This window comes from Eubalaena glacialis, chromosome 3 (assembly GCF_028564815.1).
Source record: "Eubalaena glacialis isolate mEubGla1 chromosome 3, mEubGla1.1.hap2.+ XY, whole genome shotgun sequence".
Taxonomy (NCBI): Eukaryota; Metazoa; Chordata; class Mammalia; order Artiodactyla; family Balaenidae; genus Eubalaena; species Eubalaena glacialis.
Window position 1 is genome coordinate 176334615 of NC_083718.1, and position 142241 is coordinate 176476855.

General features: G+C 49.0%; 3 protein-coding genes, 1 non-coding gene and 1 pseudogene across 4 annotated transcripts; 4 read left to right on the forward strand and 1 right to left on the reverse strand.

Annotated features, from left to right (window-relative positions):
* The first annotated feature begins 13254 nt into the window (after positions 1–13254).
* IFNLR1 (interferon lambda receptor 1) lies at positions 13255–35591 on the forward strand. Its single transcript, XM_061186993.1, has 7 exons — positions 13255–13357; positions 17069–17192; positions 24847–25031; positions 29399–29541; positions 31061–31220; positions 31523–31656; positions 32655–35591. The coding sequence occupies exons 1-7, from the start codon at positions 13300–13302 to the stop codon at positions 33438–33440; spliced, it is 1590 nt and encodes a 529-aa protein (XP_061042976.1). The 5' UTR covers positions 13255–13299; the 3' UTR covers positions 33441–35591.
* A 1541-nt stretch (positions 35592–37132) lies between these two features.
* LOC133088872 (isopentenyl-diphosphate Delta-isomerase 1-like) lies at positions 37133–37898 on the forward strand (annotated as a pseudogene).
* Positions 37899–44855: 6957 nt separating this feature from the next.
* IL22RA1 (interleukin 22 receptor subunit alpha 1) lies at positions 44856–63745 on the forward strand. Its single transcript, XM_061186994.1, has 7 exons — positions 44856–44971; positions 48847–48979; positions 49869–50047; positions 51792–51967; positions 56914–57052; positions 60703–60824; positions 61768–63745. Exons 1-7 carry the CDS (start codon positions 44929–44931, stop codon positions 62719–62721), a joined length of 1746 nt encoding a protein of 581 aa, XP_061042977.1. The 5' UTR covers positions 44856–44928; the 3' UTR covers positions 62722–63745.
* An 8430-nt stretch (positions 63746–72175) lies between these two features.
* MYOM3 (myomesin 3) lies at positions 72176–115877 on the forward strand. The gene is made up of 36 exons (XM_061186995.1): positions 72176–72336; positions 72628–72708; positions 73429–73588; positions 74304–74461; positions 78171–78266; positions 79900–79988; positions 81707–81751; positions 82231–82371; positions 83873–84034; positions 84663–84804; positions 85779–85978; positions 86666–86719; positions 87105–87232; positions 89972–90155; positions 92718–92892; positions 94862–94983; positions 95374–95561; positions 95796–95922; positions 97050–97228; positions 99989–100103; positions 101018–101174; positions 101893–102002; positions 103466–103510; positions 104206–104342; positions 105646–105790; positions 105930–105989; positions 106390–106457; positions 107535–107645; positions 109400–109487; positions 110003–110041; positions 110287–110395; positions 111549–111712; positions 111936–111972; positions 112150–112172; positions 113780–113835; positions 114403–115877. Exons 1-36 carry the CDS (start codon positions 72176–72178, stop codon positions 114661–114663), a joined length of 4317 nt encoding a protein of 1438 aa, XP_061042978.1. The 3' UTR covers positions 114664–115877.
* Positions 115878–132580: 16703 nt separating this feature from the next.
* On the reverse strand, positions 132581–132690 carry LOC133089217 (U6 spliceosomal RNA). Its single transcript, XR_009700602.1, has one exon. It is a non-coding gene; the product is annotated as a U6 spliceosomal RNA (small nuclear RNA).
* Positions 132691–142241: the final 9551 nt, after the last annotated feature.

Below are 142241 nucleotides of genomic sequence, written 5' to 3' on the forward strand. Positions count from 1 at the left end.
CATTTCTACGTGGTGGGGTGACCCATACACCTTTGCTTTTAGTTTGTTGTATCTAAAATGTCTAGTTCCTAATTTTTCTAACAGCTAATGTGCATCTTTTTATGAAGAAATAAAGAGGGACTTCCCTGGTGGCACAGTGGTAAAGAATCCGCCTGCCAATGCAGGGGACACAGGTTTGATCCCCGGTCTGGGAAGATCCCACATGCCATGGAACAACTGAGCCCATGTGCCACAACTACTGAGCCTGTGCTCTAGAGCCCACGAGCCACAACTACCGAAGCCCGAAAGCCTAGAGCCTATGCTTCGCAAGAAGAGAAGCCACCGCAATGAGAAGCCCGCGCACTGCAACGAAGAGTAGTCCCTGCTCGCCGCAACTAGAGAAAACCCGCGCAGCAATGAAGACCCAACACAGCCAAAAATAAATAAATTAATTAATTAATTAAATTTAATTTAATTTTTAAAAAGAAATAAAGAAGTTATTTTTATTAACCTATAGAATAACTACTACCCAACTCAGCTGACTCATGTGACATGTCGCCTTACACCGAAAACCACCAGGTGTGTCATTGTGGTTTGGGGCACCAGAGCCCTGAGAAGCAGCCCGCTTTTCATTTTCTTTTTCTCATTTGTTCATTGTTTTCTTTTTCTCGTTTGTTTGTCATGACAGCTGATGACTTACTGGTGGCATTCTGTGTAACAAGCACATGCCAAAGATTGCAGATTTCATACACGGAGGGAGGGAGGGCAGGCGGCAGAGGCATGCAGTAGTTCATCAGGCCATAAGTCCTGGCATCTCCTGTGTACAAACTGGGGTTGCCAGTGGAGAGGGATAAAGGTTGGGGACAGATACTCTCCAGGCCTTGGATGCGAAACCATGGAGGGGACCCGTGGAAGGGGGTAGCGGGCAGTGAAGCAGGAGGGGTGGGAAAAGAGCAGTGCGGGTTCAGAGGCTGCTTCCAGCTGACTGGCCCTCTTCCAGGGCCTTCCCATGAGGTCATCTTACTCTAAGCGGCAGTGTGTGTGTGTGTGTGTGTGTGTGTGTGTGTGTGTGTGTGCGCGTGCGCCTGTGCATGTGTTGGGGGTGCTGAAGGCAGCAGGGAGGAGGTGATATTTGGCCAAGAAAGGGATATGGAGTTTGAGGAAGAGTCCATTTTGGCCATTGAGGGTGGAGAAAGTTGGACCCAAGATGGACCCTTTAAAACAGGCATGTGCTTTGGTGAGGCTCTAGTGTGGAGGGTTACCACAGGCATCCAGAAATTACCCCCTGCCCAGCACCCTGGTGGCCCGTCCTTCCGTTATAGCACATTTGCTCTGCACTGTCGTGGCCCACTGGAGTGCTGTCTCGTCCCCCCATGGCTGTGCTCCTTGAGGCCTGGCACAGGGTCTGCTTCCATCTCAGGCTGGCCCAGCGATGGGCACATGGCCTGGCAAGTCACAGGTGCTCATCACAGGCCAAATGAGAGCCTGAGTCTGAAGATGAATGAGGTCTGGGTGGCAAGTGACTCACTCAAGCCTGAGGCTGGGGAGACCCGGCTTCTGGTTTCTCCTTGAGCTTGCCCATGACCCGAGCCTGGGCGGTTCATGGAACATGTGTCTGGCTTCCGTCCCGTCCGCTCAGTGGGGTTAGTGGAACCCATCTCCATCTCTTTCCTGCTTGGAAGAGGAAGAATTGGGAAAAGGGTTCCTACAGAGCTGAGGGGAAGAGAGAGGACATGGGACACATTCCAAATTGACACAACATGCAAAAGGAAGGCCGCCGGCACACGCCTGGTCACTTTGGGGATATCAGCAGCAGCTGGGAGGCCAGGCAGTGAGGAGAGGCTGGCTGGGGCCTGGGATGCCAGGTTCAGTGGTTTGGCTTGAATCCATAAGCAGGAGGAGGCCAGGAACCATATCTGAGAAAATAGGACCAAACCCAGTGAAGAAAGCTGAGACACTGTTGTTTGGGAGGAACAAAGAGCTCGGTTTATTGTACCAGGAAAAAGGGGTCTAAGTGGCTGCCAGGACAGTCCTTGGAGGACACTCCTCCAGAGGAAATTTCTCCCCACTTCCTGAATCTCTGTGGGCAATAGAGATGTAAATGCCAACAGTGCCTCCTGCTGGAGAGCCCCAGCATTACAACATCTCTGTACTGGAGGTCAGAAATAGCAAGGAAGGGGGATATGTTCTAGAATGTTCGAGCTGGAATAATACAGGCCAGTAACTATTACTGCTGCTGCTGCTTTTCTGGATTAAGAGCTGATTGTGTCCCAGGTGCTGTGCTAAGTACACCTCTTGTATTATCTCATTTAACCTTCACAACAAACCTATGAGATAGGAACTATAATTCACCCCATTTTTCAAATGAGGAAACTGAGGCAGAAAGGATAAATTACTTTTTCTGAGGTCTCAAGTTAGTTTGTAGCAAGATTAGCTTTCTAGCCCAGGTCTCTCTGACTCAAAAACCTATGGTTTTATTATCTACATTCTTGGCATGCTTGTCAAGTCCAAGGATGATAGAGGGATTTTCCCTTTGTATCACCTCCACTTGGCTGGTAAAACCCTGGGTTGAGAAGGATTCTGAGTGTCATGATGAAGCAGTGATGTCCGCCAGGGATGCTGCAAGGGATGTGGCAGAGTGTATGTCAAGTATGTTTTCATCTCTGATATAGTCTAACCTACTATGTAGTGTGATTTTTTTCAGTACTCCCAAGAAAGGGATTAGGGCTCAATCTTTTTCTTTTTTTTTTTTAATATTTATTTATTTAATATTTGGCTGCATTGGGTCTTACTTGCAGTATGCGGGATCTTCGTTGTGACATGCGGATCCTCTGCTGTGGCACATGGGCTCCTTGTTGTGGCGTGCAGGTTTCTCTCTAGTTGAGGTGCATGGGCTCTCTAGTTGTGACACACGGGCTCCAGAGTGCATGGGCTCTGTAGTTGCAGCACTTGGGCTCTCTAGTTGTGGCCTGCGTGCTCAGTAATTGCGGCCCACGTGCTCAGTAGTTGCGGCACGCGGGCTTAGCTGCCCTGCGGCATGTGGGATCTTCGTTCCCCAGCCAGGGATCTAACCCGTGTCCCCTGCATTGGAAAGTGGATTCTTAACCACCGGACCACCAGGGAAGTCCCAGGGCTCAATCTTCTGACCTCTATCGTCGCTCATTTACTCAGTGACCTAAAAGGCATCTCAAGCTTATCATGTCCAAATATGAGCACTTGATGTACACCTCCAAGCCATCCTCCCATCATCTTCCCCATCTAAGTACCAGGCATCACTGGTCTCTGTTTGCTCAAACCAGAAGCTCTGGTATCACCCTTGATCCTCTCTCCTTTTCACACCCCATAACCAATCTTTCAACAAATCCCATTGGTTCTACCTTTGAAATATATCCAGAATCCAACTACTGCTCATCAGCTCCACCGCTCCCAGCACCATCATCTTCCCTGGACTGGCATAGCAGCCACCTAACCAGCCTTGCTACACGCACCCTCACCCTCTACACTCTAGCCTCCACTGCAGATGGAATCTGTAGGCCTTCTTGGTTTTCAAAGTACTTTTACATAAGTTACACACACACACACACACACAGAGTAAAAAAGGACAGGGAATTTTCACCCCCACTTGACAGATGAGAAAAACTGAGAATAGTGATGTAATTGACCCAAAGACACACAATGGGGAAGCTGCAGACCAGGGCTCCTACCACGATCCTGTACCCTGCCTTGGCGCTCCCAGATGTGCCGCTCCAACTCCCAGAGCTTCCTATGGGCACATCTGAGGGTAACCCTCCCCAGGGGGTGCAGGAGGTCCAGTAAGGAGACTGTCAAGGAAGTTGGGAGAGATGGCCTTCTCTCTACCTTGGAGTGCTTCCAGAAAGCTCTCGGTCCAACACAACTTCTCACAGTCAGGGTCACTTTCTTTTGGTGTGTGGTTCCCCCTGGTGCTCACGCTTGTGAAATGCAGTTGATTTCCTAAGAAAGCTTTTGGGGGATCCAGTGCGCTTGTAGGGTGGAGGTCGTACCTGGGGCTCTTCTGACTGCCCTCTCAGAGGAGCTCCCTCCCAGATAGTCTTCTGTTCCTTAGAGACCACAGTGGGTGTCCAAGTGGGTGAGGGCCATGCTGCTCCTTTCAAAGCTTACCCATCCACACCTTCTCATGGGATCCCAAACTGGTACAACTTTTCTGAAAGCAGTCGTTAAAAAAAAAAAAAAATTAAGATTTAAAAACAGGTTTTAAATGACATGCTCATCATATAATGCTAAGTGAAAAATTAGTACCAAAATGTGTATTAAAATACCTATCTATGTACACATAAATCAAAGATAGACAGCAGTGAGTCTCTTTAGGGAACGGGATTGTGTTTTTTAAATTTTCTTTATAATTTTCTACACCTAGCACATTTTACTTTTCTACAGTAAAGTTTTACAAAAGAAAAAATAATAATAATAAAGCCCTTTCTATCTGGTGTCCTGCCCCTGTTGCCTGCTGCAAGCTGGTTGGAATTCAGTGAAGAATGGGCAAGTTGAAGATTTGTCCACTGGTGGGCACATATGTGCATTCTAATGGGAACTTCTGGACACCGTGCCTTACCCATGCATTTCAGAGTCCTGGCAGTGAGCAGAGAGGGAGGAAGGGGTACCTTGGGGACCAAGAAACCTTAGGTCCCAGAAACAAAGAAACAGGGAACCCAAAAGAAAGCTTATACTTTCTACAGATAAAGATCCCAGACTTAAAGATTGTAGCATGTCAAAGATCACACAGCCAGAAGCTGGTAAAAAAAAAAAAAAAAGAAAGCTTATAACCAAGATTCTCAGGCAGCAAGAGAAATACAGGTTGCAGAGAGATCGTGTATACGAACATGCCCTGGATCAGAGAGGTAACTGGTATGCTCAAGGTCACACAGCAGATGTTGACAGAGTGGGTTTAGTATTCAGGCCACCTAATTCCAATTCCTGGGTTCTTTCCCCACACCAGCAACCCGGAACTTTCAGAAAACTCCCGTACAAATGCAAATTAGCACAACAGTAAGAAAACACTATTGGCAAAAATATTTAAGTTTGACGAGATCAAAGGTTGACAAGGATGTTGGGGAGAGGAGAATCTCATGTATACTACAGATAGGAAATAGATTGGTTCAGTCCTGTGAAGAGCAATTTGTAATATCTGTTAAATTATGAAATGTACACACCCTGTGACCCAGTAGATCTACATCTCTGTTATCTACCCCAGGGAACATCTGCCCAAGCGTGCATGGTGTACAAAGGTGATCGTGGAGGCGGTTTGTCATCGTGAAAAAGTAAAAACATTCTAAATATCCATCAATTGGAGATCAGTTAAATAAAATATGGCACATCCAGACTGTGAAATACTTTGAGCAATGAAGAAAAAATAAATGGTTTCTATGTACCAATGTGGAAAGTTCTCTACGAACTTTTGTTGAGTGAAAAATGCCAGAAACAGGTTGCAAAATGATAGAGTAGGACAATTTATAGAAAACAATGTATATAAAAACCACGCACAAAGACACACAATATATTTTCTATGGGTTCATGAAAAATCATCCCAAACTGATCATAGCAGTTACCTTGGGTGCGTATGGGCCGGGGGGGGGGGGGCGGAGGAGAAAGGACAGAGGATTATGTGTTTAAAGGAAAACTTATTCATCTATTGCGTGTGTAATTAAAAATTCATTATTAAAAATAAACAGATACGAGAGAAAGAAAGAATAAAAGGGAGGAAGGAGACCCCAGGAGGATATAGCACACAGTAGGTCGGCAAGGGGGCGGATGGAAGAAGCGGGTGGGAGCCGAGACTTCGGAGCGGAGATGCGCGGATCTGGGGCCTCAGGTGCCCGCCTGGCCGCCTCCACTTTCCCAGAAGGAGGGGCGGGCCGCCGGGTCTCCGCACGCGCAGCCTCGGTCCCTGCACTCCCGCCGGCCTGCACACCTGGGAACCGCTGTCGAGTGCCTGGGGGCTTTCCCAGGCCGGTAAGGAGCGATAAAGGCAGGTTTGGAATGAGCCTGGCAGTTCTTACAGGAAAGGGACAGGGTGTTCTCGGAGGAAAGCGGTCCTGCCCCTCCTCCCCCGCTCCCTCTGCGCCCCAGCCCGGGCGCATCGAATGGGGCAGCGCCAGACTTGGAGTCCTCTCACCTCAGGGCCAGAAGGTTCCAACGCCCCTCAGCCCTCAGCCCGAAGCAGGAGAGGTTGAGGCCAGAAGGGAAGAAAGAGGGGCCTTGCCAAAGATTAAGGGTTGAGCCGAGATGGGTAACCACGGGCTCTTTCCAGGCTGCCATAAGCTCCTGGGTTCAAATCCCAGCTCCACCTCTCTCTACCTGTGTACCCTTAGGAACGCTTACCCCCTCTTTATTTGAGATATAATTCACCTACTATAAAATTCACCCTTTTAAAGTGTACAATATTTAATATATTCAGAAAGTCATTGCAACCATCACCACCAATTCCAGAACATTTTATAATCACCTGAAAAAAAAAACCCATACCCACTAGCAGTCATTCCCCCATTCTCCTGCCTTCCCCCAGCCCCTGGCAACCACTAATATACTTAATGTCTCTATAGATTTGCCTATTCTGGACATTTCATATAAATGGGATACACAGGGACTTCCCTGGAGGTCCAGTGGTTAAAGACTTCGCCTTCCAATGCAGGGGGTGTGGGTTCAATCCCTGGTTGGGGAGCTAAGATCCCACATGCCTTGTGGCCAAAAAGCCAAAAAAACATAAAACGGAAGCAATATTGTAACAAATTCAATAAAGACTTTAAAAATGGTCCACATTTTTTTTTTAAATGGGATATACATGTGGAATACAACATGTGGCCTTTTGTGTCTGGCTTCTTTCACTTAGCATAATGTTTTCAAAGTTCACCCATGTTGTAGTATGTATCAATACATAATTCCTTTTATTACTGGATAGTATTCTGTTGTATGAATATACCACATTTTGTTCATCCTTTCATCAGTTGATGGAAAGTTGGGCTGCTTCCAGTTTTAGGCTACTATGAATAATGCTGTTCTGAACATTCATGTACAGTTTTTGAGTGGACATGTTTTCAGTTCTCTTGGGTATGTATCTAAGAGTGGAACTGCTGAGTCATATCATAACTGTATATGTAACCTTTTGAGAAACCACCAGAATGTGTTCTACAGCAGCTGTACCTTATTATATTCCCATTAGCTCAGTTTCTTAACCTTTCTGACCCTCAGTTTCCCATCGGCAAAGCATCAGTATTGATACTTACCTTATAGACTGGCTGTAAGAGTTAGCTGAGATAAAGTAATGAAAGCAGTAGCACATAGTAGGTGCTCAATAAGTGGAATTATTATAATTAGAAAACCTATAGGATTCTGAGCCTGTTCCTTTTGATTCCCTTCAAATCTGACTGGGCATCCACTCCACATTATCCCCATTTATTTACCTACTTCTTGAATTTCCCTTCAATTAACTTTACTGTGGAGCAAAGTTCCTGCTGCCTGCGCGCTCTCTCTCTCTCTCTCTCTCTCTCATACACACACACACACACACACACACCGTTTAATAAAGGACTAAGCCAAGCTAAGTGGAAAGGTAAAAATTCTCCCACCCTGCAACATGTATGTTAGAGCTGGAATCAATTACTATGGTGGTTCTCAAAGTGTGGAACCCAGACTGGCAGCACCTGGGAACTTGTTAAAATGCAAATCCTCAGGCCCCACCCCAGAAACTCTAGGGATGAGCCCCAGCAATCTGTGGTTTAACAAACCCTCCAGGTGATTCTAATGCACACTAAAGTTCCCAAATTACAGATGAGAAAACTGAGGCCCAGAGAAAGGATGTAACTTGCTTAAGGCCATAGGGTGATAAAGACTGGAAGCTTTGGAATCATGTGGTCCTGGCTGCAAATTCCAGCTTCCCCATTTCCAATTGTGTGACCTTGGGCATGCCCTTTAGCCTCCCTTTACTTCAGTATCTGTCTTAGTCACTTCAGGCTGCTATAACAAAATACCATAGATTGGATGGCTTAAACAACGTTTATTTCTCACAGTTCTGGAGGCTGGGAAATCCAAGATCAAGTGTCAGCCAATTCTATTCCTGCTGAGAGCGCTTTTCATGGTTTGCAGATGGCAGAAGTCTTCTCCTCATATCCCCATATGGCCAAGAGAAAAATGATCTCTCTTGTGTCCCTTCTTCTTAGGGTGCTAATCCCATTCATGAGGGCTTCACCTTCATGACCTTATTACCTCCCAAAGGCACCATCTCAAAATTCCACCACTTTGGGGGTTAGGATTTCAAATATGAATTTTGGGTATAATCATCTGTAAAATGGGAACAGCATACACCTGCTCCCAGGGTGGCCACTATTCTGCATTAAAGGTAGAATGAGGGCTGGAGCTCAGGCCTCCAGATTTCCAGGCTGGTGCTTTTATCCCAAGGAAACTGGCTGTCACCCGTGCACCATCCAATAAGAAAGTTCCAGAGACCTTAACATTTGAAATGTTGACATGGAAAGGAGGGCTTTGTTTTATTTTGGGAGGCCTCAAAAGGAAGAGTCAGATGATTGGCGAAAATTACAAGGAGCTAGATCAATTTAAGGGAGAATTTCCAAACTGGAACTGTTCAGAAACAGAATTGACAGTCCCAAAAGGTAGAGAGGGTTCATCACTGGAGGATTCCAAGCAGCATCTGGATGCCTATCTTTCCAGGGTAGGAAGTTGGTGTGGATGATCTCTGAGGTCTCCTCATATGTAACCCTCTGTAGTGGCTATGTGCTGTTTGTCTCCTCTGCATCCATTCTTTGGGGAGTTGCCCATCTTCCACTCCACATGGTTGGAGGGGCTGTCAATCAGGGTGTTCCATTCATCCCTCGCACCCCAGGGCACAATACCGAGACTAGCCAGATAGACTATTCCATCCTCCCTGACCACCTTGATTGGTTCAGGGAATGGCATGTGACCCAAGCCAAGCCAATCAGAATCTTTTTCTGCCAGAGCCATCCCAAAGCCACATTCATTCTTGAATTTCCCAGTCTGGTGAGCCTGCAGAATTCCTTTTTGGCTTAAGCCATTTTGGGGTTTTTGCCCCTACCACTGATAAAGTCTTCAGTAATACTACCATATAAAAATGGGCTTTCCTGTTCTTGTTTTGAGGCCTGCCTCCCCCCAACCCCTGACAGCATTGCATTAAAACAAGAGCAAGAAAAACAGCAGTCAAAACAACAGTAGTTTCAACCCATTTAAAATCTTTAGTCTCTTGAAAAAAAAAATGCCAAAACATATTCCAGTCCTAACGCAGAACAAAAAGTTTTAAAATCCATTTTCTCCATCTCTCTCTTCATCTCATAGTCATGGTAGCTGTCTCCTAAACTTGCTTCTTTCTTCTCCAAACACCTAAGCCCCAGTTGGCTCTTAGCTTTTTCCTCCTCACCTACCTTTTCCAATGTCCACTGATCCAACCTTCCTGGACTCTTTGCTGGCCCAGGAAGGAAAGAGGGAAGCTGTAAGTCATCATACAGTAATGTGGTTTTATACACATTATTCTCGGGGTCAATGGAAGAGGTATGATTGTAAAATCCCATCTATGGAGGGAGGTATGACTGTGAAGTCATACTTTCAGAAGAGATACTGAGGTCTTTCAATTATCAGTCATATGCCAAGTTCAGCTTAGTAAATATTTACAGAGTGATTATCATGCGCCAGCTAAGAGCCAGGAGTGGGGCTGAGTTGTCTTGGGCATCTGGAAATGTGTTGACTAAGCCCCAGACATTAAAAGTCTGTTACTCACTCGTCATTGAATACCTACTATGTGCCAGGCCTTGAGGATATATCCAGGAGGAGAGATATAAAAGGCAGAAAAATGATTTCTATGAAATGGTGATTAAGTACTGCCAAATGAGACATATATAGGGATTGGGAACAAAACAGTGTCAGGGGTTAAGGAAGGTTCCCTGAGAAAGTGACTCATGAGCTGAGACAGGAAGCAAGAATAGGAGTCAACTAAAAGACTAGAAGACTAGGGGGAAGATAAGCCTGGGAAGGGAATCCCAGGTGCAGTGTTTGAAAGATGAGAGAGAGAGAGAGAAAGAACGAGAGTGAGACAGAGAGAGAGCGAGAGTGAGACAGAGAGAGAGAGAGAAAGAGAGAGAGAGAGACTCCAGGAGGACTCTCTGTGTAGGTGGAGCACAGAGAACTGGAGAGAGGTTCAAAAGGTAGGTGGAGGCCCCATTGTAAAAACCTTTGACTGCCACGTAAGAGATCATGAGTCTCACGCTATAGACCAGAGACTTCAATACGAGCCCCATATGCCACTTAGGGCTTGGGATGTAGTTTGTTCTAAACATGGAAGAGCTCAGTTCTGGTTCTTCCACTCTGTGTTGTGTTGAAGCAGGCTCCTGCAGACTCAGGAGAGCCCATTGTGTGCATTTCTTCCCAACTTTGTGTTTAGGGCCTCAAATTGAAATTGACCTTGGTGGAGATATCTATACCACAGAAACTGGCAAATGCTACTAAGCAGGGCCTTCCCCTGCCCCACAAGACCCAGGCATTAAACATTTACCAGCACCACTGCTTCCACCAAAGAGGAAGCTGGCACTGCAGCACTGGTGAGAGTTTAATGCTATGATCTTTGCAAATCAGGAAGTGATCAAGACTGGGACATTTTATTTTTGTCTGCCCTTGACCATCAAAAGGCTGAGTAGCAGAAGTTTTATACCCACAGGCTTTGAGGACAGCCAGACTGAAGTCCAAATCCCAGCCCTGTCACTAACTAGCTGTGTGACCTTGGGCAAGCAATGTTACCTCTCAGAGTTTCATCTGTTAAAAAAGATATTAATACCCACCTCATGGGGTTGTTGTGTGTACTAAATACTATAATATATGTAAACTGTAGTGCCTGCTGTGTAACAAGGACTCAAATAAATATTAATGCTATTGAATACTGTTTGAGATAAAGAGATCTCAATAGAGATATACGCATTTTATTCCAGAATGGACTTATTATCAGTATTTGAGATACCGGAAAGAAACTGAAGCAACACCCTGAGGACCTGCACAGAGGCTAGGTCATGGTAACTGGCTGAGATTTTCTCTTTCATCTTTCTTCCATTTTTTCAAGATGACGTCTTTTAAGGTTTTGAGAGATGCAACTTACCTGACCTTTGTGGTCACAAAATGTCCTTTCGTATTGATGCAGCAAGGTATTGATGCAGACACACAATTTCCTAACTTGAAATCATAGGGTGGGAGGAAGGGAGCAAGGGAGAGCAAGCATGTGGCAGATTTTGTCAAAAAGAACAGGTGGGGACTTCCCTTGTGGCGCAGTGGTTAAGAATCTGCCTGCCAATGAAGGCGACACGGGTTTGATCCCTGGTCTGGGAAGATCCCACATGCCACGGAGCAACTAAGCCCGTGCACCACAACTACTGAGCCCACGTGCCACAACTACTGAAGCCCACGTGCCTAGAGCCTGTGCTCCTCAACAAGAGAAGCCACCGCAATGAGAAGCCCGCACACTGCAACAAAGAGTAGCCCCCTCTACAATGAAGAGTAGCCCCTGCTCGCCATAACTAGAGAAAGCCCGTGCGCAGCAACGAAGACCCAACGCAGCCAACAAATTTATTTATTTATTTATTTATTTATTTATTTAGAAAAAAGAACAGGTGCCAGATTCAGATGGGCCAAACATGTGGAGCAGGTGGCAAAGGAAGACACTTCTGTGCCCCCTGCCAAACTGCTCCCAGTTCAGTGGGATTCCGGGTCTGAAAGAACTGCAGTTGGTCAGATGAAGTCACAGTTTCAAGGGAGATTCAAAGATACTTAAGTGCGCTCCCATGTGAGACCTCTTCCATCTTCCTTGCCTTTGAGGTCTGAACATGGCCTCTGTGAGCCCCTGTTAAGAAGTGCTGATTGAGTTGAAAGCCTGAGGCAAATCCCAGAAGTATCCTGAAATTTCTGAATGTCTGTACCCAGGGCCAAACACTGGGCAACCAAGTCCTGTGAAAAGGCATTGTCTCTCTCCCCAAAACTGCTGGGATCCAAACTGAGCACCAGCATCCAACCAGAGATGAGCCCCAGGATGCTCTCTGCAACATAACTGGTCCTACTTCACGGGCTGGGTCACAGCTGACCAACGGTCACCAGGTCCGTCACTTAGACCCAGAGAATGAACAAAGCAGTTACCCAGAGGCAGTGTGGTCATGGAGTCAGACGGGCCTGGGTCTGAATCCAGAATCCAGCACCTGCATGAGCTCTCTGGGGTCTCAGAATGGCAGTTTCCTCATCTGAAAAGAGGAAGCAATACCTCCCTTGAGAGTTGTGGAAGAACAGAAAATAACATATTTAATAAAGAAGAGCTATGATTATTTTTAGAATAAAGTGACTTTTCTTATTGGAAAAGCAAGACATATTAATTAGAAACTAACTTGACTAATTTAGTTTAGGATTACTTACTTAAATTTAGAAATTAAACATGAACAAAAAGAAGAAAACCTTTTAAAAATATCCTCATCACTGAGAGATAACAACTACTAACATATTGATGTATATCCTTCCAAAACTATCCATACCTATAGGCACACATTTCTTTAATGGGCCCATATTTCGGTACTTGCTTTTCTGCTGCTGAGTGTATTATAAACATCCCTGAGTCACTACATATGCCTTGGCAACATCGTTTTTAATGGCTGTAGACTATTCTGTGGGGAGGCTGGTTCCACTATTTGAAAGCGATTACTGTTCGGGTGACTGGTAACAAACACACCACAGGCTTTGGCACCAGAGGGACCAGCTTTCCCAGGAGCAAGCCCATGTAGCTCTGGAGGCTGTCACTCCCCGCGTGAAGGATGTAGAGAATAACAGGACAGACCCACCAGATGCTCGCGGGGGTTAAAGTAGATAATATGGGAAAGTGCTTGGCTTAGAACCTGGCACTTAGAACGCTCTCGGATACAGCCAATGGTGCCTGAGACTACGTTCTTAAACTGGTCCTGAACTCGTCTGTCCCGTTAAAAGTCTCGTATTGGAATTCCTAACTGTGATTATTAATAATAAACAGTTTTCCTCTTCTCCCCTCCCTCCATACACGGATTTACTGATTCCCCCTCACCTCCCACCCCCGGGATCGGGCAGAACAAAATGAAGTAGAGGCCCTGGGAGCTACCGGAGGGTTTGAGCGGGGCCGCCGCAAGGGAAGCCCCGGGAGCTTCCCAGTCCTGGCCCCGGAGAGGCGGGCCCGCGGCCCGGCCTCCCATTGGCTGCCAGTCGCGTCACCTGCCTTGGGTGGGCCTGGAGGAGGGACCTGGTCCCACCCCGGGCCACAGGAGGACCGGTATGACCGGGGCCCCGCGGTGGGCCCCGTTGCTCCTGTGCCTGCTGCAGTCCGCTCCAGGTAAGGGCATGGGGCCGCGGGGTGGGCGCGGGGCCGCGGGGTGCTCCATCCGGTCCGCACCCACCTTCCGACCGAGAGCTCCGGGGAGGGAGTGCCTTGGGCATCAGTCTGTGCGCTGCAACCCGTGCGAATTAGCAGAGCCCACCCACCACCAGTTTTCTTTTTCTGAGGACTAAACAGACCCGGGTCTTTTAAATTCCTTTCCGGGAAGGAACTGATCCAGCTTCCTAATGCCAGTTCAGCTTCAGACGAACAGGAAAAAAGATAGTGGCCGTTCAAAAGTCAGCTGCCTTTGTTTATAAAGTGCTTTTTAAGGTTTCCTAAAAGCCCTATGCGCTGCATTAATATCACAGACCCTGACTAGTAGGGGAAATCAAGCAGAAGTGCCCTGCCCTCACCAGGGGTGCCCTCCCCTTCCTCCCGACTCGGGGTGTCAGAAGTTCCACCCAGGCCTGAGGGGAAGGAGTGCCAGTTTAGCCCATGCCGTGCTGTCATTCTAACAAGCCACCTTTTTTTCTGAGCTCTCACTGGTAAATAAGGTGACAGGGTTCAAAATACCTTGGGATAGGAACCAACCACCAAACCCCAACCAATCCAGGGAGAAGGACACCAAAATGCCCCCAGGATATGTCCCTAGTCTTAGACTAATAATTTAAGAGCTAGAAGGGCCCTTGGACATCATCTAATACTGAGGTTAAAAGCCAGCATTTGTTTGAGCAACTTCTTGGGCACCACGTTATTCTAGTTTAGCGTCACAACCCAACTGTCCTAGAAGATAGGTATTATTTCCTCCCGTTTCAGAGAGGGAAACTGAGGCTCAGAGCAATTAAGGGGAATTAGCCAAGAAGCAAGGCATTGGTGAGACACACAGGACAGAGAAGACAAGCTGAAGTGAGCATGGCCAGCTTTGGCCGTGGGACGGGCAGCTGGCACAGGGCAGTCCACCCACCCCAGGTCAGCTCAGGGATGCCCCAGCCCCTGGAACCTTCGCAGCAGTGTTACTGCAGCTGATGAGGGACAGTGTACCTATGCGGGGAGGAGAGGAGGGGGTCCTCTGTACCCCTTTTTCACCATCAAACTCAATAGTTTTGCTGTCTAGACCTAGCTATCCTTATACCTGAGGAATATTTAGTGTACACAACACAAACTGTGGTGTGAAGGTTTAGGGTGAAGCGCAGCGGGATCCAGGTTCTAATCCTGGCTCGCACACATACTGGCTGTGTAGCCTCAGGCAAATTATTCACCATCTGTACCCGAGCCTAGTGCCTTCCGTGGAAGGGAATGACACGTACCCCCACAGGGTGGTTTGTCCTGAGGATTGAATGAGGTTTTGTGTATAACGTTTCACGCTGGTGCCTGGCACCCTTCGAAGGCTCATTAGGAGGCAACTACTCTAGCTGCTGTTTCTCCACTGTGGCCAAGCTCAGAATTGAGGCCCGTCCTCAAATAAGACGATTGTAGACAGACTTTGGCCTCGTGCCAGCCACCTGCTAGGACGTCCAGAAGCTGGGAGGGCTGTCAGCATCCGCATCCTGGTGATGCAGTCCCAGCTAGAGGACACAGGATGGGCTGGTCTAAAAGGCCAGGGGTGTGGAGCCGAGCTGAGAGCCATCAGCAGAAAGGGCCCTCCCTCCCTGATGCCGTTCTATAACCTGTATGGATTTCCATCATGGCCCACGCGACACTTCAAGGCACTGCATTCTCCACGGGACCATGAGCTCCTAAAGGGCAGGAGAGGAGTTGTAGTCTTCTCTGAAACCTCTGGCACGCAGTGATCAATAGATGTCTTTGACCAATAATGATCCATAGATGTTGGAAGAATAAGGCTGAACAGGCCCCATGAGAACCTAGGGGAGGAAGTGTGATCAAGAACTCAGACTTTGCAGACGTAGAGAATGGACTTGAGGACACGGGGAGGGGGAAGGGTAAGCTGGGACGAAGTGAGAGAGTGGCATGGACATATATACACTACCAAATGTAAAATAGATGGCTAGTGGGAAGCAGCCGCATGGCACAGGGAGATCAGCTCGGTGCTTTGTGACCACCTAGAGGGGTGGGATAGGGAGGGTGGGAAGGAGGGAGATGCAAGAGGGAGGAGATATGGGGATATATGTATACGTACAGCTGATTCACTTTGTTATAAAGCAGAAACTAACACACCATTGTAGAGTAATTATACCCCAATAAAGATGTTAAAAAGAAAAACAAAAAAACCTCAGACCTTGGGGTTGGCTAGGCCTGGATTTGAATTCTGTTTCTACAACTTATTAGCTGAGAGGGCCTCAGTTTCCTCATCTGTAATGTGATGATCATAATTAGTACCTACCTCCTAGGGATGTGGGGCGGATTGAAGGAGAAAATGCAGGTGACGTGCTTTGCATAGTGCCTGGCACATAGTTAGAGCACAATACACATTAGCTGCTGTTATTATCAGCAGCATCACCACCACTTCTGAAAGATGTCAGGAAGTGACGTTTGAATCAAGTCTTTAAAAGATTAGATGGTGACTACCACGCTGTCAAAGACACCTGGGTTCAAAGACACACAGAACAATGAGGTGGTTTGAGAAGGGTGAGAAGGAAGATTGGCTGCAGCCTGGTGACGTATGTAGGTGAGCAGGCTGGTGAGGTGTGTCGGTGAGCTGTCAGGAAGAGGTCAACGAGATGGCCCAGCCAGGCCAAGCTGGGCAGGGCTTCACGTATCCTGATAAGGAGCATAGACTTTATTCTGAGGACAAGGGAAGGGCAGAAACTGGGCAGCTGTGTAATCAGATGCATATTTCAGAAGATGAGGGTTAGCAGTGAGAAGGAGGAGGTGCCAAGGAGGGAAGTAGGGGCCAGTTAGAGGTGGTCAGGGAAAGAATGACTGGGACAATGACATCTGAGCAAAGATGTGAAGGAAGCAGAGGAGTGAGCCAGATGGATATCCAGGGGGAGAACAGTCTAGGCGGAGGGAACAGCTCGTGAAAAGACCTAGAGGTGGGAGTGTGCCCGGCATGCTCTAGGAACAGGAAAGGGCCAGCATGGCTGGAGAGGAGCCAGCAAGGGGAGTCATGGGTTGGATAGAGTAGGGTCTTGTGGGTGATTGTAAAGACTTTGGATTTTACCTTGAATGAAACAGAAGCCACTGGAGGTTTAAAGCAAAAGAGTGACATGATGTGACTTTCATTTTAACCCTTGCTGCTATATGGAAAATGGATTGTGGACACAAGGTTGGAAGCAGGGAGACCAGTTAGGAGACCTTAGGAATAATCCAAGTCATCACAGTATTCATTCATTCACTCAACAGATTTTTATTGTGCACCTACTATGTGCCAGGGACCATTGCAGGCAGGCTCTGGGGACATGGCTGAGAACAAGACAGAGCCTCTGCTCCTCGAGACCCTCAGGGCCGTTCCCTCCTGGAGTCCAGGAATCTATTAGATGGTCCTGTGCTGCACTGTTTTGCCGGAACCCTCAGGTGCCAGGGTGGGCTTCCCATCATGTCACAGGTGGGCCGCTGAGGTCTAAGGAGGGGAAGGGACTGCAGTACAGCCAGTCGGTGGCATGGCTGTGACTGGAATCCCACACCCCAGGTTCCCAGCCTACATCACGCCCCCTGTGCTTCAGCCACCCCAGATAACTCCTGGTTCTTAAAGTCGCTGAGCACCCGACCGCCCGCCTGCGCTGCTCGGAATGGCTCCAGACTTCATGACCTCTTTCTCCCCCACAGGGAGGCCCCATCTGGCCCCTCCCCAGAACGTGACGCTGCTCTCCTGGAACTTCAGTGTGTACCTGACGTGGCTCCCAGGACCTGGCAACCCCCAGAACATGACCTATTTTGTGGCCTATCAAAGGTGGAGGGGCGCCTCCAGGCTGGTGGGGTGGTAGGGGGAGACCGAGGAGGTGGGCAGGGGCTGGAGGGGCTTGGTTCTCTGTGTCCACGGGTGACGGCCTGCAGCAGGTATTGGAAGAGGGCGTTTGATAAAGCTCTGGAGGTAGGGATCATGCTGAATGGAGAACAGCGCCCAGGTGAAAGACCTGCCGGGAATGGGGGCAGGTCTTTGAGAAAAGTCAGAGCAGGGCTTGGATGGAGCTGTGAGGGCCCAGTGAGGGAATTCTTTAGGGCCTGGATGAAGTGCTTGGCATTCCAGCAGATAAGGGAGGCAGGTGTATCTCTTGCAGAGCTGTGTTAGGCATCGCTAGATGAGTACCTTTTTCCCCACGGAGCCTGCACGGAGCCTTGGAGTCCTTCTGAACTTGGCAGGCCAGGCAGCCACGCTGATGCAGAGGAATTTGCAAATGAAAGCAGATTTGCCATCTTTGCACATAAATGGAAATCATCTGAAGTTCTTTCGTAAGAGAGTAAGCTAATGAAAGCAGATACTCAAGAGGATTAATCTAGAATTGGTGAGAAGGAGGAAGCAGGAACTGCCATGTACTCAGGACCCACCCTGCGCCAGGCTGAGTGCTAGGAGCCTTGCATGAGCATTTCCCTTCTTCCTCCCGGTATCACCAGGGAGGCCCTGCATTTCCCCTGTTCTAGAGGTGAGGAAACAACTCAGAGGTGCTGTGACCTGACCAAGGAAGCCAGTGATGGAACCAGAAGAAAAACCCAAGTCTGTCTGACCCCAAAGCTTGTGCTCTTCCTGTTCTATTACAGTCCCTCCATCTGTAGCATCCAGATGTGAGTGATGGGGGCCTGGCTTGGGAAAGGACAGACTGTGAGAGAGCTTTCAAAAGAAAGAATGGTATAGAACTGTATCAGGAGGCAGAAAATACCAATACCTAACATGGCCTGTGTGTTTGCTCTGTGTCTGCACTGTGTCCATACATGAAACGTATTTAATCTCACACCGCCCTACGAGGAAGGATTCAGTGACTCTGCTCTACAGTGGAGGTAACTGAAGCACTGAGAGTGTATTTTGCTCAAAGCCACACAGCTGGGCATAGCGGAGGTGGGATAAATTGATGAAAGAATTGAAAGCCTAACCTCTAGACCTTTATGATATTTTCCTTTCCTTTTACACTTTTGAAACACCTGTGAGGATTCCAAAACCATGATATTCTAATGGTATTTTTTCATTTATTAGCTGGAATTAAGTTTATAAAGAGATGCTTCCTCTCATGTAGTGTTTGATATTCAGTGGTACTATTCATGTAGGCAAGACAATAAATGCTTGACTTTTTTTCCTTTCATTTACCAGTTTTCAAGATAACGAACTGGTTCCCTATCATGTCCCAAAGGTGATTGACTTGTTTTTTTATTATCATTACGAACTCAAGTAGTTAAACGTATGTGATGGTTTCAACTCATTGAAGCTTGAATTGTCTCATCTTTTTTTTTTTTTTTTTTTTTTTTTTTAAACATCTTTATTGAAGTATAATTGCTTTACAATGGTGTGCTAGCTTCTGCTTTACAACAAAGTGAATCAGTTACACATATACATATGTTGCCATATCTCTTCCCTCTTGCGAATTGTCTCATCTTTAGCCCGTGAATGTCTCTTCAGGTTGGCTCCTGAGTCCTTTGAATTTGACCCTAGTAAGTCATGATATCTTTATTGCTATCTGTTGCAAAAAGATGTTCCAGACTCATTGGCACAATTCCTGCCCTAAAACCTGAAATCAGCCATGTCTCCATTTGGTAAGAAATGGTTTTAAAGAACACAGTCTGTGTAGCTGTCTGATCACTACTGAACTATTGCTTTGAGATCTTTTCAGTGAACAGAATTAGGGTGATACATGTAATAATCCCACCTCTATTCCTGGCTTCTGCTGAGGTGGCTGATTAAATCCGTGAGTCGCACCCATGATCTCCTTATCAAATGATTTTCCAGTGCAACCTTGGTGTTCTCTCCAGAACACGCTTTCTCATTTTTTGCAATATGCATAGGCTGAGAATTTTCCAAATCCTCAATTTCAGGTTCCTTTTTGCTTAACAATTCCTTCTATCTCTCTCTCTCCTCTCTCATTTTACTATAAGCAGTAAGGAGAAACCAGGTCACATCTTCAACACTTTGCTTAGAAATCTCCTCAGCTAAGTATCCAAGTTCATCACTTTCCACTTCTGATTTTCCATAAAACACTAGGACGTAATTTGGTCAAGTTCTTTGCCACTTTATAACAAGGATCAATTTTCTTCCAGTTTCCAATAAGACATTTCTCCTTTCCATCTGGGATCACCCCAGAATCACCTTTAACATCTATATTCTGACCAACAGTCTTTTCAAGGCAATTTAGGCTTTTTCTCACATGAACCTCAAAACTCTTTCAGCCTCTGTTACCCAGCTGCAAAGCTACTAACACAATTTTAGATATTGGTTACATTAGCACCTCACTTATGGTACCAAAATCTGTGTTCATTTACTAGGGCTGCCATAACAAAATATCACAGACTGGGGGCTTAAACAAGAGAAGTTTTTCTCTCACAGTTCTGAAGGCTGGAAGTCCAAGATCAAGGTGTCAGTAGGTTTGCTCTCTCCTGAGGCCTCTCTCAGGAGATGGTCACCTTCTGTGTCCTCACCTGGCCTTTTCTCTGTGTGAGAACAGTCCTGGTGTCCCTTCCTCTTCTCTTAAAGACACTAGTCCTATTGGATAAGGGCCTCACCCTTAGGACCACATTTAATCTTAATTACCTCTTTAAAGGCCCCATCTCCAAATACAGTCACATGGGTGTTCGGGCTTCAACATATGAATTGGGTGGGGGATGTGTGTAAACAATTTAGTCAATAATACTGATAAACTGGATTTCACCAAATTTTAAATTTTGTTCTTTAAAAGAAAAAAAAAAAGCCCAAAGAAAATGAAAAAGCCAGCCACTGAGAAAAATATATTCATAGTATATACACTGACAAGGAACTTATATCCAAAATAAAGAACTCCTACATCTCAAAAATAAGAAGACAAATCACCCCCCAAATATTTGAATAGTCACTTCACAAAAGAAGATATATAAATGGCCAATAAGCACATGAAAAGATGTTCAACATCATTAGTCATTAGGGAAGTGCAAATTAAAGCTACAAGGAAATACTACTTCACACTGACTAGAACGGTTAAAGTTAAAAGGTCTGATGATACTAAGCATAGACAAACATGTGGAGTAACTCTCATGGAGATGGCCCTCCATATTCTGGGGTTTTGCAGCCATAGATTCAACCAACCATGGATCAAAAAAATTTTTTTTAAAAATCCAGAAAGAAAAAGAAATCCGTGAAGTGCCAAAAGCTAAACTTGAATTTGTCACACACTAGCAGCTATTTACATAGCATTTACATTGTATTAAGTATCATAAGTAATCTAGAGATGATTTAAAGTACATGGGAGGATGTGCATACATCATATGCACATACGAGACCATTTTATATAAGGGACCTTCACATCCACAGGTTTCTGTATCTCCGGGGGGGCCTAGAACCAATCCCCTGTGGACACTGACTATATATTGTTGACGGGAACTACAATGGTACAATCGCTTTGGAAAACAGCTTGACGGTTTCTTGTAAAGTTACACATTCAGTTACCGAGTTTCCCAGATTCTACTCCTAGATCTTTATCCAAGAGACATGAAAACATATGTCCATACAAAGACTTGTACATGAACTTTCATAGCAGCTTAATTCGTAATTCCCTGTTATGGACTGAATTGTGTTCCCCCCCTTAGTCACTCATATGTTAAAGCCCTAACACCCAAGTGACTGTATTTGGAGATGGGGCATTTAAAGAGGTAATTAAGATTAAATGTGGTCCTAAGGGTGAGGCCCTAATCCAATAGAACTGGTGCCTTTATGAGAAGAGGGACAGCAGGGCTGCTCACACACAGAGAAAAGGCCAGGTGAGGACACAGAGAGAAGGTAACCATCTCCTGAGAGAGGTCTCAGGAGAGAGCAAACCTGCAGACACCTTGATCTTGGACTTCCAGCCTCCAGAACTGTGAGAGAGAAATTTCTGTGGTGTAAGCCCCCAAGCCTGGCATTCTGTCACTGCAGCCCTGGCAGACTAACACATCAGGTTTCTTTTCTCTCGGTGTCCTAAGAAATGTTTGCTTGACTCAAGGTCACAAAGATCCTCTTCTGTGCTTTCTTCTAGAAGTTTTCAAACTTTAGCATTTACATTTCAGTTCTCTTTTATTTTTTGAAACTTTCTCTCTTTTCACTTTCTGTTTCTTTTAAGGCATTATCTGCTGTATTAATTTACTCTTATAGTTCTAATTTATTCTTCGTTTATGAAATGTGGTGGTTGTTGTTTCTTATCTGACTCCTGTGTTCTGTTATCTCCTTTCTGAGTTTCTCTGATTCTGTTTTGTGTTGTTCTTCCACGTCTTATATCATTTAAAAATGTCTTTTATAATCCATTTTGAAGTAGTAGTTTACAGTTTCAATCTGTTCATGGATATGTTTTTAGCATGCGTTTCCTGACTCATTCAGTTGATCACTTAGCTTATTAATTTCTATCCTTCTTTATTTTCTGTCATAAATATTTAAAGCTATATGCTTAACTACATCTCATAAATTTTTATTTGTATTATATTTTTGATCATTCAGTTTTAGAGATCTACTAACTTCCATCATAATTCTTTCTTTGATCCATGAGTCATTTTATTTTATTTTCCAATGTGTGATTTTTGAGTCTCCTGTCTTTTTGTTTGAAGTATAGTTGATTTACAATGATGTGTTAGTTTCAAGTGTACAGCACAGTGGTTCAGTTATACATATATATATTCTTTTTCAGATTGTTTTCCATTATAGGTTATTACAAGATATTGAATATAGTTCCCTATGCTATACAGTAGGACCTTACTGTTTATCTATTTTATATATGGTAGTGTGTATATATTAATCCCAAACTCCTAATTTATCCCTCCCCAGTCCCTTTTCCCCTTTGGTAACCATAAATTTATTTTCTGTGCCTGTGAGTTTATTTCTGTTTTGTAAATAAGTTTGTATCATTTTTTTAAGATTCTACATATAAATGATATCGTATGATATTTGTCTTTGTCTGACTTAATTCACTTAGTATGATAATCTCTAGGTCCATCCATGTTGCTGCAGATGGCATTATTTCATTCTTTCTTATGGCTGAGTAGTATTCCCGTATATATATATACACACACATACATACATACATACCACATCTTCTTTATCCATTCATCTGTTGATGGACATTTAGGTTGCTTCCATGTCTTGGCTATTGTCAGTAGTGCTGCTATGAACACTGGGGTGCATGTATCTTTTCAAATTAGAGTTTTGGTCTTTTTCAGATATATGCCCAGGAGTGGGATTACTGGATCATATGGAACTCTATTTTTAGTTTTTTAAGGAACCTCCATACTGTTCTCCATAGTGGCTGTACCAATTTACATTCCTACCAACAGGGTAGGAGGGTCCCGTTTTCTCCACACCCTCTCCAGCATTTATTATTTGTAGACTTTTTGATGATGGCCATTCTGACTGGTGTGAGATGATACCTTGTTGTAGTTTTGATTTGCATCTCTCGATAATTAGAGATGTTGAGCATATTTTCATGTGCCTGTTGACCATCTGTATGTCTTCTTTGGAGAAATGTCTATTTTGGTCTTCTGCCCATTTTTGATTGTCTCGTTTGTCTTTTTGATTGAGTTGTATAAGCTGTTTGTATATTTTGGAAATTAATCCCTTGTTGGTTGCATCATTTGCAAATATTTGATCCATGAGTCATTTTAAAACATTTTAAAATATTCAAACTTCCTTTAGTTCTCTTTTTGTTAATGATTTTTAACTGGATTATTTGCAGTCAGAGGAAATAGTTTGAGAGATACCTATTCTTTGAAATTTGAGAGTTGCTTTATTTTTGTTAATATTTTTGATAATATTTTGTTTAGGGTTCGTATGTGGCTCAACCAGTTTCTTGTTTGTTCTGTATACGTTCATTAGACGAACTTTGATAATTATGTTGTTCATTTTTTTTAACATATGTACTAATAATTTTTCTTTATTCAATTGTTGATTACTAAGTGAGATATATTAAAAATTTCTCATTGTAATTGTGGATTTTCTTTTTCTTCCTGTAGTTTTATCTATTTTTGCTGAATATAGTTTGAAGCTATTTAATAGGCACATGTAAGTTAGAATTTTTATATCTTCCTGGTAAGTGGAATCATTCACTACTGTGTAGTGGTTCTTTTCACTTTACTAACGCTTTGGACTTTGAAGTTTCTATTTTGTCTCATATTAATATGCCTGCACCAGTTCCTTTTTTCGTTGATGTTTACCTAGTATAACTTCACCAAAACACAAAACAGGGGAATTCTTCCCCCAAATCTGTTCTCTTTGCCTACCTGTATCTCAGCCTTTTCTGGTCACCTGTTGCTCAGTCTCCAAACCCAGGAAGAGACCTCATTTCTCCTTTCCCTCACATTCCACATCCAATCCATGAGCAAGTCTCATCAGCTTTACCTCCAAAATGCATCCTACATCCAACCTTTTCTTGCCATCTCACCCACCATTCTCTCTTGGACCACTGCTGCAGTCTCCTAGCTGGTTTATCAGAGTGATGTTTTAAAAACATAAATTAGATGACCTCAGTTCCTCTCTTCAGAACCTTCTGATAGCTTCCCATGACAATTGGAAGAAAATCTGAACCCCTTGCCAAGATGGCAAGACCCTGCCTGCTCTGCCCACCCCCCTCCACCCTCACGTCCAGTCTGTCCACCCTCTCCCGGCCTTGTCCACTGGGCTTTGGCCACCCTGGCCTTGTTGTTTTCTGGATAGATCAAGTCCCTTCCCATCGCAAGGCTTTTGCTTTTGCGTTTCCTTCCCCCAGGCCTTCTCTTGGCTCCCTTCTCAGCATCCCGGCCTCAGCTTCAGCACTATCTTCCTGGCCTTTCCTGAGCCGCCTTCGGAGAGCAGTCACCCCCGCACTACCCTATGATCACTGCATTTACCAGCTCCTGGATTTATCTTGTTGATGTGGTGATGGTCTCCCATCCCCTCCCTCCAGAGTGTAAGTTCCCGAGGGCAGGACCTGTCTGTCATGAATTGCTGATTCCCCAAGAATAATGCCCAGCAAGCAGGTCCCTCCTTTGGACCTCAGTGTTCTCAGGAGGTTGTAGTCATGGACCTGTGTGTTCCCCTCTGACATCCACATAGCACCTGGCACCGTGCCTGGTACACAGCAGGGGGTCCATAAATGCCTGAATGAATAAACGCGTGGAAAATGGTTACTAGCACGATGACCCTGTGGGGGAGCCATGACAGATGAGGAGACTGAGGCTTAGGGGCAGTGACCTGCGTTAAGGTCCCAGAGCTAGTGAGGGGCAGAGCCAGGGTTCCCACCCTTGTCTATCATTCCAGAGCCCGAGCTCTTAACTGGACTGTTCTCATTCTGTCTCAGTCGATGGCTGGCTGGCTGGACAGATGGATGGATGGACGATCAGGTGGGATGGAGGGACGAGTGATCACGTGTTCTCTAAGTTTCCTCACCCCCAAGAGGCTGAATCCATGACCCACACTCTCCTGTCTCCTCCCTCAGCTCTGCAACCCCCACAAAGTGGCGGAGAGTAAAAAAGTGTGCAAGAACCAAAGATCTAGTGTGTTCTCTGATGTGCCTGGAGAAACAAGACCTGTGCAACAAGTTCAAGGGGCGTGTGCAAGCGGTTTCTCCCAGAGCCAGGTCGCCCTGGGTGGAGTCCAAGTCCATGGATTACTTTTTTGAAGGTAAGTGAGGGACCTGTGGGAGGCTGTCTGCTCAGGAGCTTGGCTCAGAGGCGCTACTATCCTAGCCATCTGTCTCCCACTTCCCCAAAGCAGTGGGCAGCTCTCTGGGGCCACCTGCCATGGGCCCTGGCCCATGTCCAAGTAGCCTGACTTCGTGGCAGGGAGTTAGGGGAGTTCACCAGCCCCAGCAGTTCAGTTTGTACCTCCTACTAATGAGGTTCATAATCTTCTTTTGAGCACAACCTTGGTCATGAACTACACAAGGCACTTTATATATTTATTCCTACTTTTTTAATGTTCAATCTCTCTCTTTAAGAAACAATTTTTAAAAATTCTGGCTGCAATAGTAATTTCTGTACATGGTAGAAATTTGGGGGGGGGGAAGGAGATAAAAATAGAGAGGAAAACATTCCCCATGCTTACAGCCTTCATAAATCACCAGTGTTAACATTGAGTGAGGGGAGTGCTTTTTTTCCCCAATGTATTTTATTTCTAATCCTCATAACAGACCTGTGGGGTTCATTTTCATCACCCTATTTTTTAAAAATAAATAAAGCAAGACTCACAGAAGTTAAGGAACTTGCCAGCTAGTAAGTGATGGACATGGGATGTGAAATGGCTCTTTCTGATCTTGGACAAGGTGCTCGATCAGGTCAAGAGTAAGGAGGGGAGGATAAATACTCAGACAATAGCCTTATGGAGCTGCGATCTGTAACTTATCATCACCCAGGCTTCTAAAAATGTTTGAGGACAAAATAGGGCTTGAAGGGGGATGAAGAAGGGATTTAATGAAGGATGGCAGGAAAAAATGGCAGAGAAGGAAGAAGAGATGATTTGGATGGGAGGAAGCTGGCTGGTTGGTTGGACGAAAGGAGGAAAAGGATATATGGGTAAGAAGAAAGGAAGTGTGGAGAGGATGGGGAAGAAGTGATGGATGAGTGGGAAGGAGGAGGCTAGATGGAGGGTAAATGCTTACTATGAAGGAGCTAGTATGGATGGTGAAGTGGAGGATAGGAACGAAAGGCAGACAGATGGATCAGTGGGTAGAGAGTACAGAAGGAAGGCTGGCTGCCTGGGAAGGGAAGGAAGGGTAAAAGGGAAGGAGAGGCAAAGGAGAAAGGAAAAACAGGAAGGAAAGATGTATGGAAAGAAAAGAATGGATGGATAGGAAGGATGGAGGAGTAGAAAAGTAGGCTGATTGGCTAGATGCAAGGAAGGAAGAAAGTATAAATGAATAGGAAGACAGGATGGATAGGAAGGAAGAAATGTCAATTGGAAAGAAAGGAAGACAGGATGCTTAGGAAGAAGGAAGGATGGTTGAGAAGGATGCGTGGATGGGAAGGAAAAGAAGCATAGTTGGGAAGGATGGATAGATGGATAGAAAGGAAAAGAAAGATGGGAAGGCAGGCAGAAAGGCTGTCTGGCTAGAAGAATGATGGATGAACCACTGCAGAGGCTGGATGAATAGGAATAAGAATTAGAACAATAGAGGGAAAGATGCAGAAAGGAGGTTACTTTTTTTTTTGCCTCCTCCTCCCTGAAGTTCTTCTGATTCTCCTGCAGCACACCTCAAGCTTGAGTGACCCTTCCTGCCTTTTTCTGCCCTCAGCTGTGACCCTGGTCACTTTCTCTCTTGAGTTTTGGTAGTTTCCATATTTCATTTCCCCCTAATTTCCTCCAACTCTTTGAGGTCAAGATTTATGGAGGCCTCATCTCCCCATTCCCCTCAGCTCCCTGCCCAGGGCTTAATACATATCAGTGTCCAGTGGATATTTCCTGAACACATAAGTAGTGGCACCTTGTGGAAGCCACACATTTTCCCTGAGCACAAACACAGGACAGGGATGACCAGTGTGGCCAGAGCTCCTGCTGGCTGGTACTCAGGGAGGGCTGCATGGAAAAAGTGGCATTTCAGCTGGACCTTGAACAATGGTGTATTAATTTTCTCTCGTCACTTTATTCCAAGTCACTGCCCCCACCATCTTCAAACCATCAGTCAAACCTAGATGACCTCGAACAGACTGTCAGTAGAAATGGACATTAAAGATTCTGCCAGAAAAAAAAAAAAAAGATTCTGCCAGTGAGAGCTCGGAAGGAAGCGAGGAGCATCATAGAGAAAAATCTAAGTGTCCTTCAAGAATTCTTAAATCATCGTGAACAGACTGTTAGCAGAAGTATGGATACTAAAAGCGCTGCCTCACAGAAGGAAGTGAGGAACATGTTATTGAAAATTTCAGGAAGGGGGTTGCCTCTTATATACTGGCAAAAAGATTAGCAAAATTGTGTCCTGTCGGTATGTGGAAAGCTGACCTTGTAAATGATGAATCTGGATATTTATCAAGGAGATTTGATAATGTTGTGTTGAAGGCATGGCCTGGTTTATTCTTGGTAATCATAGCAAAATGCAAGGAGGAGAGAGAGAAATTGAGGAAAGAGCCTAAACAAAAAGGAACCAGGACTTGAAGATTTGGGAAATTCTTAACCTATCCAGATGGCAAAAGATACTAAAATTAAGAAATTGCTGCCAAGAGTGTGACATAGAGAAACAGCAAAGTGTGTGGTTGTACAATCATTTACTAAAACCTCAGAAAGATCAAAGTGTTTAGTCAAGAAAAAGGCTCTTTGAAGAGATTTAAGGGTATGACACACAGTTCAGTTCCCCTCAGTCAAATCAGGGAGCCTCTACAAAGCTGAAGTGTCATCCCTCAGCCAGCTCAGCTAAAGCCAAAAATAGAGAAGGGCTTATCTCAAAAAGATTTGTGGAACTGGCTTCTGTCTAATGGAGTGGGTCCTCATGACATCCACAGGAGACCCATAAAATTCTTGAGAATTTTATATCAGCAGAAACACTGCCAGCTTGAATGAAAAGGGGCAGAGAGGACAGGAAAAGAAAGAAGGCTACTGGTCCCCCAATTTCTACTGGAAGGAAGCAGACTGGTAAAACTACTTAGCTGCAAATACCTGCTACCTTTCATGAAAAGGAAGGATGATTCAGAGGGTGGAACCAAGAGCCCAGAGAGCAGTGCTGAAAGCCAAGGAGAAGTAGTTCCCAAGCCTTAAAACCTAGTACAGTTTGTGTAGCTGGATTTCAAAACTGCTTCAGCCCAGTGACTCCTTTTTACCTCCTATTTCTCCTTGTTTGAACCAAAATGTCTATAACTATTACCCAGCGCCTATCCCACCACCTTATATTGGGAGCAGATAACTTGTACTTTATTTTCACTGGTCCACAAATGGACAGGAATTGTGTCCTAGGAGCTGTACTGAATGGATTGTACCCAGAGTCTCACCTGAACCTGATTTAGATACTTTAGATGATGAGATTTTAGAACTTGAGTTGATGCTGTAATGGGATGAGACCCTGGGGTACCTTGGGATGGGGAGAATGTATGTTGCACTGGAGAGGGACATGAATTTCAAGGAGTCAGAGGGAGGACCATGATAGACAGAATGACTCCCCCAAAGATATTCATGCTCTAATCCCTGAACTTCTGAATATGTTAGATGTTACTATTACATGGCAAAAGGGATTTTAATTAAGTTTATGGGTGTTAAAGTAGTGAGATTATCTTGGATTATCCAAATGGGCTCAATCTAATCCCATAAACCCTTAAAAGCAGAGAACTTTCTCCAGCTGGAGGCAGAAGAGGTGTAGAAGAAGGGAAAATCAGAGAGAGTTGAAGTGTGAGAAGGATTCAACATGGTGTTTCTGCTTTGAAGATGAAGGGGCAACGTGATTAGAAATGCAGGTGCCAGGACTTCCCTGGCAGTCCAATAAAGACTCTGTGCTTCAACTGCAGGGGGTTCGGTTTCAATCCCTGGTCAGGGAACTAAGATCCCACATGCTGTGCAGCGCAGCCAAAAATGTAAAAAAAAAAAAAAAATGCAGGTGCCTTCAGGAGCTGAGAGAGGGTCCCAGCTAACAACAGCATAGAAATAAACCTCAGCCTCACAACCTCAAGGAACTGAATTCCGCTGACAGCATGAATGAGCACGGAAGTGAATCCTCCCCCCAAATTCCAGATAAGAGCCCAGGCCAGCTGACATCTTGATTTCCACCCAGAGTTGAGGACCCCATCAAGCCCACCCAGACTCTGACCTACAGAACTGACAGATACTAAATCCGTGTTGATTTAAGCCACTAAGTTCATGGTAATATGTTATGGCAGCAACAAAAACTAATACAAATGAGCAGGATGCTGACAGACCAGTGACATGTGAAGGGCACCCAAGTGGAAGGGATGACACGAGTAAAGGAAGGTTAACTGTCTCTGGGCTGGGAGAGGAGCAGGCCTGCCTGGAGGCAGGGGGATGGATGCCCTGTGGCCCCCAGAAGGTCCTGATGGGTCCTGTTCTGTTTCTGCCAGTGGAACCAGCCCCACCTGTCCTGGTATTCACCCGGACAGACGAGATCCTGAGTGTCAATGCCACGTACAAGCTGCCCCACTGCATGCCCCAACCAGATCTGAACTATGAGGTGGCTTTCTGGAAAGAGGGGGCCAGGAATAAGGTGAGAAACCCCTTTCATGCCCACAGGCTAGGTCCCCTTCCTCATTCTCCCACCAAACCCCAGTGCTCTTCACCCTCCAAGCCCTGAAAGCCTCCTCCAGGAAGCCTTCCCTGCATACCCCTCACTCCTGGCAGTCACCCCTTGACTCTGCACAGTGTGATTGGCCTGTGGCCCACCTCTGCCCCCCTCCCCCTAAGAGGCCAAGTTCAGGACATCCTTCCCCTGCACATTACAGGTAATAAACAGCCGTTTTCTACCTAATTTTTTTTTAAATTATGAAAGCTTTTTTTTTTTTTTTTAATCTGACTGAAGTATGACAGGCTCCAAGAACCTACTTAGCCTACTTGTTAAGCCACCAGATTCATTAGAAAAAAAAAAACTAGAAAATACAGATAAATTCTAGGAAGAAAACCAAAAGTACACAGAGATGATCGCAAATAACTATGTGGTGTATATCCAATGTCAGACTTGTTTCTGTGTATGCATGTGCATATGTCTGTATATATTTATTTATGGCAGGGGTTGGCAAACTTTTTCTGTAATTGGCCAGATAGTAAATATTTTTGGCTTTGCAGGCCTTATCGTCTGTCACATCTATTCAACTCCATCTGTAACACAAAAGGAGCCATAAGTAAATAGGTACATGAACAGGCATAGCTGTGTTCCAGGAAAACTCTATTTTAAAAAAAAAGATGGAGCTGTATGTAGTCTACAGACCCCCGTTCTTGTCCATTCTGTCTTTTACTGAACCAGCGCTCACACTCCTAACCTCCTGCACACTCTGGATCCCAGAGATATATTGATAGATCTTCATCCGATGTGGTCCTCGCCTTCAAGAACCTCACAGATATTCTCAACCAGCACTGTCCAGTAGAAACATAACGCAGGCCACATTGTGTCATTTAAGTGTTCCACATTAAATTAAGTAAAAAGAAAGAAGTGAATTTATCTTCATAGTAGATTTTATTTCATCCAATAGAATGTTATCTTCTCAACATGTAGTTAATATAAAAATTACTGAGATGTTTTATGTTCTTTTTTCATGAGAGCCGGTGTGTATTTTACACTTAGAGCACATCTCGGTTGGTACCAGCCACACGTCAAGTGCTCAAGAGCCACATGTGGCCAGTGGCTACTGTGTTGGACAGGCAGCCCTAGAGTTTTCTGTGTCTGTAATGGCTGAGTGACCACCACCCCTGCCCTAATTGATTGACACGCCCTGAGGGTAGGAAGCCTGAGGCATCTGTCCCTGAAAGTGAGGGCCTGTGGACCCTGGTGGGGTGTGCATGGGAGTGACCCTGAGTGGCAGGGCTGCTTTTGAACCCAGACCATCTCTACCTCGAAACTCCGCGGAAGAGAAACCAGAGAGTGTTGGGACGTGCTCCCTGAATGCTTAAGCCTTAATGCAAGAAAAGGTGTAGGAGTCACAGCTGTGTCCTGCCAACCCTACCCTGTCCTGGCTGCATGGAGCCAGTGCCCCCCAGCAGGTCCACCCACCTCTGCTTCTCTCTCCAAACAGACCCCATTTCCAGCCACTCCCCATGGCCAGCCAGTCCAGATTTCTCTCCAACCAGACACCAGCGGACACCACTGCCTCAGCGCCAGAACTATCTACACCTTTGGCTACCCTAAATACAGCGAGTTCTCTGAGCCCACCTGCTTCTTCCTGGAGGCCCCAGGTGGGTGCAAAGTGGTACAGAAGTAGGGACTTTTCCCCTGGGCCTTAGGATCTTCATAATATGGTGGTTAAGAGCACAAGTCTAGAGACAGACTCACCTCGATTAAAATCCCAGCTCCACCCCACTCACTGTATCTTTGGGCAGCTTACATAACCTCTCTGAACCTTGCTTTCCACACTCTGTAGGATGGGTTTATTCTGATGAGGATTAAATAGGATAATGTACGTGAAGCCCGCAGCACAGATGCCGTTGATAGACAGGAGCCCCTGCTTCTCTAGTTGTTATTATGTTTTTCTTCCTAGGATCCAACTGGGCACTCCTGGTGCTGCTACCCCTTCTGCTGCCACTGCTGTTGGTCGTTGCCACAGGGCCTGTGATCTGGAAGAGCTTCAGGGGGAACCCCTGGTTTCATCAGGCAAAGATGCCACAGGCCCTGGTATGGCAAATCTGGGGGTGTGTGACAGAGAGGGAGGGTTGTCGAAGAGCAAGGAAGTGGAGCTAGACTTAGAGGTAGTTCAGCTAGAATATCAAGATGGCCCAGACTGCGAAACATCTATCTACCTGTCTAAATTTGCACCATTAGTAATTCATTCCTTTGGCACCAAATTAAAATAGCAAATATGCCTCAGGAGAGATGCCCAGAGGGGAGGCGGGAGGGTGGCACCTAAAGGGGACATCTTAAAAGGGTCCCAGCACTTCATTCACAATCTAACCGAGGATCAGTCTTGCCCAGGCAGACGCTGGAATTTCCCCACCGGTCTGCTAGCTCGCTTGCTTAGAACCTGGGGCCAGCTGGGACAGGGGAAGCCTGGAGAGGTCAGACTTGTTCAGATGAAGGCCTGGAAAGTGAGGCTGTGGTAGATGAGGCTCAGTGGGCACTCGGGTCCGTGGGGGCTTTGAGGATGGATTCTGAGAGTCCCTGCCACACGGGAGTGTTTCAACGTTCCTGGATATGGGACCTGCAGGGAATTCCCACTAACTGAAGGACAGCCTCTGTGTTGGATGGGTCTGCACCTTGCCCTATCCCTCTGCCTTCCCATTATGTGGTAAGTTACCAGCTCGCCCTCCTGCAGCTGGCACCTGAAACCTGGAGGCTTTCTCTGGCCTCTGGTGTCCACTCTGCCCGTGCATATCACCAGCTGCATGTGCCAGAGAATTCACACTGCCACCACCCCCTCCATGCCTCACCCGACGGTGCTCTGAGGCCTGTGTCCCCGGCAGGGCTAAGTTCCAGCTGCCCTCGGGGTAACTTGCCTGATAACACCCCGCTCTTGGCTGCTATGCCTTGCTGACACTTCCTGGGATCACTTCCCAAAGACACTACTTACATTTGAATCCTTGTCTCAGAGTCTATTTCCAGGGGAACCCAAATTAGAACAGTCACTCTTCTGGAAAGGCTGAATTTTCTGTTCTTCTCCCCTTTCCCCAAATCAGGACCTCTCTGGACACAGACACCCCGGGGCAACCTTTCAACCCAGTGGCCCAGAGTGCCTGCATGTCTTGATCCTCTGTCCCCAAAAGGAGCTGACCAGAAGGGTCCGGCTGACCCCTAGAGTCAGGGCCCCAGCCACCGTCCAGGCAGGATCAGAGAAGGACAGCGCTGAGGGGGAGAAGGACGACAAGGAGAACACAGATGAGGAGGACACGGACGAAGGTGTCAGCTTCCAGCCCTACACTGAGCCACCCCCCTTCCTGGGGCAGGAACCCCAGAGCCTGGGGCATGCTGAGGCAGGAGGGCCTTGGACTCCTCTGGTCCAGGTCGAAGGCTCCTCTGCTTGCGATTCTTCAGACAGAAGCTGGGCCAGCACTGCAGGCTCCTCCCCCTGGGACGAGGCTGGATCATCTGGCTACTTGGCCAAGAAGAGGCCAGGCCGAGGACCGGATGGGAAGGAGCTCCAGAAGCCTCTCCCACCACCCGAATTCTCCGAGGACTCGAGTTCCCTGGAAGAGCCCCCAAAAGACAACCCGTCCTCCTGGGTCAGCTGGGGCTTACCATCGCCAGGGCTGATTCTGGTCCCCAGGGAGCCCCCAGTTTCTCTTCAGACACTGACCTTCTGCTGGGACAGCAGCCCCGAGGAAGAGGAAGAGGAGGGGGAGGAGGAAGAAGAGGGTGGGAGGGAATCAGAAAGTGAGGACAGCGGTGGCGGCAGCTGCGGGGCTGAGAGCCTCCAGAGGACTGAGGTCAGAGGTAGGACACTGGGGCACTACTTGGCCAGGTGAGCTGTCCCTCCCAGTCTGGTGCTGCTGAGCTTTCTGGGGACCCAGCATGCCACCAAGACTTGAAATCCTGGGAGCATCATCGCTGGGGCGGCAGAGGGTTCTTACAGCACCTCGGGGAACCCAGCTAGAGGTGTCTGCCAGGTTGAGCAGTCAGAAGCCACCCCGTCCTGTGACCTGCCAGCTTTGGGCCGAGAGCCAAGAGGGGTGGAGACAGGGATGGGCGGAGGTCAGAGGTTGGTTAGGTGTCGGACCACCCCACTGTCCCTGGGGTGACAGGAAAAGTCATCCCTGCACAACATGAAACAGGCGAGGTCAGGTCACGGGGACATTGAAGGCTGACAGCACAAGGGCCCATCTGGATTTGGGGAGGGAAGAAATCTGGAGGCACACCAAGTGTAGCAGGACTCACGCCTTTCTCCAGCACCCGCTGGGCTCCCTCCTCCCCGAGGCTCGGCATCCGGATTTATGAGTCCCCTAGGGTGGGCCCCAGTGAAGAAAAATCCAGTTGGCTGAGGGTGTTGTAGAGGAAGAGGAAGGGCATTATCCTTCAAATCCCAGTCTCTCAGTCATGCATTGCACAGTTTCCATTATCAAAGAGGCCTGGGTCCAAATCCCAGCTCTGCCATTTCCCAGTTGTGTGGCCTTAGGGGAGATACCTTCCTTCTCTGTAGCCGAGTCTCCTTTCTACAGCTACCACCTGGGGCACCGTGAGGGTTCCGACAGAGGCGTGTGATGCCTGCCACACCGTTGGCACTCACCACGTGGTGGCTGGTAGGATTCTCCATCCACCCAGGCTCTGAGGGGACCGCTGGGCATCTCCCACCTGTGACCCTAAACTCAGAGTGACTGGAGTTCTCACCTCTAGTCTTTCTCCTGCCTCCTGCCCTCGCTGACCCCTGCCTCCTAGTCAGGAAACTGAGTTCTCAGAAGCTGGAGCCCAGCCAAGGGTCCCTCTCCCTTTTCCCAGCAAAGAAAATACCAAATGGCCCACCTTCTAGGGGGTCTGATTCATTGGTGGCAGGGGAAGCAACCCAGCAGGGAGTCGGACCCCTGGGCCTGTGATCCCCATCTTAGCACTTCAGACCCTTTAGGTGACCATTGTGGTTGTAAAGACATCCCATTTCCTCGTCCAGTTTTGAGAAACCACTGTCTTCTGGAAACAGGTGACTGTCCTTACCGGAGGGTAGTGATGGATGTTCTCAAACAACCGCTTTATTAACCTACACCCACCAGTATATGGATGAGCAGAGCTGAGTCTTCACTCGTTAGACCAAGGTTTGGTCAGTTCTGTGGCCCTGCAGGGACCACAGGGATCAGAACAATCCTTGGCTCTGCCATTTCACCTGCCAGGACTTAAGTTCCTCCATTTGTGTAAAAAGCGTCTTCATAAGCATTTTATCCACGGGGCTGTGTTGTTTTGAAGCCAACGCGAGGGTAGAACATTAATGGAAGATCTGGAAAAGCTTCTCGAGGGCATCTGGTCCAGGGGTTCTCAAACTGTGTTCCCAAAAGGCCTTGGGCTTCACGGGAGGCGTCTCAATCGCAGGGGGAGCCGCCTCAATCGCAGGGGGAGCCGCGGGCTGTAGGATCACCCCAGTGCAGCCGGAGCAGCCTCCCTGGGCCCTGATTTTCTCCAGTGGCCCTCTACGTAAGATTGTGCTTAGGAGTTTCAACTGCTAAAGAAAACGTTAGCAAACCCCTTTTTAAATTGAACACCTGTCTTTTGTTTCAAACGAGGAAGCTAAAATGTTGACTTACTGTGTACGTCTCTGAGGGTGAGATTGTCGGTCTCTGGCCAGCTGGGCCAACCCCTGTTCCCTTGGCCGTGTAAACAGTACCGAGGTCTCGGCAAGGGTTTCCAAGGGGCACGAGGCTGGCAGGAGGCCTTCACCACTGCTGGGACTCACACACATACATGCATTTCTGCAGGGGTTTCCCTGCAATGAGGCTTGTCTACATCCATGATTGAGCACAGAAGGGGAAGAACAAACTGGAACCATGGAGCTGGAGAAGGCTGGGGCTCAGGGCCAGTTCCCAGGAAAATACCCAGACCAAGCCCAGCGCCCTTTCTGGAACCAGCCGAGCTGCTTCGTGGAAGTAAATTCCAAATAACTAAAAGCTATCCTCACTATTGTCTTAGGCTTGTGTGAAGGAACCGCTTTATCTCTGTTCTGAAAACTTGTGTGTTTTTTAAGCATTTTTTCAAAGTTTAATTTCTAACAGAGGCTGAGCTTTCTATTAATTCTAAACTCCAGCTCCTTTATGGTCATTAAGTCATAAACAAAAAACTGTGGGCAGCTTTAGGAAAGAGCATGCTATTCAATATTACCATTTGTCAGGTGTGCTCAGCACTGAACTGTTTACAAAGCCCTTTCACGTCCCCAGCAGCCAGGAACTGCATAGTGGAAACTCCAGGGCCACGCATGAAAGATGTCAGGGGCAGAGCGGGTGATGCCTGGGTGAAAGCAACATTCCCATTCTTTAGGGTAGTGAGGCGATTATATATTGTTCTAAGATATTTGTAGTTATTTCTAATTTTATTTTATGTTTATGTCATATTTAGATAATTTCCTAATGTTTGTTGGGGCCTACCCTAAACTGTTTTAAATAAAGAGCTCTATAAATAAAGAACTCTATTTTTAGAGAAAAAGGCAAAATCGAAAGGAAGAGCGTGTGCTCTTATTTCTCAAAGGTTCCTCAGCACTCTTCTCGCTGTTAAGACTACAGGGTCTTGGGTTGGGTGCCCAGCAGCAGACCCAGAGGCGAGGACTGGGGGGTATAAAGCAGTGCATCGATTCCAGAAAGCATCAATAGGGGAGTGGGAAGAGAGGGAGGGGAGGCAGCCAGTCCAGATGCGTAATCAAACAGGTCACGGCTCTGGGCATCTAGGATTCAGTCCTCCTAGGGAGCTTTGGGAGTTCAGTGTTGGACCCTCCAGATTTGTTCCCCTGCCAGGGACAGGAGCTGAGAGGTTTATCCACCACCTCCCATCAGTCCTGTGTAGAGAGCCACTCCCTCCCAGGGAGCTGCAGGGACTTGCAGTTGGAATCCATCAAGCTGAGTACATGAGAAGGGTGCTACAATGAAGCCAGAGCTGTACCTACCACCCTGGCAGCTCACCCTATTGCAACAATGGTCCATGGAAGGATACAGAAAATCCTATGTGGCGGCCTTGCAACCCAAACTCATTCCAGTAGATCTCTACTGGGGAGGGTCTCCCAGGTCCCACCAATTCTCCCACAAGGTAACATCTGAAGACCTAAAAAAAATAAAACAGCCTGTTATTTTACCAGCAAAACGGGTTTATTCAGGAACAGCAAAGAATTGCAATTTGGGACATGCAATCTATGGTGAACTACAGGCAAGTCCAGAGAACAAGCAGAGGAATGTTCCTTTATAGGGGAAAAGAGGTTAGTTGGGAGGGGCCATTATAAACACAGTCTATTGGAGGAAACTGGGAGTTCGAAGTGTAGTGCTTTTCATTGGCTGAGTTACAACAGTCTCTTATTGGCTAGGCTGTTGCCAGGCAAAGAGAAATTCCTCCTCCTTCTGGGTAGTAAAATAGTAACCCTCTTCCTGTTGGAGATGCAAAGGTATGTCTCTTTCTGTTGAGTCTCCAATTGACAGCGAGAGTAGAGCTTGAGAGTTCTCCCTTCAGTCCTCCCAACTCCGTCTTAAATGAGGTTTCTGAGTGTCGTCCTCCGGCTGGTCGTCTTCTGAGGTCCCCGGGTCGGCGCGCAGGCTGGGCCGCGATGCCCGAGGTGAGCACTGACGAGCTGGACGAGCGGCAAGAGCAGCTCTTGGCGGAGATGTGCATCCTCATCGACGAGAACGACCGGAGGATCGGGGCGGAGACCAAGAAGAACTGCCATCTGAACGAGAACATCGAGAGAGGATTATTGCATCGAGCTTTTAGTGTTTTCTTATTCAACACTGAAAATAAGCTCCTGCTGCAGCAGAGATCAGACGCTAAAATTACCTTTCCAGGTTGTTTTACGAATACTTGCTGTAGTCATCCCTTAAATAATCCACGAGAGCTTGAAGAAAACAATGCAATTGTAGTAAGGCGAGCAGCACAGAGGCGTTTAAAGGCCGAATTGGGAATTCCCATGGAAGAGGTTCCTCCAGAAGAAATTAATTATCTAACATTATAATTCATTACAAGGCTCAATCTGATGGTATCTGGGGAGAACTTGAAATTGATTACATTTTGTTTGTGAAGAAGAACGTGACCTTGAATCCAGATCCCAATGAGATTAAAAGCTATTGTTACGTATCAAAGGAAGAACTAGAAGAACTTCTGGAAAAGGCAGCCCATGGTGAAATTAAGATAACTCCGTGGTTTCAAATTATTGCTGAGACTTTTCTCTTTAGGTGGTGGGATAACTTAAATCATTTGAATCAGTTTGTTGACCATGAGAAAATACACAGAATGTAGATGTGGAGATGAATGATTACTAAAGTACTAAAGAACTTCTCTACTTAGTAAACTTAAGATGAATTTTTTAAAAACCCGGTTCCCCATTAGAACTCTCACTGGAAATATTGATACTTTACAACCAGAATTTGTGTGGAAAAGAATTCTTGATTTGTGTCATACAACCCATATATGTTAACTGCAATTTGTTAAAAATATTTATGAGATTATTATAAAAAGAGCAAATAAACTTAATTTAACCTATCTAAACACATGGTTATGACAAATTTGAACAAATAAGCGAAGTTCTTCATTTTTTTATATATTGTGATAAACATTTTCAGAAGACTTGTAGAGCATTTTGCTGTTTGCCAGGTGCTTGACATATTTTTAAATTTTTATCATAGTCCAGAAAAATATGCAATGGAAACTATTTGCTTATCTACTTCAAAACAGTTCAAATTAACTTTTCAGATTGAGATTAATATAGAACAGATTCAAGGGAATTAAATGGTATATATCCTGATTTCTGTCATTGTTAATTTTGTGTTTTAATCATTCTGGAAGTATTTTGATACTTAAAGTCAAACATTGTTTTTGGTAATGACATTGGCTAGGTTAAGTCATTTAAATAATCGTTGCTGATTAGCAAAGTCTGTGGTTTTCAGAGTTACTGGGAACAGACAGGCTATTTGTAAAATGGAACTTGGGTCAGTTGGGTCATACTCTACAACAGGGTATTTTAACCTTGGCACTGCTGATGTTTGGGTTGGATAATTGTTTTGGGGGCTCACCCTTTGTGTTGTAGGATTTAGCAGCATCCCCAGGTTCTACATAAAAAATTGCTGTTGGCACCCCTCCCCCCATGGCAGCCCCAGTGACACCAGATGCCAAATGTCTCCTCGAGGACAGCGTCACCCACAGTTGAGAACCACTGTTCTGCTGAGTCAGGCCGTGTTGTAGGGGGAACATTATCAAAAAGAAAGGCTACCGTTCATGTTAAATACATTTGGGTTATGGAATATGTGTGTATTCATATTTAAAGTACACTTTGACTAATGTACTTCTTTAAACTCTTGCCATAGACTTCTCAGATCTGAAATCTTAAGACAGCTTTCTTATCTTTGAATGCTGTGTATTAGTAAGAAATGAAGAAAAAGATAAAAATTTGTTTCTTACAAAGCTAAATGTTTTATAAATTCAATAGAAAAATCCATTTGTTAACCCTGAACAGTTAATTTCAGGCAAGACTGTGTAGCTAATAGTAACTTTATTGAAAACTAAAAACAAAACTAAATTACCACAAAAAAAAAAAAAAAAAATGAGGTTTCTGTTAATTTTCACCCTGCCCAGAACTGTGCTTGCAGATTGTCTTCATTTACTAATGCCAGGGCAGGCTCTAGACCCAAGATGAGCTGATGCAACAAGTCCCTTTCCCTGGCATTCAGATGTCTTCCTGGCTGGCTTGGCCTGGAACAAGTAAGTTCCAACCTGCTCTGACACTATTTCCCACTCCAAAGAACAGGAAAGCTCAGGGTACAAAGACGAGAATGGGACCTCCACATGAGCTTCCAGGATGAGAAATGGACTGGATCCAGTCCATTCCTGAGGCCCAGCTGCAGCCCTGTCCTCGGCTTCCCTGCATCCTAGTTTTAAGCCAACTTCCAGAGCCTTCTATTACTCATGACCAAATATCCTTGCCAATTCACATTTCATGCATATTGCAGCTTGTAGTCAGGTTGGGGCATCTGCCCCCTTGAATGGGTGTGCAGTAGGTCTTTTCCAGAAACCAGGGCAGAACTTCCTCTCCAGGTGATCCCCAAGGGCCTCCATCCTGCCCACCTCACCTTTTGAGCTCCTCTTTGCCTGTGTGCTGCCACCTTCGGGACAGTGGTGGGATGGCAGGGCTGCCAATCGCACAGGTTCTTAAAAGAACCGTGCTCAGGGCCGCTGAGAATGGGCAGCGTTGGGGTAATGGACGTTACATCCCGAGAACTCCTTTAGGGAAGGGACTGTTTTCTTCCCGGTACCAGCATCTGGCACAGGGTGGAAACTTGATATTAAATAAGTGAACGAAGGAATGAATGAGTGAATTGGTATATGAATTGGAGTCAGTAAGGGGCTGGCTGTGGCTGACTTACATATAAAGCAGCCAGAGATCTTGCATTAGATTCTATCCCAGATCCCAAATCCTGTCACATGTGGATGACTGTCCTCCCTCAACCCAGCGTCTGCTCCAAGGGGGTATCAGTGCTGCCCAGTGAGTGAAATGGTGAGGGAGGGGGCAGAAGTGGGAGACTCATTCCTGTGTGCACAAAATTAGGCTAAAGCAATGGGAGTTTGAGGGGGTTAAAAAAAAACACTAGAAGTTATACTCTATCTAAATGAGTGAGTCAGTTCCATGAATCAATTACTCAAGAGATACTGGTTGGCGCCAGGACCTGTTCCAGCCCAGGGTACCCCACCCCTTGGCTTATGATGATATAGGATGCAGGCGTGTGACTGCAATTTATAAATTATCAACAGTCTGTTTTTCCCCTTACTGCCTCTTTAAGTGGGTTAGGAGAAGAAGGTGGGGATCCCAAGGCAAGAATGCCTCAGAGTACACTGTCCTGGTGGGAAAAACCATCAGCAAGGGGTGGGAGGCCCCTCTCCAGGAGCCGATCCCTCCAGGGTGAGTCCCATCCATTCTTGGGTGTTGCTCGACATATCCCACCCCACTCCAAGCCTTGGCTTCTCTGGACATTAAATGGATGTCGTGGAAGCCAGATTCCAACAGGGGCTCAGAATCCCCCACTCCAAATCCCATCTTTGAGTTCCAGGCCCTTTCATGGGATATGCATCCTCTAAATAGCTCTAATCCAGCCTCAAAGCCTAAATTGCAGGATGCAATGCCTTACTTCCCCCATCCTTGGAATTTGGCCTCAGAAACTACCACCAACTCAAACTTCTAAGGAGACATTTATGACCATAAATGAGGTTATGAGGTTATCTAGGGAACATCTACCATTGTACACAGTTTCTCACTGAATACCCCCCGCAACCAAGAGCAGCCCATCCTAAAGGCAGCCACACCTTCGCAGGGAGAGCTATTTCCTTAAATCAAAAGAAATTTGCGGGACTTCCCTGGCTGTCAAATAGTTAAGACTTCACCTTCCAATGCAGGGGGTGCAGGTTTGATCCTTGGTCGGGGGGTTAGGATCCCACATGCCTCGCGGCCAAAAAACCAAATCATAAAACAGAACCAGTATTGTAACAAATTCAATAAAGACTTTAAAAATGGTCCATATCAAAAAATCTTTAAAAAAAGAAAAGAAAAGACAAGAAATTTGCCTCCTTAATATGTCCTCTTACTACCCACCCTGGTTTTCCTGTTTAGGGGTAGCTACACAAAAATGGGCTCAACCCTTCTCCATGCAGCTGCCCCTCCGATACTTGCAGATGGTGCTGGCGCCACACATCGCCCCCACCCAAGTCTCTTCTTTCCAGTCATAAACGTGAGCATAACTGAAGAAAAATATTGGACAATGCCAAGTGCACAGCAGACCAGAGCTCTAGAAGGATTTTTAAAATATTTCTTTTATATTGGGATATAGTTAATTTACAATGCTGTGTTAGTTTCAGGTGTACAGCAAAGTGATTTAGCTATACATATACATATATCTATTCTTTTTCAGATTCCCCTCCCATACAGGTCACTACAGAGTATTGAATAGCATTCCCTGTGCTATACAGTAGGTCCCTGTTGATCATCTATTTTATATATAGTAGTGTGTATATGCCAATCCCAACCTCCTAATTTATCCCTACTCCCACCTTTCCCCTTTGGTAACCATAAGTTTGTTTTCTAAGTCTGTGAGTCTGTTTCTGTTTTGTAAATAACATTTTTTTAGATTCCACATATAAGTGATATCATATATTTGTCTTTGTCTGACTTACTTCACTTAGTATGATGATGTCTAGATCCATCCATGTTGCTGCAAATGACATTATTTCATTCTTTTTTACAGCTGAGTAATATTCCATTGTATATATGTACCACATCTTCTAGAAGGATTTTTTTGAGTGAATCTGTGGTGGGCTGGAGTTGTCATGAGCATCTTGCAGGCGGAGAAATCATCCCAGCTGGCTTTGAAGAAGAGGGACTCTGGCTGAGAGAGAAGAAATGGCATCCCCAGAGATGGGTCCAGCTCAGATAAAGGCACTTCTTCAGTGTACTTATCTTGTGTAGTCACCTTACTCTTCCTTCGTATAAAATAATACATTTCCTGTAAGAACTTTAGAAAATGCAGATGAGCAAAGGAAGGAAAACAAAAATACCTGTAATTCTACTACCACCCAGAGATAATTCCATGAATATTTTCACATATATCCTTCAGACTTTTTCTCTACGTGTGTATGTGTTTTAACGAGCCTGTACCATACATATTTTGTGCCATGCTTCTTAGTTCCCCGACCAGTTCCCTTAGCAGTGAAAGCGCGGGGTCCTGACCACTGCTGGACCTCCAGGGAATTCCCCATGCTTCTTTTCATTTAACAAAATATGGTGACTCTTTACCAGGCCACAAAACAGTTTTCTCCAGGCTTATTTTGAAGGCTGCATTCACCTTGCATTGGATGGACTTACCATTATGCATTTAACCAAACCCCTATTGTCAGACATGGATGCTGTTCTCTTTTACTTTTATTCTTTTTACTATTAGAAATGATATCTGGATGTTCCCAAGTTCTTCAATAATCCAGATGTCAGGGGCTTCCCTGGTGGCGCAGTGGTTAAGAATCCGTCTGCCTATGCAGGGGACACAGGTTCAAGCCCTGGTCCGGGAAGATCCCACGTGCCGTGGAGCAACTAAGCCCGTGTGCCACAACTACCGAGCCTGCGCTCTAGAGCCCACGAGCCACAACTACCGAGCTTGCGTGCACAACTACTGAAGCCCGCGTGCCTAGAGCCCGTGCTCCAAAACAAGAGAAGCCACCGCAATGAGAAGCCCGCGCACTGCAACAAAGAGTAGCCCCCGCTCGCCACAACTAGAGAAAGCCCACGCGCAGCAACGAAGACCCAATGCAGCCTAAATAAATCAATAAATAAAAATAATCCAGGTGTCTTCCTTGTCATTAATAGTCCCACAATCATAGTTCCTCATGACTATGGGGGGCCTAGTTCTTTCATAGGTTCCTTCCTCCAGGTGCTTCTGAGAGTCCCCAAGGAAGACCTCATGTTCCACAGACCCAGACAAGCTGGGTTGCAGCTTGTCCTCTCGGCCAGCCAGCCCAGCTTGCTCCAGCGACTGCACCTCTCCCGATGGGCCCTTCTTGGCATTTTGTAACCTCTCTGGCCCTGATCTCCCCACACCCCTTTGTCCCAAAAGTCATCAAAGGCCCCACATCCATCATAGTCCATTCAGGAACACAGAAACCTATTGAGTCTTTCAAACCAAGAGACTTTCACAAAGGGGAACTGGTTACCCAGGTGATGGAAGAGCTGAGAATCCAATCATGGATGGGAAGCAGCCCAGAGAGTCACCACAGCAGGAAGCTGCTCTGTCCTTTGAGCTAAAGGGGAAAATAGGAGGAGATGTTGTTATCAGAGCCCAGGCCACCTGACAGAGAAATGGTGGCAGCTGCCTGGCTGGAGGCAGCTGCAGCTCCAGAGGAGACACAGCCATTGCAGCGGATGCCACTCAGAGCTGAGGAAGAAGGGGAGAAATACCCTGACTTCTCTCCTCCAGCTCGGCAGCCGTCCTCCAGTGCCTCCCATTGGCTGGACCTAACAGGAAACCATTGACAAAGGAGCCTGGGAAATGTAGTTTCCTGCAATTAATAGGAAAGGACTGGCACAATATCATACCTTAATTCCCCCAAAGCACAGCTCAAATGTGGCTGTGCTGTCAAACAAACTTTGCCAAAGACTCAGAGATGACAGAAAACAATTACAACACAGAAAAAAAAGACGTTAAATACAGATCCCTGGATATCACGGCCTACTACATCCTAAAGCCAAGCCCTCTAGAGCCTCCCTTAGGGTCTGGCTGTCCTGCTATAGGACTCAGCCTGCTGTTGTGTGGCTGGGGCCGACCAGACTCTCCCCAGAGGCAGAGATCTCTGATCATGCCTACCCTAACCAGAGTCCAGGCCCCTTCAATCTTCTCTTGAGGCCCAGCAAGAAGAGGAAAATCATTTCCTAAACACCCATCCCAGTGGATTTCATGTTATTCCTATAGATACACCTCCACATGGTGGAACAGCTTGGGTGAGCAGTTTGAGCCTTCATTGTCCCAAACCAAAGGCCCACTCCTGAATTTTGCCCCCATCTCTAGCACAGTAGTAAGAGTCACTGAAATCTCTGATCCATTTTTTCCTAACGTTTGCAGTTCCCAGACCCCAAAGGCTCCGTGTAGGAGTGCCTGGACTTCTCACCCCCAGCAGCCTCTCTAGGAGGAATGCTATCCCCAAGCCCAGCATCCAGCATGGCGGACCTGCTTTAATACATGGCATAAGCAGGGGCAGCAGACACCCTGTATCTCCTCCTGCCAGAACAAAGCCGAGGAGTCTAGCTTTTCCTCTGCCACCAGGAACATTCCGGAACATATTTTCTGCTCCTTCATCTGCTCCAGTTGTTTTCCTCAGGGTGAATCCCTGAGGATGGAATCAGTGAGGCAAAAGGTATTTGTAAGTTGCAGGCTTCTGATACCCAGTGCCAAGCTGCTCTCTAATAAGGCTGTATATCGTGGATTATGTTTACGTTTTCTGCCTCTCAGTTCCCTAATAAAGCACTGAAGAATCTTGGAATGAATCAGCCACCAGACCAGATAAACAAGCCAGTCTGTCACTGTTGCTGTTTTCTGCAACTAAGAAGGGAACTCCCTTGGATCCCGCCCAGAACCTGGAATTCCGAAGCAACGGGCCAGGTACCTTTGTACCCAGCTCCCCATGGCTCAGGTCCCACCTTTCCCTCCTTTCCCCGCCCTCATGCCTGGGTGGAGCCAGCTGCCAAGGCGCCAAACCTTCCCAGCCCTCCCTCTGTGCTCAGTCCAGAGTGGAGACCAAAAGAGGGCTCTGTGCCGGGCCCCGATGAGGACGCTGCTGATCATCCTGGCGGCCGGATCCCTGGTCGGTGAGTGCCGGTCACCCTGTGGTCAGACCTGACCCCCACCCAGGAGCCAATGATCAGGGTCGTCTCCCCCAGAACTGCATCCAGCCCCAGCACGACCAGTTTCAATTTCTTCTCTGCTGGGCTGACCTGGGTGCCGAGTTTCCCTGGAGAAGTAGATGCCAGCTCAGGTTGCTGGGGAGGATGAGAGGGTCCCTCAGACCCTGGGTTCTTCAGAGACTCAACTGACCCTCAAGACTCTGGGGATGCAGACACCTGTCTGAACTGGGGGTGTGGATCCCCCCACTCCAGTGGATGGAGAATTAGCTTAAGGGAGTTAGACATCCTTGGACCCCTCAAATCTTTCTGGTAGAAATTGTACCTCTGTTCCTCTGCTTCTGGCTGGCACTGGCCTCACATGGGGAGGTGAGGGAGCATCAGGAAGGACAAAGCTTGAGTCCAGCCATTGCCTCCTTCCACGCCCCTGAGGGGGCCTCTTCCAGCCCCTCATGCCAGACCTGAAAGAGCATTTTCTCCCAGAGGGCCCAGGTCTGCTGCATTAATAGGTATTAAAACACCAGAGCTCTTATGAAAACAGGACGAAAGGGCACAGTTTTCAAATCCAATAAAGTGGAGTTTTTTGATGTATCATTATGGAGAACTTCCAGACCAATGCATGAGATCCTAGATTGTCTCTCTGCTCCCTGAGATGTTTAAAAAATTCAGGGAACTTTCTGAGGAAGTGAAAGCATAGTCCTGACTGAAGAACAGGGAGGGCTGGCCTCTGCAAGACCCCTTCTACCTTAAGTGCAGGATGAAGGCCATAAGGGGCCACAGCTGTGCCCTGCAGGTGCTGACCAGATCCACAGCGCTTCCAGCTGCCACCCAGGCTCTCCAGTCCGTCCTCCCCCTGGCATCAAACAGAGCATTCACAGCACACTGGACTCATTGTGATCTAGGGAGACTTGATGCATCTCCCAAGAGACCTCAGACATGTCCCTCCAGACCCTCACCCATTCCGGTTGGAAGACTTAGAGGCTCTTGGCCCTTTACGATGTGGGACACAGGGGAAACAGCCCTTAGGAGGTTGTTAGGAGTCAGTAAGGTCACTCTGGAGCCCCAGGTGCCTTCACCCCCGGCATTCTTAGGCTGATTCCAGAACACGTTTGAACTGATTTTGTTTGTTTGTTTGTCCTTAGCCTCCCAACTGGTTGACATAGACTTGTTTTTTTCAAGCAAATGAGAAAACTTCCTTTGATCACATCTCCCAGGCTGTCAGTTTCTAGACAATACACATCTCCCCACGATTTCACAATGTAGACTTTCACCCAGGAAGTGCAGAACCGACGTGGGCTGAGGAACCAGTGTTGGATTTGAGGAGGAAATGGAATGAGTGGGCGAGAGGAGATGGAAGATCTTGTTAGCCCTCAACACCTCCTCAAAGAGAGGGGCCGGCCAAGGTCCACTCACACGACTTCAGGAAGCCAACTTGAGTTCCCTCCTGAAAAGTGGTGCCAACCTCCACCCAACCTGGGCCCTTCACCTCCCGAGCATGTCCCAACCTCAGCCACTTACCTCCTCCAAACCCACATGGCCCCCCCAGGATACTGACCCTAACCAGCAACCGTCCCACTGCAGACCCTAGCCAAGCCCACCCCCAGACACACCCTGGCCTTCTCTCAAATCCCACCCTCTCTCTTGCCTGCCCTTGACCTCACCACCTCGCCCAAAGCCACCATTGAGCTCTGACTTCAAGTGGACTCCCTCCCTCAACTTAAGACCCGGCCCTGAACCCATGCCCCTCCCTCCAGAACAGACCCCAATTCTGCCCAGACTCGGGTCCAAACAAGATACCAGCCACAACTTGAGGCTCGACAGCACATCCATCACATTGGCTAGAGGCAGAAGGAACCCCCCTGGTCCCCTAGGCCCCATTCTGGGGGCTCCAGGAAGCCTGGAACACAAAGAGTTCTGCAGCTGCTGGGCCTGATCAACCCAGATTCAAAGAGGAATGTGGCCTTAGATTTAACATGTGGATGCACAGCAGGGTTGGACTGTCCTAATATACTTCCCCTTCCCCACAAATGCCTCCCTTACAGAAATACTGTATGTAGACTTGGAGTGGAGGGGTAAATAACCCTTCACTCCCTCACACTCTGGACCTGCTGGCGCTCATGATCATGGGGGGGTGGGGGAAGGGAGGTGCACACACATCATATCAAAGACACGTGTACCCTCAGACCTCAAGGCCTTGACTCAACCGGATCTGCACCTGTTTATTTCCCACCCCAGCCAACCTCTGAGCACGCGCAGAGCCAGCTGCCGGCTCTGGCCGCCATTTTCCTGCGCTCTCCTCCTTTCCACAGACCGAGCTAGGAGGGCTGAGAGAAGAGATTTGTAAGTCAAGGGCTCTCATTTACAGTGAAGATTGCTTCGGGGGCAGTGCCCCCTCCCGGCTCCTCTTCTTGGGGCTCTGGCCTTTGCTGCCCCTTCCTTGCCCCATTGTATCCACCCCACAAGCAGCCTAGCGCTGTGATGGGCATTGCAGGCCGCCTCTCTGAGCCTCAGTTTTTCTCATCCATTAAATGGGCATAATGATAGTACCTGCCTCATCAGGTTGTCAGGAGGATTTGATACGGAGACTTAGCCCAGTGCCTGGCACTTTACGTGCATTTCAGACATGTCAGCTGCTGCTGTGGTCATTATTGTTTATCTTTAGGTAAGTCCAATTATTCCCATTTTAGAGCTGAAGAAATTGAAGTTCTGGTTGCTTAAACAGCTTCCCCAAGGTCACGCTGCCCATATGTAACCTCAGTCAGAATCCACCTCCTACGATTTCCGCGTGGCTGGGGAAGGCGCCTTTGCCCTCCTCAGAAGGCATGTGGTGGGTGGGCAGGGATTGGTTCGAGCAGCAGAGAGGCAGGAATTCACAGACGTCTTCTCCACCCTTGTCTGAAATTACTGACTCTGGGCAAGTTACTTCTTAGACAGTCAACGTTTAGTTGAATACCTCTAAAATATTCCACTGGTGAGGACACTAACTTCAGACGGTGCTGAGAAATGAATGAACACCACAACACGTGTTGGCGAGGATATGGAATCGTTGCACCACTCAAACTTTGCTGGTGGGAATAGGAGATGGTGCAGCCACCGCTTTGGAAAACAGTTGGGCAGGTCTTCAAAAAGTTCAGCATAGGATCACCGTACGACCCAGAAATCCCACTCCTAGCTGTATACCCAAGAGAACTGAAAACACGTGTCCACTTAAAAACTTGTGCACATATGTTCACAGCAGCATTATTCAAAATAGCCAAAAAGCGGAAACAACCCAAATGTCCATCAACTGATGAGAAGATAAACAGAATGTGGTCTCTCCACGCAGTGGAATATGGTTCAGCCATAAGAAGGAAATAAGTCCCAATTCATGCTGTAATATGGATGAGCCTTGAAAACATGATGCCAAGTGAAAGAAGCCAGACACAAAAGGCCACATACTGGATCCCTCTATTTACAGGAAATGTCCAAATAGGCAAATCCATCGAGAAAGCAGATTATTGGCTGCTGAGGCTGGGAGGAGGGGAGGGATGGGAGTACTGCTTATGGATACAAGGTTTCTTTGTGGGCGATGAACACATCCTGGGACCAGATTAGCGGCAACCGTTGCACAATTTTGTGAATATATTAGGAAACCACAGAATTGTATGCTTTAAAGTGGTGCATTTCATGGAATGAGAGTCATAGCTCAATACCAAGGAAAAAAGAAGTGAAGGGGAGCGGGGCTGGTCAGTTGGCACAGTCTCCGCTGAGTGAGTGCCGGCTCGCCCCTCGGGGGCAGCTTGCTAGAGGGCTGGGGCAGAGTCTTTGCGCCCTTCTTCTCACCCTGCTCCCACTTCCTGCAGCTCACATCGCTGAGGACACCTCAGATCTTCTTCAGCACGTGAAATTCCAGTCCAGCAACTTCGAAAACATCCTGACGTGGGACAGCAGGCCGGAGAGTGCCCCAGACACCATCTACAGTGTGCAGTATAAGACGTAGGTGTCCCTCCAACACAAGCCCTTTTGACTCTGCTCTGGAACCACCCCTCCAAGAAAACCCTTCCTTCTTCCTATGTCCCCATGCCCCCCACCCGGACTGGTGTCACACAGCAGCCCTCCCCCAGACATAGCTTTGCTCCTTTATGTTTCTTCTGCAGGGGGAGGTTAGAATAATGGTTACAAGTACGGGCTCTGGGGGCAGACGCCAGCTCTCTCCCTATAACTCTGGGCAGTTGGGTAACCTCACCAAGCCTCCATTTCCTCATCCATGAAGTAAAGTTAGCAATAGTACCTTCCTCATAGGGTTGTTAGGTAGGTTCAATGAGACAGTCATTAGCACGTGTGCCTGGCAAACAACAAGCTCCCAATCATTGCTTTATATTGGGTTAGACTGGGTCAACAAAAAGTCGTGCCCACCCCCTCCCGGGCCCCCACCCTGCCCGGTTCCTGCTCGTCTCCTCTCCCAGGCAGGAGAGGAGGGTACATGGGCTCAGGAGTCTGCAAACCTGGGTTCCATTCCTGGTCCTGCCACTTCATCCTGTGGCAAGGCACTTGCCCTCCCCGAGGCCCAGGTCCCTCATCTGTCAATGGGGCTAACAGTGCCCAGAACGTGAACTCAGGCTGGCTGGGTTCACGTCCTGGTTCCCTGCATGCATGCTTCAGACACCTGGGCAAATTTTACTTCCTTAACCCCCAGCTCCCCTACTTGAAAAGGAGGGAGAATAATGTATGAACCTCACAGCACCGTTGTGAGGATCATCCACATAAAGGGCCTGGGTCCACGTGCTAAGTAAATATTCGATATCGTTATCATTATTAATAAACGACAGGCTTGGTGCCAAGCCTGTTCATGAAAGGTGTGCTCTGGCCCCTCCCTTGCCCACAGTTACGGAGAGACAGAGTGGCAGGTGAAGGAGGGCTGCCAGCGGATCACCCGGAAATCCTGCAACCTTACCATGGAGACAGGCAACCTTACGGATCTCTACTACGCCCGGGTCACCGCCATCGACGCGGGAGGCCGGTCCGCCACCAAGATGACCGACCGGTTCAGCTCACTGCAGCACAGTGAGTGCCAGCCCCTCATTGCACGGGGTGCGGGACTGGAAAAGGATGGCCTCTTCCCCTCCGGAGTGGGTGGAGGGCCCAGAAGGGCTCTGCCTCCCAGGGCCAGTTAGGGATGTGGCTTTTTAGGGAAGGCGCCCTCAACTGGATAGCATCCCCAGTGTGGTCGTTCATCTTTCTCCATCTCCATCCCCACCTCCCTAGTTCAGACCACCTTAATCTTGCCACTTGAGTGCAACCAAGGCCCCCCTAACTCGGCCCTCCTACTCCTGCCTTGACTCTTTTCCGATCCTCGGTGTTGGTCTCGGCTTCAACATCACCTCCTAAGTGAGCATCCCCACCGCCAGCCTCAACAACCCCGTTTCACTAGGTCATCGTCTGCTATTCTCCATCACCATAAACTGTTCACTGTCTTCAGAGCTCAGATCACAATCTGCAGTTACTGTGTTTGCTGGCACTTACATCATCTGCCTCCCTTACTGAAAGTGAGCTCCATGAGGGCGTGTGTGGCAGTGGAACCCACTGTGTTCCCAGCCCTTAGCATAGTGCCTGGCACATAGGAGATGCTCGATACGTAGTTGATGAAGGATTGAGTGGATGGATGGATGAGTTGCCAAACTCCTCACACATGTTAAGTAGGTGATGTTCACTAACTGATTTAAAAGCCACAGGGTGTTTTAAGAAAATAAAAAATAAAGTTAAACAAGTTATTTTATATTGTTTCTTGGCTTGTTCAGTTAATGCATACTTATTGTAGAAAATTTGGAAAATATAGAAATACACAAAGAAAAATAAAAGTAGGCCCAACTAATCTGAACACGTAAACATAACCGCAGTTACTAGCAACTGTATCTACTCTTTTGTGATCTGGTTGGTTGGTTGGTTGTTTTTTATATAATGGTATCATGAACATTTGCCCATGTCATTAAATATTTTTCCACAACACGATATTCCACGGCTGCGAACATGACCCATTCTATGGAGGTACTCTAATTGACTTCCCTAATTCCTTTTTGGAGGACCCTTAACTCAGTTTTTTCAATTTTATAAACAACACTGAAGTGAACATTCTTCTAGCTCAGATCTTTTTAATCTTGGAGGTCAATGGACTCTTGAGGACTTTCTATAAATTAGCTTCGGGGGAGTGAGGTTCATGAAACCCTGAAACTGAGTGCAAGATTTTTGTATATGTACATTTTGGGGGAGAAAAGAACCATAGCATTCAATAGCATTCAAACCATAGCATTCAAATTCCCAAAGGGGTCTATAAGCCAGTCAAGGTCGTTTGGTTATTTGGAAATTCCATCTTGAGAGGGGTTGAAGTTTAGGCCTGGCCTTTGAGGCTGAATCAATAATATTGGGCACCGCAAACATTGTTTGGATATGTAGTTGAACCATCAGTCCCCAAAGCTGTCATTGCCAGTAGACTAGGGGGCAGGTGCTCCGGGAAGACTCAAGGTAGGGATGTGTGGAGGCTGGGACAAGGGTATGATCAGCCTAGGGGTCCAGGGCCCCTCTCCCTGGGCTCTTCCCTCTCACCCTTGATCACCCTTTTGCCAGCCTTACACCCAAACACCAGTTGCTTCTCTTCTCACCTGTTCATTTAGCTGATGCTTTCGGAAGCATGGCTGGGGTTGGGGTGAGAGGGGGTGGAAAGCAGTCATTTCCCAAGGTCCAAGGCAGCCTCTCAGACACTCCTGGCTGATTCTAACTTTTTCATTTCTTGTTTCTCTCTCCCTTTTTCCAGCTATCATCAAACCACCTGATGTGACCTGTATCCCCAAGGTGAGATCCATCCAGATGATTGTCCATCCCACCTACACACCCATCCACACAGGGAATGGCCACCGGCTAACCCTGGAGGACATCTTCCAGGACCTGTTCTATCACTTAAAGCTGCACATCAACCACACCTACCAAATGGTAAATGAAGGGTAAATATATGTGCCACCTTGGTTCTTCCCTGCCTCGGAAACCCATTTCCCTCTCTGCATTGCTTCAAGTAGAAAGGAGGTGTGTTATATAAATCAGTGTTTCCCAAAACATGTCTACAGCCTACCTCTTGTAGATTCACACACACGATAGCAATGATAAAGCTTCTGACAAGTCCTGCAAAGTCAAGACTCCAGTTTCAATTTGCTTAATACAACTTCTCTCGCATGTATTTGATCAGAGAAACTCCTTTTATTTTGCATTACGTGTATTTTTTTCTTGCCTAATGCCTTCTAACATCCAGGGGAACAACTTCTATTAACATCCTCAGGTGTCCACTTTGGGAAATACTGGAATCAGTTTCTACTGCTGCAGTTCTTTCTGCTGGTTCTCCACTTTCTGTGGGAACTGGATACAGGCAGTGTCTTCAGATCAGTAATACTGAAAGGTGGAAGGCAAAGGCATAAATTGTCAAATGTTATACATTTCTTTTTGTATTCAAAAAATAAAATATGTAGTGTTTCCCCCGGCAGTGTGTGCCACTAATTCATAATTACATTGAATGACTATTCCTGCACTCAAGGAGCTTATAATCCAATGGGCGGGGAGAGAGTTAAAACAAGAATTCAAATTCAAATTCATACAGCTATAGGTAGAGGGAAATAAGAGTGTTGTGTGGGATAGAATGGAGGCTGGGAGGGGAGAGAGGAGATGTCAGCTCAGAGAGATCTGGAAAGACCTCTAGAACAGAAAACTTTCTGGTGCTGATATCAATTTCTGAGGTGTACCAGGTAATATATGCTTATTGTGTCATTTAATCTTCATCACAAAACCTATGAGGTAATTGCTATTATCTCCATTTTCTGAATGAGAAAACAGAGGTTCAGAGAGGTTAAGTCACTTGCTCAAGATTGTTCAGCAAATAATAGCATAGGCAAGATTCAAATCCAGCTTTGTTCCAAGCCCACATTCCTCCCCTCCCTGTTCCAATGGCCTACACTGCCCCACCACGATCAGAGAGAGAAGCAGGAACACTTAGGATATTGTTGGAAAGCACAAAACTGCCCATTTGGGCTGAAGCATAGGGACATGTAGAATAGTTTCTCAAAACATGGTCCCAAACCAATGGCATCAGAATCTCCTGCAGCCTTTGTTTAAAATGCAGGTTCTTGGGGACTTCCCTGGCGGTGCAGTGGTTAAGACTTCGCCTTCCAATGCAGGGGGTGCGAGTTCGATTCCTGGTTGGGAAGCTAAGATCCCACATGCCTCATGGCCAAAAAACAAACAAACAAAAAAACCCATAAAATGCAGGTTCTTGGGCCCCCTTATAATCCGCTTCATCAAATTCTAGAGTTGCGCCCCTGGGATCTGAATTTTAGTGAGCAACCCAGTGCTTCTTACTCACTCTGGAGTTTGAGAAACACTGATGGAGAGGAACAATGCTTACCCTAAGAAGACAGGCTGGGGAGGGCGGATGGGGGAATCTTTATTTATTTCAGTAGTCAGGGGGAGCGATTAGAGATTACAGAGCAGGGAGAGTCTTTATCACAACTAATTTTTGGCAAATATTTGGCGTTTGAATATTTTATTGTTATTGATTTACAACTTAATTCAGTTTGTGATCAGAGAACATATTCTGTATGATTTCAGTGCTTTATGGAGACTTGTTTTATGGCCCAGCATATGGGCTATCTTGGTGAATGTTCCACGTGCACTTGAAAAGAATATGTATTTTGCGGGTGTTTGGTGGAGTGCTCTATAAATATCAATTAGATAAAGGTGGCTAATAGTATTATTCATATCTTCTATGTCTTTCCTGATTTGGGGGAGGTCTACTGTTCTCTTAATTGCTGAGAGTATTACAATCTCCAGCTTTGATTGTGGATTTGTCTATTTTCCCTTTTAATTCTGTGCATATCTGAAGCTTTATTATCAGACACATACACATTTATGATTGTTATAGCCTCCTGGTGAATTGACCCTTTTATCATTATGAAATTTCCCTTTTTATCACTAATAATACTCTTTTTATTGAACTCTACCTTATCTGCTGTTAATATAGTGATTCTAGCCTTCTTATATTTATAATTTTCATTGTATATCTTTTTACATCCATCTATTTTCAACCTACCCGTGCCTTTATATTTAAAGTGTATCTCTTGTAGACAGCATTCTGACAGCCTTTCCCTTTTTAAAAATTGAGATATAATTCACATACCACAAACTTCACCCCTTTAAAGTGTAGGATTCAGTGGTTTTTAGTATATTCAAGAAGTTGTCCAACCGTCACCACTATTTAATTCTCTCTATTCTATTTTCAAGTTCTCTGGCTCTTCTGTCATCTCCGATCTGTTGTTAAAACCATTCAGTGGGAATTTTTACTTTAGATATTGTATTTTTCAGTTCTAAATTCTCTAATTTTTATAGTTTCTAGTTTTTATAGTCTCTAGTATTTATAGTTTATGCTACTGAAAATTCCTAGTCATTCTGTCATTATGAGCACATTTTCCTTCACTTCCTGAGCATTGTTATACCAGCCACTTTAACACTGTCTGATAATTCAAACATTTTGGTTATCTTGGGATAGGTCACCATTAACTGTCTCTTCTCCTGAATATGAATTACATTTTCTCTTTCTCTACATGTCTAAAAATTTTGGAATGCATCCTGGACATTGTGAATGATATGTTGAAAGGACTCTGGATGCTGTCATATTCCTCCAAAGAGTATTGATTTTTGTTTGTTTCTTTGTCTTAGTAGGCAGTGAATTTGGCTGAACTTCAAACTCCAAAATCTCAGTTCAGTAAAGTTCAGTTGAAACTGTAGCTGGGCTGCTTGGAGTCTACCCTGCTCATGCATATTTTAGGCACCAGCCAGGGATTTGGGCAAAGTTTATACACAGAATTCAGGCTCTCTCTCTATGAACCTCTCCTATCTGTGATTTCTCCCTCACTTTCCAACTTTTGTGATTGCCCTGAACTCTGTCTTCTGGTTACTCAAACCAGTAAGATTACAGGGTTTTTAATCTAGGTTTCACCCACTCCACATGGTATAAATGGGGGCCTGCCTCCAGGCTACAAGACATTAAAAAAGAGAGAGAAACCCATTCAGTGCCATTCCCTTCCTCCTGTCTCTGGTATCTGCCTGCTTTTACTTACTTTCCAATGCCTATAGGTAGTTTTTATTTTGGCCAGAGTTTATAGCTGTTATTTTATGGAAGGTTGGTCCAATAGAAGCTATAAATTACTGGGAGCAGGAAGAGGAGAGATCAAATGTAGAAATGAAAGAGTGATCAGGGTGGGAAGTCAGGGGGGCTATTGCAATGGTACTAGGCTGGAAACGATAAGGGCCTGAACCAGGGTGGAGGCAGTGAAAACCTGGGGAAGGAGGACTCTTGGGGCCTTGACAACTCTACTGGGGTTAATTTCAACCATATGAGTTCCACAAAACAATAAGCTGTTAAATCCATTCATGCACTTCTTCACCCACTTTCACCCCCTTCAAAAGAAAAAACAACAAATAACCCTAAACCTTGGCCTCCATGTGCCTGGAAAAGAGAAGGCATAGCTGAAACGCAAAGGACCAAAAAGAAAATTCTTAGCTTTTAAGCTCCCAAGAGCTTAAAGCTCCCTGGCCCTTTAAAGAAAAGTTTATGGATTATTTCAGGGTAATCAGATACAAAGGATATGAGAGGGATTTGTCAAGAATGGTTTTAAGGTTTGAGCCTTGGATATTAGAACAAGAGAGACATTATTAACAGAATTAGGGAATCAAATACAGGTGCGGGTTTGGGGTTGGAGATGGGGCAGGACCCAGTGAGAGGAGATCGGGATGTTTGGACATGTCAAGTTAGAGATGCCCACAGACTGCTGTCCAGCAGGACGCTGGCGGTGTGTGCCAGGAACTCCATAGCTCTTACTGAGATCAGTTTGGGGGTTATCCACACATTGGTGATCACCAGAGCCACGGGTCCAGAAAAGATCACTAAGTGAGAAAATACGTGGAAAGAGAAGAAAGAATGGGTGAAGAGTGAAAGTTGCCGAACAACACTGAGGGGCTGAAACCAGTAAAAGAGCAATCGGAGAGGTAAGAGGAGAACCAGAATGATGGAGTGAGGCAGCCAAGGGAAGAGTTCAAGGTCAGAGAGGTTCGAGACATACACGAGGGCAAGAACTGAGAAGAAGCTCTAGCAGAAGGATGGGCAGATGCAAAGGAGCAAGGGCTTACTTCAGAAGCAGAGTGTTTGCAGGAGCGACAGGCATTCAACATCACCAGAGCCTAAAGGACCAAGCGGGCTGTAGGGAGGGAAGAGTGAACAAAGGGAGCAGGGACCTGTAATATGACCCGGGCCACCAAAGGATTTTGAATAGAGGAGCCTTGTAATTATATTAATTGTTTAGAAAGATCACTGTGGCACCAGGATAAATTTGGAAGTAGACAGGGACAAAACCAGAGACTGGTGACCAGTAAGGAGGCCACTGCAAGAGTCCAGGCCGAAGATATTGAGGCCCAGTGAAAGCAGAAGCAATGAGGAGGCAAGAGAGGGATGGATATTCAAAGCGTTTTTGATATTTTATTTTAAAAAAGGGGGGGAAAGAGAACTGGAAGAAGGAAGAATGGTGGGGTGGTGGTGATGGTATTGTTGGTGTTGGTGATGGTGGCGATAATAACAGCAGCTAGTATTTAGAGACTGCATGCTATGTGCCAGACACTGTTCCAAGTGAAAGTGCATGAAGCTTGCATCTGATTGGATTTAGGGAGAAAGCAGAAGGTAGGGGAATGGGAATGGAGCACTGCAGACTGACCTACCAGTTTATGGTTTGGGCAGCTGGTGGTACCATTTTACTAAGTGCAGTAACCCAGGTAGAGGTGTAAGCAGGCTCCACATAGAGGTTGGTGTATATGAGATGTTGTTCTGTGTTCTCTGTCAAATTCAGCACCTTGGAGGGAAGCAGAGAGAATTTGAGTTCTTTGGCCTGACCCCTGACACGGAGTTCCTTGGGACCATCGTGAGTATTGTTCCAACCTGGTCCAAGAAGAGCACCCCCTACGTGTGCCGAGCGAAGACGCTGCCAGGTAAGTTCAGCTGAAGCCAGAGGGAAATGGGGACTCCTGAATTCAAACCTTGACTCTGTGCTTTCCCCCCTGTAACCAAGGTGAGGCTTGGCAGTGCTCTAAAAAAACCACAGAAGGATTACTAGTGTATTATTAAAGTCAATCTTTGTTTATTCATAAATGAGTTAGCTGTTGGGTTATCATAGCAAATGTTTAATCTCCACCCTCCAGCCTGTGTCTGAATTTCCTCTCTCTGGCAAGCTGCGAGTGTATCCTGGCAAAGCAAATTCACCTTGATGTTAACTCAAGTGAGAGATCCCAGGAAATAATCTGCAGATGGGAGAGCAGAGAAGATAAAAAGATCCCTCCGTACCTTCCAAAGTCAAATAAAAATAACAGTGATTATAATAGCATTTCTGCAGTGCCAACCAGGGACCAGACACTACGAAACACAGTTCTCATGCTTCTGTGAAGCATCTTTGTTCCACTGAGGAAACTGAGGTTCAGAGTGGTTAAGTAACTTGCCCAAGATTGCACAGGTGGTGAGGGATGGAACTAGGCCTAATTCCAGAGAACACTTTCTCACCACTGCACTACCATAGAAAGAGTTTTGAGTCATTGGCTCAGTGGGATGGTGTCCCATCCCACTCGACTCTAGCACATTGAAACTCGACTCTCATCGTAAGCATCTTAATGTTTTTATTAGTGCTTATTTTCATAGAGATAGAAATGTAATGCTCCAAGTTTAGAGGATGAAAAAAGCCATCGCATTGGACTGGATGGATTTGGAAAACAGTCTCCACCTTAGTCATCTTGTTTAGATTAATGATGTCAGTAGGTGATTTCTGTTCTGATGAATAGAAGCAAGGCACCTTCTAGAGGCTGGGCCCGAGGGTATAACTGCAGCTTGGTAGAAACATCATAGGGTAGGTTCTGGTCCTCAGCTTTGTTCAGAAACTCAGCTCATTGGTTTCCCCAAAAGCCCACAAGAGACTGAGTTCTCCACCCGAGTCCCAGTGCATTTGTTTTCATGGGAAGATATGCCTGGTGGAACAACAGCCAGCACTGACCTCTTGCACGGGGCATGCCCTTCCCGGGGGAAGGGCCACATGAAGACCAGAATAGAACTTGGCAATAAGAGAACTAGAAAAAGGAAACCAACTTCACAGGCACTGAGTTGGGAGTGTGTATACGATTTGTGACTCTCCCCTGGACCTTCTAGATAAATCTTGTTCATTCCTGGCCCGCCCCTGCCCTCCTGCTTATTGACAACATGTGGACCACTCCACCCATATCCTTCTGTTGGTTCGTCCTTATGTGATCTAGCTCATGATATGATATCATTTTTTTCTAAGACTGTAGCTGCTTTTATATGAATCATACTTCATGGTGGCTATTTCTTGGTGACATATAGAAAGCACCTTATCCTTTATAATCAAGTATATTAATAACAATTCCTACCATTTATTAAGTACCTACTCTATTGCCAAACACTGTGTTAACTTCTTTACATATATTATCCCATTGAATCCTTATAACAATCCTGCAAGTTGTATAGCATTATCCCCATTTTACAGAGGAGGAGCTCTGGCTCAGAGAGGTTAAGCAACTTGCCGGTGACCACACAGCTGGTCAGTGAACCTAGTTAAGTTCATCTGATCCTGAAGCCTGGGCTCTAATCACCACTTTGCAATTTTGTTTAGAGCCTGTCTCCTCTACTGCACATTTATTCCTTTTACTTCCATATCATAATGAAACGTCCTGCCCTTGACCCTGTATCCCGGGGTCTGTCTTATCCCCAGAGCCCAGAATCCCTCCTTTATCTACCTCTCAGAATGTCTTGGACCATCATCCCAGCATCTTGATGCTGGAAAGGGCTCTAGGTGTTGGTTCACCCCATATCTTAATTTTACAGATGAGGAAACGGAGGCATCATTGTGTAGTGGCTGTGAGAATGAGCTTTGGAATTATACATGTCAATCCTGGCTTCTCCACTGTGTAGCTGTGTGACCTTGTTCAAGTCACTTAACCTCTCTGAGACTCAGCTTCATTATCTGTAAGGAGTGAGCATCCATGGCCATCTGTTTGGTGGGATAACATTGGTAGAGCACCCCACACAGTGCACGGCATGTAGTAAGAGTTCAATCATCACTGGCTACTGTTATTAATAAATGGTAGACCAGAGAGGGTCGTGCAGAAGATGAGGGTCTCATCAGTGGCTGAGCCAGACCTCTAACACCCCACATTCCAGTGTTGCTTCCATTATTTCTTCCTACTTCCCCGTGAGTGAAATGGCAGAAATGTTCCAAGTCCCTGTCCTGTCCTGGTACAGGGAGCAACAGTTTTCCAGTTACATTAGGCATGTCATGTAGAGACATTTGGGTCCTGTCTTCTCCCTGGTGGAAGTACATGTGACAGGGGAAGTGGGAAGCTGACCCAGAGAGGCCCAAGCCACAGGGGCTGGGGGAGGAGTGAGGAGTGGGCTAGAAGTAAAGTCTCCAGCAATTCCCAGGGTTCACAGTCATTGCCAAGGTCACTGGCAACTGATGATCAACTCCCCAAGCTGAAGCCACACAGGGGCCAGGAACAGAAGGAGGGTGACTTGGAGAGTCAAGACCCCCAGGTAATACAAATCTCCAGTTTTAACAAAAACTCCAGCTACCTCTTCCTTACCAAGCCACTCACCAGTCCCACTTGAATTGGTGACAGGAAGTGTGTCATGCCAAGACCTGGCTGCATCCACCCATCCCGAAGATGCAGGGCCATAAGGAGGAGGCTCAGCGTAGAGCCCTTAGCCATCCTCTCCTTTTCGTTTTCGAAGGGTGGTGCCTCCCCAGGCTCCCTCCTGAGTGAGGTCTTCCCAGCTCGGATCTTGGTAGAGAGGTGGGGAGGACAGACCCCTCCCATTGTCACATCTCCCCTTCTTTTGACTCTTTCCCCCGCCCCCACCAGGAAGGCAGGACTGTCCTTAAACCCAGGCAAGAGGGACCCTTTTCTGAGCCCCGCACTTTAGAAAGCCCCGCTCCAGCCCTGCTCTAGCCATGGCCCTCCCCACAAGATGAAGAGTCCTTAGGTCCACATGGGCAGATCCCCCTGGAATCTGTGAGCTCCGAAATTCCCTGTACAGATGGCCAGAGCCTGTGTCCAGTCTCGGCAGATCTCCTCCTTGGGTCTTTCTTCCAGAGGGCAGACACTCTGTTGATGTTCAGGCCCTCGGCCCAAAAGGTGGCCAGCGGGTGGGTATTTGTAGGCAGCGTGGATGAGCTTGGCCATGAGCCCATATCCTTGGGCGTGAGGCCCCTGGCAGTGTGGGCTGGAGCCAGGCTGGGCCTGCGGGAGCTTCCCCCTGCACCTCCACCTTTCCGCACAGCACCCCGAGGCGTCCAAGAATCAAAAGTCAAGCCTTCCGTGTTGTTATGAAAAGTATATCTGTCAAGGTGGGAGCACAGAGCATATTTTACTTAACAATGTAAAAACATGATGAAATTCCGAATATTTAGACGTACGGTGGGTGGCCCTCCATTTGTGCCCTCGCCCCGGGCCCTGTAAGTACTGGGGATAGGAGAGGCCTTCCCAAGCCTGGCCTGAGAGGCAGGGGAGGAAAAGGCCCAAGTTGGCAGTACCCACACTGGCAGCCTCACCCTTCCTGTTCTGGTCTCTTGCTCACCTAGATCAGACGTGGACCTACTCCTTTTCCGGCGCCTTCCTGTTCTCCATGGGCTTCCTGTTCGCAGGGCTCTGCTACCTGAGCTACAGATACATCACCAAGCCGCCTCTGCCTCCCAACTCCCTGGTGAGCAGGGGCCCCGGGGAGGATGGAGAGGCCGAGGGGAGGGTATGGGCCCTGGGACCCCGGCTCTCCCTCATTTCTCCCTCCAGCCTAAAGATGTGGGTGGCAGCTCCCCCGGTGTACGGAAGAGAACTAGGGATCAGGAAGAGAAGGCACGGAATAGAAAACCCACGTGGCTTTCAAGGGGACGCACACCCTGCCTGAACGGGCAGCCCAGGTACTGCCACCTGGGATCGCAGGCCCACTGTTGCCACATCTTCACATTTTTTCCAGCGAAGTCAGAATTTCAGATTGTAATGTGAAATCTCCCATGTTTCAAATCTTGGCAACTAATTTTTTTAAACTAAGCCCTTACAGACCATACACGTCACATCGGCGGCCCAAGTCTGACCACCAGAGCTGCATCTTTGTTAAAGCAGCCACGCGCGCTGCAGAGCCTGCAAAGTCTGGGGCTCTCAGAGACAGCTCACGCCCATCCACCCCTCCAAGTCAAAGGCCAGATGAGCCATTTCCTGTAAAATTCTCCGGGCCTCCCCTGCCCCCCATTCTTCCCCACCTTTCTCCCCACGTGAGGCCCTTAGGGACCCAGAGCTGAGGAGCAGTTGAGCCACCACCTCGAGAGCATTCCCCAAGGGCACCCCAAATCCGAGTCAGCTGCTTCCAGAGTGCCCGCCTCCTAGAGAAGTCACAGCCTACCCGCTCTCCCTAGACACCCAGACTCTGGAAGCGGCCCTCAGCTAACAGGCCGGGAGCCCTGTCCCTTCACAGAGGCTCCAGCACTTAGAGGAATCCCTGGGAAGGGATACGGGGCTCACACATCTTGGAAAAGCCCCCAGATGGTCTACCCCTTCCCCTCCACCCCCAGCCCTGTGGAGGACCGCGGCACGCACGGCACCCTCGGGGAGCCTGAATGCACTCTAACGGGCAAACTGTTCTCCCTGCACAGAATGTCCAGCACGTACTGACCTTCCAGCCTCTGCAGTTCATCCAGGAGCACATCTTAAGCCCCGTCTTTGACCTCAGTGGCCCGAGCGGCCTGGCCCAGCCTGTCCAGTACTCCCAAGTCAAGGTCTCCGGGCCCATCGAGCCTCCAGGAGCCCCACGGCGACACAGCCTGTCTGAGAGCGCCTACCTTGGGCAGCCGGACCTCTCCATCCTCCGGCCCTCTGGCGGGCCACCTCTCCAGACACTCCCCCCACTGTCCTATGCCCCGCAGGCTGCCCCTGAGGGCGGGCCCCCGTCCTATGCACCTCAGGTAACCCCCAAAGCTAAACCCCCCTCCTACACTCCCCAGGCCATCTCGGAGGTCCAGACCCCTTCCTACACCCCTCAGGCCACTCCGGACACCTGGCCTCCTTCCTACGGGACATGCGGGGAAGGCTCTGGCAGAGACCCCCCACCTATGATACTCTCTGGTCCCAAACACCTCGGAACTAAAGCTCAGCTCCAGAAAGAGGCAGCAGCTGGAAGCTGCAGCCCAGGTGGCCTTTCTCTGCAGCAGGTGACCTCCTTGGCTATGGAGGACCCCCAAGAAGTAAAATCCATCCACCAGCATCTGGGGGTTCACACGGACAGAGAACCTGACTCTGATGTCATACGCAGAGGGGAACCAAGGACACGAAGCTACGTAAAGGGCCAGCTGCCCCTCCTCTCCTCTGTCCAGATCGAGGGTCACCCCATGTCCCTCCCTTTGCAGACTCCTTCCTGCCCATGTTCCCCCACAGACACGGGTCCAAGTCCCTGGGGCTTGCTGGAGTCCCTCGTGTGTCCCAGTGACGAGGGTCCAGCATCTGAGACTGAGGCCAAGAGCCCAGGCCCTCGGGCCCCAGACCTGGAGTCGCCCACGGAGGTGGACTCTCTGTTCAGAGGCCTGGCCCTGACGGTGCAGTGGGAGTCCTGAGCGGGAACAGGGTGGGCCTGGGGCTTTCTCCTGTCCCCACCCTCACCTCGCATCCTTGGCCGTCACTCCCCGCACCCAGCGGCGCTGCAGCCCAGCTCCGGGCGGATGCCCTTGAGGAACCAGCAGAAGGAGGATGCCGGACCCCTGCCGTGGCTGAGCTCCCTCTGGTGCAAAAAGGCGTGAGAAGGGCTCCAGCCAGAGGAGTTACAGAAGTGCATCATATACAAACGAGCATGTGCACGCCAAGTTCCGCAGGGCAGGACGGACAGTCAGAGTGCAGGAGTTAATATGGGGAACCTCCCGGAGATCCAGGGCCCCGGCTCCTAATACGCTGGACGCAAAGTTCTCCATGAGCCTACCTCTCTTCATTCCTGGCCACTTTCATAATCTAGTTCAGCAGAGTGAGGCCTCTGCCTCCTCTGTGGTTCCCCAAAGGTGAGACAAGGAGCCTGAAAAAGGACCCCTCAGAGCAGACTGGGCAGAACCAGAACAACCTGCACTTCTGCCAAATCCAGAGGCAGCCTGATGGCAAGACTCCAGGGAGGGGTGCGGCCTGCGGCTCATCCCCAACCAGGGCTACTGCCTGGAATTGCACCATTTCAGCTTCATTCCTCTGCTAGAGGCTTTACCCCAAGTGAAATGCAGGTCCACCAGGGAGGGAGAACACAGAAGCCTTTTCTGTCAGCAGGAGTTTCAGACCCTATCCTGGCAGCACGGTTTGAAAGGAACATGGGGCCATGGGGCAACTGAAGGAGACACAACTACAAACTGTACCTACTTCACAACTTTGGAAACTCAGCCTTGGATTCAGCCCACCTGGGTTCAAATTCCGGACTTAGTACTTACCAGCCATGTGACTTCAAGCAAATGAATCACGGCTCAAGATCTCAGTTTCCTCATCTGTGTCATGGGGATAATAACACTGACCTCACAGGGTTGTGGTGAGGATGAAATTAGATAATGTCTGCAAAGTGTTTCATAGTGCCTGACTCATGGGCAGTGCCCAATAAACAGTAGTATTTCCTGTCGTGATTTTTTAAAAATAGGACAGTACAGGAGTGACCCACTCCCCCAATTCAGCTTGATTTTGGATCGGGCATTTTCTCATGGGCTTAAATTATCCTGATTTCCTCAGGATGCTCCAGGCCGAGCTGGAGGAGCTGGACTATCTAGGAGGGGGCGAGGGAAGGGATTGCAGGAAACAGGGTCCAGGGACAAATGGAACCTTCTCCTTGAGTTCACAGGTGGAAGCTGCTTTGGGGGTGGCAGCAGCATTCTCAGAGGACCTTCCTCCCCGACACCCCACCAGAGGCAGCACAGGGCTACCCTGTCCTCCTGCCCTTGCACAGGGTCCTTGTCCGAGCTTTCAGCACGCTGTCACATCCTTTGTATCATTGCATCTCACGTGACCCCTATGATGAGGAGAAGGGGCTCCCCCCACAGGCCCCCACGGAGGCCGTGACACAGTTGGAGCTCAAACCTAGCGATTTTTGTCTTCATCAAGAGAAGGAACTTTCCACACCAGTTTGGATTCTTGTAGGATGACACTCCTGGGGCATAAGGAGGGGAGGGCCCCCATGGGGTCCCCGAGGGGCAAGCGCCCCCGACCCCATCCTGTCCCAAAGCCCTGTCTGAACATTTCTGAGGAACAGCATCAAAGTCCAGTTGCCCCGGTGAGACCCTTTCCGGAGCGTGCAACGCCCTCCCTCCTCTGTACCCAGTACGTGTCCCCTCCTCTTCCTCACCCCTCCCCTCCCTGCGACACAGCACCAGGGAGCACTGTCCTTATCTGTTTGTAATTAATATTTAACATCTCTTCAGGGTCACTGGTTTAGACCCAATAGCTCCATAGCAGAGGGGTGGACCGCCCTCTCCAACACCCGCAGCCCTTTCTCCTCCCGGCAGCTGCTACGTTGGCCCTAATGACTGCTCCCTTCCCCCAAACTGCAAACAAGTCTGCTTCCTGTCACTCGGGGTGAACTTGGCCAAAGGTTGACTGTCTCACCTTGTTTAGTCATGAAAAACAGCTTAACAGCTGGAGTCTTCTCACCAGGTGAGTGGGCCAGGGTGTCAGAGGATATTTTACTAAAAGCCATAAACATCTCTTCCAACTCACAAGGCCACAAAGCTCTCTAAGCTCCTTGGGGTGACAGTCGTTCCTGCAGTCCATGACTCTCTGGGTCCTGTGACCCTCGTCAGGCTGGCCCTGTCCCCACCAGGCTGCATACCCCCTCAGGTCTCTGGCCTCCCAGGCAGGCAGCTCAGGCTACCAGCTAGGGGACAGCGTGTCCAAGGCCCCGGAGCTGGGCTGGGACGTTAGCATTCCTGAGAGTCCTAGGCTTTGACTCCACCACCAGGACTCTCCACAGCCTGGCCCCACGCAGTCCAGAGAAAGGTGAGTCTGCGAGGTGTCACCTGCCTCTAAGGCAGGCAGACCCCAGCCCAGGAGCAAACGAATAGTAGTCCAGCAGTGGCTGCACGAGGAGAAGTAAGAGGAGGAGGCACTCAGCCCCGCTGCTGGGAAGTTCCTGCCCTCGATGGCTCATTCCTCCATTAACCTGCCATGATAGGCCGCATTACTGATATTTTGCAAAGGAGGAAAATGTGGCTCAGAGGGGTTTCTTGCCCAAGACGGTTTCCTAAACTTGCCTCACCATGAGAATCCCCTGAGGAGCTTACTAAAAATACAGCTTCCTCAGCCCTAGCCCAGACCTGCTGAATCCATAGCGACTGAGGAATCCAGATTCTTAGTAAACTCCTTTGATGATTCCTCTTAGGCAAGTGGAGGGAACCATGCTCTTATACCAATAGTTTTCCTATCCTTTGGCCTCAAATCATCCCCCTAGAGCCACCCCCATCTCCTCCCCTGTATGGGAGTTGGGGAGCTGCAACAAGGGGTGGTATTTCAATCTGTGATGGCTACAGATCCCTGGCTTCCCAAACCCCCGGCCCCAAGAACACACAGGGGTTGCCTGAATTTCCACCCAGAGAATAGGGCCATCGGGGACGAGGGCTCCTCCAGAGTCCTGGAGGGCAAGGCTGGATCCCTCTGTGCCCATCCCCAGTCTGAGTGTCAGCCTGGACAGAGGGACACAGCTCTGAGACCCCATCCCCACACCCTCAGCCCCTCAGCTGATTTTCCCTTCCCACTCTAAGGAGGAAGGGGCATAAGGAAGATGCGTTTTGACCTGCTAGTATGAGAAGAACAGTAACTGGAATTAACTGAAGTGTGAGAGCAGCAGAGGGAGGGAAGGGAGACTAAAGCAGGGAGAAAGGAGGAAGTGGGAGAACGCATTGGACCAGACAGTTCTCCACTTGACCACCAGGTGGAGCCATCAGCCAAAGACAGTTTGGTTGCTGTCAGAAAATGGTGTGGAGGTTCAGGATGGTTGGCAGGTGAAATAGGGTTCAAATGACTGTCCGTAATATTCATAAGTCCAGGGAGGGCAACGAAAAGGGAAAAGAGGGGAGAAAGAATGAAATATTTAAGAAGTACTAGCCATGAGTTAAGTACTATACCAGGCATTTCACGCATTTTAACCTCACTTGAATCTCATAAACATTCTGCAAGATAGGTATTCATTAATTCATTTTTGACAAGCATACATGAGGAATTCCCTGGCGGCCCAGTGGTTAGGACTCTGCACTTCCACTGCAGGGGCCACGCACGGGTTCCATCCCTGGTCGGGACACTAAGATCCCACACGGCGTGGCCAAAAAAAAGAAAGAAAGAAAGAAAAAAAAAAAAAAAGCATATATCAAGGACCCAGTTGTATGCCAGGCACTGTTCCTGGGGCTAGGGATACAGTGAACAAGACAGGCAGGCAAGTTCCCTGTTGTCTTAGAGCTTGTATACAATTTGCAGATAAACAAACAGCCCAGAAAGGAGGCCAAGGTCCCCCCATTAGTGAGTACAAGTGCCAGAGGTTGGGTTTTTTTTTTTTTTTAATATTTATTTACTTATTTATCTGGCTGCGCCGGGTCTTAGTTGCAGCACGCGGGATCTTCGTTGCAGCATTCAGGTGCTTAGTTGTGACATGCGAGATCTAGTTCCCCGACCAGGGATCGAACCCAGGCCCCCTGCATTGGGTGTGCAGATTCTTAACCACTGGACCACCAGGGAAGTCCTGAGGTGGGGATTTAAACCAAGGTTCATATAGCTCCAAGTCTGACCTCTGCTCAGCCTCATGGCCTGAGGGCTAGCTGTGCTCACATTAAGGCACATCAGGAGGAGGGAGGGCATCATTGGGTTAGGGTACATGGAGTACATGGGAATCCCACACCCAGAAGGAGGGGTAGAGAAAGCTCTCAGCACGCCTAGAGTCGTGCAGTTATTGGTGGAGCTCTCACTTAGCAAATGTTGCTGGGTGCCAGACATTGCACCACAGGCTCCACATTCCCTAATTGAATCTTTGCAATCAGACTGCAAGGCAGGCATCATTGACCCCACTGCACAGGTGATAAAACCAAAATGGCTAAGTGACTTGCCCAAGGTCATAGAGCTAGTAAGCGGGAGCACCTCCATCAGGCTGCTTTGGGGGGAAGGGGTTATAGAACCAGTTTAAATGTCTGTCTCGTGCTGGATTGGAAGCCCACACCTCTTGGCTGTAAAACAGATTCACACTCACTCTTCACACTGAATGTATAAATGTGGGTCTTGGAAATCCCTTCCTAGGTTGGGTCAGTATAAAATGGGAGAGAGGGCTTCCCTGGTGGCGCAGTGGTTAAGAATCCACCTGCCAATGCAGGAGACACGGGTTCAAGCCCTGGTCCAGGAAGATCCCACGTGCCACGGAACAACTAAGCCCGTGCACCACAACTACTGAGCCTGCGCTCTAGAGTCCGCGAGCCACAACTACTGAGCCCGTGTGCCACAACTACTGAAGCCCGCGTGCCTAGAGCCCATGCTCCGCAACAAGAGAAGCCACCGCAATGAGAAGCCTGCGTACCACAACGAAGAGTAGCACCCCGCTCGCCAAACTAGAGAAAAGCCCGCGTGCAACAACGAAGACCCAATGCAGCCAAAAATAAATAAATTTATAAATTAAAAAAAAAAAATGGGAGAGAGCCATCAAATGTTCTCCGCCCAAAGATGCTCTTAACCCTGCAGCCAGGGAGGAAGGGAGATGCTTAGGAAGGGGATTTCAAATAGGGCAGGAGACTGAGTTTTTTTTTTAATATTTTTTATAGAGGTATATTTGATGTACAATATTACATAAGTTTCAGGTGTACAACATAGTGATTCACAACTTTAAAGGTTATATTCCATTTATAGTTATTATAAAATATTGCATATTCCCTGTGTTATACAATATACCTTTGTAGCTTATTTATTTTATACACAGTAGTTTTTACCTCTTAATCCCCTATCTTTATCTTCCCCCTCCCCCCTTCTCTCTCCCCACTGGTAACCACTAGTTTGTTCTCTATAGGTGTGAGTCTGTTTCTTTTTTGTTATATTCACTAGTTTGTTTTATTTTTTAGATTCCACATATAAGTGATATCATTCAGTATTTTTCTTTCTCTGTCTGACTTATTTCACTTAGTATAATGCCCTCCAAGTCCATCCATGTTGCTGCAAATGGCAAAATTTCATTCTTTGTTATGGTTGAGTAGTATTCCATTGTATGTATATACCACATCTTCTTTATCCAGTCATCTGTTGCTGGACACTTAGGTTGCTCCCATATCTTGGCAATTGTACATAATGCTGCTATGAACACTGGGGTGCATGTATCTTTTCAAATTAATGTTTTCATTTTTTAAATATATTCCCAGGAGTGGAATTGCTGGATCACATGGTAGTCCTATTGAATTTTTCGAGGAACCTCCATACAGTTTACCATAGTGGCGGCACCAATTTGCATTCTTACCAGTAGTGCACGAGGGTTCCCTTTTAGGAGACTGAGATTTTGTCTGAAGAGCTCACTTGTGTATTCTCTCCCCAACACCCTCTCCTGAGGGGTCCCCAAGGCACTAGGAAGAATGACAGGCACAGTGCTGCTGGGCGCCCTGAGGCCCCAGGAGGAGGCCAAGAGGGAAGCTGTGTCTCTGCCCTGGGGCACAGCCTCCCCCAAATCTGCTCACCCCCCGAGACCTGGCTCAGGTGTATCTTCCTCATCACATCCTGTTGTAACTGCCTGTCTCCCTGTCTAGATTAGGGCTTATTTCCTAACGTCAGGCATCTTATCTTTTCTCTTCTGCATCCTCAGTGCCCACCAGGCCTAGGTATGAATGAACGTGAGGGGAAAAAATTGAGATGGAAGCAGGGGAGCAAAGGTGGGGAAGAAAGTTCCCACAGTGGCCACTCGGGAAGCCTGAGAACTTTGGACAGTGAAGGAGGAAAAGGCTTCCTCTCCTGTCCTGGCTGTGCCACACCCCTGCACACACCCTCGCACATACCCCACTGTGGCCGGGCGGGGCTGGTCAGTAGCTGCTGGAGGGGGCTATGTAGAGAGATGAGAAGGAAACCACTTCCATTTTCACCAGTGATAACTTATGAGCACTAAAGACTCATTTTTAGGTCACATCCCCTCCATGTCTTCACATGGAGACTTCACAAAGTCTGGGGGCCCAGCCTCACTATCTCCATTTTCAGAAGGGGAATCAGATGAGAGAAGCTGAGGGTCTTCCCCAAAGCACCTGTCACGGTGGTGGGCAGGGCGGGGGGAGGTAGAATTCATATCAGAGCTCCCAGCAGCTGAGAAAACCTCCCCTGATCTGTTTTCCATACAACCAGGCCTGAGCTATGAGCTCCTTTCCACTGCAGCGGTGGGGCTAGAGCTGGATTGGAAGGGATGGAGCTGAGGGGAGGAGCTCTCTTTGGGAGGAGGTGGGGGTGGGGACAGCTCCACCTGTTGCTGCCGTCTTGGCAATGCTGGACCCAGGGAACGGCCCCTCCCTCTGTCGGCCCCCCCCCCATAGTTCTCATCCGTTGTCATCACACTGCCTCAGCGCTGCTATATTTAAGGTCCATGCAGCCTCCAAGATCACATTCTTCTCCCGGTCCCCGCTGAGTCCAGGGCAAGAAGAAATCAAGGACCCTCTCATCCTCTGGAATCTTCTCCCCAGAGACACCTAAGCAGGCACGGCTGCTTCTGTGAGTCACCTCCAGGGATCAGGGGTGGGGAGGGAGACCTCCAGATAATGAGACCCTCAGCTTTCCATTGGCAAGTGGAGTGAGTGTGTGTGTGTGTGTGTGTGTGTGTGTGTGTGTGTGTGTTGGGAAAGGATCCTGGGAGATTTGGAAAGAAAAAGTATACATGTGCTTAGGTATCCCCCCTGGAAATGAGAGGGAGTTCTAGAAAAAAATCTCTGCCCCAACACACTGTTCTGTGTGGCCCTGGGTCTTCTGAGCTGAGCCTTCTGTGATGTGAAAGCTACAAAACACACACACACACGCACACACACGTCATTTGGGGATGCCCTGAGAAGTGGAGGCTTTCCTGCAGGAATCAGGCATCAGCAGGGACCGGTGTGGGCCGGCAGGTCCAGCAAACCTAGAGCAGTCCTGGCGGAGTCCTGCTTGGCCGGCCCGGCAGGCAGGGGATGAGAGCAAGCCCGGAGGGCCCGCATGGCGAGGCGGGGAGGACGCTCATCCAGCCTGGGCTCACTGGTATGAAACCGAGGCCAGCACTCCAGCCTCGGAAGCTGGTGGGGAGCACATCCCAGCCTGGGCAGGCTGTGTCTCCGCTCCCGCCCACAGGACCCAGCTTTCTGCCATCAGGGCTCTGAGTCACTGTGGCTCGGTGTGCTTCTCTTCCACTCCTGAGGAATAGGAGAGGCCTCCTTGCCCCTTCTCACTGAGGGATGCTGTCAGGGGACCGGGCGGGGCAGGGCTGGGGGTGGGCGGCAGACAGACTGAGGCTTGGGAGGAAAGTGGAGTGGGTGGGGAAAGCCACACAGCAGGACCCCTGGCCCGCGGCTCTGCACCCTCCGGGGAGGGCAAGGGGGACGATTTCCCTTCCTGGCCCACCACACACTGCTGACCCCTCCGCAGCAGGCACACACAGCACTCTGGAGACAGGACTGGGAAGGTGCGATCTCCTCCTTGCTGCCTAATCCTTAGCCTCAGTCAGTGCTTTAAAAAGAATCGATGGCTCATCCACTAAAGCCAGGGGTCTGGTTGCAGGCGGCCCTGGAGGTCAGGGATGAGCGCCAGGCCCGCCCTGCTGCGCTAATCAGGAACAGAGCATTCGGGGAAGGGAGCCAGCAGCTGATGCCAAGGAACGTTAACCCTCAGCTGCTGGGGCCAGGGCCGTGTGTCCCAGGAAAGCCGGGGGCCTCCCTGCGCAGGGTGGTACCCAGCGGCTCTCTCCTTGGGCCGTGAGGAGGAAGCAAACGAAAGAGCAGGCCAGTCATTCTCTGGGCACAGGCAGACCCCCCTCCTCAGGAGGAGCCGGATGCAAAGCCCAAGGGGTGACTGTCCCGTTGTGTTCAGCCGAGGTCACTGCAGGAGGCCAAAGAAGCCTCACGGGCAGCCCTTGGTCCCGGAGAACACTCTGCAGTAACCCAGTCTGCCTTGGGTGTCCTTTGTGGATGCCCAAAGGGAGCAAACTTTTAGGAACTGGAAGGATCAAATCCCACTAAAATTGACCCTTGGCAGCCTGAGCCCCCTGACACCCCAAAATAGGCCCTTTTAGGCCAAGGATCTCTGATGAGGTCAGCGGGCCCACCTCCCACATCATGGACTTAGAGAAATGGTCCCCCACGGGCGAGTTCACACCCCGGTCAGAACACAGCCCGCACGCACACACTCCGCCGCGGCCGGCAGGCCCCGAGGGAGAGGCAGGGACAGGGCAGAGCCGGACCTCATAGAAGCAGACAGGAGAGGACTGAGGGGGTGGTCCCCCCTTCTGCTTCCGCCTTCATGCCCAGGGTCTACATCAGGGCCTCCCAGGTCAGAGGCCTGCCCCCGAATTCCCACCTGGAGAAGGTTTGGAAGCCATTCCAGGGGTTCCACCAGGCATCCTAGAGCTTCAGCATCAGAGGGCCCTCAGAGGCCTGGTGGTGACACCGCACCCCAGATCTGGGAAAGAATTTAGTGCAAGAACCCAGAGCTAGCTAGCTGGGGGTCCCCCACTCTCCTCGCCTGCCTCTCTATGTCCTGGACATCAGAGTGCTCAATCCCTCACCGTCTGGGAAGCTGAGACCCGGAGAAGGGAGGGCCTTGCCCAGGTCATGCGGGGGAGGGGGGCAGGTGCCGCTGGAAGCAGGGGGCCGCTGGGGCAGCGCATGGAGTGGTGGACAAGCCAGGCTGAGAGCGCAAAGCCTGCCTCTGTCACCTGGGGCGGGTCCCCCCCATCGGGCCTGAGTTCCCCCGTCTGCCCAGGGGAGAGAGAACCCCTACCGGCAAACCTCCAGAGATGCTGGCGGACCCCACGGGGAAGGGCTGGGTGGACGCCTGGTGGAGTGACCGTGCACCTTGGCTCGGCAGGTTGTCGCTCTTGCAGCCATGACTCTGCCCCAGAGCCCGGGAGGTATGGGGGAGCCCCGGGCACCCCAGGCCGTGGCGGTGCACAGGCTAGAACACCGCCGGGAAGAAGAACAGAAGGAGGCGCGGCAACACAGCCTGCAGATGGGCTCCTCCACGCGGAGACGGACCTTCCGCAGCAGGTGGGAGCCTCGGGGACCCACCCCAGCCCCTGCCCTTCCCCCAGGGCCCTCGGTCTGACGGGGAGGCACAGCCCTGCTCTCTGGAGGCCCCAGTCTGCGGGGGGAGGCGTAGCCTTGACCTCTGTATACTTCAGTTTGAGGAGACAGGCACAGCCCTGCTTTCTGAGACCCCGGTGTGAGGAGCGAGGCACAGCTGTGCCTGCTAGTACCCTGAGGTAGGAAGATGGATCCCCCAGCCAGACCCCCAGCCAAACCTGCAGGAGCCATGAACTCTCTTTTCCCCGGGGGCAGCGAGGAAGAGAATCAGTTCAGCGCGGCAGACTACGCCCTCGCAGCAGCCCTGGCTCTGACGGCCTCCTCAGAGACATCGTGGTAAGTCAGGTGACCTTTCCAGAGAGCCCTGGGCTGGGAAGAGGTCATCCTGTCCAGTCCTCTGCCTCCCCACTGGGCTCCCACACTCAGCTTGAAGAACCTGCCCGAAGTTTCACATCTAGAGTAAGCGGCTTGTCAGAGGTTTAAGCCCGGGGCTGACTGACCACAAAGCCCGCTGCACCACCCTCTGGAGGAGCCCGCAGGCAGTAGTGAGGGACCATCCCCGAGGGAGAAGCTGGTGGGGGTCTGTACTTCACCACCCGGCTTCCATGGCGGGGAAGGAGGCTGGGGATGGGGAGAGGAGGAGCAAGGAAACCAGCCCAAATTTTGGACACGAGTCCCGAGATGGGAAGGCCTCTGAGCCTGAGAGCATCAAGCCTGGGTCCTGGTCCTGGCTGGCCTGGAGCAAGTTACCCAGCCTCAGGTCCCTACCCTGTAGAATGGGGAGACTAAGGCCCGTCCACCTGCTTGTAGTGAAAACAAGAGGAACAATGGTTTGTGAAAGAGCCTTATGAACTGTATCAATAATATTCATTACGCACCTTCTAAAAGCCGGACCCACTCAGGGTATTTTGGAGGCAAGAGAGGATTAGAAGTTGCCCTTGTCCTCAAGAAGCTTTAAGTGTGGCCGGCAGTGCTGGGCTTGGGGAAGGCAGGGCCAGGGCATCCCCACATCACCACCCCCAGGGTCTCCACCCCTGACAGCCTCCGTCACCGCAGGGAGGCCCAGCTGAGGCGCCAGACCAGCACCGTGGAGCTGGAGGAGCGAGGGCAGAAGCGGGTGGGCTTCGGCAATGAGTGGGAGAAGATGGAGATCGCCTTCCTACGGACCCAGTGGCTGCTGCGCCAGAGGCGGGACCGGAAGGCGCTGAGATGGCAGGTGAGAGGGATGGGCTGGGGCCTCCAGGGCCCTGGAAACTGAGACCCATCACATGCCATCCAACTCGACCTACCCCCTTCTCAAGAAGTGCTGGACATCCCAGTGCCCCTACCCTCTAGCTGTGTGACCTTGGTCAAGCAATAATTCTAACTGAGCCTCGGTTTTCTCATCTGTGAAATGGGTGTATGTGGTACCAATGCTTGGTGTCAAGGTGGGAAGTAAATGAGATCAGGCTGGTAAAGTCACTTTCCCAGTGCCTAGAACACAGAAGACCCTCAGGGAATGCTACTCCTGACAAATGTCAGGGATCTGAAGCCACTTCCATACCCCCTCCCTGGGCAGGACAACAATAGTTGTAATACTTACATGGGTGTTATCAGTGCCTATGTTTTTCACATATTAACTCATTTAATCCTCACTGCAACCCCACAGGAGGGTGGGGGAATATTATTATCATCCCCATTTTGCAGATAAGGAAATGGAGGACTGGCCTATGGTCTCACAGCTAGTAAGTGGCAGCGTTTGGCCTTGACCCCACGCCCTGCGCTCTGTGGCACGCTGCCTCTCAGCCGCTGGTGGGAGAGGGGCTCTAGCCCACGTGGGCCCGACTCCAGAGCCTGGTGTTCGGGGTGGGGTGGGGGGGAAGGTAACAGCAAAGACGGGGGAGAGGTGGTGCCCCAGCTCATAGAAGTCACAGGCCCCCTCCCGCCTCCAGACAGAGAAGAAGGTCCGGGAGGCCAAGGAGCTGAGGGAGCTGTGTTCCGGACGCGGGCCCTGGTTCTGGATCCCGCTGCGCTCCCACGCAGTCTGGGAGCGCACCACGGTCCTACTGACCTGCACCGTCCAGGCCTCGCCTCCACCCCAGGTCACCTGGTAAGCCCCCGGGGGCAGGAGAGAAGGGGTCCTTGCCCTGCCCCCACCCTCTGGGCCTCTGGGGGTTCCCTGAGTGTGAGTTCCTTACACCCAACACCTCCCTTCCAGGGACCCGGCCCCTCCCCTAGAAGTTCCTGCCGCCTTAGAAAAGCTGCAGACCCACAGACCCTGAGCTCTGCCCGCCCCAAACAGAGCAGCAGCTGCTGGGGAGGCTCAGGAGGGGTTATTCTTAGCTGTCTCCCAGCCAGCCTGGGGCTAGAAGTCTGGGCTGCCCGTGGAGTCAGCGCTTATAAAAATATGATTCTGGTGGCATGTGAAGGCAGCCGCTCTGAGCTGGACATCTCTGGGGCTGCAGGAAGATGGGGGGAGGCAGGGAGGGCGGGGGCCCTGCAGTGAGAAGGAGCCCAGGCCTCGCTCTCTCTCTGCCAACTTGGTGTGTGGTCTCAACTATGGCTCTTAACCTCTCTGGTCCTGCCTCCATTTCCTGTTCTGTAAAATGGGTTGAAGACCTCCTGTCTGGCTTGCACGTGGTGAGGATTTAATGCCACGACAACGTGGAAGCCCTCAGAACTTGAAAGGTGCTGGGAAAGCAGGAGGTGCCATTCCTGGGAATGAACACGTAACAGAACCACAGAGTCGAAGCCTTGCTGGCAGAGGCGGGCAGAGGCAGGAGCCTCCTGAATGGGCCTGGTGGAAGTGGGGGTGGAGAGTAGGAGAGAGTAGGAAAGTGATCATTACAATTGGTTTTTCTTTTTTTTTTTTCCTTAAAGCATATATAATGCCTCAGAAGTCAGAGAAAGAAAAAGAGCTTAGGCCAAGAGCAATCAAGAAAAGTGTTCTGAGGGAGGTGGCCTTGGGGCTGGTCATTGCCAGGTGGCATTCATTCAAATTCCTTGGGGACCAAGGCAGTCCGGTAGGAGGACCGCTCCCAACAGCCAGCCTGGGCTAAGTGGGGGTCAGCTGCTCAGCTGGCCTGGCCTGGCAGCCAAGCCCTGCCCTGCCCTGGCACTGAGGCCCACATCTAAGGCATTCCATGGGAGCCTCCTGGGAGCGAGTCTTGTTTCCACCCTGGCCAGCAAGGTTGCCACAACAAGGAGCTGAGCATTTCTTGTAAGTGGCAGAGGCCAAGGCCAGGCCCACCTCCAGCCAGAGGGACTCAGGTGGCCCCCGGGGCTCCTGGCTTTGGGATCTGGTTTCCCAACATCAATCACCTCCGGCAGGGCCACACATCATCCTGGGATTGGCCTCCAGAGCTCTGCCCAGGCCCTGGTAGAGACCCAGCCCCCCGGTCAGCCGGAAGATCCTGGCTGCCCAGGCTTGTCAGGCGAGTCCATTCATTCAGCAATATTGAGCACTTCCTGAATGCAGGGGCAACTTCAGGGCAAGTTAGGCAAGGCCCAGGCTGGCTATGTTTACACTGCAGAAGTGGGCCCTGTCCACAACTCATTAATGTCAGAATCACTCTCCCAGGCCAAGTAGCCTTCAAAAGTAAAATCTCACAACAAAATATGGGGAATTCCCTGGCGGTCCAGTGGTTAGGACTCGGCGCTTTCACTGCCAGGGACATAGGTTCGATCCCTGGTGGGGGAAGTAAGATCCCACAAGCCGCATGGCCAAAAAATTAAAAATTAAAAAAATAAAGGGGGGGAGGGGGAAAAAACACCAGAATATGTAGGGGAAAAATAAACCTAGAAAAATAATAAAAATCTCACTCTTTTATGTGGGCCTCTCTGAGCCAAGCTCTAGGCTGGGTGCCTCGCCTTAGCTGTCTCACTTAATGCTGTTTTATGATTGTCTGCCATTCAGCCTCATCCTTCAAGGGCCTGCCATATAGTCAGGAGACTGAAGCCCAGAGGGGGGCAAAATGAGACCTCAGGTCTCTGGCTGTCCAGGTCGTGCCCAGAGCTGCAGCTGCTGCTTTTTCTGGGAAAGGCAGGAAGCTGGCCAGGCTGAGTTGTCTGGAATGTTCCTGACAGCTGGCGGGTGGGGGGGCTGACCTTGGCCCCCAGGCCTGGGAGACGTGAAAAGATTGGGCACGCAGATTAGGCACCATCCTTCCCACAGGAGACTTAGTTGGGCTCCTTTCAGAAGAGGTCACAGCCTGGGGGCTGTGTAGTGGGGCGTGGGCACAGCACTGCTTGGTTGCCATGGAGACAAACGGGGGGGGGGTGCTGTCCAAGGAAGGTGATGTACTGAGGTTGGGGTGCCCTCTCTTGGCCAAGGCCTCCTCTTTGACCTCAACCATCACTGGGGCTGACTTTTCATGCAAAGTTCTCATGGACACAGAGGCCCAGAGAGGGGGACTGATTTGCCCAAGGTCACACAGCAAGCTAATTTTCACAGACATTCACTCGCCAGCCCCGACTCCTCAGGCCTCCAGAACATACCCCAGTGGGCTGTGGACAGACACAAGGCCACCTCATTGTCCAGTGCCTGTGGCAGAGAAAACCAGACCCCAGAGTTCACAGAAAACAAAAGGAAGTATCCAGGGTACAGCTGGGCAGGGCGATCTGCAGGGCCATGCTCGGGAATCACCTGGGAAATTTTAAAAATTACTGATACCCAGGTCCCATGCCCAGGTGGCATTCATTCAAATTGAGCATTTCTTGTAAGTGAAATGTAAGCATCTCTTGTAAGTGAATCACTTACATTTCTTGTAAGTGATTTCATTGATCTGGGCTTCAGACTGGGCATGGAGATTTTTTTAAAGGCTTAAATAAGATAGATCTTTTTTTTCTTTCATGTAAATGTCTGATGTAGACAGGGTAGGGCTGCTATGGCAACTCCACCCACAGATTCCTCAGGGACGCAGGCCTGTTCCCTCACACTGCTTCAGGGCACAGGCCTTCCTGGTTCGAGATGCAGCCCTCATGGCCATATTCTTGCGACAGAATGGAGGGAAAGATGATGGGAAAAGGGGCAAAGGATGTCATCAGAAGCTTGTACTTACTTTCTGCTGACAAGACTTAGTTTAGTCACATGGCCACACCTAGCAGAAAGAGAGGCTAAGAAACATGTTATATTTACTTTAGAATAAGAGGGAGAATGGCTACTGGAGAACAATGAGCAGTTTCTGGTGTAAATTCTCAAAGGCTTTACGTTCAGACTCTGAGCATGGAGACTGTTAAAGCTTCCTCTGGTGATTTTAACAAGAACTGAGATCAAGAACTGCTGTCCTTAGGGTTGACAAGAAGGTAGGGATGGGGAACTTTCCTTGGTACCCCCTTCAGAGAGGAAGGAAAAGCTGGGGCCTGGTCCTTGGGGGATACCACTGGTAGGGGGAGGGGCAGATACCCCTAATTACAGCTCCCTCTTCTCGCCCTCCAGAAGAGAATGAACCCTTGAGCATCTACAGCAGGGGTTCCCAACCCCTGAACCATCCCCCTCCCCACCCCTCCCTGTCTGTGGAAAAATTGTCTTCCACGAAACCGGTCCCTGGTGCCAAAAAGGTTGGGGACCAGTGATATGTACAGCCTTCAAGCTTTACGTATCTTATCCCATTTAAGCATCACAACAACCCTACAAGGTCAGTGCAATTATTATTCCCATTTCACAGATGAGGAAAACTGAGGTTCAGAGCAGTGAAAGTGCTGCCCTGGGTCACACAGGTAAGCAGCACAAAGCCGAGGTCGGAATCCAGGTCTGAGAGGCTCGGGATCCTTCCCACACAGAATCACACTGCCTTCCACAGACCACTGTGTCTCTACAGGTACAAAAATGACATGCGAATTGATCTCCACCTCTTCCCTGCCGGAAAGTACCGAATCACCAATAACCATGGGCTGCTGACACTGGAGATTAGGAGGTAAGACCATGAGCCCTAGAGACCCACGGTCCCCAGTCCTAGCACTACCACGGCCAGAGCAATGAGTCCAAACCCTTCCTCGGAGCTATGAACCAAGTCAGCCTCATCTTCAGAAGTATCTGGGGTGCTTGTTAAAATACTGATTTGTGGAATGTACCCTCCTTTTGCCCCCAGAGAGTCAGGTTAAATAGGTCTGAAGTGGGGCCCAGGCATTTGTATTTAACAGACACCCCCATGTGATTCTGAAGCCTTGGAATATGCGGTGAGAAATTTGGACTCAGAGGCTAGCAGCAAGGACTGAATGAATGCTGAGCTAGGCATGCGGGGAGAGCTCCTTGCTGGAGGAGAGAAAACACATGTATACACACACACACACACACACACACGTGCAAGGGGAAGCAGCTGGAAGGAGAGAGTTAGGTAGGCCTTTCAGGAGGTGGTGAGTCTTAAGCATGGTTTTGAAAGAAGAGGCAGGATGTATGGAGAGAGAATATGAGTACAGTCTGCCCCGAAGTGTGCATTATTCGTATGAGCTGCCAGGTGTTGAATTCCTCCGGGTGCTAAGCCCTGTGCTTGCTGCTTTACACATATGGTTGATAATGCCCACCACCATTCTCAACAACGCAGGGAAGCATTGTTCTGTCCGTGTTACAGATGAGAAAACTGAGGCTCTGAAAGATTAAGTGTCTTGCGCAGCTTGTACAGGGCAGGGCCTGGGTCTGTGTCAGTTCTCTCCATCTGGGTTCTTTCCAACACACCAAACCCTCCACCTCAACCAACTCGGGCTTCAGAGACACAAATATGAACAGGACCCTCGAGAAGCAAAGTGAGGCTACATGGACATGAATACCTGACCACCCAAGGCTACAAAGGGAGGTGCCCCGTGGGCTGCACAGTCGGGGAGAGCATGCAGGGCTGGGCAGCCTGGAGGGACACATGGAACCGGCCCTTGAAACGAGAGGGATTCCTGCCCGGAGCAGCCAGGGGAGGTGAGGGGGCACCAAGGGCCCTCTCTGCTTGCTGATGGGTCTGGATGTGTGACTTGTGTCCTACCATCTACCCTCTTTGCCACCATGGTGCCCTGGCATGGAGCTGGCCCAAGCCTCCACTGGGAACAAGACAAGGCTGGCCTGGCTGGTGGTGAAACCCAGGCCTGCGGTTGAGAACCCCTGGGCATCCGGCCCAGTTCTGGCGCAGACTGGCAGTGTACCTGGGGCAACTCCTGCTCCAGGGTTCTGCTCTGGAGGTGTTGATAGGGCCAGAGGCCGTGCCTGGGAGAGGGCTCGTCACCTCGAAGCTGGGTTGAATTCCAGTTGCTCTGGGACTCTGGACAAGTCACTTAGCTTAAGTGTTCTGATAACAATCATATTTTCAAAGCACTTTCACCTGAGGTGGTTTAGGCTGGTGTTACATCCCGAGATTTTCAGCAGAGGACTTGGAGGCGTGGAGAGGGACAGTGGTAGCCCAAAGGCCCCCAGCTTCTCAGAGGCAGGCCCTGACCTAGAGCCTAAAGTCCTCCCCCAGGCCTTCCTGTTAACCCCCGCCTTCCCCCCACACCCCACCTGCACGGGGACTTGAGTTTCCCATGGAGCCCAGCCGTCTCGGGGGGAACATCTCCCTCCCTCCTTTCCAGATGCACCATTGAGGACGCAGCCACCTACACAGTGATGGTCAAGAACGCCTACGGCCAGGCCTCCTCCTTCGCCAAAGTCCTTGTCCGCAGTGAGTCCTGCCGTCACCAACAGGCCAGAAAGCCCACAGCAAACCCCACATGAGCAGATGAGGACATGAGTCTGCGTCAGACTCGGGGAGGGACCCCCAGCCCAGGGGTATTTGGTCTGGGATCAGGTGACCAGGGCAGCCCCCGGGATTCCCGCTCCCCGGGGCCTTCAGAGCAAGTGAGAGTCTCCGCCCTCAGACTGTACAACCTACATCCCTGTTCAAGGGGACCCCACCTGCCTGTCCCCAAAGACCATGCTCATCCCAGCGAGCTGGGCTTGGGTCCAGGTCCAGCTCAGGGCCCCTGGGAGGGCGGCGTGGCTACCAGCGGTCCTCAGGGGCAAAGGCCGAGTCCTAGCAACTCCGCTCCTGACCCCCACGGCCCCTTTTGGCTTCTGGTGCATATTCCCCAGTTGGCTCAGGTGCCTCCTGGAGGTTAATCACAGCGTGAAGCAGAGGAGACACTCCGGAGTCTGGCAGACCCCGGTCCACATGCTGCCTCTGGCGCTGACTGGCCACGTGAGCCTGGGTGCCATCTCACTCACCTGACCTCCCCACCTGCAAGGGGGGAATCCTACTGCCTCCCTCAGATACTCCTGTGGATTAAATGAGATGGTTTAGGGAAAACTTGGCTGGATCAGGCTCTTGGGGGAAGGCTAACCCTCCCTCCCCCGACCCCAAGGCCAGGGCCAAGCCCAGCCCAGGAGGCCACACCTCTAAGCCCAAGGCCTTGCCCTCAGGGCCCCGAGAGAGAAGCTGCACGTGTGTGGGTTCGTGCACACACACACACACACACACACACACACACACACTGGGCAGCAGACAGGCCGGAGTCTAGTCCCCACCTCCCAGCCTCTCATCGGACCTTGTTCAACTGTCCTTCACAGCCTCTCCACCCCTCTGCCCTGTTCCCCAAATAGCTCTTGGGAGGCAGCTGTCCCCGCTGCCAGGCCAGGCTCTCTGGGTGGAATCTGAGCCGTCCCTATAGGCAGTGCCCACAGTCAACTGCAAGGTCAGGCATCGGGCCCTTGGGCCCTGCCTTCCTCTGTCCACCCATCCTTCCCATCATTTCATCCACATCCCCATCCCTCCTCCATCAAGGCCATCCCAGGGACCAGTGTCATGTCCTGGCTTCAGGCTGCTGGGGTGCTCGCTAGGTGATTATGCCTCAGTTTCCTCATTTGTATGAGAGGATAATAATGACAACAACAGACAAGGCTGCTGTGGATTAAACGAGTTAATAAGCGGCACGTGGTACACGCTATGTGAATAAAAACTGTTCTCGCTATCCCCTGGTGGTCCGTGTCCACACCACCTTGGACTTCACCCTGAAGCCTCCAGGAGGCTCTCTTAGCGCTGCCCTGGACTCACCAGAAATCCCAGTCTGACCAGGCTCCACCTGTAGGACTGTGATTCTGCCGGTGGATTTGGGTAAAGGAAGGAAACCACAATTTATTGAGCACCGACTGTATGCCAGGCTCCTGCTGAGGGCTTTGTTCATGTGAACTCATGTATTCAGAACCCCACCACCACCACCACCACCATCAGGGAGGAATCAGGAAGGAACTGAGGCACAGAAAGACTAGGGAACTTTCCCCAAGCCGAAGGAGGAGCCACTGCCAGATCAGGATTCAAACCCACGCCCAAAGGCCATGCGTCCAAAATCCAGTAGGAACGTGGGCTCTGAGACTTCTCCAACTCCATTTGCTCTGGGTTTTCAGCTTACCTGGGGAAGGATGCTGGCTTCGATTCGGAGATCTTTAAAAGTAAGGAGGCTGGGGGAGGGATGGGCCTTCAGGGAAGAGGGTGTCTGGGGCTCCTCTTCAGGGCCCGCAACAGTCCCCTTTAGAATATAACTATCCACTGCCCACAAAGGGATGTCCACGGGTGGTTTGCCTATAAACTGTTAATAATTGTAGACTGGTTTCTGGGGTCCCTAGGCACCCCAGAGCTGCCTTCAGCTGCTGCACTCTCAGTGGCCAAAACTGAATGAGAAAGGCAAATCCAAAAAGACAAACCAGTATTTGCCGTTTCAGCTCATCTGGTCCCACCTAGAGAAATCTCTTCCCCAACCCTGGCCCCCAGGATCAGGCCCCCTCTTCTCCTTGTTAACACCACCTGCAAAACTGTGAATCCTGACCCAGATGAGTGGGGACACCCCAGAAGGGTCCTCACTCCCATCTAAGCCCCAGGCTAGGCTGGCAGCCTCAGAAGACTTCTGCCCTAAATTTCTGTTCCCACCCAGGACTGATGTTTGGCCCCAACGTGGAATTCACATCGGTGCTGAAACCAGTCTTCGCCCGTGAGAAGGAATCCTTCTCCCTGTCCTGCCTATTTTCAGAAGATGTGTTAGACGCCAAGCAGAACATCCAGTGGTTCCGAGATGGTGAGGACCCCTAGTCCTGGCCCCTAACCTGCAGAGGCAGAGGTGGAAGCCAGAGAGGGACTAGAGCCCTGGCTCCATCCCCACCCCTGGGGCCCCCGGTGGAGAGAGGAACTCAGCTATGCCCGCCCCCTAACTGGTACAAGCTGGGCGATGGGTGCCAATGAGGTAGAGGGAAGCAGAGCACAGCCAGGTGGGTTCAGATCAGGTCACCCTGCAAAGTGTCACCGAGCACCCGTGGTGCCAGGCCCTATGCTGGGTGCCAGGGCTGGGTTAGGAACAGACATGCATGAGCTCAAGGGGCTCTCCATCCGGGAGGGAGCAGGAAGCCAAAACACAATTGCACACTGCCCGTTGAGAGCCTGTGGTTGGCCAGGCACCAGCCCAGCCCTTTACATCTATGGGCTCGACATCAGCACCCTAGGGGTAGGTGATGACATTTGAAGCAACAAGAACAGAGGCCAAGGCCAGGAGCAGGTCAGCCTGAGGAGGGTCAGGGCAGGTTGTGATAATTGCCTTGGGCTTTTCAGAGTCAGGGTTGTAGGTGCAGGTACATAACTGCTACTCGTGAGCTGGAAGATGGGGGGTGGGGGGTGGGTCATGGGCCAGGGCTGGGGAAGGCTGGTCAGCCAGGGAGGAGAGGAACAGCTGGACCTCCTGCCCCATTCGTGACCAGGTCTGCAGCCAAAGGGCCAGGAGCACAGCCCCCTGACACCCCAGAGCTTGAGCCTAGGGAAGCTGCCCCTGCTGGGGGCTGGGGCGGAGGAGTGGGAAAGCCACGAGCCCTGAGAAACAGCTGCGATAACAGGCCGAGAGGTTTCCCAGACCTGTAGGTCTTCCGGAACAGAGGTGCTGACAGGAGGGAGGGGCCTTCGCGTGGCACAAGGAGCAGGATGGTCCAACAGCAGGACCTCAGGGCGAGGCCTAGAGCCCCAGAGCCCCTTCCCCTTCCCCTCACTAAGGTCCCGCCTGCCCAGTCCCCACCCACCTCACTGACACCCCAACTCTTTCAGTAAGTCCCCTACCCCTTTCCTGAGTCCTCACCCCCCTCAACAGGCCCCCCTCCCTCCATTAAGCTCACAACCCCTCCCCACCGAGCCCCACCTCCTTTCTCGAGCCCCCAGCATCCCAAAGAGCCCCTGACTCTCACACAGGGCCCCATCTCTCTTGTTCCCACTTCTTCACAGGACCTCCAACTCCTTACCGAGCTGCTCACCGAGCCGCCGACCACTTCCCTGAACCCTCATTACCTCACTGAAGCCCCAGCCCCTTCCCTGGGCCCGGCCCTGCCACCCCCCGTCCCGCCTCAAACCTTCTGCAGAGGAGAGTTCAGAGGCCACCTTGGTAGAGTCCTAGAGGTCACCACCCCCTCCCCAGATCCCCAGCAGAGCCTCAGGCTCTAGCCAGGCCAAGCTCACCTCTGCCTAGACCCCCAGAGCATCTGTGGGTTCCCAGGTGAGGCCCAGATCCCCCACGAGCTCACCCTGGATCCCTCCCTCTGCAGGGAGGCTGCTGAAGTCCTCCAGCCGCCGGCAGATCCTCTACGCAGACCGCCAGGCGTCCCTGAAGGTGTCCTGCGCCTACAAGGAGGACGAGGGTCTCTACACGGTCCAGGTGCCCTCGCCCTCTGGGCTCCGGGAGCAGAGCACCTATGTGTTTGTGAGAGGTGAGGGGGGCGGTGAGGGACCGGGGCTCTGCCTTGACTGATTTGCTGTGGGACATTTGGGCGAGTCCCTGCTCCTTGAGGCCTCGGTTTCCATGCTATATATTGGAGGTGCTGGGGTAGAGTCTCTCTAAGAATCCCTGTGCATCCCATGACCCTCCAAAGGGACACAGCCTGAGAGTCTCAGACACGGAGACAGCTGGAGAGGGAGGGCTGATCGTGGGCTGGGATCATTCTAGTCCTGGTTGATTTCTGTCTCCTGGCTTTGCCACTTCACTATCTGGGTGATTTGGGGTAATTCACTTCTCCTCTATGAGACTCAGTTTTCCCACCTGCAAGATGGGGGGTTGCGCCGGGACTCAGATTAATTTTGCCAATTGTTCAGGTGTGTGGCGTAGAATGGGCCCCTAATAAACCTTACTCCTACCCCCTACCCCCAGATGCTGTTGTTTGAAAGGAATCGGCTGTTATTCAGGTCCTGCTCCTCAAGATCAAACTGAGCCCCTGGGGGGTGGTTAATGAGAAGAGGACGAGGGGTGAGAATGGGAGGGGGTCTGTCGCCAAGTGGGCATTGACTGGAAGAGCCTCCCCCCCCCACTCTCTTCCCACCCCCGCCCACCCTGGGCTTCAGATGCTGCAGCCGAGAAGCCAGGGGCTCCAGGCTCCCCCCTGAATGTTCGATGCCTGAACGTGAACAGAGACTGCCTCACCCTGACGTGGACCCCGCCCAGCGACACCCGTGGCAACCCCATCACCAGCTACTCCATTGAGCTGTGAGTTGGTCTCTTCAGTGGCAGAGCCCATGGGGGTAGATGGCTCTGTGAGGATAAGAGTGGGGACCACAGGAAAGAGGGACCCCCATGCCTGTCCTTGGAATAGGGCAGGAGGTAGATGTGTTATTTAGGGGCAATAGAAGGGTGTCCGCCCCTGGAGTCAGCCGCTGCCCTCTAGACCCTTTACAGCAGGAGCTGACACTGGGAGGGGCAAACATCAGTGCCTGAAACCTGAGCACATGTGGATGCTGTCCTCCCTGAGTGACGGAGACAGAGTAGCACTGATGCGGGAGGGAGGGGGCACACCAGGAAAGGGAAGGCCCAGAACTTCCCACCTCCTTCACCTGCCGCCGGCTCCGAGGCCCTAGCTGGAGGTAACCTAATCCAGCCACTCGGATCCTTACAACAATCCCTATCTAAGGGAGAGGGGGACTCTCTAGTGCCCCATTCTACAGATGAGGAAACTGAGGTACGTGGCCCCATCCAGCCAGTACTGAGGACAGTGGCACCCAGGGGGGCGCAGAGACCCCAGACTCTGAGGGTCACTCTGGAATGCACTCCGACAGGGAGTGGACAGCCCTCGGGGGAAAGGCTAACTCGCCCACTCACAAGCCATGTGACCTTGGGCAAGTCATCTCACTCTCTAAACGCGGATCATGTTGGTAGAGTGAAGGTAATCACACCTAACCGTGAGGACCGTCAGGGTTAAACAAGATAACGGGTGTGGAGGGACACAGCACAGCTCCAGGCACGCAGGAAAGCTCCATGAAAGGCACTAGCTATTTTGATTAGCACCGTGCTTGGTGGAGGATGGTGAGAAGGCCTCCTGGGGCCCGAGGTTGGAGCCGGGCTTTTAAATGGAGAGAGATGAGCTGGGCCGGCAGCCCAGGGCGGGGGAAGGGACCTGGAAGAGGCTCAAACTGGGAAGATGTGAGTCATGGGCAGGGGCTGCAGCCGGGGCCTCTCTCCCACAGGTGCCAGGGCGAGTCCGAACAATGGGTGCTCTGCCACCAGACCCCCGGCGGGACCTGTCGGTGCCCAATCCAAGGCCTCGTCGAAGGCCAGAGCTATCGGTTCCGGGTGAGAGCCATCAGCAGAGCGGGCAGCAGCATCCCCTCCAAGGCTTCAGAACCGGTTGCCATGGGCGACCCTGAGGAAGCCCGGAGGAAGACAGGTGGGCACAGAGGCCCTGCAGGGACATTCCAGAGCATCAGTCAGGGCATACTCAGGACTGCCTCACGCAGCAGACAGGCGCACAGCCCCCACGCCAAGCCCTTATCCAGGAGGGGAGACACAGCCCAGCCCTCAGGAACCCCTAATCTGATGGAGGAGACACAGTGCTGTCCTTAGCAACCCCTAGCTGGAGGGGGAAGGTACAGCTCACCTGATGTAAGAAACACAAACCTGTCCACACAAGATGCTAATCTGGGGTAAAACCACAGCACCCTCTTCAGATGCCCTTAATCTGAAGGAGGAAAACCGTCCTGCCTCAGAAGCCCCCAGCCTGGACGGCGGGGGGGACACAGCCCTCTTAGCCCTGAGGAGCCAGCCTGATCTGGGTTTGCTGTGCCCTAGGGATCTGACCCCATCACTTCTCTCTGTCCTTCTTTGTCCCGAGAGGACAGAGCATCTTTGGGGTCCAAGAGCAGCGGTGCTGCACTTTGGACCCCTGAGATCGCTGGGGCCCAGATGGACCTGCTCGAGTGCCCACAGTGAGGGGCCGGAAGGCCAGGGCCAGGAGCCGGGGAGGAATCAGCACCCAGAGTGGGGCAGGCCCTTCCCTGTCACCTGCTGACCCCGCCCACCACACACACCCTGCACCCCTTAGTTCTCCCCTAACATGTTCCCTTCTCCCCACTAGAGATCCCCTTTGATATGGGAAAAACAATCACGGTCAGCACAGATGACTCTGAAGGTACGTGTGAACCTCCTGACACTTTGCCTCAAGACTCCAGCCCCCTTTGCGGTTCTGGAAACTCTGGGCCACAAACTGAACCCAGAGGCAGAAGCTGTCGTGTGCAGGGTGTGGGGAGGCGAGCGCGGGTAGGATCCAGGCTGAGAGGTCAGGCTCTCTGGTGGGCGACTGCGCCCCTCGCGGAGGAAGTAGACGTCGGGGAAAGTCCCGGCAGGACGTGGGGAGACCTGGGTTCTGGCCCTGGCTCTGCCCGGCCTTGCTGGGTGACTGGAGCAAGTTCCTGCCCCTCTCTGGGCCCCAGTTCCCTCCTCAGTGAAGTGAGGGGCTGAGATTCGGGGTCTCTGACGGCCCACACATCTCTGCCCCTGGATGGCTCTGCTTCCAGACTTCGTGACCATCCCCTTGTCCCCGACCAATGTCCACGCCAGCGAGATCCGCGAGGCCTATGTGGTTCTGGGCTGGGAGGAGCCAAGACCCCGGGGCAAAGCCCCACTGACGTACTTCCTGGAGAAGGTACGGAGACCCCAAGGGCCCCAGCCCCAGACCGGCCTGAGAAATAGACACGCTGTGTTACCAGGACGTGGGGGGGTGTTCAGGGAGGCGCTGGGAGACCCCGGCATTGTCCCCTGGGGAGGCCTGAAGAGAAGAGAATTTCCTGCCTGGAAGGCTTGAGCATAGCCCTGCACAGAGGCAGGGGGGTGGATTAAATGACCTTTCGAGGTTACCTCCAGCCCCGAGAGGCCAGTTACTGATGGCAGTTCCGGAAGCTGTTCACGGAAATACACAAAATTAAGAGAAACAGACAGTAACAACAGTAAGATCCACCATTTCCTGCGTACACCCCCAACACAAGTCTGTCTGGCATCTGGTCACACATTGGGTCGAACACCTAACCCTGGCCAGGGCCAGGGTGGGAGGGAAGCCAGGATGGTGCCCACCTGCTAGGGTCATTGACAGACAGCACATACAGGGCATGGGGGGTGGAGGCGGGTAGCACCAGGAGGCAGTTCTCCCTGGGGGCAGAGTAGGGGCGGGAGGCTGGGGAGGGGGGCAGCTCATGTGAAATGGATTTCACAGTGGAGGGGAGGCATCGTGGCGGAGTAAAAAACAGCATGGTGTCAAGATCCATTCCAATCCTGACTTCTGCTGTGTGAGCTACTTTACTAAGTTCTCTGAGCCTCAGTTTCCTCCAGCATAGAATGGAGACCCTACCCTGTGAGGACGAAATAAAAGCAGCACATAGCCAGGGCCCGCAGCCCTGGGACTGTAAACCCTTCCCAAGGAGATGCTTTTGCCTCTGATCCCCCTAAAGGAAGACACCAGGTTTACCTTCTCATTACTCGATGGGTCCAGCACGGTGCCTGGCACATGGCAGGTGGACAGTACAGGTTTAGTGAATCAAGGGATAAAAATGTTCCAGGGAAGAGTCTCTGGCTCTCGTTGTCCAGATGGGCCTCTCTGCACATTCACAGGTGATCCTATTTCTCTGACATGGGAAAGCTATGGATAATGGAGAATTTGTTTTGTGAGGCTATAGAGTATAATGGTTAAGACCTTGGAGTCAGACTGCCTGGGTTCTGATCTTGTCTCTGCTGCTTACTAGCTGTGTGACCTTGGGCAAGAAATCTAATCTCTCTGTGCCTCAGTTTCTTCTTCCATAAAATAGACATAATAATTGTACATCTTATAGGGTTGATGTGAGAATCAAATTAACTAAAGCACGTCAAGACTTAGAACAGAACTTGGCACACAGTGGGTGCTCAGCCATGTTCCTTGGTTTTTGTAGCGATTTCTTAGCCTACCTGGGTTCTAGGCTACTGACAGCCAGGTGGGCCTTGGGAGGGAAACGCATAGAGAGGGCAGGGTCAGTGGGTCCCCCCAGGGCTTCTAGGTTTTAACTCTCACACCCAGACTCAGCAGAAGTGGCCTCTGGGTGCCTTATTAACCTGCATCACGCTCGGCTCTTCACCCTCTATCTACCCAGAGACACAGGATTTATGGCTGCCTTTGGGGGCCCTGATGCTGTGTAGAGTGAGCAGGTTTGGGGGTACCCACACCTGAGCTTAAATACCAAATATGCCAGCTAGTAGACGCGTGACTTTTGGCCAAGTTACCAAAACTTCCTGAACCTGAATTTCCTCATTGGTGGGGAAATTAACCCTTACTCTGCAGAGTTATTGTGAGAATTCATCCATTTACTCATGTATTCATCCCACAAACATAGACCGAGCACCTCTCACGCATCAGTACTGTTCTCAGTGGTGGATAAAACAGACAAACTCCTGCCTCCAGAGCTGAGATTGGAGTATCCGAAAAGTATTTGGCACATTTGCTAATGGTAGGAGCTTAGGAGAAAGACAGAAAGCATGGAGGGGATTTGAAGTGTTGAGGGAGGGACTGCTGACCTTTCACATGCCGGGGGGCGGTGCTGGGGAGGCCACCCTGAGAAGGTGAGTTTTGAGTAAAGACCCAAAGGAAATGAAGGGCAAACCAGAGATTTCTGGGGGAAGAGCATTCCAAGAAAAGGGACCAGCAAGTGCAAAGGCCCAGAGGCAGGGATGGGACCTGGCACCATCAAGGAACAGCAGGGGGACACAGAGCCTGGTGACTGGGCAAAGGGGGGCATGGAATGTGGCCAGACAGGTGGCAGGAGTCAAGCCATGGAGAATTTCGCTCTGAGGGAGATGCGGGGCCTGGGAGGGTTCTGGGCAGACACGGATGTGATCTGACTTGTGTCATAAAAGGATGCCTCTGCCTGTCATTTGGAGAAAAGACTGAAGGGAGTTAAAGGTAGAAACAGGCAGACCAGTTAGGAGGCTATTGAGATAACTCAGGCGAGAGACGATGGTGGCTTGGATCAAGGTTGTGGAGGGGAGCATGGGGGTGATAAGCCATGGTTGGACTCTGGATAGATTTTGAAGGTAGAGCCAACTGGGTTTGTTGACAGGGCATCTTCAGGGGATGAGAAATGAGAGAAAGAGTCCAGGATGGCTCCCAGGGTTCTGGCCTGAGCAGCTGAAAGGACGGGTGCCACTAACTCGATGTGGGCTGCATTGGCATGGGAGCAGGTTCCAGGGTCAGTTCTGTTGAATGTGAGATGCTCGATGGGCATCCAGGTAGAGACGTCACGGAGGCAGGTGGATCCAGAGTTCAGGTGTTGAGGGGCACCCTGGGCCAAGGATAGAAGTTAGTGAGAGCACATGTGGGAAGGCAACCACTTAACCAAAGGCAAGTTTCTCTCCCTTGTCACAGTCGGTCATAGGTAGTGGCACCTGGGAGGCCATCAACTCAGAAACGCCTGTGAAATCCCCGAGATTCGCCCTTTTGGATCTGGAGAAAGGGAAGACGTATGTCTTCAGAGTGCGAGCGATAAACCAGCACGGCATGAGCGATCCCTCGGAGCCCAGCGAGCCCATCGCCTTGAGGGGGAAGCCAGGTACCTGTGTGATGCAGGAGATGGGGCCAGGCCAGGCCAGGCTGTCAGCATCCAGGGCTCGGGACCCCATGGCTGCAGGGACGGAGCCGTGCCCATTTCTCTGTCCTTGACCACTTCTACCTGTCACGAAGCTGAAAAGCAACATGATCACAGGCCTGTACAGTTTTAGACCATCAAGAATTATTGATACATTTCTCTGGGCAGGAGGCTCTTGAAAGTATAGACATTTTTTCTAGATCAACAATTCACAGGTTGCAGAATCCAGCCAGGTCCAGCACAGGATCTGAGTGTGACCAAGTGGTCCCTCAGTTCTAAACGTCTCCAACCAGGGCCTGATCCCACCTTGTGCAGCCAGGAGTGAGCCCCTGGGCAGGCCTCCGGCCCTCTCCCTGGTCCCACCCCAAGTTCCGCCTCACCAGGCGGGACCCCTCTCATCTGCAGCACAGCGTGGGCCTGGGCAGGTCATTTCCGAGCTGCGAACCTTGGTGTCCTCACCTGCCAAACCCATTGTTCTGAAGGCCTGGTTATCGCCCCCACCTGTGGCTCCTTCCTGAGTCTCCCAGCAGCAGCTCCAACCTGGTCCTGACTTCCCGGGGTTCCCTCTCTCCTCTGAGGCCTCTGGATTCTGATAAGATCAGAAGGTTCCCTGCAGCTGCCATCACCAACTAGTCCTTTAAGGAACCCAGCTGCAGCACTGCCCGTCCGAGAAGAGCCTGATATGCTGCAAGGCCTGTTTGCGGAAGATTTCAAAGTCCTAGATTTGTACTGTTTCAATAATGTAGAAAAAAGAAATATATATATATATATATTCATAGTAAGTATAAATAGGTTGGTGGGCAAATGGAGTTTTTCTTTAATTCTGGTCTGGTTAACATTTAGTCTTGACTCAGGGGCCTGGCCAGTGAGTGGTTTGTGATTGGATGTGGGCAGTCTCTGGACCACAAGGCAGCCTTAGGGCAAGGTTCTGGTACAGTTCGGAGAAGGAAAGAAGAGAGAGGAGGGGAGGAGAGGAATAAAGAAAAGGCATTTACTTGTATTATGAAAGTGAAATTATACAAAAATGGGAAAATACAAAAGAAGCGAGAGAGAGAGAAAGAGGAAGGGAGGGAGGGAGGGAAGAGAATTCCCTCCATCCCAGGATTCCGCTGACCAAGGTTACCAAGGGTAACCACTGTGAGCATCTAGGTGCTTGGGCCTCTGGCCTTTGACACATGCATGCTAATGCATCTTTCTGAAAGTCCAGTCAAACCACACGTAGAGCTTTGCATTCTACCTTTTAAAATTAACATTATACCACAAACGTATCCTCAGGTCTTGAAATCATGATTTTAGTGTGTGAGTACTACTCCATACGTGGATGCCCTCAGCTCAAGTTCTTGCCTACGAGTAGAATCAGGTCTCTTGGACACATGGGGCCCCTGAGTGCCCTCCTTCTACCCTCTCCCGCCACCCAGCCTTCATCCACTGTCACACTGTCTTCAACCTGAGAGGCTGAAGTTGCTGACAGGACCTTCCTGAGCCCAGGACCCCAAGTCTGTTTCTCAGTACTTCCCCTGGGCCAAATGCAGAGCCTGACTCAGAGTAGGCACTCAATAGTTACTGGATTTATGTTGGATGGATGCTGAGTTCAGCCTTTGCCTGTTGACTTTGAGGCACCACCAGAACACAAGGAGAGGTGTCCAGGGAAAAATGGAAGATGAGGCTCTAGAATTCAGGAGAGAGAGCAGGCCTGGAGGTAAAGCCTGGGGAGTCACCTGCAGAGAGGTGAGGGTTGAAGACATGAGAATAGGTGGACACTTGAGATGAGAAAAGAGGAGAAAAATGGAGCAAGTCAAGGAACAGAGGAGGAGTTCCACATTTGGGGACAAAAGAAAGAGGGGGAGCCACAAAAGGATGTGTAAGGAGTTTGAGAAGTAAAAAGAGAACTAGGCAGGTCCTGTATCTGCCATCCATCCATCCATCCTTTCATCCATCTATCCATCTATTCATCGACCTATCCATCCATTAGTCTATTGATCCATCCATCCATCCATCCATCCATCCATCCATCCATCCATCCATCCGTCCATTCTTCCATCCATCCATCCATCCATCCATCCATCCATCCATCCATCCATTCTTCCATCCATCCATCCAGATCTGTCCATTTAACACATCATGGCAAACCCTACCTCAAGGAGCATAGTCTCAGGGAGCCATGAAAGTTAAAGTTTCAAGGGAAATAAAATGAAGTTTCCTAGAGATCAAAGATAAGGCTGAGGAAAATTGTCAGATCTGGTGACTTCTAAGAGAGAGAGCGAGCGATAGTAAGGATTAATGAATGGGGATTTTAGTGAGGAAGCGGGGATGTTTGGAGGTAAGATGAGAGAAGACTTTCAGAATACAAGAGTCTGGAGCACACCTCTGGGACTAGGAAAGAGCTGCCCAAAGCCCCAGGGCATGTCTGGAACGCACGTGCCCCCCGTGATTGCCATGTGCGCACCTCCCCGCCTCTCCCACACGCCTCCCCTCCCCAGCCGTGTAACTCAGCATCTTCACTCAGTCCACACTTCTGATTTTCAGCCACTCTCCCTCCTCCAACTCAAGTTCAAGCTTTCCGAGACACACAGACCTCTGTCTCCCTGAACTGGGATCCTGTGAAAGACAGCCCAGAGCTCCTGGGTTATTACATCTACTCCCGGGAGGCAGGATCATCCGAGTGGAAAACAGTTAACAACAAACCCATCCAGGGCAACAGGTGAGTTTGCCCCCACCCCCTTCCTGCACTAGGGCAGGGCCGTAATAATAATGAAGCCTGACATTCACGGTACGGTTGGGTGTTGGGCACTGTTCTAAGTTCTTTTCATATATTAGGTCATTTAGTTCTGGCTGCAATCCTATGAACTTAGGACTATTATTTCTATTATCATTGTACAGATGAAGAAACCGAGGCACAGAGCAGTTTAAGTGGAGTTTGCCAAAGCTCACTTAGCTAGTAAGTGGAGTTTGCCAAAAGTCACTTAGCTAGTAAGTGGACTTGACCCAGACAGCCTCTTTTTCGGCAAGCACTCACCAGCAGCGTGCTGTTTGCAGGTAGTGGTGACTGGCTAGGTCTTGTCCTTCCAGGAGCTTAGAGACAGAGAGGCGGAGAGTGCAGCCAGGGCGGCTGGGGTTCAGGCTCCACACCCGCCCCTCCCTCACCGGGCAGCCCTGCACAGAGACTCGCCCTCTCTGAACCTCGGCTCAGACTTCTGTGCTCTTGCCTATCCCACCCTCACTCCCCTCTGAGTCTCCCTCCTCACTCGGTGGCCCTGGTCCTTGCAGGCAGAAGCCTCGAGGCTTCTGGACTCATGACTTCTCTCCGTTTTGAGGTTCTGTGGGGTCAGGGGCTCAGGTGGTGACACCCACCCCCTTTCCCTTTCCATCAGACGACCAGCTGTGGGCTCCCCTCACCCTGGGCTGCGAGCCCCAAGATTATCTCACCCAGAAAAGGGGACAGGACCTGGTGCCCCTCTGGCACGCGGTGCCTCACGGTCACTCATGCTTTGTCACTGCTAAAGTTCTCCAGTTGGAGAATAATCGGGTTTTGGACCAATGAGCTTGGAGTCCAGGTTATCCCTAGGATGACATCTCTCCCCCGACTTGCATTCAGATGTGCGTCCCTGGAGGGGACGACAGGGGCTGAGGGAGAGTCATGTGATGAAAGTGGCATGTCGGAAGAATGTGTCACACGTGGGGCATGGCATGGTCCTCTGGTACATCCAGAGACCTCGTCACATGTGTGCATGTCATCGGTTACATGTGTCAGGGCTGGAAAGAGGCTAAACACTGCTGCCCAGGAGTGCTGCCTGGGGTGATGGTGTGAAGGGAGCTCAGCTGGGAGGCAGGGTCTGGTCCACCACCGTTCCGCGAGCTCCTTCGAACCTGGCTCACAGGAGATGCTCAAAAAAGACCTCAATGAATGAATACTGAACGGGCAGGCGCTGCACTGGGATTCAGGAGACCCGGGCTCGGTCCAGGCTGTGTTCCTAACTGGCTGTGTGCTCTTGGCTCACCCCATTCCTTCTGGGGGAGCCCTTCGCTACCTGTAAAATGAAGAAACTGGATGGTCTGATCCATAAAGGCCCCTCTGACATTCCAACATTCAGCTCCTCGGGGTCAACTGGCTGAGGGAAGCTCCCTGTAAAACAAGATTTGCTACAGGAAAATGTTGATAAGTGAAAAGGGAAAAAAGAGGTTCACAATTTGGGTCTTATCAAGAAGAGACAGGATGGGAGGACATTTTTCTCTAAGCTAGAGTGTCCTTGTATGTCTCTGGCGGATAATTCAGAGGTCTTTAAAAGGACTCTGTGCTTTAGTCACAGCAACCGTACAGATAAGAAGAGCCATTTGGTGTGTTTCCAGGACGAGGCCCAAAGTCCTAGAGATGTACGAGGTTGCTCAGTTTAGGGGTTGGCTACCTGGGCCTTCAACTGCTAACTTTCCCAGCGTATTTGCATCTTAATAATAGGCTCTGGAAGCTACATCCTTTAAAACCTTAAGGACCTCATCCTCCAGGGGGCAGGCATCACTTTGGGGTCAGGGGCAATGTCTTTAGGCAAGAACTGAGGCCTCAAATCCTACCACGCTGGTGGCCACTTATCGCCACAAGGTTGTTCTAGAAAGTTCAGGAATGTCTCCATGCTGTTGGTTTGGCCTTTCCTGAAGACTGTACATTTCTCTCCCAGGTTTACGGTTCCCGGGCTGAGGACAGGGAAGGAGTATGAGTTTTGTATCAGGTCAGTCAGCGAGGCTGGAGTTGGGGAGAGCTCAGCCGCCACCGAACCCATCAAGGTCAAGCAGGCTCTGGGTAAGTCCAAGGGGCAGGTGCAGCCTGCACACCTCTGGGGACAGACCTGGGCTGAGCAGAGAGCAGGGAGCTTATCGACCACCTCTTGGAGGGTCCAACTCCAGAGGCCATGGGGCAGAAGCCTTCTCAGGGGATCTGGTGCTGACCCCGACCACCCCTTCCTTTGGGGAGGAAGTAGCAAAGGCCCGAGGCCATGGGGTGAAGTCTGACCAGCTCGGAGGCCCAGGTGCCCTGCACGTAGCTGAGTCAGCATTACCAGTGGACGCTACTGGCTAAGTCCGTGCCCCAGAGCAGGGTGGGCACCCACTGGGGGAGGCTCGCTGCCTCCCTCGGGCCCCACTGCCCAGTCCGGCCGCCCCTCGGGAGCATCACCCCCTTGCCTCCCCGTAGCTATACCATCTGCTCCCTATGACTTCGCCCTCCTGAACTGTGGGGAAAATGATATGGTCATCGGGTGGAAACCCCCCAAGCGGCGTGGAGGGGGCAAGATCCTGGGCTACTTCCTGGACCAGCATGACTCGGAGGAGCTGAACTGGCGCTCGGTCAACCAGCAGCCCATCCCCACCCAGATCTGCAAGGTGAGGCTGGAATGCGGCCACTGGCCTGGTGTCCTGATTTGTGTGGGTGGAGAGCGGGGGTCAGGGTTGGAGGTCCCGAGGCTGAGAGGGGCCTCAGGTTTGGTGCCTCGATAATCCAGCTGATTGTCAAGTGCAGACCAATCTTATCTGAAGCTCCTATAGACCTCCTGCTGTGAACCTCGTCCCCTGCCTCCCCAGCCTCCGCCTTCACGGTCTGTGTTTTTGCTCTTCAAGGTCAGTGACCTTCATGAAGGCCAATTCTATGAGTTCCGTGCCCGGGCAGTAAACTGGGCTGGTGTTGGAGAGCTGTCGGCGCCCAGCAGCCTGTTTGAGTGCAAGAAGTGGACGATGCCTCAGCCAGGTGAGCGGCTGGGAGGTGCCAAAGCCCAGCACCTGCCCTCCCCTCCCCTCCCCCAAACTAACAAACAAGATGACCGCTACCGCCGGGCTCGCTGTGCATTCAAGCTTGCTCTGTCGGTCCCAAACCCCAGACCTCTGCCCCCTGTAACCTCTGACACAGTCTTAACTCTGCCAAGTCAAGAGCCCTGACCTTGGCCATTGACTGGCCCTGTACCCGCATCCAAATTATCCTCTAGCTCAACACCCCATCTGAGCTCCGATTCTCAACACAGACAAATCTCAAACCCCAAAGGCACACTGCTAGGTGACCAACTCCTCCCAGTTTGCCCAGGACTTTCCCAGTATTACCACTGCAAGTCCTGTGTCCCAATCCTGGACAAACAGGGCAGGTTGGTCACCCTCTGCACCACTCCCGCAGCCCCATCAGCCTTCTCACAAAGTAGCCCTTCATCTCCCCCTTAGGAAGGAAGGATGACAACCTGCCATCATTCTGTTCAGCTCAGTTCTGTTTTCTGCACAAAACCTTTACCTGAATGGCAGATAATCACTATGCGTGATGCTTTAGACAACGACAGTTATAAACAACTGATATTTGTTGGGTGCTTACTATGTATTGACACTTTCCATAAATTATGTCATTAATGCTCGCGACAGCACTATTTTATAAGAACTATTATTATCCCCATTTTACCGACGAGGAGACAGGAACATAGAGGCTAAGTAACTTGCCCAGAGTCCCCATAGCCTGAAAAAGGGTGTTCGCTGGGTCATGAACCCCGGTGATCTGACTCTGGAGTCCACACCCTGAGCTTCTACGTTAAACACTGAAATGGCAAAGAGATTAGAAAGATTAATGCTGTCTGGGACAGGGATGGGGAGGGTCAAGGATGTTTCCCAGAGGAAGTGATATTGAGCACACTTTGAAGAGTTAACTCTATTGCAGACACAGACCAAGCTTTGCCATGAAGCCAAGGCCGGCCAGGTCCCCACCATGTCCAGAGCAGGCACTTCCAGGCCTGGCTGGGACTGAAAGATTGACAAGCTTGCTGACTCGCCACCCGCCCACTGCCTGACTGGCTGGCTGGCCATTTGGCTATCCATCTCCTTCTCTACCCCGTCTTCCCACAGGACCCCCGTATGGCGTGCGGGTGTTTGAAGTGCGGGCCACCTCCCTGATGCTGACGTGGGAGCCCCCACTGTACCAAGGGGCCGGACCGGTCACAGGCTACTGCATCAGTGTCCAGGAGGAAGGCTCTGAGCAGTGGAAGCCGGTCACTCCAGACCCCATCTCTGACACCCACCTGAGGGTGAGTCCCTGCCCCTTCATCCTCTGACCCGCCCTAAGCCTTCCCTGCCACAGGATATGGCAGGACTACAGAACATCAAAGCTGGAACGACCCTCAGAGATCACTGCCCTCACTTCATGGCAGCAGAGGACCAGAGAGGGGGAGCGGCTTAGCCAGGGTCACGCAGCGGGTCGGTAGTAGGTCTGGCCGGCGGTTGGTCTTAACCCGCTCCATGCTGCTCAGATTCCTCCCTAAAACCTCACTTATAATCAGCAAGGTAGATTAGCATTGGATATGCACTTCCCTTGAGCTAGGAATTCTGCTTCTAGGATTGAACTGTAGAGAAATAATTAGTCAAGTGTGCAAAGAGCTAAGGACAGCGACGCTCGTTGTAGCGTTGTTTATAAAGGCAAAATTTGGAAACAACTTAAATGTCCATCAGTAGTGGGCTTGCTTAAATAAATCACAGTGTATCCTTAATGTGGACTCAGTGTCAGTGAGTGTAAAGGCTACGGTAGCTGAAGGAGTGGCAATAATATAAAGAATGAGGTAGAGCTAAAAAAATTAAAAATAAAAAATAAAAATTTAAAAATTTTTAAAAAAAGAGTGAGGTAGAGCTACGTGTATGTTGTGACATAAAAACATATCCACCATATGTGGCTAAGAAAAAAACACAATACAGAGCAGGATATTTATATGTTAGATAACATTTAGAACATGTATATCATATTGTATATTAATGAACATAGAGGCATATATGCGTTTCTTAATTTAAATGAGAAGCAAACTCTAAACTCTTTGGATAAATAAGAAATCTAGCAGAATCATTGGTTTTATTCACCTGTGGTGGTTGTTTTCACTTGCACTCGTGTAGAAGGGAAAGCGCAAACAATGCTCTCCTGGCATAACAAAGACGACTCACACATATTTGTCATGTCAGAAAACAAAGGTGTCCACTGAAGCATTCTTAGCAGACACAAATTACTAACAGACAATCCATCAGGATCGCAGACTTCACAGCATCCATCTCTGAAGCCAGCACGTCTCACAGGCCTTCTTTGTTTAAGGAAAGTTTGTAAGGAAAGTTCTGTGATGTGTATTAGATTTTATCTTCTGCAGCTCTAGGGAAAGAGGGAGTATTTTCTCCAGCTCATTTTCCTGAGGCATCTTTCACCAGCAGGCAGGAGGGTGTGTGGGTTTCAAGACCACACGTTAGCACTCTGTTAGCACCAAGAGGAAAGCAAGCAGGCTTGAGAGGCCCAAAACAATGTGGAAAGAAGATACTAACAAGCAGAAAATGGCACATGTCACGTTTCTGCATGGTTTACGTGCATTTGCAAGTCTAAATGGATTTTCACAAAATTGTCAGTTCTGGTCATCTCTGGGAATGGGGCTGCCAGGAGAGCCTTAACCCTTCATTTTATATTCTTTTCTATTGCTTTAATATTTCCTCCAACAAACATGAATTTCTTTCATAATCAGAAAAAAATAAAAATATTTCCTTTTGAAACAATAACATTAAGACTACCTAAGGCCAAATGAAGAAGGGCAAGCGTCAGCCCGTGGAATGCTCTGAGACTGTGCAGTTTCCGCCCCCATGGGGCCCGGGTCCCTACCGTAGAGTCGGCCAGGGCTGGACAGCTGGCCCGAGAGAGCCACGCAAGATGGATGGCCCCTCTGCTCCCCAGGCAGGCTGGCCCAGGGTCGGGGAGCCTCGGTGACTTGGCACCGTTTCTGCATGTGGATGGTTGGCCGGCATTCACTCACTCAGTCATTCACTCGACACTTCTGGACCCCTACTTAGTGCCAGATCTGGAACTAGATCGTAGATGTAAAAAGCTACAGTAACAGTCCTTAGGGAACAGGCAATTACAATACTGTGTGTCGTACAATCAAGGAGGGTCCGAGGGATTCTGGGAGCCCCAAGGAGGAAGGTAAGAGACCTCTCCTGGCCTCGTCCCATCTGTCCAAGCTGAGTGGCCAAGGGTGAGCTCTTGTTGCTAGACCAAGAGAAGGGGAGGGCGTTCCAGGCAGAGGGCTCAGCAACGGCAAAGGCAGGGAGGCGTGAAGCGACGTGATGCATGGGGGACCCTGAGGAGTCAGGGAGTGAAGGGGGCGCAGAGAAGAGGACAGAAGGCTGAGGATGGACGGATGAGGAAGGCTTTAGGTACCAAGCCTCGAAATCTGAACTTTACCCCGAAGGCCACTGAAAGAGTTAAGCGTACTCAGGCTGGCATCTTGGAAACATTGGCAGAGGGAAAGATAGACCGGGAAGAAGGGTCTAGAGGCAGAGGCACCATTTAGAAAACTGTTGGACTAATCCAGGAGAGGAAAAATAAAGCTGCAGTCAAAGGCATGGCTGGGACACAGAGAGGCCACATTCAAGAAACGTTAGGGAAATAAAATGGGAACTTCGGTGATTAGATGTGTAGGGCTCAAGAAAAAGATGTCAAAGATGATGATCCCCAAGCTTCTTTCTAGGGTGACAGATGGAGGAGAGGCAGGGGGCGCAGGAAGAGAAAGGGTTTTCTTGTTGAGAGGCTGATGATGAGTTAAGCTCCGAGCAGGTGGGGTTCCAGGCGTCACAAGCGTGGGAGGTAATCTCAGGGGAGAGGCTCACCTGAAGCTGGAACTCAGGAGAGCAATGTGCCCCTAGCCTGCCCCCCACCCCCAGGGCAGCCTGGCCCTCCTGGGGGTCCCCTGCAGCCCGTGGCCAGGGCTGCAGGAAGGGTGGGTCTTTGCCATCCTCGGTGCTCACTCTTGCCCCCTCCCTTCCCCCAGATTTCTGACTTACAGCCGGGGAAGACCTACGTGTTCCATGTACAGGCTGTGAATTCAGCGGGCTCAGGGCAGCCGTCCATGCCCACCGACCCCGTACTCCTGGAGGACAAGCCAGGTAGGGGCAGGGGGAGGGCACTGGTCTGCAGCAGGAGGACAGAACCTGCTGGGCCCTCACCCCGCCACACCTTCCTGCCCCTCATTCCTTCCTGCCTGTTTCTCTCCCGTCCACACTCTCGTTTATTTCTGTGGGATCCCAAGATAGGAACATATGGTTTCCTTCCATGTGATGGGTCTTCCATCCTTTATATGCCACATTCTTAAACTCATACAACTCTTTGTGGATATTTAAAAGAATAGCCAACTTTATTTCAGATATGCCGTGTGGCTTTGCCTGCCTTGCAGACACGGCTCCCGAGGTGCGCTCCTACCACACACGCCAGATGCTGCGCTGGGTCCTTACACTGTCTGGCCCTCCCAATAAGCCCCTGAGGGAGCCGTCACTGTCCCCACTTTAGAACTGATTTTACTGTAGCTCAGAGAAGTTAAATGACCAGGTCACACAGCTAGTATACGATGGAATCACTCAGCTCTCCTCACTATAAAGTGTGTTCTTTTTCCATTCTTTTAATTATTCATTCATTCAGCAAGTATTTGGTGACACCCACACTGCACTGGGGACATGGCAGTGATGAGAAAGCAAGGTCCCTGCGCTGGTGGGGGGAGGGGCAGGACGAATGGACAGTAAACACGTAAATGATGAAAAAGTCAGTGATAACTGCTATAAAGGAAGTGAAACAGGGTGATGGGGTGGGGTGGGCTTTACTTTAGCCTCAGTAGTCTGAGGAGGTGACATTTGAGCTGAGAAGGAGTCTGATCATACGAGGCCTTGGAGGCCACAGCAAGGAGTCTGGGGTTTATTATTCTATTCAAGAGCAATGGGCAGCCACTGGAGGGGTTAAGCAGGGGAGGGACCTGACCCGGTTTATTGTCTCTAAATGTCTGGTGCCCTCCGTTGGATCCTGCCCTCAGATGCTCGGGAGATCGAGGTCGGTGTGGATGATGAGGGCTTTATCTACATGGCTTTCGAAGCCCCCGAGGCCCCCGACTCCTCGGAGTTTCAGTGGTCCAAGGACTACAAGGGCCCGCCGGACCCACAGAGGGTCAAGGTCGAGGAGGAAGTTAACAAGTAAGTGAGGGGAGGGGGCAGCACGACTCGTCCACAGGTCCCAGACATTGTCGGATGAGTGGGCAGAAGCTCATGGGTGAGACCATCTGGCAGGACCCCCAGATAACGAGCTTGAGAGGACTGCTTGGTCTCTCATGAAGGATGCTGACTGCCACCTCAGGGAGAAGTGAGGGAGAGTGCATTGGAGAGGCTGAAACGGTGCCATTCATTTGGAGATCCTTTTGCTGTAAGGAATGTGTATGCCTCTATGCGGGTGCCTCCGAGGAGACGCTCAGGACTTGGTTTCTAGCCTGAGTGCCAGTGACTTGGTCTTGCAAGTTCTCTGGGCTCAGCTTCCTCATCAGTAAAAGAGGGGTTAGGATGTCAAGTGCCCCCAGGTCTCCCTCCTCCACCCCCAGCAGCTCTGGCCTTGGCCCTGTCCAGCAGGAGACAAAGCTGATGACTTGAGCCCTGTGGAGAGAGGCAGGCCTGGGGGATGTGGCCAGTATGAAGACTGTTCCAGAGAGCCTGGCTAGTGAGGACCATTGAAGGTGGCAGGCCAGACGTGCCCTGGGCAGGGGACCCCAAAGAGGTGTAAGGAGGCTGCCACCCCTGCTTACTGGCTTGGCCGGGGTCTGGGCTGGGGTGCAGGGCTTGCAAAGCCGACCGAGACTCCCCAGCTCCCAGGCCTCCAGGGCACTCGGCCCCTCTCAGAGCCTCTGCCCTCCTGTCTCTGCAGGTCCAAGATCATCCTGAAAGAACCTGGCCTCGAGGATTTGGGCACCTACTCGGTGGTGGTCACTGATGCTGACGAAGAAATCTCAGCAAGCCACACGCTGACGGAGGAAGGTGATGCCCCCTGTTCCACTGCCACCTCCCCAGAGAGACGACCCAGACACGGAGTCCCAAACACAAATACCCCAGAGGCCAGCAAGAAGCAGTAAAAATGAGTAAAGCAGAGATTTCCAGGGAAGTAGGCCCTCACCCACCCATTCAGTCAGTCAGCCAGTGAATAAGTATCTGCTGAGCACCGACCACATGCCAGAGACTGTCCTAGGCGCCCAACTACATCAGTGACCTCGACAGGCAGAAATCCCTGCCTGATGGAGTTCACGCTCTTCTTGTCTCTCTCTTTACTTTATCTACTTTTGATAAAAAGCAAAGGTACCACTGAATTATTTCACTTCCTTCCACAGCCTAAGAAAAACAACAGCATAAGTAGAATGATGAACTGCAAATGGCAGTCGGTCTGAGGAATGAGGATGGCAAAAGGGAGCAGTGGGGACCGTGGTAAACCAGAGAGGGGATGCCGGGCCTCAGCGGTCATCTATGAGACTCACCCTCTGCTGTCTCCATAGCAACTGGGACAGCCCATTGTCCTCCCTGATGATTGCACTGGAGGCCCTTTGATTTTGTTAAGAAGCAGAAGCCAGGCAGGTCCAGATTGCAATGCCAGTTCCACAATTTCCTGGCTGCTTGACCTTGGATAAGTCATGACACCTCTCTGGGCCTCAGTTTCCTCATCTGTAAAGGGGGATTATAATCCCTGCTGTCCTAAGTGAAACAATGTTGTTATGCAGATATACTTAGATGATTCCATGCAAACTAAAGCCATCCACAAAAGTAATGGGGTTTGCTTTTTGTTTTCGGACTGGATGCTTGCCATGTGTCCAGACTCATCATGCTAAGGACTCTGGAGCTTATAAGAGGAAATGAGATATGAGCCCTGCCCCTGCCAATTCATTCGTGCAACATGTATTTATTGAGCACATACTGTGTGCCAGATACCATGTAGGTCCAGAGCTCAGCTTAGCAGAAGAGACAAACCTAACACAAAGAAGCAGTTAGCAGTGAGACAGCACTCTGCCAACCTGCCCTAGACACAGGTAGACTGAAATGCTCAGTGGGGAGAGCAGACCCTCAGATACTCGGACAGTATGGCTCAGTGGGGTAACAAGGGGCCTCAGGAGGCAGACAGTAATGCTCACCCCACAGCATGGTGTGAGGACTGCTGAGATCATGCAGAGCCTGGCACACAGTAGGTGCTTCTCTGGGGAGGTGGCACTTGATCAGGTCCTGAAGGACAGGAGAATAAGCAACCTCAGGGTAGCCTGCGGCAGCCCCCGCAGCCCCCTCAGTGCCCCAGAGCCAAGGCCCACAGTGGTCATCATCAACCCCTCAGTAGCCAAGTGACCCCAAGCTGAGTCTCTCAGGACTTTCACCCAGTGTGGACGCTAGGACGGCTTCCACGGACCCCACTGGCCTGGATATGTCATTCTCTTTGGTTTCTTCCTTGCTTCTCCCTGTCCCAGAGCTGAACAAGCTGAAGAAGTTGAGCCATGAGATTAGAAACCCAGGTAAGCGGTCCAAGCCACCAGCCCTGGGCAGTCCCGCCAGGCCCACTGGGGTGTTCTGAGCAGGGCTGAGTCAGCCAAGAGCCAGAAACTAGCCGGGGGGCGGCGGGCAAAGGATGGGGACGTCTTGGGGCTGGAAGGTCATAGACCCAGGGAGTCCTCAGTCCATGAAAGGAACAGAGCGGCCAGCAGAGAGCACATGGGATGCAAGGGAGGGCAGAGTGGCTGGTTTCTTCTTCTTCTTGGATTGTGGATCATCTAAACCCCTGCTGCCCTCCATTGGCCAGGAGTAGCTTTTGCAGTCCCTGGGGCAGGGGTCACAAACTTGGGTGCATATTGGAATCACCCCCGGAGCTTTTCAAAATCCCAATGCCCAGGCCACACCCCAAACAAATTAGAACCTCTGGGTCTGGAACCAGACACTGGTGTTTTTGAAAGTCCTTGGGGATCCAGTGTCCAGCCAGGGTGAGAAGCACGACCTCAAAGCTGTGGGAAGAGGATGAATTCCCTGAGATGAATTCAATCTAGGGGGACTGAATGCGGGAAACCCTCCCCAGCCCCTCGCCCCAGTCGTGTCTGCGTCAGACTCTGAAACATTTTGCACATTAAATGCCCACAGTGTGCTCAAGGTGGGGCTGTCGGGAGTGGGGAGGGGAGAAGGGTTCCCTGCCCACCCTTTCCTGTCCTCTGCCGCCCAGTGATCAAGCTGATCTCCGGCTGGAACGTTGACATCCTCGAGCAAGGAGAGGTGCGGCTTTGGCTGGAAGTAGAAAAGTTGTCTCCAGCCGCTGAGCTGCATCTAATCTTCAACGAGCAGGAAATCTTCAGCTCACCGGTAATTGGGGGCTCAGAATCCCTAAGTGAGGTTCCTGGCCCAGGAGGGGGCCTCACAGGCAGTAGTCTCCACTGGCTGCACCTTCCCCTAGCAGACATTTCAGAAACAGCCACCAGCTTTGGCTGTCACAGTGATAGGGTGGGGGGGCGGGGACATCTGGATTTTAGTACCGGAGGGGCGGGTGGCAGGGACGCTAGACACTTGCCAACACAAGGAACACTCCCACAAAGAACTTCCCATGCCTCCCACAATTTTTCACTGTCCTGTCAAACATTTGTAAGATGAAAAACCTACATTCACGCTTATAATTATCCAAGCCTAGACCCTAACTCTCAGATAGAAAGACAAAGAATTTTTTTTTTGCAGTGTTAATATACACTGAATAGAGAGTTTTTATTCTATTAGCCACATTACCTATGCTCTTTCATTCATTTTCCTGTTCTTCTTGTACTCATGAGAAGATCTTATTTGTGAATTTCATCTCCAGATGGCCATCAAAAAATATGTGTTATAAAGAGGGGAGCTGGTTCTGACAGAGGAGAAAGAGCTCAGGGCTAGATGTCATAAGACGTATTCCTCTCCTGTGGGTTGTGTGCCCTTGGGCAGGTCTCTTCACCTCTCTGTGCCTCAGTTTCTGCATCGGTACAATGGGGTTGGTTGCCCCAGGATCAGGAGGAACAACTGCAAAAAAAATAGATTTGAAAGTTCTGCATAGAGATTAAGCATGACCTTGGCTCATGGTAGAGGCAGGGTAACAAAGTCTGGACTCTTGGTACACAGCGCTGATACTAGCAGGTGCCGCTATAGAAAAATCAAACTGGACGATTCTCTCAAATCATACGTACGCCCTAAATGTGGAAAATAAAACGTTTGAAAACTGTTAGAATGTGACAAAATGTAAATAAGTGCTAATTCTGGGTAGCAGGTACACAGGCTTTTTTATATTATCCTTTATAGTTTTATGGGGGATGTTTTTTATATTAAATTGCAAAAGAAGTAGAAAATAACCAAAAAACATGGCGCAGTAGGAGATTGGGGATTATTATTAATTGCAACTGATACAAGCACCCAAGACTCTTTCCAGTGTCTGCCGGGCCCCAAGGTGTTCTCAGGGGCCGGGTGTGGGAAAAGTCCAGTCTATACACAGGAGAGGGGTACCTAGGGCCCCCTCCCCAGTCTCTGAAGGCTTCTAACTCTGCATATATTACCCCCAAGTCCAACCACGCCCCGATCTGCACCCCACAGCACAAATTCCCTGGGATTGGAAACGGGCAGAAAGACTTTCGGGTTTTGTTCTCCCCAGAACCGCAAAATCAATTTTGTCCGAGAGAAGGGCCTGGTGGAAGTTATCATCCAAAACTTGACTGAGGACGACAAAGGGTCGTATACTGCTCAGCTCCAAGACGGAAAAGCCAAGAACCAGATCACCCTGGCTCTGGTGGATGACGGTCAGCTGTGCCCTGAGCCCCGCCCTGCCCCATGCACCCGGCCTCAGCTCTCAGCCTGGGCGTCTCTATCCATCCTGACGCCCTCCTCTGGACCTGCGCTCCTCCTGGTTCACACCCGTTCCCCACTCTGTGTCCACAGAGTTCGACAAACTTCTAAGGGAGGCAGGTGCTAAGAGAAGAGACTGGAAGAGAAAGCAGGGTAAGAACTGCTGGGGCGAAGTTCAAACACCTCGGCCAGCAGGCCAGCAGGCCAGCAGACAGCGCCGAGGAACCGCTGGGCAAGTGGATTAATAGATCCCTCCGCCCTGCTGGACCCCCCCGAGGGAGGGCCACTGCCATCTGATCCAGTGCTGTCCCCGTGCCAGAACGAAACAGCACTTGCCCAACCCCGAGAGTGAGCGCGTTAAACTTTGCACCCTAGATGCCTCCCAGATGCCTCACCCCAGTCCCCTCCCTCGTGGGGGCGAATTCCCAGAATCCGAGGGGCCAGTAGTCATTAGGTGCCCCTCTCCAGCCGCCTTCCCCTGTCTCGCCACCAGGTGGCGCCCGGGCCGAGCCCGGCGCTCTGACCGCTGGGCGTGCTGTTTTTGCCCTCATAGGTCCGCATTTCGAGGAGCCTTTGCAGTGGAAGGTCACCGAGGACTGCCAAGTGCTGCTGACGTGCAAGGCAAAGCCCCGCCCCCGCCTCCAGCCCTGCCCCCAGGCCCCGTGGGGCAAGACCTGTGGTTGTCCCCAAGCCCTGTGGCTGTCTTTTGCCCCACTCCCTGCAACTCCACACCCTGTGCTGGTGTGATCCAAGCAGAGGAAGTAGCCCCAGGGATTTTGCATTTAACTGGAAAACAAAAGCCCAGGGAGCAAAGTTAGTGTGAATTAGTGTGCGCTGAGTCAGCCTTGAGCTAGATCTCCCAGCTGCTCTGGGAGGGGTTCTGGGGGTCAGGGGTCTGGGAGCAAGTGAGGGCTCTGTATGTTGAGCGGTAGTCCCTGTGTCTGTTAGTAGCCCTGCCAGACCCTGTTCTCAGCACTTCAGAGCATCATTTTATTTCATCTGCCTCACAATCATTTGTGAGAGAGGTGTTACAATCCCCACTTTAGGATGAAAAACCAAGTGGGGAACTAGCTCAAGACTACATGGTAACAGGCAGAGTCTAGAGCCCAGGTTTTAACCGGATGTGCCTGACTCCAAAGCGGGTGTTCTTTCTCAGCACCCTGCAGCCTTTTAGATAACTGGAGGAGGGCAGGGGAGGGGAGGGCGCACTCCCAGAAGCCTATCCATTCAGCAAACTTAAGTACCTACTCTGTGTTACACACTCTGCAAGCACTGGGCATACAAGGATGAAGAAGTGGTCTCCTTAGGCCTGTAAGATCCCACAGTCCAAAGCAAGATCGTGGGGAAAACAGTGTAGCTCCTGCTGTGATGGAGACATGCAGGAAATTGATTACTCATGATGGGGCACACGCTGGGGTGCATAAAAGAAGGCTTCCTGGAGGAGGTGACACAGGCATTTACAAGAAAAAGTAGGGTAGGAAAGGGATCAAGAAGCAGAGGGAATAGCATTAGCAAAAGTCCAGAGTCCAGAAACCATCAGAGGAGACGACATATGGTGTGAGGAAGGGGTTAGCTGAGATTTAGCCTGGGGGAGGGGGGGGGGAGTCATGTTTGTAAAAAAAAAAAGGTTTTGATGAACTGAGTCTTCCCATAAAAGAGAAAGCCTGAAGGAGTCTCCTCACTCCCCACCTTCCTCAGGTGGCCAACACCAAGAAAGAAACCCGCTTCCAGTGGTTCTTCCAGAAGAAAGAGTTCCCAGATGGTCAGTACGACCCGCAGACTGGAGCAGGGCTTCTCTGCATCGAAGAGGTAAGTGCAGCTCTGACTTCAGGGCTCACAGCCTCCAGGCAGTGCCAGGAGCACTGGGCAGGGAGTCAGGACCAGGGTGAGGCAAGTGAGGCACTGACCTCACACACAAACTTTAAGGAAGCACTGAAAGGCTCAGTACTCAAGATAAATAATATTTCATGCAATATTTTCAAGAATCAAAATTCATGCCAAAAAAAAAAAAAGACCATGAGGGAAAACAATACCAAAACTTTAAATAAAGACAGGCTCAGTAATACTGATTTTTCCTTTTAGCTGGATTCCAGTCCTGGCCCTGCCACTGACTGCATGGCCTTGGGCTGGTCACTGTGCCTCTCTGACCTCAGTTTTCATCTGTTACACGAGCGGGTCAGAGGGATGCTCTCTCAGAGATTCCTTCCTGCCCCTGCAGCCTGAGATTCAGGACAGGAAGATGGTCTCCGTGTGAGGCAGGTCTGGGCAGAGCAAAACAGGGCCTGGAGCTCACTTCTCCCACCCACGACCTCCCCGTGGCCCTCGGAGGAGTGTGACCTGGTTAAGGTAGAAATGCAAGGCTTATCCTTAAATATTCAATGTTTTTCTGCCTTGCCCCTGATTTCTGTGGCCTCACCATGTCCCAAGGAGGACTGCGGCAGACGCAGGTTTGCAGACTAGGAAGGAAATAAGGATTTCAGGGTCCTCTCCCAAATCCTGGCCAAGACGATGGCAAGTTGGCCTTTGTCATCACAGTGCAAACTCCTCACACAGGGCTTGGCATCAAGTAGGTGCTTAATAGCTACTGAGTCTTGTCATAATCATCCAGCCTATTGGTGCAGAACTTTCTGGCTTCCGAAGAGTTATCTCCCTTGATCCTCACAGCAACTATAGTACGTAGCCAGGGCAAGGATTATGCCACCATTTTACAGATGAGTAAACTGAGGCTCAGAGGGTTTAAATACCAAGATACAAAGCTTGAGAGTGGGGCCAGAAGTTTCTGCAATCACTCTCACCGGAATTTGGCTGGGACTTTGGAGGCTTCACTGAGGGAGGGGGCAGGGGACATGGGAGAAGACTGTTGGGGTTTTCAGCCCTTTGATCCTCCAGTTAAGAGATGCTTCTGCCTTGAATCCTGCCTCAAAGCACACTATGTAGAGATGGTTGGGGTGAGAGGGGCCCTTTGAGGGGACAGGGAGGCAGATATCACGCCCCCACCCCCGCAGCCCCTGGAGGAGATGCTGTGTAATGAGAGGGCACAGCTGACTTCTGACCTTGCTTTCAAAGCATGACCCAAGTTCTTGCTTTGCTGAGTGTTGACCCAGGCTTCACTTGGGGTTGACAAGCATGTGCCAGTAAGGACCCCCTTGTCCTGAGCAAAAGAAAGCACACTTCCTTCTGAGAGATGCAGAGAGGTCCCTCTATCCAGGGCCCCTGGGAAGCAGGGCAGCGCTGGTGGAGGGTGCACCCTGCTCGGCCCAGCTCTGCTAGGAGGGCTCGCTTTGCTCTGCTCAGAGCAGCTGCCTGAGAATCACATGCGGGGCGTCTGTTTCTGCCCTCAATTCCCCCTCTCGCCCCACCTCCAGGCCCAGACAAGCCCTGGGCTTGGGATCAAAGGGCTCTGGAGCTGGAAAGAGCCTCAGAGATCACCCATTGCAGGGGGGTAAACTGAGGCCCAGGGAGGAGAGTTAGGGGCAGGCCTAGAGCCCAGGCCTCCTGATTTGCTGTCCATCGCTCCTTCTGGAACTCATGCCGACACCGCCTTCTCACATCCTTCTTTCCAGCTTTCCAAAGAAGACAAGGGCATTTACAGAGCAGAGGTTTCGGATGAGCGAGGGGAGGACGACACCATCCTGGACCTCACAGGTGAAGGTAGGAGCCGGCGACATCAGAGACGGGCCAGGAGAGCCTCACACTGAACCAAGAGATGCAGTGTGACCTGTGGGGAAACTGTCTGGGATCTTCACTTGGGGCAACTGAGGCCCAGGGGAGTTAAGTGACCTGCCCACGGCTGCACAGCTGGTCAGTGGCAGGGCCTGGTCTGTGTGACGCTGGTGCCCATGTTCACTGCACTATCCCACAGCGAGCCCAGGCTTCAAGACCCGGAGCCTGAGTTCTCTGCTCTGCCCCCCCAGTGGGCCCCAGGCTCCTCACCAGGCTGGTCGTCTCAGCCTGCAGGAAAACTGTCACGTCGGCCCATTCGTCCTCCATCTGTGTTGCCCCCCTGCCCCATCAGTCACGCAGTGCCCCGGATCCCCTCCCCACCCCTAAGCCTGTGTTCTGAGAGCGGCTCATAAGGTCCACCAGCCTTTTCCAAGGACGGCCCCACCTGGTGCATTCCTAGGGGAGCCTTACATCAGCTGACCATTCCCTCTGTCTCCCTCCAGCCCTGGATGCCATCTTCACTGAGCTGGGCAGGATTGGTGGTAAGCAAGCCCCCTCTTTGCTCAGCACTGCCGTGATGCCACATAACCTCTGGGGGGCCTCTAGCCATCCTTGGCTGCCGGGGGTGGGTTTAGTTTCCAGCCTCAAAGACTGGGGGAGACGCTCCTGCCTCTTCACCACACTGTTCTCCCCATCACACCCCAGAGCAGGGGCGAGCTGGCTGCCCCCCAGATGTGCTGCCCAAAGGGCCTTGGGGAAGACTCACCCTTCTCCCATGCCTCCCCAGCCCTCTCTGCGACCCCACTGAAAATCCAGGGGACCGAGGAGGGGATCCGGCTCTTCAGCAGGGTCAAGTATTACAACGTGAACTACATGAAAACCACCTGGTTCCACAAGTAGGTTGGCCTTGCCCTGGAGCCCTAGCCAGGCTGGAGGGGGCCCAGCACCCGCCTCAGAGCCCAGTCCCAAGGCCTTGGCAGAGACAGGGTCTCTCACCGGTCCTGCTGTCCACAGAGGGAGTCTGGGACAGGGAACAGCTGTTGGAGGCACAGAAGGGAGGCTCCCCAGGAAAGGTGGGAACCCTGGTGCTAAGATCACTTTCCCAGAATATCCATGGCCACAGAAGGACCATTGTCTTAGAGCACCATCTGGGAACTGGGGGAGAGATGGATGCAGGAACAATGGAGAACCAGATGGTCAAGTGGGTCATGGTGCCCTTGTGGGTCTTTGCAGCCTTAGCAAACTCAGGCAGCCAGGCTGAGGGGAGAGGTGCCGGCAGAGGGACCTGGGGGGCTGACGACTAACTGAGGGCCAGGCCTTGAAGGCAGTATCAGGTATCAGAGACTCAGCCAGGAGCTAAGTGACCCCAGAGAGTTTGGGAGCAGAATTTTCCCAGTGCTTCTCACCTGCAAACCTCAGCCTTGTGGAGCAGACATTACGGCACCCGTTCTATGGAGAAGGCTAGACGGACTTAGTCAAATTTGTCATGTGAGTGAGGCCAAGGCCAAGCCGAATTTCAGAACAGTGAAGCTCCTTCTCGAGAGTTTCTGAGCCCTGTGACTAAGCCCAGAGGTGTCACTTCTGTGAGAAAACACTGACATGGGCCAGGTGTCTTTAGGAATGAAATTTAAGTAAAGAAGGAAAGGCATTTATATAGTTTATAAGAATTACGTAAGAGTGATTGTGGGAAGAAATCCTGGGAGGTTTTAAGATGAGGAAAAGGATGAAGTGAGGAAGTGGCTCCCACTGGTGGGGTGGGGGGAGGTGGTCCCTGACCCTGGAGCACCATTTCCTCAAAGTCCCAGCCTGCAGGACATGTCACAAATATAGATTCAGCGCTGGCACAAGGTTTGATGAATGAATGAATGATGAATGGATGAGTGGATAGATATTTATCAAATATCTCATGGATGGTCACCGCTTTCAGCTCACACATCTGGGAACAAAACCCCGGGAGAGGAGTTTGGGGCAGGGGTGCCTGTAGATGGGCAGACAGACAGCCCATCCCGGGCTGAGCTGTGTTAACCATTTCTTTGCCCTCACGTTCAGAGAGAAACGCCTGGAGAGTGGTGATCGGGTGAGGGCTGGCACCACCCTGGATGAGATCTGGCTCCACATCCTGGACCCCAAAGACTCAGACAAGGGCAGATACACCCTAGAGATAGCGGCCGGGAAAGAAGTCCGGCAGCTCTCAGCTGATCTCTCGGGACAAGGTGAGCTCTCCGCCTGTCTGTCCTCAGTGAAACCTGTTTAGAAAACCCCATGGTCTTTTGGGGGGGCTCCCATCTCCCCACCCAATCCTAGCACTGCCCCAAGAGAATGCTGGAACAGAGTGGAGGAACAGTCAGCACTGAGCTCTATACCTGTGGGTTGCAGGAGCGGGGGAGATTGGGGGTAGATGCCCTGACGCACCTTTTCCCCTTCTCCTTCTCGTAGCTTTTGAGGACGCCCTGGCTGAGCACCAGAGACTGAAGTAAGTTTCCTTGGCGTTTCCCAGTGTGATCAAGGCCCCTGGGGTGCACGAGCACAGGACCCTTCCTGGGAGGCCGGACAGTTCCACCTTTCCCCCGTCACCCCCTCCCCCCTACCCGGGCAGGACTGTCCTTTAACAAATGAAACACCAAGGCTTTTTCCCATTTCCGTTTTTCAGAGCCTTGGCCATCATCGAGAAGAGTAAGTCCAGCCATATTTCTGTTGTTTCCACTTCTGAGTTTGGGGCGGCTTCCCAGCTGCTCACGCCTCCTGGCAGGTAGCTGGAGTCCCAGTTCCCCGTGGGGTCTGTGTGGCTCTGGGCTGTCACAGAGCTGCCGGGAGACCCGGATGGTGGCAGCGTGAAGACAGGTGGATGAGGAGTCCGAGGATACCTGAGACCGTGGATGTGGACGCGCCTGGTGCGGGCCTGGTGGCGAGTAGGCACACGGCCGATGTCGGTGGGACTCCAAAGGCAGGGGCAGACGGGACCGAGGCTGGGCTGATCTTTCCAAGCGAGGCCCGGGAGGGGACGACTTTAAAGCTGAAGCTGGTTCTGGCTGTCGGGGCATTAGGGCCTCATCTAATCCAGGACACAGCCTCTGAGTTGCCCAGGGGGACCACCAGGTCCATGCACTGGAGCTTCTCCGGGTCCCCGCAACCAGTTCTACCCAGTTCCAGGAGGCTGGCTTTCTGGTCTCAGTGAGCCAGCCGGTCAGTGTAGGACTTTCCATGAGGGGAAGCCTCCTGGCAGCAGAGCAAAGCAGCCCCGTTCAACCTGACAGTGAGGAGGGAAACTGACCGTTTGGGGCCATTGGTAGGAGGGGGCATTAGCCCTATGTGGTCTCTTGTCCCTGAGTGTGCCCGCTTGGCGGGAAGTGCAGGCCGTTCATAACTGCCATCTGGAAGGGGGCCATCTGGGGTGTAAGAGCAGTGAGGGGCGGGCGGCCACCTTGGTGGGAGGAGCGCAGCCTGGAGACCCGACTCAGCCCGTCACACCTCCGTCTAATCACCTGCCCCCCCCATCCTGGAATGCCGAGTCTCTTCACAGGACACCCCCTGCAGGACCCTAACAGAGGGGCCTGAACTCACCACCTGTGGTTGCTAGGGCTGGCCGAGTTGAGAGTCGAGGGAAGTGGATTGTTTCGCCCGCCATGATGGGCCTGGTGAACGATCCTCCCGCAACAGTGTCCACCTCTGGGGCCATCCTTCCCCTCCCCCCTCAACCCTGATTCAGGCTCCTTCTCCCCTACATCCGTTGCACAGACACCAGCCACTTTAGGCTCTTGGCACATCCCTGATCGTGGTCTAGGGTCCGTTCCCACAGCCTCGATTGCGACGTGTTGGCTTTCTGCTTAGTGATTTACAACCACAGTCTCTTCCTGCCCGGCCGCCATGGCCACCAGGTCCCCTCCCTTGACCAGAATCAGTGTCCCGAAAGCTTCCTTCCTATTCACTGCCTGAGCTGGTTCGTCACACCTGTTGTGTGCATTTTGCCAGTTTAGGGTCAGAGCAATCTTACCACCTTCTCTCCCAGTCCTCAGGGGAGGGGCACCTCGCTGTCACCTCTAGGTACCACCAGCCATGATAATAACCTCAAGTCAATGACAGAAACACATTATGTCCCCTATCTTCTGTTTATAAAGGCAAGGAAATAATGTAATACAAGTTTAAGGATGTCCACCCAAAATGATGCAAATAAGAAAAAGAAGCATTGCTTAAAAATAAACCTCAACTTCATGGAACCTGCTGCTGGGAAGCAGCTGGCAGGAAAACATTCATCACTGGGGGGTCTCGTTTTTCCCTTCCAGATCGTGCCAAAGTGGTGAGGGGCCTGCCGGACGTGGCCACGATCATGGAAGATAAGGTACTGTGTTATTACTAGTCATACTTTATAGCTGAGGAAACTGAGGCCCAGAAAGGTTAAGGGACTTACCTAAGGTCATACAGCTTAAAGGAGCCGAGCTGAGATTCACAGCCTGGCAGCCCAGCTCCAGAATCTGAGTGTCTGGCCATTACACTAGAGTGCCTCTGCAGTGAGAGTTGCTCTGTTGAGAATTTTCAAACTCAGTTCTTAAATCTTTATGTTAAAGCAATCTAGCCTTATTTGCATGGTAAAATCATAATGAAATATACAATAAAAAGCAATAAAGCAAAGTCCAGGCCATTCTGGGGCAGGTAATTGCTAAAGTAATAACGGCCTGACAGTCTAAGTAGTTAAGTGTTCCCGTAGAAATGTTGAGAATGGAGGATGTGGGGTTTGAGTAAAACATCTCCCTTTACTGTTATTACTTTATGGGTCACAATAAAACACACATAATGAACTTACCACAAGGAGCAGCTTGCACTGGGAGCTCCCTGGGAGTGTGAAGGTGATACCAAGGGTTATTCCAAGCGGGTGGACTGAGCGTTCCCTTCCTGTCCTTTCAAACAGACCCTGTGCCTGACCTGCGTCATCTCAGGAGATCCTTTCCCTGAAATCTCTTGGCTGAAGAATGACCAGCCCGTCACCTTCCTTGACCGCTACCACATGGAGGTGAAGGGGTCGGAGGTCACCATCACCATCGAGAGGGTCAACAGTGAGGACAGCGGGCGCTACGGTGTCTTCGTCAAGAACAAGTATGGCTCCGAGACGGGCCAGGTCACCATCAGCGTGTTCAAGCACGGGGAGGAGGGCAAGGTGCAGAAGGTGTGACGGTCGGATCCAGGCACAGCCTGAGGTCTAGTCTGCACAGACTAGGAGGGTCAACCAGTGGCTCACAGCCTGGCACAAGCCACGGAGGCGGGGCAGGGGGGATTGGACATTGTGGAACCCGGGACATGGGAGAGGCGTAGCTACACCAAAGTGGAGAAGCAGAGACTTTGCTGGGGTCCTGGGAGGCCTCCAGGATAACGGGATCAGCACTGGACTTGGAATGGGAGACCTACGTGCAAAACTGTTTCAGCTCTAAACTCTCCATGAGCCTTGCCTTTCTCATCTATCACATGGGAATTCCTACTCCTAGGGATTGTTTATGAAAACCCTTGAAACCACACACCAGTGATTCTCAACAGGAGGCAGTTTTGTCCCCCAGGAGACATTTGGCAGTGTCCAAATTTGGGGTTGTCACAGCTGGGGATGTCCGCTGGCGTCTAGTACGTAGCAGCCAGGGATGCTGCTAAGCACAACAGCACCTCAGCACATAGAATTCAACCCCAAATGACAATAGTGCCGAGGTTGATGCACCGCCCCCCCCAACCCCCGTAAACGGATTTATCACAATACCCCCTTTTGGATACTGTATTTTCAATTCACTTAAGTTCAACGAACATTCATTTGAAGTCTAGCGTGTGCCAGGCTGCGGATGGCATTGGGAGCACAAAGATACATAATATGCAGGCCCCGCCCTCAAGGACACCTCAGCCCAGGAGGAGAGTCAGACCTGGGTGCAAATGACTCCAGGGCAAGTCAGATGATAGGATTATAAAACAGGTCCACATAAAGTTCCACTGGTGGTCAGAGGAGGGAGACAGGCGTTCATCCCAACTAGGGAAGGTGAGCTTTAAAACACCTTCATGGAACTAGCAGAATTGGTGGTTGGGCCCTGAAAAAATAAGTTGGATTTGGTGATGGTCATGGGAAGAGATTTCAGGAGCAGGGGATGGTGAGAGCAAAGGTGAGGCGTGGGGGTGATGCTGCCTGGGTGGTCTTGGATGCCAGGCTGGAGAGTTGGATGACCTTCAGGACTTCCAGCTCAGGGCCTCTGCCTGGCGGGACAGATACTGGTTGGCCTTGCTTGCTGGACCTCAATACGGAGCTGGGCATTTCACCACCCTCCAGTTTCCTTCTTTTTTAAAATCAGATTGGGAGGGGTGGGGTTTATAAAGTTAGAGATGTTTGTTGTAAAAATTTTGGAAAACCTTGAAAATGTTGAAGGAGAAAATAAAACTCATCTGTACTCCCAACACCAAAACATAACACCCACCTCTGATTTCTGAAATGATTTCTGAATTTAAAGGTAAAATGAATCACTCCTACATTTACCACCTACGCGCGCATCAAGGCATGATGGGTAACTTATACCCCCAGCAGCTACAGGTGCAGTCAGGCCAGGTATTCAGTGAGGGTGGCGAGGGGGCCAGGTGTCCTGCCATGCCCTGGCTGGGAACGAGTATGGAGGATTATGCAGGTCTTGGAGGCAAACACACCCAGGCTTGAAGCCAAGCACTCACTGTGGGATCTTGGGCATTTTTTTTTTCCTTTGTCTGGGCCTCAATTTCCCATCTATAAAGCAAGAAGTCTGAAAGGTCATTTTGGAGGGTCCTTTCAGCTGACACTACCTCCTACCTAGGAAGACTGTGGACAGGGCAGGTCAAGGGTGGGGCAGTGGGGATGGAGGTCCCTGAGACCTTTCGCTGTTCTCTGTCTTAGCTCCTCCCACTTAATCCCAACTAAACCCCAAGTGCCACTCAGGTGGGAGAAAGGACCTTGCTAAAGGATATTGTGATAAAATTTAAAATTTTTATATCTGGTCTTTGTTCTTGGTTTGGGACGCACAGCTCCTAAAACCCTTGGGATCTCCAGGGTGAAAAGAGCGTCTTTTGTATGCTAATAAGATGGCTGGTGACTGGGGGCCCTTAGATAGCTTCAGGATGGGAGCTGGTCACCAGAAAGACCAAGGCAGGACTAGAGGGTTGGAACTTTCTGCCCCCAGCCACCTCCACTTCCCTCTGGAGAGGGGAGACTAGAGATTGAGTTAATCACCAATGGCCAATGATTTAATGAATCATGCCTAAGTACTGAAAGCTCCACTAAAAATTGCTAAGCGACAGGATTCCGAGGGCTTCTGGGTTTGTGGACACATCAAGGTGCTGGGAGCGTGGTGCACTTCGAGAGGGCGTGGGAGCTCCCTCCACACTCCCCGGCTCCTTGCCCTGTGGACCTCTTCATCTGATTGTCCATTTGTATCCTTCATAATAAACCAGAAACCGTAAGTAAAATGTTTCCCTGAGTTTTGTGAGCCATTCCAGCAAATTATCGACTCTGAGGAGGGAGTCATGGGAACCCTCGACTTATTGCCAGTTGGTCAGAAGTACAGGTGACAACCTTGTGGAGTCTGACTCTACCTCTGGGTGGTTAGTGTCAAAATTGAATTGAATTGTAGGACACCCAGTTGGTGTCTGGATATTTGGAGAACTGGTTGTTGGTGTTAAAATAACCCCCACGCATTTGGTGCCCGAAGTGTTGTGAGCCAAACCAGCTCAGAGTTATGAATCAACCACCTCCCCAGGGGTCTTTCCCATCTTCATCTATTCTATATTTCCTGAGCCCAGGGTAGGTAGCGGTGGCACACCGTCATCCAACGAAGCCAGACTCCGCAGCTTCACGTCTTTCACACTCTGCAGCCTGAACCACTGGCCTTGACTTAATTCTCCTCTTCTCAGCCTGTTCCCAATGGCCTCCACTCCTGCCCCCGGCCTGGGCCACTTCCAGCATCCCAATTTCTGAACACCTCTGATTCTTCCATCTTTACAGTTCCCACTTGCTCCTTGTGTTATTCTTTACTGGCTCATCCTGGGAAGCATCTCAGTTGGTCCAGCCTGATCCCTGGTACCCTGCATGGGACTCAGAAAGTCAGAAACTTTGTCTCTTATCTGGTGAAACCCATCAGCGAACACATGGTCCTGGCATTCTCCAGGAACCCTCCGTGGATCTCCTGGCACGCTGGACTTCCAGGGAGCCAGGCAGGGCGTGCAGGCTGAAGGAAGGCCAGCCAGCCAGTGTGTTCCCCCTTGATCATACCAGCGGCCCCCTGCCCACACCCGTTCTGCCACCTTTCACATACCAACCCCAGTGCCATCCTTGGCCTAAAGAATTGAGAGCCGTAAACAGGAAGCACATGAGGAATAAGAACCCTGATGGGAAATGCCTGGCCTGTGTAATAATTAACCTCTACCCACTTGGCCTCAGGCACCGCTCATCAGATGCTTTCAATACCTCAGAATTTCCAAATCACTTCCAGCAGCTCGGGGTGACATTTTCATGCCAAAAATAGTTTCAGAAGCAACACTTCCCAGATGTCTCTAGCTAGAAGCCAGATATTTTATTTGCAGCATTTGAGAAAAGTTTCAATTCTGAGGCGGGAGGAGTTTCAGCCAAGAAGTGCCCTGGGTTGAGAGCAAAACAAATTGCACAGCCTGTGAGGAATGTGCCCCTCCTCTCCCGGGCCTCCCAGAAACGCTTGTGTCCCTGGGCTGACTTTTATATCACCGCTTCCTGTGCTGTAGCAGATCTAAAGAAAGAGAAACACGGGGCCACACAAAAGCCTTTTCATTCCAATTATAGAAATGTTCTTGGCGAAATGAGACTTTGGGTTTGCTTGAAAATACTCCAGTTTTAAAAAAAAAAAAAAAGTAAGAGGAAGAGAAATAAATGAAATAAAGAGAAGTAAATGAAAAAGTTAGCAAAACATTGATGATTCTTGAAGCTGGGTGATGGGTATATGGGTACCATGCTCTCTACTTTTGTATATGTTTGGAATTTTTTCATAATAAAAATATTTCAAGACTCCACGGGAGACAAACCCTTGGCCGTCTTTTCATCTGGAGTCATATGAGTTACTTAGCCAGCAATTAGTCAAGGACATTAGTTACAGGCGAGTGAGCACAGGGTTCCTCTCTGGCAGGCAATATACACAGCCTGCTATTTTTCAATCACACTAATTAAAATTAATGGTAACAGAGATGTTCTACAAGAAATAATTATCAAGTCATAGCTGTAGTTTAAAAAAAACATTATACATCCTATTGATTCGTTGACTCTGCATTCATTCAGCACAGGTTTGATGAGCTTACTATGTGGCAGGAATATACAGATTTAAAGCTTGGTGCTATAATCTGAGATCCAGCTTTGCTTTACTTGATGTGTGTGCCTTAATTAAGTAATTTAAAGTTTCTGTGTCTCGTCTGTAAAGGAGGGCTGCTGTGAAAATTAAATGAGGGGATGCTTGCCGAGTAACTAGCGTGGTGCCTGAGAGGATCAAAATAAATGACAGATTTCCCCACCCACCCATTCCCTGTAGTCTCAGTTGCTGGGGAAGATAGACAGGCTAATCCAGCTCCCACAGAATTCAACAGTTTCTTCTGCACTTTTTTGACTGATGACAGTACAGACACTTCCAGAGACAGGAGTCCACAACCTCACAAGGGATTTTTAAAGTAGCATCTGTTGTATTCTTCCAATGATAGAAATGATAAATGGTTGCTGTAGAAAAATTGGACGAGACAGAAAAGAACCAAGAAGAAAAGTAAAAATATCCATAAGCTGAACAGACTTGTGGTTGCCAGGGAGGGGAGGGAAGGATTAGGAGTTTGGGATTAGCAGACAGAAACTATTATATATAGGATGGGTAAACAACAAGGTCCTGCTGTATAGCACAGGGAACTATATTCAATATCCTGTGATAAACCATAATGGAAAAGAACATGAAAAATAATATATACATGTATAACTGAATCACTTTGCTGTACAGCAGAAATTAACACAACATTGTAAGTCAACTATACTTCAATAAAATTTTTAAAAAATATATCCATAAGCCCTCCAACCAGAAATAAATACAATGGAAGACACTGTTTATTAACTAGCCTAACAGATATTCCCACCCCTTCCCCATTGCCACCTCCACTCTCAAGACTGGAAAGAAAAATATTCACTTTCCCAGGCTCCCTTGTAGCTGGGGGCAGCCACAGGACACAGTTCTGGTCAAAGAGACATAAACAGAAATCTGCTGGGGCTCTTTGGTAGGCTCATGTTCCCGATAGAACGGACAGACACTGAAGGCACCAGACTACCCCCCTTCCTCCTTCCTGCCTCAAATGTGGACGTGGTGCCTGGAGCTGGGCAGCCATCTTGTGACCATAAAAAGCAGATTGCAGAGATGCCAGCCCAACATCACCATGCTGCTGATGCCAGGCCTTCAGACCCCCAGACAACTTATGAGAGAAAAATAAATCCCTCTATGCTTAAGGCACCATAAGTCAGGTTTTCCGATCCTTTGAGCTAAAAGCATTCCCAATTCACACACCACTTGTTAACATTTTTTTTGATGTATTTCCTACCAGTCTTAACAGAATTGAGAAGTCTTACGTATAATTTTACATTCTGAGTTTTTTCCCTATGATATGACATCATAAAAATGTTCTCACATCACCAAAAAGCATTCCAAAACCCTATGTTAGTGTTTATCTATCATGTAACTATATATCATTTCCATGTTCCCAGAAATAGTTTCCAATTTTTCACTAGTAAATGAGACTGGGATGAACATCCTTATATAAAAATCTTTGCTTGCATCTCTGAAAAATTCGCTTGTATAGATTCTAGAAGAGGAATTACTGAGTCAAAGGACATGAATTACTAGGTCAAAAGCAGACTAGCTACATGGCAGGAGTGGAAGGGAACTAACTGATAGTACCCTGGCCTTCCCCTCAGGGACGCAAATCAGAAGTTAGTCAATCATCCAACACATATTTATGGAGTAGCTATTTCACTCCAGGTACTATGCTAGATGCTGGCGATACAATGATGACTGAAACAGACATGGGCCCTGCCCACATGGGAAATACCATTTCTCAGATGGCCACCCAGAAAGATGGTGACTGGTTTTTATTGAACCATGGCCAACTGATGAAAGGAGAGGCTCACCATAAAGCTAAAAAGCAAATGAGAAAAATATTTGTGATCTCTATGGAAAATATAAGGCAAATACGCTTAATATACAATTACGATCCAATCATATCATGACTGGTACGCTATCATCAAAAATGATGCAAAAAAAATATTTAGAGGCATGGAAAGATGTTCAGGATAGGTTTTAAAAATCAAAAGGCAGGGCTTCCCTGGTGGCGCAGTGGTTAAGAATCCGCCTGCAAATGCAGGGGACGCGGGTTCGAGCCGTGGTCTGGGAAGATCCCACATGCCACGGAGCAACTAAGCCTGTGCGCCACAACTACTGAGCCTGCACTCTAGAGCCCATGAGCCACAACTACTGAAGCCCGTGTGCCTAGAGCCCGTGCTCTGCAACAAGAGAAACCACCACAATGAGAAGCCCAAGCACCGCAACAAAGAGAGCCCCCGCTCGCCTCAACTAGCGAAAGCCTGTGGGCAGCAAAGAAGACTCAAAGCAGCCAAAAATAAATAAATTAAATTAAATAAATTTTTAAAAAATCAAAAGGCAGATTTCAAACAGTATATAAAGTGTAAGTTTATTTAATGAAAATTTAAATTGTACATATTTTAGAAGTCTAGAAGAATAAACATCAAAATATTGACAGTGAATTCTCTAGTGGTGGGATTATAATTGATGTTTATTTTCTCATCTGCATTTTCAAAATCTCTATAAACTTGCATTATATTTTAAACAGAAGAGAGAAAAAAATTTTTTTGAATGTTTTAAAAGCTACCACAGATATGCACCCTGTCTCTGCCAAACTAACCTCTTATTCTCTGTTTTCCTGGTTCCAAGATCCTGTTTATTTTGCTTTTGTAATTCACTCATCAATGTTACCTAACACCCTCACTTCATGATCCTTTGAGACTTAAGCCTACCCAATGCCTTTTTAAATTTCAGATATTGAATTTTACAGTTTTGGAATTTCCATTTGGTTCTTTTTTTATAGTTTCTACTTCTCTATCAAGCTTTTCCTGTCTTTTCCTTCATTATGAGCATACTTTCCTTTACAGCAAAAAGCACAGCTATAATAGCTACTTTAAAATCATTAACCAGTCACCTCAGGGTCAGTCTCTTTTGACTATCTTTTCTCTTGAAAAAGGATCACATCTTCCTTTTCTTTGTATGTCAAATAACTTTGGATTTCGTTTTGAATATTATGTTATGAAGACCCTGGATTATGTTATACTTCCACTACAGAGTGTTGATTTTTGTGCTCGTTTTGTCAGGTAATTAACTTGGTTGGACTAAAAATACAAACATTGTCTTTCGGCAAGCAGCTCAAATGTCAGTTCACTTCTTTTATCCTTAGCTGATCTGCTTGTAGTCTGTCCTATGTATGTGTAATTTAGAGGTTGGCCAGAGATTTGTACAGAGTTTATAAAGAAGTCTTCCCTCTGACTCTCACCTTTCCAGGATTTCCACCTCACTTTCCAGTGGCTATGATTGCCCTCAACTCTGTCCTCTTGAGTTTTCAGGCCAGAAATACTGCAGGTGTTCTACTGAACACCTCAAATGGTGCTGACTGCAGTATACTGAAAGGCATTTAAAAAATGAGAAACTCATCCTGTGCCATTCCCTTCCTCCAGGTGTTGACTCCTCTCTGGAATCTGTCTGCCTTTGTTTATTCTCCAGTGCTTCAGGTAAGATTTTTAGTTTATTGTTTACTTTTTAAAATTTTTTTTATCTTTTTATTTTTTGTCCAGAGGTGAATAGCTGCAGTCTGCAGGAGGATCAGTCTAGTTGGAGCTTACTTGGGCACACTGGAACTGGAACTCCTCATTGTGACTTACTCTCCTGGCTTCAATATTCAGTAGCCCCTTCTAGGTGAGGAGTCCCCATGGCCAAGAGGATGTGCTGCTCAGAGCATCCCTTCCTCCTGGGAAATGCCTCAGCGATTTCTGGCATCTGCCTCTGATCAGATTTTGGATAGGGTTGGGCACCCTTTGCCTTGGCACTCCAGAGACTGTCGGCAGGTTTGACCCTTAAGTGGTCGCCCGCAACCGGACAGTCAGAACTCAAGTTACATTTTTTTGAATCATCTCAGTGGTAGCAAATCACTGAGCTTTGAGGATGAGTTTACTTTCAAAAGCTGTTAAAAGCCACTTGGAGGGACTTCCCTGGTGGTGCAGTGGTTAAGAATCCGCCTGCCAATGCAGGGGAATGGGTTCAATCCCTGGCCCAGGAAGATCCCACATGCTATGGAGCAACTAAGCCCGTGCGCCACAACAAGAGAAGCCACTGCAATGAGAAGCCCGAGCACCGCAACGAAGAGTAGCCGCCAATCACTGCAACTAGAGAAAGCCCGAGCGCAGCAACAAAGACCCAACAGAGCCAAAAATAAAAATAAATAAATAAAATAAAATAAAAACCACTTGGAGAAAACAGTATTGGCCTTAGACCCAGGCCAGAGGGTCTTCTTCTCTGGGCCCCATGCTTTAGTGGGCACTGTGACCCTCTGCTGGCTGCACCCCTCTCCACGGGCCAAGGAGTCTTTGGAACCAAGGGAACGTGGTAACACAGTCTGTGACATCTCCCCTTTCCAAACTGTGCATGCAATACCCAGCACCCAGAACTCTCTGGCCAAATGGTCCCAACTCACTTCCAGGACCTGCATGGACCTCTTCCACAGATGTGGAAGGCAAAATAATGGCCCTTCAAACATGCCCATTTAAAATAAATTTTAATAGTTGGACAAGAAAGACGTGGTCAAAATATAAAGAAACAGATCTAAATTAGAACAGGGGAGCAATACACAGAGTGAGTAGGGAGCTAGAATGGATTAGGAATGTGGTGAAGAGGACCCATGTCCCTTGGGAGAAGAGTACAGTAGTTAAGCGTGTGGACATGGGCACCAGGCAGAGTCTGCATTAAACCCCAGCTCCACCACCTAACCTCTCTGTGGTTCAATTTCCTCGTCCATAAAATGGGGATACTCTTGTACTTTCCTCTTTGGGTAGCTGTAAGGATTAAATTAATTATTATGTGTAAAGCACTCTGTAATGTGCCCAGCATGTGGCAGTTGCTCAAAAAAGATTAGCAATTTTTATTAGCTTCTCCCAACTTCGAGGCTCAGAAATGCCAGGGGAGGGGGAGGAATTGTATGGGAAAGACATAATCCAAAAATAAAATATGTCATGATTTTAAAGAATCAGTGATGTGTATTAAAGAAGAATCCATTTGAAATTGACTCTGGGGGCATTCTCCTTGAATGGCATTGAATGAGCAGAGAAGAAAATGCCATCCTAGCACATTACTTGGCACTATTTACATAATGGTAAATATGTAAACTCTGTTTCTTGGAGATCAAAAGATAACTGTGGAAAGTTGACGGAAAAGAAAAGATGTTTATGAAGCTCAAATGCACATAACATCCAAACTTTGTTATACAGCAGAAACTAACACAACATTGTAAAGCAATTATACTCCAATAAAGATGTTAAAAAAAAAAAAAAATGAGAACAGGAAGAGGTTGGAGGTTGTATAACCCACAACGAGAAGTCAGTAGAAACGTCTAAAATCAATGCATTGAGAAGTAACCACACAAATCTATCTTTAGAGGTGTAGGGTGACCACTAGAAGAACTAAAAACAGAACCATTTCAAGTGGTAGATTCCAGATTGCTTTCTGAAGATGGGAAGGCAATTAACAGCATTTAGTTTACTTGGTATTTTTCCAATAACAATCTCTAGTCCCTAAAGCAGCCTCAGGGGGCAGGCTATGTGGGTTCAAATCTCAGCTCACTTATCTTGGCCCAATCACTTCACCTTTCCAGAATTCAGTTGTTTTCATCTGCCAAGTGATGAAAACAAGTGTGCCTACCTACCCGGGTGATTGTGAGCCTCTCCATTCTCAAAGGATTGGTTGGAGCTGGGTTTTGAGGCAATTCAGCTTCCAGCAGAGCCTCTGCCTATTTAATTCTGACTCCGAAATTGAAGTGAATATGTTAACAGAGCAGATTACAAAAGCATGCAGCTTGCTGGCCAAAGAGCTCAGATCTCCCCAGCAGCTGTCAGCTGGGGTCGGGCCCCACGGGCAAAGGGACTGGCGACTCAGCAAGGTTTGCTCCTCCTGACTTTGACCAGATGAGCTGGCTTTCCCACCTCTGACATCCTGTGACATCTTTAGTGGCTTCCCGCTTGCTTTTGTACCAATCTCACAGGATACTAAGTATGCTTAATAAAGTTGTCTCACCCACCTGGTGCTCAGCACACGACAATATTTCCAAATCATTTGTATTCTCAGGAAATAAGAATAATACTTTGAGTACCAGATGCTATACTAGCAAATCATTTTCATACATACATACATGTACATATATTACATCCATATATATTTACATATAATTCATAAATATATTTTATATATTCTGCTCAACTGATCTCTACAACTGCCCTTTGGTAGATGTAAACCAAAGGAAGTTCAAGGAGGTTAGTTGATTTGCCAGAAACTACAGTTAGTAAATGGTTGAACCAAGATTCAAAGCCCAGGCTGCCAACTCTAAGACTCTTTTGACTGTAAACCATGATGTCTGTATGACACCTTTCACATTCTTCAAGATTTCCCCTGAAAATCTGGCACATAAGTCATTCAATTCAAAGAGCTAGCTGGCCCTGGTCAATACAGCAGCCACCAGCCACATGTGACCAGTGAACCCTTGAAATGTGGCCAGTCCAAATTGAAATGTGCTGACGTATAAAATATACACCAATTTCTAAGGCTTAGTACAATGAGAAAAATGTGAAATAGCTCATTAATAATTTTCATATTGACTACATGATGAAGTCATAATATTCCAGATATACTGAGTTAAATACAATGTTATTAGAATTAATTTCACCTGTTTCTTTTTGTTTTTTCAATGTGACTATTAGACATTTTTTAATTCTATGTGTGGTTCATGTTATAGAATTTTATCTGTCTATTGGACAAAGCCAAGCTAGACTGTTCAATTAACAGAGACACCTGTGGATCAATAGAAAAAACACTGGTGGAGAAGTCAGGAAAACTGAGTTCAAGTCCTAGCTCTGACATCATCTAGCTGTGTGGTCTTAAGCAAACCCCTCACCCTCTCTGAGCCTCAGTTTCTCCTCTCTAAAATGAGGGACTAGATCAGATTATTTCAATGAGCCCTTCCACCCTGACAGTCTAAGTTTGTACCAGCAAATCTCTCAGCTCTCGGCACTTACTAACATCTTTGTCTTGTGGGAATTTCTCAGCTAGGAGTTCTATCTGCCCCATCTTGCTCATAAACTCCTTGAGGATAGAACAACAGTAAATTATCACCTCTCTGTTCCCCAGCCCCAGTCTCACTGCACTGTAGCAAGCACACAGTGGGCACTTAATCATAACTTGTTGGTTTGAAACTTATTTAAAGTCTATTATTAACAGTCCCTACTTCCTTTTCCTTCATCTCTCCATTCCCCCCTCCCCCTACCACCCAGGATTTCCCCAAAGATTCACATATTACAATTCCAAGGAGCGTGAAATAAGAGTGTAGTTTGGCAAAAGTTTAAGCAACTTCTTGTCACCCTACATGCATCGGCGAAGTGTAAAGCTGAAGGGTGGGTGTCACCTTCCAGCACAGGACTTGGGATCCTACTAGGATCATCAGAGGTTGCAGAATACAAACAGTGGACAACTTTTTGTTCTGAGTCTGTTTTCACCCATGTTGAATAGGCCTCCCAAGTCACATTGTTAATTATGAAACTAATTTGATTAAAATTAAAACGCAAGTGAATTCACTTCCTGAGCAGTTCCTCTAGTTTCTGCTTTTAAGACTATGTTCTGAACTTAGTTAGATTATGAATTGCCTGAGAACAGGTGCAGGGCCTTGAGCATCTTGATATTTGGTGCCCTCATGGCATTGGGCAAATTGGAGAATGTCCAAAAAAAAAAATCTTTGCTGGCAACAGAGAGTTAAATAGAAGCCGTCATCAACTTCAGGAACTTGGGCTGAGTGAAGTCTTCATTTAGAGCTAATGTAAACTGAACTGTGACCAAATGCTAGCACCCTGTGCTAGGACATGTGGCATTTAATCCTCTTAACCATGACGCAGGTTACTATTATAATGCTCTGTTCAGTTTACCTGGGAAGTTCGTTCATTTCAAAAAAAAAAAAAAAAATGTGTTTTGAGCTCCTACTGTGAGTCAGACACTTCTAGGCATTGGGGTCTGTAGTCTAATGAAAGGGAGATAATAAACAAATGAACAAAAAAACAATATCAATTCCACTCCTAGATATATACCCAAAACAATAGAAAACAAGGACCCAAACAGAAACTTGTACACTTCATAGCAACACTATTCAAAATAGCCAAATGGTAGAAACAACTCTGAAGTGTCCATCAACCAATGAATGGATAAGCAAAATGTAGTACCTACGTACAATGGAATGTTATTTATCCTTTAAAAAGGATGAAATTCTGACACATGCTGCAACATAAATGTATCCTGAAAGCCAGACATAAAAGGACAAATGTTATATGATTCCACTTATATGAGGAACCTAGAAATAGGCAAATTCATAGAAACAAAAAGTGGGATAGATGGACTTCCCTGGTGGCCCAGTAGTTAAGACTCTGCGCTTCCACTGCAGGACCCATGGGTTCAACCCGTGGTCAGGGAACTAAGATCCTGCATGCCAAATGGCACGGCCAGAAAAGAAAAGGTGAGATAGAGGTTACCCAGGGCTGAGAGGAGGAGGGAAGGGGGAGTTATTATTTAATGGGTGTAGAGTTTCTGTGTGGGATGACGAAAAGTTCTGGAAATAGAGAGTGGTGATGGTTACACAACACTGTGAATGTACAATGGCACTGCATCATACACTTAAAAGTGGTCAAAATGGTAAATTTTACGTTATGCATATTTTTACCACAATAAAAAAATCAATCAAAAAAACTAACAATTTCAGATAGCAGCATGTAAATGGGGTGAGGTGATAGAGATTAAGGGTGAAGATGGAGCTATTTTAGGTGGCATTATCAAGGCAAGTCTCTTTGAGAAGCTGACATTTGAACTGAGACTTGAAATGTGAGAAGGGGCCAGCCATGTAGAGAACGTCCCGGGGGAAAGACGCTGCAGGCAGAGACAACAGCCAGGGAGGGGCTCTCCAGCAGTTGAAGGAGCCCAGTGTAGCAGACTTGTTCAAAAATATTCATATCGGGCTTCCCTGGTGGTGCAGTGGTTGAGAATCCGCCTGCCAATGCAGGGGACGCGGGTTCGAGCCCTGGTCTGGGAAGATCCCACATGCCGCGGAGCAGCTAGGCCCGTGAGCCACAATTACTGAGCCTGCGCGTCTGGAGCCTGTGCTCCGCAACGAGAGAGGCCGCGATAGTGAGAGGCCCGCGCACCGCGATGAAGAGTGGCCCCCGCTTGCCGCAACTAGAGAAAGCCCTCGCACAGAAACGAAGACCCAACGCAGCCAAAAATAAATAATTAATTTTTAAAAAAATATTCATATCTACATGGTTCATTATAGCCAAAAACCTTGAACAACTCTGTTGTCCATCACCAGTAAGATGGATACATTAGATGTTATACATTCACACAATGAAGTGCTATACAGCAATAAGTTAGGACTATACACAATGACATGGATGAATCTCACAAACATAAGTTAGAAAAAACACATCCAGGGAATTCCCTGGCGGTCCCGTGGTTAGGACTTGGTGCTTTCACTGCCAAGGGCGCGGGTCCAATCCCTGGTTGGGGAACTAAGATTCTGTAAACCTCGCGGGGGCAGCCAAAAAAAAAAAAAAAAAAGAACACATCCAGTAAGACTGTATTCATATAGAACTAAAAATAAACATAATTACATTGTTTGAGGATGCATACTGTTGGAGGACAAAGAGAATGAAAAGTGCCCACTGAACTGAGAGTATCTTGAGACTGAAAAACGAGGCAGGCAGCTCCATATACTCAATGGGTCAGCTTATTATAGGGTAACTTGCTCACAGAGTGGGATCAGGCAGATGACAATCTGGAAGCATTCACGGCTGCGCTCTACAGCACAGAGGGGCCATTGGGACAATTTTATAGTTAACCTAGCGTACGGGGGCACATGCTTGGAAACACAGAGTGCTCTCCGAAGTCAAGCTTTATGAATGAGTAACTAGTCTCCTGAGCGCTGGGAGTAAGTCAGCCAAGGTCTTCATCATTGTTTGGGAACTAAGAGCATAGAGGCCACCTGGACCTAACAATCATTAAACATTATCTATTAACTACAAAGCCCTCCACAGAGAAGAGATGAGCTTGCTACATAGTACAGCCCAAGGTAGGGTCAGTGGAAGGACAGGAGGAACCAAACGGGGCCCAAGATTGTGTCAGTTATGCTAACATCCAGACACATACAGATGTGCTAAAACTCTAAAGTAAAGCAAGGATAGTATTATTATAAAAGTCAGGATAGTAGTTATCTGGAGTGGGAGGAGGGGAGATGAAGATGGAATTGCGATTGGCGGTTGGGGGGTGGGCGTGCTGGGACTTGCAGGGTGTTTACAATGTTCTACTTCTTGACCTTGGGAGGGAGAATACATAAGTGTCCTCTTTATAATTATTAGTTAAATTCTACATACGTGTACTTTTTTAAAAATATTTATTTATTTTGGCTGCGCCGGGTTTTAGTCGCGGCAGGTGGGATCTTTTAGTTGCGGCATGCGGACTCTTAGTTGTCGCATGCACGCAGGATCTAGTTCCCCAACCAAGGATCCAACCTGGCCCTCCCCCCACCCCTCGCATTGGAAGCCCGGAGTGTTACCCCCTGGACCCCAGGGAAGTCCCCATATGTGTACTATTTATATAAGTAAGAGTCTGGGGAAAGATATGTAACAAATACATAACATAGTATTAAGATTCAGAATATACAAAGAATTACCAAAAATCAATAAGAAAAAGACAAATGTATTAGTCCAGGTCCAGTCAGGTGACAGAAACCACACAGTAATTTGAACGGGGAAAGCTTAATGTAAAGAATTGTTATCTAATAATAGGGGACTCTTAGAATAATTAATGACTAAGGTGTAGAGAGAATGCCCAAGAATGAAGCAATAGCTGATACAGGGAACAGGCCTTCCCTATAGGACTGAGGCAGAGCGCCCAGGAAAGAACAAATCTGGAAGAGATTCAGACCTCATGAGAGAAGATGTTTCTCCACTAGATGGTGGAGAGGTTTGCTGAGGTGCCATAGGCCAGGGCTGACAAGCAGAAAACTGCCCACTTGGGTGAGAACAAAATTCACTAGGAAACTACTTAATGGAGAAGAATAGCTGGGAAGCCACCCAGTGGGTGCCAACAGAACTCACTTAGAAGATGCCCACGTGGTGCCCCTGAAACTCACTGGGAAGCTGCCCACAGGGGTGACTCTAAAACTCACTAGCATGAGCACGACTGTTTGTCCCACATACCACTGGTCACTGAACACTGAACACTGCTACGCATCACAGGAGCAAGAAAAGAACACAGAAATCCTGAAGAGAAGCCCCCTTCCTCCTGCAGTGTCCCCCAAGCATGCTCTACAGACAGGGCTGAACATCATGCCAGCTGGCAAAGGGGAAATAGTTACAGGGGTCCATCTTAACTATCAAAAGCAGGGCAATGAATGGTGGCTTTAATGCTGAGACACAATAAATTGTTAACTGACACCACAAACAAATAACCCAGACTATCCTTAGAAACTGGTAAACTATCTATCTCCAGGGAGAAGTTTGACCGACAGCAAGGTAAATGTGCATGCTTTCCATGGGCAGACCCCAGGGGAACTGCCAGGAATGAGACACCCACAAAGAAATCTGCCCCAGAGAGTCAGATGTCATCTGCCAGAAGTCAGATGACATCACCTGTAAAAGGCTGGATTTCAGAGCATCAAACACAGAACTGAGATGGGGTGGCCAACCAGAGGAGGCATCCCCCACTCTGTGGAACTTCAGGGGGGGTCCCCAGAGAGGGGATCGCAAAAAAAATCCACAAAATCACCTCACAGGACAGTCATCTTTAGATTTCCACTACTTCAGTAGTAATCTGGCACCAACGTCAGATTAGTAGTGAAGCCACCAAAAACAATCTTTCCCTCCCCCTGCCCCAGCCCTAGAGGGACCCAAAACAGGGCCCAGGGAGTGGGGAGGGAGGGAAAGGAGAAAAAAGAGAAGATGCCAACCATGTGTCCTCCCCACTCTGCAGGCTTCTGCCTGGGAAAAGGGAAACTTTAAATTGGATGAAAGTCTGAAGGTTTTACATCAGACTGGACTGGGGTTTTTTATTACCCTGTCTGCCAAACCCACCAGTTTTGGTTTTTTTTTAAGTTTTTTAACTTTTGTTTTATATACAAAGAGGTAGTATTGTTTCTGCATAAGGTAGATTCCTGGATGACCCATTCAAGGAAGTTCACTTAGTCCAACTTAGTCCACCATGAGGCCAGCCCATAAAGATGGTGAATGATGAGGTAAGCCCTCCTGCACCTCCAAATGATGTTCATTCAGTTTCCCAAGGGTGATTTCTATCAGTCCTGTTTCATAATTAAATAAAGTGTTTTGTGGGGTTTTTTCCTGGAAGAATTAAGGCCTTCCTATGCACAAATATTGTTTCTGCCACTGTTGCTAAAAAACTCCTTTGTGATATTAATCCCCACTGGAGACCAACCCTCTCCATGTCAAACAACAGAGGTGCTCATTTCACTTGAAAGATTTTTTTTAAAGACCTCTAAATTCTTCCCAATTCAAGACAGTTTATATTGTCTCAGTGATCCCCAGAGTTCAGAAGCATTGAAACTTTTTTTTCTATCAATAAAAGACAAATTTAGCTAAAATACATGCCACTACAAACATTAAGCGGCCTGAATCGCTCCCCTTTGGCTAATAAACATTGCAGAAATTCCAACAGGTAAACTAATCTGAGTTCCTACTGTCTTGTCAGGAGAAGATGCATAAAAAATAATCCTGATTTACCCCTATTATTGAAAAAAAGAGAAAGGAAGAAAACAAGCGAAAAAGATCTTCAAAAGCACTCATAAAGCTGTAAGTTTCTGCCAAGCTCTTATGGGTTTTGTGAAATCTTATCATTCACAGCACCGCAAAACAAACAATTCCACATACAGTTCCCTGTTTCTGCCATCAATTTGCACCTGGGTTGGTGGATCCACTTTCAAGACCAACAAAGGAAAATTTCTTTAGATTCATGCTGGAAAAGACCTTACCTTGTTCCACTGAGCTCATAAACTGCTGGGAAGCATCCGGGTTTCTCAGTGTAGGTTCACAAGTCAGTCTCTAAGAAGATATCTACCCCATGCAAACACCCAGTGAACCAGACTCTTTTCTTAAAGCGTTTAGTAGATATAACAGCACTAGTAATATTGATTAAATGAGTGCACCAAACCCCTCTCTATGCAATATCACTATGAGTTAAAGCTTCAGACACACACATTAACAAAGTGACCAAAATTACTCAATGATCCCATTTTCTTCACAGGAAGCCAAAACTTAAAGAAGCAACTCCATGATGCGTGCTGCAGGTAAGTAATATATTTTTAGTCTAAACTGTCCTGGAGGCCTGTGACAATGTTTACAGCTCTGTAAAAATGGACAATAAAATCTTTAAAAGAATTTTCCAAGGTCAAACTAAAAATTTAGCACTATCTAAGTGGTGCTTGATGAACTAAAATTCTAGTTAAAAAAAAAAAAAGTTATTTTAATGAACAGTGACTTTCTGAGTCACTGGTGTCTCCAAGATACTTTTGTGGGGGGTTTTTTGTTTTGTTTTGTTCGGGGCTTAAAGAACAAACATTCATTTCCCAAAGACCTGGAGGCTGGGAAGTCCAAGGTCAAGATGCCTGCAGATGAGGTGTCTGGTGAGAACCCACTTCCTGAGTCTTAGAGGGCTGTCTTCTGCTGTATTTGAGTGAGGGAGCTGAAAAATATGGAACACTTCACGAATTTTCATCTCATCCTTGTGCAGGGGCCATGCTAATCTTCTCCATATCATTCCAGTTTTAGTACTATATGTGCTGCTGAAGTGATCACTTCAAGACACCTTTGGATCTTAATCACTCATTTGTTCTTTGATCAAATGGAAAACCACTGCATTAATTCCGTTTGGGCAAGTTGTCACTATGACCTTACTTGGTCTTGTTGCTTCTTGCTGGAGAGATTTTTCTCTACTCCTGTCTCTATAACTCAGAGGCTTTTACCAATGATCTTGCCCTGACTGTAAAATTCTAGTTTCTAAAAAAAAAGAATGCAAGGCTATTGGTTGGTCTAGAATGAGTTTGTCTCAAAACATATTTTGTTAAATACATTGATTTCCTGAGCTGACCACTGACCAGAGTAATATTCTGCTGTCCCTGTCATTAGTAGCTTTATCCTGCTTTTCTATCTCCCAATCCAAGGCTGTCCCCAAAACTTCACTAGATGAACCTTAAGTCAAAACACCCAAGTTCTGAGGACTGCGTCTATCTCAAAAAAGAACATGCCATTCTAATTTATTTAAACCTCACTTTACAGTTAATCTTGGCTCAGAATTAAACAAAAACTTAAATAGAAAACTCAGTTAAACAAGTTATTCACATGAAGTCATAAACCAGCAACCATCCACCCATGCACCCACCCACTCACTCAGCCCACAAATATTACTGAGCACTTACAAAGTGCCCAGGCGCAGTATTAATTGCTTGGAATGGCTCCGTGAGCAAAACAGACAAAATCCCTGCCCTTATGAAGCTGCCATTATAGTGAGGATGGAGAGAGGGGTGGGGGGAACAGAGAGGGGTGCTGCTCGGCTGGTGCCAGTATCTCTGAGGGGGGTACAGTGAAGCTGCTTCTGCAGGTGTTAAAAACACTGCAAAGTGGATTCAGCTGCTGCTACAGGAAGGAACTGCCACTGCTGGGGTGAAGATCTGTAGCTGGAGAGATGTTCACCGGAACAGGAAGCAAACTCAGGCATTGTCTACGCAAAGTCTAACGGGGACCAGCTGGCAAAGCAGAAATGTAGTTTGCAGAGTCCCAGCACCAGCATTGCAAAGAATATAGGAAGGTGAGTTGGAGCTAAAATAGCTTGTAACTGGCACAATAATAAAAAGATAATTTAGGTTAGAAGGTGATAAGGGCTTTGGGGGGAAGAAAAGAGCAAGGTAAAGAGGATCAGGAGAGTGTTACATTTTAAATAGGGCAATCAGGGCGGGCCTCATTGAAAAGGTGATTTTTGAGTTATAACTTAGAGTGATGAGATGTACCACTAATCTAACAATGGTCCTATCCAAGATGTCTTCCAGGCAGTCACTGCACTGCCAGTAATTGTCCAGGACCAGCAAAATTCACTCCTTCAGGCTTTTCTTACCCAGATTTATATTTGAGACAGAACTGCTCCTATTTCTCACATTTCCTTTCCCAATCCTATGTAAACAGATGCTTTAAACTGAATCTCAGGGACAAAGCCCTTTCCTAAAACTGAAAAGATACCTGATCTGAGGGATTTATCACAGGTGGAATCACCTGGCATGACTCCATATTCCAAGAACATTCTAGAGAAAGCTTCTTCTCTGAAACAGAGACTTACCAGTTACACACACACACACACACAGGCATTCTTCAGCCTATGAGACTATTGATGCCAAGACTGGGAATAAGCAAATTTGTGAAAGCTGTCCAGTCATCTCAGAAACCATTTTAGGGGGAATTCCCTAGCGGTCCAGTGGTTAGGATTCTGTGCTCTCACTGCCGAGGGCCTGGGTTCAGTCCTGGTCAGGGAACTAAGATCCCACGAGCCGTGTGGCGCAGCCAAAAAAAAATTAATAATAAGAGTAATGCTGCACCTTTGAGCTTTCAGAAACCATTTTAAACATTGGCATATTCCACTATGTAAAATATAAGGGCTTTTCAGATAAAAAGTAAAAGCCTGGGTAGAGTGACCTACAGAACCAAGTAGCCTTGAAATACAAATTAAAACCATGACGAGACATCACAACACTCCCATCAGAATGGCTGAATTAAAAAGACTGACAAGTGTTCACAAGGACTTGGAGCAACTGGAATGCTCATCTCTTGCTGGTAGGAATATAAGATGGTGCAACCTCTTTGGAAATCTGTTTAGCAGATTTTTCTAAAGCTAAATATATGGCTACCTTCTCATTCAGCAGTACCAATCCTAAGTATATACCCAAGAGAAATGGTTGCACAAAAAGACATGTACAGAATGTTCCTAGTAGCTTGACTTATAATAGCCAATGACTGGGAACAATTCAAATTAGTCAACAGATGAATGGGTAAATAAACTGCGGCAGAGGCATATAATGGGCTGCTACTCAACAGCAATGACAACAAAACAGCCCTCTGTACACTTGTCCATGCAGGACCCTATGGGGCCTTCCTGGGACAGACCTCCCTATGTCCTCCACCTTCCTCTTGTTTGTAGAAAAACTTTAGCCTCCTAGGCCTTTCCCAAATTCCAAAGAATAAATTTAATCAGAGAAGTGAGAAAATGCAGAAGCAAAGGGAAACAGTCAAGCAAGACAAAATAATAATAGTTTAGCCATTAAACAGAGTCAGGGACGTTTAGTTCCTCCTCAAGTGTTATAGATAATATTCTGAGCTATATCTGTTGAGCTATTTTGCAGATACTGAAACCCCCACCAGATGGAAGAAGTTAACTGTATGCTGCCCACAAGCATGTAGACCCCAGACCAGTTGGAAGCAGAAGGCTGATGATGTTGACTCCCAATTACCTCACTACCAACCAATCAGAAGTATGTCCACAAGCTAATCATGCACTCCATAACCCCCCTCCCTTACCCTGTCTTTAAAAACCTTTCCCTGAAAGCCATCAAGGAGTTTGGGCCTTTTGAGCATTAGCTGCCTGGACTCCTTGCTTGGTGCCCTGCAATAAATGGTACATATTCCTTCACCACAACCGGTGTCAGTAGATTGGCTTACTACACACGGGCAAGCAGACTCAAGTTTGGTTCCATAACACACTCAATAACTTCGATGAATCCCAAAAACAAAAATATTGAGCAAAAGGAGCCACACACAAGAGCACATACCGTATGTGCAAGAACAGGCAAAACTGATGATAATAGAAGTCAGAACTGTGGTTACTTCCAGTAGTGGGGTGGTATGGACTGGGAAGTTTCGAGGAAGCTAGCTGGGTTGCTGAAAGCATTCTCCACCTTGATCTGGGTGGTGGTCACGTGGATATGTACATATGTGAAAATTCATCAAGCATTTAGGATTAGCCTGGCTATGAACTTTGTAATCTGTGTGTTATACCTCAACAGAAAAAAGAAAAAGAGAGGAAGAGAGGGAGGCAAGCATCTTTCCTTAGGGAAGCATGGTAAGAAATCAAATAGTCTATAATCATCAGCTGACTGCTCAAAGAGAAGTATGTGCTCAAATCTATCAAATATGACGCAGCTTCGTCAATCAAGAGAAACACATCAGGACAAACCAATTATAAACAAAATTCAAGCTGCTGTAAAATCTTTGAAGGTTATTCTAGTCAGCTCCACAAACTGGACAAGTGCCCTTAAAAAACCCTTCAAAATACTAAAAAGTTTGTCCTGTGTCTCCTCTTATATGACAAATAGTGATGCCTTAAATCTTCCTATGGACAAATTAAAGCAAGTCCTCATCAAAAAGGCACTTAACCAAATATATACATCAATCAAAAAAGGAAACAGGACTTCCCTGGTGGCGCAGCGGTTAAGAATCCACTTGCCAATGCAGGGGACATGGGTTCGAGCCCTGGTCCGGGAAGATCCCACATACTGCGGAGCAACTAAGCCCGTGTGCCACAACTACTGAGCCTGAGCTCTAGAGCCCGCGATACTGAGCCTGCGTGCCACAACTACTGAAGCCCGCGCGCCTAGAGCCTGTGCTCCGCAACAAGAGAAGCCACCGCAATGAAAAGCCTGTGCACCACAACAAAGAGAAGCCCCCACTCACCACAACTAGAGAAAGCCTGCATGCAGCAACAAAGACCCAACACAGCCAAAAATAAATAAATAAATAAATTTATTTTTTAAAAAAGGAAACAAATAGTTCTGATATAATTTGATCAGTATTCTTTAGAATAGTAGAGGAGAGTGTGGAATTTGGCTGGCGCTCAGTGTTTGAACAAACAGTTCAAAAATTATGCTTCTCTGTCTCCACAATAAAATATAAATATCTGAAACTACCTAACCAAGTGGATGACCTAAGCCAGTTCATTAATTGCAAGACATTTTTCAGACAGCTGGTCAGCTACACAAGTCCCCCACCCCTACCCCTGCTGAAGGACAGTTCAGGAGATATAAAAAACATTTGATTAGTAAAGAAACAACACAATGTCCAACATCAAGGGCTACCTGGGTAAGTAGTGATAAAGCCGTATCGTGTAATATTGTGTAGCACTTAAAAATCATGGAGTAGAAGTCTACTTATTGACGTGGCAAATAAACACATAAAAAGATGCTCAGCTTCAATGAAAATCAAAGAAAAGTACATTTAAACCTAAAGAAATGTATTTTACAAGATTATCTGTAGTAAAAAAAAAAATCTAGGAACAACCTAAATGTCCATCCACAGGGGCATTTTTTAATAAGTTATAGTGTACCTATACCGTGGAATACTATACAGAACAAAGAGAATGAAGTAGATCTAGGTGCACTGACAAGGAAATACAACTATTGTATATAATGAATTATTTTTAAATTTTATTTTATTGAAGTAGAATTGATTTACAATGTTGTTAATTTCTGCTGTACAGCAAAGTGATTCAGTTATACATATATATACATTCATTTTCATATTCTTTTCCATTATGGTATCACAGGATATTGAATATAGTTCCATATGCTATACAGTAGGACCTTGTTGTTTATCTGTTCTATATATAATAGTTTGCATCTGCTAATCCCAAACTCCCAATCCATCCCTCCTCCACCCCCCCTATAATGAATTACTTTTAAAGCCACAGAAGAATTTGTATAAAGAAGCTTTTCCACTTAAATTTCAATGTCTATAGATTCACAAAAAGATAAACTCCAGAAAAAAGAATGTCAACTCTTCCCTCCACCAACAGATGGCACCGGCTATAGTGAAAGGTCATTTTAGACCTGCCATGGTGAACAATACAGTCCATTACTCAACTGTGTTGACATCCTTGTGCCCAAGTAATTGTTCACACATTATCAACCCCATAATAACCAGTAAACATAACGCCCGTGAGAATCTTGAAAGCACTAATAAGAGGCAAAATTACAAAAGTAACAAATGTAGAAATAACATTTACTTTGAAAGTGGTGAGAAAATGAGGAATGGAAAGTTACAGGTGCATCTGGAAGGAATTGTCACTGTGGGAACAGTTTTAAAGCACAAAAAATTAAAGCATGCAATAAAGGAAAAGAGCTGTGTCTATTCAATCCAAACTAAGCAGAAAAGAAAAAAAAGAAAAGTGAGACTGATGACATGGAAAAAAGTTTCAATCTGTGGCTAAATGATCAGGATCAAATCAGCTATTGATCAACTAATTTGTCTGGAAGTAAGAAGTGGAAAGAGTTAAAGTTTAAGCCCGAATTGACATCAGCCCTTATGAACTTAAGAAGAGGGAAGGGGCTGAGCCCCAGGGCTGGGAGCACCCCCCCACCCCAGTTAACCCCAGGTGACAGAGGATGGCTCCTGGTGACGGCCTCCCCGCACCAAGCAGATCCACTGCTCTCGGTTTCCCCTCAGCTGCCTAGAGAGAAGAAACCTTGAGAGGCGGCAGTCTCCCTAAATTGATTCCCCAGCCCTGAGGATTGAAGAAAGAGGGAAGAGTAAATCATGTTTCTGTTTGCATCCTAACCCTTTTAGGGCTTTTGTATGGCCAACATCACCCCACATGAGACAGGAGGGATTCGACAAAAACTGGTTAGAACCTACTAGGCCCAAGATGGCGGAAGATTCGACTTCCAGTAGACCTCGAGCCTCATTATACGCTCATTGTAATACATTAGCATAAGCTAAGTGACACACGCACAGGTGCCATGACAGTTCCGAGGCTGACCTAAAAGGCCAAAAGTGGGCGGTGGCCCAAATTCTGGAAATTCCCACCCCTTCTCCAAAATAGTTGGAATAATCCTCCCACTCGTTAGCCTATGAAATTACCCAGCCCATGAAAACTAACAACCCCATATTTCAGGGTGCTATCAATTTCCAAAACGACCCTATGCCCTGGGACCACTCTCCCTTCTGAGAAGGACCGCATTCTGTCTATGGAATGTGTACCTCTCTAAATAAACTTGCTTTCACTTTACTATGGCTCGGTCTTGAATTCTTACTTGTGCAAAGCCAAGGACCCTCACTTGGCAGCCTACCCCATCCCTATTGGTCACTTGCCCGAGACCGGGGACATGACCATCCTCTCGTGCCCCATTTTCCTGCAACATACAGGCACCTGCCCTGGAGGAAGGTGAAGATTTGTTCTAAGACACTGGGGGGGTGGGGGGGTGGGGGGGTGGGCAGGGAAGCAAGGCAGACCCATAAACCAAACCAAATGAGTCCTAATCAAACAGGCAGTTATCCAAGTATACATACAAATCCAAAAAAGGAAGCAAAATCATTTTTCTCCAGACCCACTCCCACCCCCTCCGCAGGCCTCACTTCGCATGTGCCCCCCTCCACTTAACTCAGAAAAATATCTGGAACAACAATGATTCATCTTAACACAAAAATATAGAAGGAAACATCATTAACTGCGAATACTATGGCAAATATTAAGCCCACATGTAAAAATTGAATATCACTCGAAATTCAGGTTTGAAATTATCACCCTTGGTCACCCATGGGGCAGGCAGGGAGCCTTCGGGTCCTGGGTTCTCGGCTTTGTGCCCTGTTTCCAGCTCTCTTCCCCCACCCCCCCTTCATGGGGCTTCCTTAATTTCCCAAAAGTCTGACCTCATCCTGAGAGCCCATTCACTTACCAATCACATACAAGAGGGCCCTTCCACATCATTTTCCATTTACTAGAATTTTCTTTTCACCATTTTTCCCCCCCTCAGGAGGAACTTTTCCCTCCTGCTGGGAAAAAGGAAAAAATTCCTTTCAGTCAAGAGGTCAGGGACCATGACCTCCAGAAATGGTCCCCAATAAAGAGATTCATGGGTGAACAGGAATCTCCAAGAATTGCCACAATAACACACAGGGGTTTCCTTCTAAGGTTTGTGTGCACAAATGTGGTCCCATCAACAGAGAGACTGTGGTCCAACACTGACACGTGTGAAGGAGGAGGATGCCAGCTGCCTCCTTTCTGGGGTTGCTGGCCCCCTCTTGTATCTCTTTGAGGGCTGCCAGGAGGTGGTGTCTCCCATGTTCTCTGCCGACAGCCAACCACTCAGGACTGCACATCTTGTTGCCCCTCTTGGACCAAAGCCCCCCGTCTGCAGCCCCCACTGTGTCCTGAAACACCGCCCAAACCAATGCTGTCCGAGGCACTGGTCCATCAGTCCTTGTCACATTGGCCTGGACACCAGCACACCTCTGACTCGCCCCTCATCTGTCCGTAGCTTTGAGTTTCCCAGGCCATTGCCAACTCCTTAGCAACTGTCAAAGATAAACAAAGCTGGACATGAGTTAAAAGGGCAAAAACAGATTTTACTCAGTAACTACCAACAGTAGGGATATTGCTGAGCTCCGTGCACTTTGCGCAGAGGTGACTAGGGCATTTTAAAGGGAGAATGAGGGAGTAGGGAGGGTGGGAGACTGGAGGCCCTATCCTTCCTGATGAGTGCCTTTCAAAGGGATGACTCTCAGGTCCTTGGAAAAGACACTCCTGAGTTGTAGGAGTTACATATACATCTCAAAGGGACAGAGGGAGAATAAGCCTTTGTCAGTAAACGCTCTAGGAAAGGGAGGTCAGAGACCTAGGTCAGGCATTGGCTAAAACAAACAGTAAATTCTTTTGACAGCCCTGAGCTTTTCCAGACAGGAAGGAACTCAAAAGTGGGTTCTGAGGTCTCAGGGACACAGCCTTAGGCTGCTAGAAGCCATGCTAGGGTTGGTCGCGTCTCTTAGTGTAGGGGTTTGGATGGAGTCACCATGTGCCAAGAGTTCTTGCATTTCTCCTTACCCATCACCCAGATCCCCACCCTTGGGCTCCTGACCTTGCTGTTGCTACCTGCCTGCCTGTCACCCACCTCAATTCTTGTCCACAAGCTGCCAACAGCACCACCCCAAATGCCACTTATACATCTGACTCTGCAGCCTGCTGGCAGGGGAAGGACTCAACTTTCTCTTTTCTTGGGTTTCTGGTGCCACAACTCTCTCAGCTTTTACACCAGGAGCATTTTCCTTCCCCAGTGTAACCATGAGCCACCAGCAAGAGTTCCAGCTACTGTCTCACCCTGTGTGGAGGAGCCACTGCCCACACCTGTCCAAGGCCCCATAGCTGAGCCTGGCATGGCCACATTCCTTCTTCCCTATTGTCACCTCTCCCGGGGAACACAATTCCACCTACAATTGAGCTGATGTGGATCCATTAACCCCCCACCCAGTCTACTCCCACCCCGACACCAAACATGCCCAGGTAAACTCAACCCCCAAGTGAGAGCAAAGTCCAAACTATTTTCCCTGTTGCTCCTAGGCCTATGTAAATAAACAGCTCTAACCATGCAGGAGGGTAGAGTTTTACAGCGTTATCCAGTGTGGTTTTTGTTCCTGAATCCTTCCCCTCATCAAGAAGCAGCTAGGGCATTTGAAGCTTACCCTCCAGGAAGTCATGGAGAATGCAGCAAAACAAAAAGTCAATTCTTAGTTTTTTTAGTTTCAAAATAGACCTTTGAAATTTATGGCCAAGGTCATATTTGAAAAAAAGAGGGTGGGGGTTGAGAGGGGAAAAGGCTGTTGAAATTTAAAACCTAAGTCATGAAAGATTCAAAGCACAATATTTATGTCTCAATAAATTCAGAAGAACGTGCAAGAAAGTAAAAGCAGTTTTTCCAGCTGCAGGATTGAGAGGAGAGAGGTGAGTTGGGGAGGAGAGCAGGGAAGCTTAAGTGTTAGTGTGTCACTGAGAAGGAGCCCTGCTCCCTGCCATCTTCAATCCCTGGCCCATTCTCGAGAATAGAAGTGACAGTAGAATCCCGTAAAGGCTCACAGAGGACCCAAGAGCAGAGAATCACCCTTGCTGAGGCCCCAACCAACGCAACAGTTGACTGCAGCTGTATGAGCAGTCCCAGCCAAGACCAGCAGAAATGCCGCCCAGCGCAGCCCAAATAGCTGACCCACAGAAACCTGAGCAAATAACATGATTGTTGTTATAAGTCACTGAGCTTGAGAATGGTTAATTACACAGAAATAGATAAGTGAATTTGGACAAAATCGCTTTATTTGTTTAAATTTGTACTGGGAAAAAGAAACAACATAATCATTTCTATAGCAAGAAGGTTATGTTTTTAAAGATGGGTAAACCTATGTATGCTTTCTATATGCAGAGAAAATGTCTGGAAGATCACAAAAGAGACTGAATGATGGCTGGAGAGAGGAGCTGTGGGAGAGTGAAGCATACTTTCCACATGTTTGAGAATTTATAAATGTGCATTACATTTATAATAAAAGGAAATTCA

What these genes read in the sequence shown, in the direction of transcription:
- IFNLR1 (XM_061186993.1), top strand. Translation starts at nt 13,300, where the DNA reads ATGACCGGGGCCCCGCGGTGGGCCCCGTTGCTCCTGTGCCTGCTGCAG. An exon ending in CCTGCTGCAGTCCGCTCCAG is followed by an intron (nt 13,358 to 17,068) that starts GTAAGGGCATGG and finishes TCTCCCCCACAG; the next exon opens with GGAGGCCCCATCTGGCCCCT. An exon ending in CATGGATTACTTTTTTGAAG is followed by an intron (nt 25,032 to 29,398) that starts GTAAGTGAGGGA and finishes TGTTTCTGCCAG; the next exon opens with TGGAACCAGCCCCACCTGTC.
- IL22RA1 (XM_061186994.1), top strand. Translation starts at nt 44,929, where the DNA reads ATGAGGACGCTGCTGATCATCCTGGCGGCCGGATCCCTGGTCG. An exon ending in TCAACCACACCTACCAAATG is followed by an intron (nt 51,968 to 56,913) that starts GTAAATGAAGGG and finishes TGTCAAATTCAG; the next exon opens with CACCTTGGAGGGAAGCAGAG. An exon ending in CTCTGCCTCCCAACTCCCTG is followed by an intron (nt 60,825 to 61,767) that starts GTGAGCAGGGGC and finishes CTCCCTGCACAG; the next exon opens with AATGTCCAGCACGTACTGAC.
- MYOM3 (XM_061186995.1), top strand. Translation starts at nt 72,176, where the DNA reads ATGACTCTGCCCCAGAGCCCGGGAGGTATGGGGGAGCCCCGGGCACCC. An exon ending in ACTCCTGGAGGACAAGCCAG is followed by an intron (nt 100,104 to 101,017) that starts GTAGGGGCAGGG and finishes TCCTGCCCTCAG; the next exon opens with ATGCTCGGGAGATCGAGGTC. An exon ending in AGCTGATCTCTCGGGACAAG is followed by an intron (nt 111,713 to 111,935) that starts GTGAGCTCTCCG and finishes TCCTTCTCGTAG; the next exon opens with CTTTTGAGGACGCCCTGGCT.